We start from the raw sequence: 142,213 nt of genomic DNA, 5'->3' as shown, positions 1-142,213 counted from the left end.
TCTGAAGATCATCCCGGTACCTGAATCTCAAGGCCCAGGCAAGTTGTGCCCTTGATCACTTCTTTTTACCTACTCATGTTCTGATTAATCATAATGATCTGCATAGGTTAATTTTGATGGGACCCAATAGGTTACCCTAGTTTGATTATCTTTATACCTTGTTTACCACTGAACTTTTTGGGTAGTACTTGCTAGTGCTTTATGTGGTTTTGGGTATGAAGATACATTATTCATGATTACACTTTTATTATCAGTTTATTATTTCTGTTCATGATAAGATCATTATGTTAATTGGAACATGGAGCGACCACCCGGGAAAACAGTGCTACCACAAGGGTTTAATGGGACGCCCTTGGCTGATTAATTAGGAAAGCTAGTGGAAGACTACCTTACCTGAAAGGGGCAAGGGCAGTAGGGGAGTGGTCAGTGTAGGGAGGCCCTCGGGAGGATTTTGCTGCGATGGCGGTCCTGCAAGGGATTCCTGCATTGGAGCTTCCTATAAACTGTAGCGGGTTTTCTGAAGCTAGTGGAACTTTGTAAAGGCCTCGCAGTGTTACCCTGCCTCGCCTCCTCGGTAGAGGTGTATGGGAAGTCGCGATCCCTTGGCAGATGGGTAACATGACTTGTGGGTAAAGATGCGCCACCTCTGCAGAGTGTAAAACTGGTATACTAGCCGTGCTCACGGTCATGAGCAGCTCGGACCCTCACATGATTAAATTATGGAACTTAAACTCAATTTGTCATATGCATTGCATCGCAGGTGAGGTTGTTACTTTTGTTCTACTACTTAATTGGGTTGGTATTTACTTATACTTAGTAATTGCTAATAAAATTTTGACCAACTTTAAAAGCAATGCTCAGCTCTAACCATCCTCTTTGGTAAGCCTTACACTTCACGTGAGCTCCCATCTTTGGCGAGTTCATGCACATTATTCCCCACAACTTGTTGAGCGATGAACGTATGTGAGCTCACTCTTGCTGTCTCACACACCCCACAGGTCAAGAACAGGTACCGCAGGATGAAGCGCTTGGAGGATGCTGCGATGAGTTCGTGAGAGATCTAGGTCGTCGTCTCCCAGTCAGCTTTGGGTTGCTGGACCGTTGTCTCCTTAGAATGTAATTATTTATTTATTTTGTATAGAACTCCTATTATAAGTAAAGTTGTGACATTCGATCCTGTGCCATGATTCATCATATGTGTGAGACTTGGTCCCAGCACACCTGGTGATTATGTTCGCGCCCGGGTTTTGGACCCCTAAAATCCGGGTGTGACAGAAGTGGTATCAGAGGAATGTTGACTGTAGGACGAAACCTAGATAGAACTGGACAACCATTATCTACTTACCTCTGCTACTCTGATTCTTTTCTAAACGTTTCTTAATCTTTTCTCATCTAATTCCGCTTACTCTAATTATTCTTACCTTTTCATTCTAAGGACAAATGTGGATTTCACACTTTGAAATCCTGTACCTAAAGTGACCTTTAGGAATAGGAGACCTACTCTTAGGAACAAAAACAAAATCATTTTTTTATAGATATCTGTGAACTTCAATGTTTGTTCTTATGATACTTGTTTGATTTGGATCTTTGATTGAGTGTGATGAGTTGTGGAGTAATATCCACAATTACACCTGCATATGCATATAGAAAAAAAATATGCTCATCAAAATAACTAGACAAACTAGATTATCCCTCATTAAAATATATCTAGCTTAATAGATCCATCTTATCTTAAAATATACTCTCCTACCTTAATAGATTCATCTCATCTTAAAAGATTTTATCTTATCTTATCCTAACCACTTTGCTTATCTCATCCTGGAGTAACCACCATGATCTAATCCAAAGTAATTAGACATTATCTAGTCTAACCTAGTTGTACCGATCTAATCTAGATCCCATCTAATCTATTATGATCCAATTTAAAGAGAGTGACCTAAGAAGTTAGTTAATCCTGGTGAAATACATTAGACCCTGCTCCTATAAACAAGTTTGAGATCCTAGATCAACTCAGTCATACCCAACAACTTGACCTACATAATAGATCTATCTTAACCTCCTGTCCCAAACCCGGATGGAGACACCAAAGAGCAAGAAGGAGGAGATCAACCTCGACATGGAAGAATAGGAGTCAAATCAGATCTCGAGATGATTCAAATTTACCACCTTGGACGGAGTCTTCCCTCACCAAGTTCTTCTTACCATCAGCTAACCTCACTCTGACCATCTCTCTTCTTACCTGTGTGTCTAAACATAGAAGATACCCATGCATTTTTAAGTACTTGCTAAATAGTATTTTAAAAAGAGAAAGAGAGAGACTCTTAATTTTTGAATCCATTAGAAACTACAATCTCACTTATAAACCAACCTCGGTATAACCCTTCTGCTTACTAATCTCGAGGACGAGATTATTTTTAAGGGGGGTAGGATTTGTAACACCCACTTGGTAATTTGCTAGAAATAATACCAATAGGGAAACAATTTCTCTTCATGTGAGTTTGATCTTTATGCATCATCTTATGTGAACATCATGCCCAAAAACAATTAATAAAAAAATATATATACTACCAAATTATGCATCATGCTCGATTTTCTTGTGTGTGCATTACTTGTGACAATGTAAAAATATTATAAAAATGAATATGTTAAATCCAAAGTGGAATTTAAAACTGTGAAGAAATGTGGGGGGAGGAAAAGGAGTACAAAAATAAAATAAAATATATGCAAGACAAATAATATAAATAAAAGTAAGACCATTATGCTCAAATTATACTTTCAATCTAAGAAGAATTCACCAAAAGATTTAAGTGTGAAATTTGAATTCAAATGAGATGGGAAAAATATAAATCAGAAAAAGGAAAAGTAAAAGATTAAAGGAAGCCTGCGCTTGGGCCCTTTCTTCCCTGGCCGGCCCATTTCCCCAATCTCCCCTACGGCCCATTCCATGCAGCTCGGTGCCACTGACACCAGGACCCCACTGGTCAGCTACCTCCTGCGCACTCAGCCCTACCTCACGCACGCGCGCGCTTGGCTGGTCGCTCTCGCGCCCGCTCTCTGACTTCTTGGGCCCACTCGTCAGGACCACTCCCTTCTCCCCCGCTCGGTCGCAAACAGAAGCCGCAGGCCGTCGCGCTCCTCTCGGCGCGCATGGCGGGTGTGCCGCGAGCTGCAGAATCCGTTGACGCCATGCCCTGGATTCCAGGCGCTGTTCCGCGGGCCGGATGCCCTATTCCACCGCGCGGACGGGCCCCTGGTTCCTCCCCATGGCGAGCTTCTCTACCGCGTCCCTCGCCGCGTGCGGCTCATCTTCTTCCGCTCTTCTTCCCCGAAATCCGCGGGCGGCACGCAACAAACTGAGCGTTTCTCTCGCTCCTCGCCGCGAACCTCGGAAGTCCGGTGGGAATCCATCGCTATCTGCCGCGAAACTACCTCCGATGTGTGCGCTGATGAATCTCTGGCGCGTGGACCGCGTGCCCAGTCCGTTCATCCCTGCCATGGGGCATTCCAACAGAATACGGCGATGGCGGAATCCTTGCGTCGCGGACTTGGTCCTCGGCTGGCTATATAACCCAGTCGTCGTCCCTGCTCGTCACCAGAAAACCATCGTGGCGCATCGAGCACAGAGAGAGAGACGAGGGAGGAGGAGAGAGAATTTCGGGCCGCCGCCGTCCAACTCGTGGGTAGTGTCGCTCGGGCACCCGCGGGGCGTTCCAGGGCCGCGGCGGGGCACCTGGAAATCACGGCGACCACCAATTTCGAGCGGGGCATCGCTGCGCCAGAGCAATTGCTCGCCGTCGTCCTCTCGCCGTCGCGCCTCCGCCTATCCTCGCGGCCAGAAGGCTCCCGGCGACAATTCGCGGTATGGACTCCTTCCCTGTACGCGCGTCCGCCCATATCGTGTGTAGCAGCGTCCTGGGCTTCGGATTTGGTCATTCGGACCGTTGGTGATTCTCGCCGGTGATGGCGCCACCGCAGGCGGAGCGCCGCCGTGCCTGTTCACCAGAGAGGAAACGAAGGGAGAGCGCGGGCGTTCTGGACCGTCGATCGTGGGATGGACGATTGGGATGGCTCTGCGTGTACCCCCTTTCACATAGGTTAACAGGGACCGTAGGATCGGAAGGGTTCGGGTGCGATTGAATCTAGGTTAATTAAATCTGAGCCGTTGGCGCGCGATCCAGCGGTATCTGGGAGCGCCAGTCCTGAGCCAGGGAAGATCTAATCTGGGCCATCCGCGCCTGATCGAGCGGCCGATAGCACACGATACCCCTTCGCGGGTCAACTTTACTAAAGAGACCCCACAGTCTTAAGTAATCAACCCGCCGTCCAGGTAATACTATTCACTGAGTCTAGGCATTTATGCGCGCGGGCCCCTGGACTTTCTGAAAAATGTGGCGCAGTCCAGAGATAGAAAATCCAGGGAAAATGAAATAGAAATCCATTTTTAATATAAAAATAATTTCTAGAATTTGTTAAACCTATAGAAAATTCATATGAAGTCCAATTTAATCCATTCCAGATCCTATAATTTTATAATATTATTGTTTATCATCTTGTACCACTGTGTTGACATGTCTGTCACATTAAAATTTATATCTCATTTAATCTTGTACAAAACACATAGAATCTTCAGAAAATCATAACTCCTCCGTTTTAACTCCGATTTGATCCGTTCAAGTTGCGTTAGTCTCGTAGCAACGAGTATATCATTATTATGCAGTATGTTCTTATGTTTGGTGTGATGTTAATTTTATCTATACCATGTATGTTTGTATTGCTACGACTAGAGCGAGGACACGAGTCATCTGAAGATCATCCCGGTACCTGAATCTCAAGGCCCAGGCAAGTTGTGCCCTTGATCACTTCTTTTTACCTACTCATGTTCTGATTAATCATAATGATCTGCATAGGTTAATTTTGATGGGACCCAATAGGTTACCCTAGTTTGATTATCTTTATACCTTGTTTACCACTGAACTTTTTGGGTAGTACTTGCTAGTGCTTTATGTGGTTTTGGGTATGAAGATACATTATTCATGATTACACTTTTATTATCAGTTTATTATTTCTGTTCATGATAAGATCATTATGTTAATTGGAACATGGAGCGACCACCCGGGAAAACAGTGCTACCACAAGGGTTTAATGGGACGCCCTTGGCTGATTAATTAGGAAAGCTAGTGGAAGACTACCTTACCTGAAAGGGGCAAGGGCAGTAGGGGAGTGGTCAGTGTAGGGAGGCCCTCGGGAGGATTTTGCTGCGATGGCGGTCCTGCAAGGGATTCCTGCATTGGAGCTTCCTATAAACTGTAGCGGGTTTTCTGAAGCTAGTGGAACTTTGTAAAGGCCTCGTAGTGTTACCCTGCCTCGCCTCCTCGGTAGAGGTGTATGGGAAGTCGCGATCCCTTGGCAGATGGGTAACATGACTTGTGGGTAAAGATGCGCCACCTCTGCAGAGTGTAAAACTGGTATACTAGCCGTGCTCACGGTCATGAGCAGCTCGGACCCTCACATGATTAAATTATGGAACTTAAACTCAATTTGTCATATGCATTGCATCGCAGGTGAGGTTGTTACTTTTGTTCTACTACTTAATTGGGTTGGTATTTACTTATACTTAGTAATTGCTAATAAAATTTTGACCAACTTTTAAAAGCAATGCTCAGCTCTAACCATCCTCTTTGGTAAGCCTTACACTTCACGTGAGCTCCCATCTTTGGCGAGTTCATGCACATTATTCCCCACAACTTGTTGAGCGATGAACGTATGTGAGCTCACTCTTGCTGTCTCACACACCCCACAGGTCAAGAACAGGTACCGCAGGATGAAGCGCTTGGAGGATGCTGCGATGAGTTCGTGAGAGATCTAGGCCGTCGTCTCCCAGTCAGCTTTGGGTTGCTGGACCGTTGTCTCCTTAGAATGTAATTATTTATTTATTTTGTATAGAACTCCTATTATAAGTAAAGTTGTGACATTCGATCATGTGCCATGATTCATCATATGTGTGAGACTTGGTCCCAGCACACCTGGTGATTATGTTCGCGCCCGGGTTTTGGACCCCTAAAATCCGGGTGTGACAGAAACAATCTGTTTTTAGGCTGTCGCCAGAGGATCATATGCAATAAATGGCCGCAAAACCACATGGTAGACTGCGTTGTTTTACTAGACTGTATTGTATTGTTTACTTAGAGCATCTCCAATAGTTATGTAAATTTAGTACCCTAAATTATAGATTTAAGAAGTTGCTAAAACACTTTAAGGAGTAGAAAAATGTATGTGCTCCAACAGTTCCCTATTGATTGGTTGCTAATTTTGAAAGTTGTCTATGTCAACATAAAATAAGCGAGCATGCTTTTTATTTTTAACTGAGTCGGCGATAGAAATCAATATCAACAACCTTTCCTTATGTCTTGAGAGGTCGAAGTTATCGATAGAAGACCAGACGGCCACGGTAATGGCATAAAGACATCACAGGATGTGCTCTGACGACGCCTTGATATAAGAGGTTGTCTAGCAGTGGCGGTATCAAGATATCTGGGCGCTCTAGATGGATTTGTGGTCAACAGGACAGTGAGACAACACAAAACAATGACAAACGTGTGATTTTCACGATGGATTTAGTACCAACATTGATTTAGGGAGTCCCAACAAGGTTGGTAAATGTATGGATGGAATTGGGTTCTATAGGGAGTTTATAAATTTAGGGAACTGATTTACATAACTGTTGGAGAAGAGTTTTTCTCGAAAACTTGTTAAATTCATATTTAGGGACTTGTTTATATAACTATTGGAGATGCTCTTAGTGAAGTTAGAAATAGAAAACTACCATGAGTTTAAAATAGAAGACTGCCACGTCGTCATCAGGTTTGAGGAAATCCGGTTTTGACCAATTTTGCACGACCTATTTTTCTGGTTTTCTAAGTTTAGAGATCCAAGTCACATAGCGTGACAAGTTCGAGAACCACTGATGCATTTTACTTTTAATGGTTTTCTGAGTTCAGAGATATAAATGACACAACGTGACGAGGTCCACTGATGCATTTTACTCTTAAATAATGATTCGCATACAGTTGTCTTTTTATATGAAAAAAATTCAATCATTATAATGGGCAAGTGACAGCCTTCATATACTGTCTAAAGCAAGATCATGTCATGAATCAGTTGAAGTATAGCTAAACAGCAACTCAGGCCATTTTTGGCCAAAACAGGCTGCTTAACAAGTCCAGACGTTACAAAGAAGAGAAAACTTGAATGCCTAGGATCTCATTAATTAGTGCCATTTCATTTTTACTAAAAACAAGTTGTGCTTGCTTCAGAAGTCCAGACTGCCGCTGGCTTAAAACAGATTGCTTAACAAGTCAAAACTTCACAAACAAGAGGTAACTTGAATGCGTAGGATTTCAGTAATGCTATTCCATTCCATTTTACTAAAACAAACTGTAATTGCTTCAGAAGCCCAAACTCTACACATCATCTGCGATTCCTACTAAAGCACAGAATTTCATCGAACAGCTCAGCAAAAAAGCTTAGGATACTGTTCACCTCCTTTTAAAGTATGAAACATCTTTTTCGCAAACTGAGAGCTCAAACCGAATCAGGAATGGTCAGGTTATTTGTGCTATTTCAGGGAACACAGAGAATAGTTCCTTGATAGTTCTCCTTCTAGTCTCTTGTGTGTTCTAGGGAAGAAATTGTTCTCCTTCAACTGTTCTTATCCAATTATTTGCAACACAGAGAACATACCTACTTACTAACCAAATCAATGGTCCAATGTTAGGGTGCCTTACAAGTATCGAAGTTCTAGCTAGAACAGGGTATTGCTTTGTAGGTTTTGTTATGATGACTATAAAAGATGCCAAATTGCCAAGGTGTACTAGCATTTGTTATTAACTTGTCAATGGACAAATGGATTATGATAATTGTAATCCTTCTGACATTAGTTCAATCCATTAACCATGCATAGGAAGTGGTGTCATCATTAGCCAGCCAGCAAAGGTGTTATGGTCATACTTGACAACCAAATGACCACTCCAGGTAGGGTTTGGTAATGAATCAAGATTTAAATATTTCTTCGTGATTCGTTTGAGCCCTTAATTAATTTTAGTTTCAAAAATAATTATAAATAGCGCCTGGTCTAAATACGATACGATCCTTAAATTTTATAGTGTAAAATTTAGAGTCCATTACCACTTCTCCTAGGTGGTGCTGCAACGAAACCCACGGCAACAACTTCTTTGGAGACATGTACTTGGACCCTGATGAATGGTTGGAAGGCATCAGTGCAGTGGCAACCACACATTTTTTTAGATAATGGAAAAACATCATTCTAGTCTTTCCCTCACACGTAGAGTATGGCCAACAGATTACATCACCACATAACAAATATCACCCAACTGAATTCAACAGAGAACAAAACAACTATGAAAAACAAAACAGACTTTGACGACATCTAAACAACAGTGACCCTGTTCGTAAATCTCCAACCAAAATAAGCGAATATTTGGATAGACGTCATCTCCAATCGCCAACATGCCAACTTTATTAAATCCTCTTCGTCCTTCTGGAGTTTAGCCCAAAGTCTAAGCCAACGCGTCATTCGAAACATCACCTGCAAATAAGTAACCATGGGGGATTTATCAAAAACTAAATCATTCCTACTAGTCCAGATAGCCTAACATAATGCCGTGACACCTGTAAAAATCATATTTTTTTTAATTTTTTATGTTACCCTTAAAGCACATGTTGTTGGCATGAGCTTCAAGGACCGAAACAAAAGGTTAGTTTGTGGTACAGATACGTGGGGGCGTGTTGCTGTGATCGAAAATGTCATTTTTCATGTCTCTTGGTATCAAGAATTTTATATCAATTTTAATTCCAACTTAGGTACATGCAGCTGGGTGCTGAAGCTGTGCATGCTGCAAAGCCTAACGTCCTGCGGCTTGTTCGCTGCGGCTTTAATCCAACTGCGGCTGCGGCTTCTACAGTATTTTGTCTCTAGGGATTGCAGCCGCAACAGTATTTTGCAGCTGCAACAGTGCTCTCGCATGGGCAGCCGAACAAGCTCCTGGTTATTTTTTCGGGCCTGGATATTGACAACACTCTCAGCTTCTTTTTTTTCTTTTCAAAATGGACCTGGACAGGGCAGTTTGGGCTCTGCAAAGGGGGTTACTGTATCAGAGATGGCATTTTAGCTTATGATGAATCATATGGATTTCTATCATGGGACTGGTGCACAGCTAGCTCTCCAATCACACCATTCCAAGGTTTGGCACTTCATCTATCTAACTAATGTTAGTCTTCAACGCTATAAGAACCACAGCTAAAATATGTCAATGAGCTTGTTGTTTTATTACACATTTTTATGATCAAAGTATGCTCAAACCTCAAAGTAACTAATGTTAAGAGGAACTTGAATTTTGTTCTAATCTCTCTTCTCTTCGAGTACAACTAAAAAATATATGCAGGGAATCGTCTACACGCCCTTGGATCAATGTGTCATCATTTGAAACACTTTTGCTCTGCGCGTGTTTGGTATAACTTTTTTTTGAAGAGTTTTTTTGAGGTTCTGAATTCGTGTTCTGAATTCGTACTAGCTGTCACTAGAATCTAAATATCAAAGGGTTTATGTGTGGAGAAAGATAAAGGAGCTCGTAGGATTTAGGATCTAGAAAGCAACGGATTTCTCCTGTCGCGACGACTCACGAATCCTACATTCACATTGATTTTGACTATTTTTACGGAAGTAATTCTTACACAAGCGAATTGAAAAACAAAAACGTTTGACTGATAGAATCGGATTCCGATGGCCAGAATTTAAGCTGAAACAAACACCCCTCTACATAGCCAAATCCACTGACAAACAAACAAAATCGTCGAGCCTACGACACAAGAGCGTGTTATAGGCACCCACCCCAAGCAAGGCAAGAGACAATCCTGCAGTGGATCGTGAGCCTGAATCAGCTTCAGGACAAGCGTTTTGGTCTCTTCAGTAGCTAGTATGCTCTGCTTGCTCATTCCCATGCCGGCCGCCGTCGCTTTCCACCCTTTCAGTTGGACGCAACCGCAGCAGCATGTGGCAGTTCTTAGGTTACAAGCAAACGCATCCTGCACTGCACGTCGCGCACGCGCCAGTGCTACAGAGATGTCTGCACTATTTCAATTGCAACCGATTCCAGCGGCACGTACTCGAGGTGTACTCCAGTCCTACATCGAAATGGTGTGCTGGTTGCTGAATGCAGGCAGGCAGGCACGGCATCGGCATCACTGGAAATTGAAGCCCAAGAGGGGGGAGGTAGGTGGCCATTCAACTCCAACCCTCTACCGGCCGGGCTGGCCTCCGATTTGTTTTTCCCAGCCTCTGATGCGAATTAGGAGCGCAGCACTGGTCTCATTACTCGCCACAATGACCTTCCTTTAAGCATAGATTATATCCGAACAGTTGTTGCTGCCAAGCCTTTACTTTAACCATCGGCAAGAGTAAGATCCCTGTGCGCACGCATACGCATGTCCAGGCCCAGCGGCGCCTGCTATAAAAATCTCCACGTCCACCGCCCGGCTCCGTGTCCCTCCCTCGTCACATCTGCCGTCCGTCACCATGGGGTGTTCGTGTCCTCCGCTCGCCGACGCCGCGTGCCTGGCCCTGCTTCTTCTGGCCTTGTCGTTGGCGTGTCGCCACCACCACGGGTGCGCGGCGGCCACGCTGTCGACGGCGTCGCGGTGGGTGCTGGACGAGAGCGGGAGCCGGGTGAAGCTGGCGTGCGTGAACTGGCCGTCGCACCTGGAGCCGGTGCTGGCGGAGGGGCTGGGCAAGCGGCCCGTCGGCGCCATCGCCGCGGACGTGGCCGCCATGGGGTTCAACTGCGTCAGGTTCACGTGGCCCACGTTCCTGGTCACCGACGCCTCCTACTCCGACCTCACCGTCGCGCAGTCCTTCCAGCGGCTCAACCTCACCGAGTCGCTCGCCGGCATCAGGGTCAACAACCCCGGGGTCGTCGACCTCAAGCTCATCGACGCCTTCAAGGCAAGTCTGTCTGTCTCGCTCTCACGAAGGACAAGCCCGAGCAGACGCGTGACGTTGTGGATCGGGTGTGCATGCAGGCCGTGGTGAGCAGCCTGGGCGAGCACAACCTGATGGTCATCCTGGACAACCACCTGAGCAAGCCCGGGTGGTGCTGCAGCAACACCGACGGCAGCGGCTTCTTCGGCGACACCTACTTCGACCCGGACGTCTGGGTCGACGGCCTCACCAAGATGGCCACCATGTTCGCCGGCGTCCCCAATGTCGTCGGCATGAGCCTTCGGAACGAGCTCAGGGGCCCCAGGCAGAACGTGAACGACTGGTACAAGTAAGCGGTCAAAACTGTTCATATCGCTTGTTTTTTTTATCTGAGGAAGCAAACACGATTAGTGCAAGTAGAACACTCGTTTTTCACTTCTTCTCTGCCATGGGTATTAATACCCATGCTCAGTGTCGTGATTATGTCCTACCCACCCCACCTCACCCCGTGTTCATCTGTGTCATCTGCCATGCCCGCCATGGCCCGTTAATGAAACCCAGTGTGTGGTTGGCAGCTCGCTTCCTACCGCCATAGTACTCCAGCAGGAGCACAGAGGACTGGAGCAGTGCACACTACTGCACGCACTGCTCCTGCACAACATGTGAAGATCAGTAAATGGCGTTTTAGTACTATACGCAGTAGTTTTCTTCGTTCATTCACTCACTATAGTGCGCCCTGCGCGCGCGCCGGTAGTACCACCAACAATTTTATCTGTTCGGAGGACGAGCTTTCAATGGCACAGTTGCAGTTGGTAGCCGCACGACTGGCAGTTGACTGTGAGCTGACGACAGCCACCACGTCGACACGCACGCAGGTACATGCAGCGCGGCGCGGAGGCGGTGCACGCGGCGAACCCGCGCGTGCTGGTCATCCTCTCGGGCCTCAGCTTCGACAACGACCTGGCCTTCCTCAACTCGCGGCCGGTGAACCTCAGCTTCACCGGGAAGGTGGCGTTCGAGGTGCACTGGTACAGCTTCTCCAACGGTCCCGAGTGGAGCTCGGGCAACGCCAACCAGGCGTGCGCGCGCATCACGGCCGGCATCACCCGCCGCGCGTTCTACCTGCTCGACAGGGGCTGGCCCGTCATCCTCAGCGAGTTCGGGGTCGACAACCGCGGCGTCAACACCAACGACAACCGCTACTACGGCTGCGCCGCCGCCGCCGCGGCCGACCTGGACCTGGACTGGGCGCTCTGGGCGCTGCAGGGGAGCTACTACCTCCGCGAGGGCGTCCTGGGGCTCGACGAGGTCTACGGCGTCCTCGACTGGGCCTGGTGCAGGCCGCGCAACGACACCGCGCTGCGCAGGGTCCAGGCCCTCCAGCGCCCGCTCAGGGGGCCCGGCCTCGCGGAGGCGGCGCCGTACACCGTGCTGTTCCACCCGGTGTCCGGGATGTGCGTGGTGCGCCGGTCGCCGACGCCGTCGCTGACGCAGCCCTTTCAGCTGAGCCTGGGCCCCTGCAACGAGACGGAGGCGTGGGAGTACAGCGCGCAGCAGCAGCGACTGGCGCTGCGGGACGCTGCGCTGCTGTGCCTCCGCGCCGAGGGCGCCGGCAGGCCCGCGAGCCTCGCCGTGAGCTGCGGCGACGCCATGGCAAGGTGGGGCTTCGTGTCTGACTCCAAGCTGCACGTCGCCGTCAACGCCACGTCGTCGGCCGGGAGCGTCGGCGACGGCTTGCTCTGCCTGGACGTGGGCGCGGACGGCCGGAGCGTCGTGACCAACCCGTGCCGCTGCCTGAGCGCGGACAACAGCTGCGACCCGCAGGGACAGTGGTTCAAGCTCGTGAGCAGCACGAGGAGCGTGGTCACCAAGCAGACCATGCTCGCGCAGCTGCCGCTCAAGCTCAAAGACTGGAAGATCAGGTCGTTTTGAGCGTTTCCCCGGTAGAATATAGTGCGTCAGCTAGGCTCAACACGTACGTAAGCTGTAGCACGTGACGTCGTGTGGAACGGCGGGAATAGAGGAGCACTGACCTAGAACTTGAACAATGTTCTCGAGGAGACTGATCAGCATTCAGCAGCATGTCCATACCTTTCTCTGCGAGACTTTCTAAAAGAATATAATTCTTAAATACATGTATAAGATATGCTGTAAAATTTGGGGAAATGATAATAAAAAATATATTATGTAGAATTATAAAAGAATGTGATATCATAATGCGAATGTCTTGTGGTGGATAAACTAAAAATAATAATTACATTTAGTGAGAGATAATGTGGCACCAGAGGATAATGTGACACCGGGTTTGACTTGTGGTCCGTAGAGTGGAAATGAATATGGTTTGTTTTTTTGTTATAAGAGATGTAGATTACTTCCTTCATCTCCGAATAAATCAATTTATGGAGAGATATATTACTTCCTTCGTATCCAAATAAACTAATTTATAGAGTTGTATTGAGTTAGACTTATTTTAAAGTTTAACAAAATTTATAGCATAAAAAAGAGTACTAAGATTGATGGCACTAAACTAGTAGTTTCCTATATATGAAAGCTGGTGCAAAACGAGTCCTCCTAGCCTATCCACGTCAACATCATATTTCTCAGCCGTATGATCCTATGTCAATGGCTACCAATTTCCTATATATGAAAGCGGCTGCAAAACGAGTCCTCCTAGCCTATCCACGTCAACATCATATTTCTCAGTCGTATGATCCTATATCAGTGGCTACCAATTATAGTCCACGAAACGGCCTCTGATGTTGACCAAACGCCACTCGACCCTTCCAGAAGGGTCTCGAAACGGTGAAGGCCCAACAGAGCATGAGAGCACTGAGCTCGAGGGTGCCTCGCCATTCCGCAAGCCCAACACCAGCGCTAGCAGCTACTTGGTCGAGGTATGCGCTAGGACGTCCACACCGAGAGTGGCCTCGGACGCGCGTCGCAGCGACGTGTCCATGGAGGTTGCTTCCGGTTCATGCGTGTCGCAAGGTGAGGTGCTACAGCGACTTGCAAACCCTATCCTATGCTCCTTCTATCGAGTCACACGCCACCATGAGTGTCATCCCCCTCCCCCTTCAAACGGCGCCGCGGTGCAGGTTTAGTCCACCGCTAGGCGCTCCATCCCCAAACTGCTGTCGAGGTGCCGGCTCGGGCGGCCACCTGGAGGTCCACCCTCCCTCCCTCCCTTCTCTTAAACGACATGTGTTGTCTGTCGCTAGGAGCTCCATCACCCTCCCCCACCCCCACCCCCAATCGCCGCCGCAGTGGTGGCTCGGGCGACGACCAGGAGATCCGCCCTACCTTTCTCCCTCCCCTCAAACGACTCTATGTTGTCAGAACAGACCGCCACACCATCTCCTCGCCTTCCCTTCTCATTTGTTCGCACTACTTTTTTTGTTCAGACGGATGAAAGTTCCCTATGCCCGGGAATAGGATCTGGATGTCGCCTAGAGCCCTTAATTAATATGTCTTGAGGAGGTTGAGCAATGCGTCTTCTCCTTAGTTGTTTTGCTTTCTTGTTCCTTTCTTTATTGATGAGCAACTTTTCTTTTGATCCTGCAGCTTGATGCTCATTCAAAAATTGGCTTTCTTTTGAGCAATAGGGGTTAGCACATGGTGATATATTATCTAAAGGCGCACGTGTGCAAGAATGAGGTTCACATGAATTTAAGTTCGAAATTACAACCTCATGAGCAACATTAAGCATGATATGGCCATCAACTAATTCATTATGAGAATAAGATAGCATATCATATTTTTCACTTAGAGCAAGTTTTTCTAAATTTATCATTTCTACTTGACTCTTAAGCATAGAATTCTCAGTTTTAAGTTGAGCAACTGTAAGGAAAATGGACCCCAGGCCTTTTGGTTAATTGAGTTTTGGTGTTTGATGATTAACACAACCTGTGGACTAATATGTTTGCTAGTGTTTATAATTTCACAGGATGCGAAGAGAATTGGACCAAGGCAATGAGGATGCAACACCTCAAAAGAAGACATAAAAAGATGCATAGGAGTCCAATACTCAAGAACTAAAGAAGCCCGAAGAAATCAGCAAAGGAATCCAAGATGCGGGCTGTCAGCCAGCGCCTGGTGGCGCACCGGACATTGATGTCCGGTGTGGCACCGGACAGTCTGCGCAGAGAGGCCACAGACAGGCGCTCTCTGGCTGTAGCACCGGACTGTCCGGTGTGCACCGGACTGTCTGGTGTGCCACGGGCAGATGGCAACGGTCGGATCCAACGGTCGACTGCTACAGGCGCCAACGGTCGGCTGACGTGGCGTGCACCGGACACTGCACAGTAGATGTCTGGTGGTGCACCGGACTGTCCGGTGCACCCGACGACAGAAAGCTGCTGCTTTCTGTCCAACGGCTAGTTGGGGGTGTGGAGGCTATAAATACCACCCCAACCGGCCATTCTCAAGTGTGAGAGCCCAAGCAACATACCAAGTCACATAGTGCATATTTCCAAGAGCTCAAACACCCAAGTGCTTAATAGAATCACTCGGTGATTAGCGTAGGTGCTTTGCGAAGTGCTTAGGTTAGTTAGACCGCTTTAGCGCTTGCTCTAGGTGAACCCTAGTTAGTTGAGTGAGTTTTGTAAAACCACACAACCCCTCGGCTCTTGCGTGAGTCGTAATTGTACCGAGTGGGGCGAGAGTCTTGCGAGACCGTGCCAACCGCGTTTGTGTCACGGCCGCCACCGTGTACCGGAGGGAACGAGGCCCGCGGCGTTTCGGCCGGAAGCTCGATAGTGGAGACGGCGGGGAGCGTCCGAGAGGAGCCGGAAGCGGAGCACCACTTGCGCGTGGAGAAGGCCCGTGGCTCTCTACGTAGTTACTTGACCGTGGTGCTTGGCCCTCGCGTGGGCTTCCCTTTGCGTAGGGGCACCAACGAGGATTAGTCGGGACCTTGCGTGGTTCCGGATACCTCGGAAAAAATACCGGCGTCATCCACGAGAGTTTGCTTCTCTACTTAGCTCTTTACATTCCGCATTTATATTAAGCATTTAAGTTTCAATCTTGTAGTCATACTTATTTAGTGTAGATTGAAACTTAGCCTTTGCGGTAGAGATAGCAACACTTAGACAAAACCTAGTTTGCACACTCTAGTTTGATTACTTGCATAGGTTTTGCTCTAGGGATTTAATTGTGGCCTAGTTTAGTAAAAGTTTTAGAAGTCCTAATTCACCCCCCCTCTTAGGCGTCACCCGTTTCCTACAAGTGGTATCAGAGCCCGGTTTGGCTCATTTGAAACGCTTTAGCTTCATCGCTAAAAGAGCCGACGCTTTTTAGAGGAAGGGATGGATACCCATAGGCCACCACACTTCGATGGCACTAACTTCCCATATTATAGTGCCAGAATGGCTTGTTACCTAGAGGCCGTTGATCTAGGTGTTTGGAGAGTCACTCTTGACGGGATGAAACCCATCAAGAATCCCGAGAAACCCACCACGAGTGAGGAAAAAGAAATCCATTTAAATGCTAGAGCCAAAAAATGCTTGTATGAATCTCTTAGCATGGATATTTTTAATCAAGTATTTACTCTGAAAATTGCTAATGAGATTTGGCTAAAATTGCATGAGCTCCATGATGGCACATCCAATGTCCGTGAGCAAAAACATTGCCTAGTCTTAAATGAGTATAATTCTTTTGCTATGAAAGATGATGAGCTTGTTAGAGACATGTATTCTCGTTTGAATCTAATTATCAATGAGCTCAATTCGATTGGTATTAATAAGCTAGGTGATGCGGACATTGTGAGGAAGATTATCTCCCTGCTACCACAACAAAGATATGGGAGCATCATCACCATCCTTCACAACATGGAGGACTTGAGCAACATGACCCCGACCATCGTGATTGGGAAAATCACGGCTTTCGAGATGTCGCGAAAAATGAGTCGGGGAGAGGAGCCAACTTCCTCAATACCATATGCTTTTGCATGTGATGAAAGGAAGGGCAAAAAGAAGGCTCCCACTCCAAGTTCCTCAAGTGAAGAAGAGGAAGAAGAAGAAAGTGATGATGATGAAGATAATCAACCATGCACATCATCCTCCGAGGACGAAGAAACAATCCGACGCGTCGGAAAGGTAATGAGGATGATTCGCAAGATTAATCTAATGGGTGTGCCCCTGCAGGTCGAGGATCTTCTCTTTAACATTGACAGGAAAAAGCAAAGGAAGAGAGGATGCTTCGCATGTGGGGAGAAGGGCCACTTCAGGGACAACTGTCCAAATATGGCCAAACCCAAAAAGGAGAGGAGCAAAGGCAAGGCGCTAACAAGTGTTAGAACTTGGGATGATTCTTCAAGTGAAGATGAACCTCCAAGGACGCGCAGCCACCGGTCCTCATCACGCTCATCACGGTCATCACACAAATGCCTTATGGCAAGAGGTAACAAAAGCATTCCATCTTCTAGTGATGAAAGTAGTAGTGATGATGAAGGTGAGCGAAAGCCCTCTGTAGATGAGCTTGCGAAAGCCGTAGAATTTTTCCAGGATGTCTGCACTAAGCAAAAAGCTCAACTTAAAACTTTGAAAAATAAGTTGATTAGCTCTCAAAATGATTAAAAAGGTTTGCTAGAAAAATTTGAAACTTTTGCAAACTTAAACTGTGAGCTATCAACTAAAATTGAGCTATTAGAATCTAGTGCTCCATCCACTGCTACCGATGATAGCCTTATTAAAAATAATGAAAAACTTAAAGCTAAGTTAGCTAGCTCCCAAGAAGCTATTGAAAATTTGCTAGAGAAAATGGAAATTCTTAGCATACACAATAATGAGCTAACTACTAAGCTAGAAAACATTGGTAGCACCCCAGCAGCATCTTTAGTTGAAATACCTGAATTAATTAAGAAAGATGCTTCTACTTCCTGCTTTGATTTAATTAATGATTCTAACCCCTGCAACCAAGTCGTTGTTGAGAATATTGTTGTAGAGACATGTTCGGATGAGGTTGCAAAGGAAAATGAACAATTAAAACAAGAAGTGGCTCGCCTTGGCAAGGCTTTGTATAACAAGAAAGGCAAAGCCAAACAAATCCAACCTCCACAGGATAACACCACTGCGGGAGTGAACAAGCCTGTAGAGGGAGAAACTGTGATTGGTAGGCTATGCCACATGAAAGGCCACAAGTCTTTCCAATGCAAGGCGATGACCGGGGATAAACAAAGGCAAAAGCTCAAGCAAAAACCATCAAGCAAAATCTCCAACACCTACATCAAAAAGGTGGATAAAAAGACTGCTACACCATACTTAATCAAAAAGAAGAAGAATGGGAAGGTGATAGCAATCAAGGCCAACAAGCAAGCCAACAAAGGAAAGGGGGCCAAACGCATCTGGGTGCCAAAGGAAATAATTTCAACCATGAAAAGCACCAAGAAGGTTTGGATCCCGAAAGGGAAGTGAGTGGACCAAAGGTCATCGGGAAATTTGGAGACTTGGCAAAATTGGGATGTATATCATGGGATACATCATATTGGATCAAGTATACTTGCCAAGTGGGTTAGTAAAAATTTCGGACCCAAATTTCCCACCCATGACTAAGGTAACTAGTTTTATTGTATTCTTCGTTTTTAGATATGCGTATCTATTTACCTTCTATCTAGTTTACCTTTCTTGCCTAGTATTACATTTGTTATGTACTTTTGTTTAAAATAATGCATACTAGGTAAATCACATGGTAGGATTGCTTGCTTTCAATTCATATACTTAAGCAAACCTACATGGTTTAAAATGTTTATTTAAGCACGACACATAGCTTTTATATCACTCCATAGTAAATGATGCAATAATTGAAAATTTTGATTTCTACAAGTTGTATCATTTAACTTATATGTGCCAAAGTTAGGATTGTAGATAATTTGCCCCTCTTGATATCAAATCAAAGTGCATGTCTCCTACAAGTATTCAAAACTTGTATGCACACCTTTAGGGGGAGATTACTCTATAATCTAACACTTTGAGACTAACACCTTTTCAAGTCTATTTTATGTGATAGTCTCATTGTAAGGAAAATAAGGTCCCCGGAGAAAGACAACAATCTTCCACTGCAAAATCTCCAAGAACTCTCATGTCTCTCAAGCTCGCCATTGACTTTCAATTGGTACCTTTTGAGACTACTTTCAGTATCATTTACATGTCTTCTCCAAAATTTGATTAGACTATATTTCATATCATATGCTTCCATGTTGCAAAAATGCATAAGTGATTAACTCATGTTCTGTTACCTATGCATAAGGGAAGTTAGTCTTTTCAAACCATGTCTTGCACCTCTAATTTTCACATGCTTTTTCTTAAGTAGAGGGTCTCTGTCAGGGGGAGTATTTCTTCATCTCTAAAAAGGGGGAGAAATTTCTTTCTAAAGAGAACATTCATTTAGGGGGAGTTCCTTTCAACTGATATCTTTCATATGGTTTAATTTCATATCCTTCTAGTGGTATCATTTGATACAATTCTTGATTGAGGGCAAGCTTTTATTTACTTCCTACATGCTTTTAATGTCTTTCGTTTCGGTGGTTGATGCCAAAGGGGGAGAAGTTTAGGGACCAAAGCAATGAAAACTATATCAAACACCAAACACCACCAATTTAAAATTTTATATCTACAAATGGTTTTTTCAGTGGTTTTGGTTATTTGGTCCAAAAATAGGAAGTAAGTGAATTATGGAGTTAGGGGGAGGCTTAAGTCCATAATTTCACATTGTGTGGATAATCATGCATCTTAGCAAGTAGATTGCATATTTTAATTCAAATACTTGTATTATTTGCTTGCTTTGGTTGTGTTGTCATCAAGCACCAAAAAGGGGGAGATTGTAAGGAAAATGGACCCCAGGCCTTTTGGTTAATTGAGTTTTGGTGTTTGATGATTAACACAACCTGTGGACTAATATGTTTGCTAGTGTTTATAATTATAGTTCACAGGATGCGAAGAGAATTGGACCAAGGCAATGAGGATGCAACACCTCAAAAGAAGACATAAAAAGATGCATAGGAGTCCAATACTCAAGAACTAAAGAAGCCCGAAGAAATCAGCAAAGGAATCCAAGATGCGGGCTGTCAGCCAGCGCCTGGTGGCGCACCGGACATTGATGTCCGGTGTGCACCGGACTGTCCGGTGTGGCATCGGACAGTCTGCGCAGAGAGGCCACAGACAGGCGCTCTCTGGCTGTAGCACTGGACTGTCCGGTGTGCACCGGACTGTCCGGTGTGCCACGGGCAGACGGCAACGGTCGGATCCAATGGTCGACTGCTACAGGCGCCAACGGTCGGCTGACGTGGCGTGCACCGGACACTGCACAGTAGATGTCCGGTGGTGCACCGGACTGTCCGGTGCACCCGACGACAGAAAGTTGCTGCTTTCTGTCCAACGGCTAGTTGGGGGTGTGGAGGCTATAAATACCACCCCAACTGGCCATTCTCAAGTGTGAGAGCCCAAGCAACATACCAAGTCACATAGTGCATATTTCCAAGAGCTCAAACACCCAAGTGCTTAATAGAATCACTCGGTGATTAGCGTAGGTGCTTTGCAAAGTGCTTAGGTTAGTTAGACCGCTTTAGCGCTTGCTCTAGGTGAACCCTAGTTAGTTGAGTGAGTTTTGTAAAACCACACAACCCCTCGGCTCTTGCGTGAGTCGTTGTAATTGTACGAGTGGGGCGAGAGTCTTGCGAGACCGTGACAACCGCGTTTGTGTCACGGCCGCCACCGTGTACCGGAGGGAATGAGGCCCGCGGCGTTTCGGCCGGAAGCTCGATAGTGGAGACGGCGGGGAGCGTCCGAGAGGAGCCGGAAGCGAAGCACCACTTGCGCGTGGAGAAGGCCCGTGGCTCTCTACGGAGTTACTCGACCGTGGTGCTTGGCCCTCGCGTGGGCTTCCCTTTGCGTAGGGGCACCAACGAGGATTAGTCGGGACCTTGCGTGGTTCCGGATACCTCGGAAAAAATACCGGCGTCATCCACGAGAGTTTGCTTCTCTACTTAGCTCTTTACATTCCGCATTTATATTAAGCATTTAAGTTTCAATCTTGTAGTCATACTTATTTAGTGTAGATTGAAACTTAGCCTTTGAGGTAGAGATAGCAACACTTAGACAAAACCTAGTTTGCACACTCTAGTTTGATTACTTGCATAGGTTTTGCTCTAGGGATTTAATTGTGGCCTAGTTTAGTAAAAGTTTTAGAAGTCCTAATTCACCCCCCCCCCTCTTAGGCGTCACCCGTTTCCTACAGCAACATCAGATAATACATCATGATTATTTCTTTGCTCAAATAAAATAGATTCATACCGTTAGACCAAATTATCATAAGAGCACTTTAGCTCCTCATGTTCTTTGGTCATCTTCTTCAGGCTGTCGTTGGTTTTGATGAAAGTCTCCTCTAGCCTGAGAAGCGTCTCGCCTTGTTCCTTGTTCCTCCTCAACAGCTTAACCAAGAGCACTTTGTCTTCTTTGTTGAGATGGGTGTAGAACCGGCGAATCTCCTCTTCTTCCACATCGCCGGTCTCATTTTCCCTGTCATTATTATCAGTGGAAGCAATACAGGAAAATGTACTTTGTGGTGATGAAGACTCATCCTCGCTATCATCCTCATATTCCTCCTCATCATCGCTTTCGTCTCCACTATCATTGTTAGCAATAAGACATTTATAACTAGTGGAAAACAAACCTGTCAGTGAGGTGGATTCATCGTTTGGTTGCCATCGTTTTTCTTCTACCTTTGAAAGGTTAGTACCACAAGCAACATAAGGAGTAGAAGTAGTACAATTGGACTCAGAATATTTTATTTTAATTCCAGTCCATAGATCATGAGCATCAACAAATAAATAACTATCACTACTCATGATGGCAAAATAAGCACCTCTAGAAAGATAGTCAACTAAGATGTTGCAAGCATGATGATTGAGAGATAGACATCTTAGTTCAGCATTAGAAGGTTTTTTACTAATATCAGAGGGAAAAATACTTCTACTGAAGATCTGTCTCAAATCAGGATCAATATGCATGAAAGCATTATAAATAGAGACATACCAAGATTTATAATTAGAACCATCGCCTAGAAGAAGTTTTAGAGTTACCTCTTGTGACGACATCGTCATCTCTGGACGGCTAAGCCCACACTGGAGAGGCCTAGCTCCGATACCAATTGAAAGTTCCCTATGCCCGGGAATAGGATCTGGATGTCGCCTAGAGGGGGTGAATAGACGAATAATAATTATCACTTTAAAACTGGAAATTCTTACTCTACTCGAAGGTTGGATCGCAGTGGAATGAAAGACCCTTCGAATAGGTTGCAGCGGAATAGAAGTTCCTATCTTAAAATACCCTGCACTTCGAAGACAGCTTGAACCACATATAAATATTGAAGTGCAAGTATAAACAACAAATAAGACAGAGAAACAACACACAGCACAGAGCAGAGCACACAGACACAGGGATTTATCCCGAGGTTCGGCCAAGCCTGAAATGCTTGCCTAGTCCTCGTTGGAGTTAGCCACACCTTGGCTTGGAGTCTATTTCAACTCCTTCCTACGTTTGCTCAGATCTGTCAGTGCGACAGATAGAGCCTTCCACTATGTTGATATCAGTTACAACAATGTTGTGGCTGCTTACAATCTTCTCGACAACCCTCCGATAGAGTAACAATGCGCTCAAGATTTTGCTCTAGCTCTCAGCAGCACTTCCCCTCTCTCTAAAGGCTTATAACTTTGCCTCTACACAAACTAGAGAGATACACAAGAGAGGGAGAGAGAGAATTGATCCAAATGATGTATGCACTTGTTGGCTGCACTTGTGTACTTGTTGGAGGCGCCTAGGGGTCCCTTTTATAGTCCCAAGGGGCCTAGGAGCCGTTGGAATTCCATTAGAAAGGCATTTCTTGCCTTCTGTCGGGTGGTGCACCGGACAGTCCGGTGCACCACCGGACATGAACAGTGCTTGTCCGGTGCGTGACCTCCTTCCTTTTTTGGCGAAGCTGACCGTTGCCCCTCGGACCTCTTGGCGCACCGGACAATCCGATGCGCCAACTGACCGTTGGCTCAGGCCACGCGTCGCCCGATGATTGCGCTGCCAACCGTTGGCGCAGGTGTTGTTGGCTCACCGGACAGTCCGGTGCACACCGGACAGTCCGGTAAATTTTAGCCTCAGCGCCCCAATCGATTCCCGAGAGCGGCGAGTTCGCCAGCCGAGCATCTGGGGCACCGGACACTGTTCGGTGCGCCCGCAGCAAGTGCTCTACTGGCTTTTCAGCTGGACTTCCTTTGCTCTTTTGGATTTGACTCAAATTGGTCCCTGACACTTAGAGAAATATGTTAGCTCCAAAAACAATTCACTAGGGCCAGAGACATACCTTGATTCTTTACATGTCTTAACCACTTAGCACATATTGCAATGACATGTGTTGGACATCTAAACTATCAAGTCAACTTGACTTGATCTAGATTGACATATCTGAGCTCCAACACCCTACAAAGGTCACATAGAATATATCTAAACATAGGAACAACCCAAACTAAAGATCAAGGTGAACTTAGCTCTTTTGGGTTGCTTCCAGTTCTAGCTTTGACACTACTCCTCCTTCTAGTGACCTTGTTCAGTTCTTGAGCTTGATCTTGAGTCTTATGACTTACACCACATAATTGTAGATGTTACCTTATTGGTTGTAAGTCCTGTCCTTATGTAGTGATCCTTGATGCACCATAACTCTTCTTAACTCGATCAACCTTGACTTTGCAAGTCTTCTTCTTCACCCCTGGCTTTGGGTTCCTGGTCTCCTTGACCTTCTCCCGTGCACTCGGTACCTCGAAGCTCTTCTTGCTTCCATCCTTGGCTTGATCGGTTGTCTCTGAGTTACGCACACCGAGTCTCACTTAAGCAATGTCCATCTTACTTGTGATGTCCATTATCTATAGATAATCCAGTCTTTGGACCATCACACTTGTTCACTTGTGTTGAACCCTATTAGCTTTCCATTAAGCACATGTTCAACACTTAGCACACTTGTTAGTCCTTTAATTAGGTTGTCATCCAAACCACCAAAACCCACAAGAGAGCTTTCAACGGGTAACTAGGTAGCTGGATCTCTTCGAGAGGTGGTATGATAGAGGATGCACAACGAGGCAAAAACTAGCCATGTTGCCAGTAGAAACGGGGAGGATGAGGCCAAGAGGGGGTGGACTTCTGGATCAAGAACTGTGAGTGCCTTTTGTTGTATTAGTTCATTTGTGTAAAATTTTCTAATTCTTTGCTATGCAAGAATACATGTGATTTCATTAATAAACAAACAAACATTCAATCTGGATTCTGGAATAGCATATTAAATGAGCAGACATTGTATCTTTTGACAAGCTGACTGTAGTTCTCTTTTAACATTTTACCTTCTATTGCATTTTTTCTTCCACTTCTTTTTCCAAAGAGTTGTATTTTAGTGAGAGTTTACTTAGGTTTATCCTGAGCCATTAAATTTGATATATAAGAACCTATATGCCTTTTAGCACTAAGATAATCCCCACTTTATACCTAAACAATAGCATACAAGTTGTCATTTGCAAGATCTATATTTGATCCAGCTTCACTTATGTCATCATTATCATCTACTGCTATTCTATAGATGATGGCTGCCATGTTGGGGGCCTTCGTCCTCCGAAGGTCCTCAAAAATGTGGTTTAACAATGTTTTCCAAGTGTAACATGTAAACAGGTACCTTCGGATATAGATCAAAGTCGTACACAAGCATGGTCAGAACGAAGGATGATGCTGCTCCAAAGCTACGGGCGGAATAGCTTCAGTCAACAGCAGAAAAAGGAACCGACTTAAAGGGGAAAAGGCCATCCAGTCCTCGATGAGTTGTCCATAATACAGTAGTAAATGTGAAGGACATAAATGTAATTTTACATAGGTTGCGCCCTGTGCCTATAAATATATGAACAGTATTCTCGTATTGTTCACGTTGACTTGCATTTGCTCGTACGTCACGCTTGGATTTTTGTCTTCTGTCAAGCCGAAGGTATAAATATAATTCAATATTGTTCACGTTCATTCATAATGATATAATAAAGAAATATTAATGATGTCATATGATCATTTATGTTATTTCTCATGTCTCATATGCTTCTCCTTTCATTAATATATATATATACTATGATGATAAAGGTACATCCTTCATGACCTTTGTCTGAAGATCATTATATCCTGAGGAGAATGATGCTTCAAAGGACGAAGGGCATTAACCATTAACCTTTTATGTGTTGCCTTGTTCTTAATTCATAGCATTTGAGAACAAGTCCCCAACATTGGCGCCCACCTCCGGTGAACCCTTTTTTCGACCACCTTCGGCAAGCACCGACCTTCGTCATGCCGCCGAAGAAAACTTCAGCGCCAGGGGCTGCCGCACTATAGCCACTAGACCCAAATCAAGAGACCCTTTCTCTCCGAGAGGCCCGAAGCCAGAAGAAGAAGGCCACTAGTCCAACACTCCAGGAGGAAGAGTTGGACCAAGAAATCAGAAACATGGAGATAATCCATCAGCAAGTACAAAGGAAGAAGGAGAAGATGGCCCGACTGGCTGATCTTCAAAGGCAGATCGACGAAGCCACTGAAGAAGTACACCATCTTGCTCAAGACGAACAAGATCAAAGGCCCCAGCACAGGGAGTTTCATCAAGAAGGCCTATTCAACGAGGATGGATGGTATGATGATTTTAATCATGATACCTTTACCTTTGATGCTGCTTCTCCCTTGGCAGCAGAACTGCAAGCTATCCCATGGCATCCATCATACAAGCCACCTCAACTCCCTATGTATGATGGGCATTCGGATCCGAAGCAGTTTTTGATGAGTTATGAAGCAACTATATCTTCATATGGAGGCAATGTAGTTGTTATGGCCAAGTCCTTCGTCATGGCAGTTCGCAATGTGGCCCAGACATAGTATTCTTCTCTTCGGCCATGGACTATTACTTCGTGGCAGAAGCTCAAGGATATGCTACTGACAAGTTTCCAAGGTTTTCAGACGAGGCCGGTCACAGCTCAGGCCTTGTTTCAATGCACGCAAGACCACGAGGAGTATCTACAGGCATACGTCCGAAGGTTCTTGCGTCTGAGAGCGCAAGCACCTATAGTGCCCAATGAAATTGTCATTGAGGCCATGATCAAGTGGCTTCGTCCAGGACCTACTGCTCAGTATTTTGCTAGAAAGCCTCCACAGATTCTGGATAAGCTGCTTCAAAAGATGGATGAATACATCCGGGCTGACAACGACTTCCGCCAAAGAAGGGAGGAGGCTTACAGGTTCTCTGAGATGGCCAGGGGCTTAGGAGGAAGAATCTACCCAAGGCATGTCAGGTCAATTCACAACTCCACTCAGAGTGACGACAGAGGAAGTCAGCCGCAGAGGCCGCAGTATACTTCACAATCTTCGGGGTATCAACAAAGCTCTTTCCGGCCGCCAGCTCCAAGAGGCAGAGGTGCCAGGGGCTTCGGAGGAAGATATGGGGACCAGCCTAGAAAGATCTACTGCTTATTTTGTGGAGAAGACAAGGGCCATACTACAAGAATGTGCCAAATTACTATCCAAAAGCAGAAGGAGATCGTAGAAGCCGAAGCTCGGCAAAGCCAACCGAAGCAGGTTCTGCATACTGCTTCGTGTCACTCACCCTACATACCAGAATATATGGGCAACCATTCTGCAGCCTCTGTTGCTTCGGCTAGTCAGCCACAGGCTTCTTGGCCACAACTTCCACCTCCGCCGCCACTACAACCTACCTATTCACGAGGTCAGCAGCCAGAAGGGAGCCATCAGACCCATCAGCAGTGAGACCTCAGGGAGGAATCCGAAGCTCGCACAGTCAACAGTACTGTGCTAGAATCAAAACACATCTATTGAGACATATCCTACCTCTGAAGCACTTTTATATTCCTTGTCATTTTCTTTTTTAATAAAGAACAATCAATGTAAATCTAGTCTTCTTGTCATTTTCAAATAGCTTCGTTCTTGAGAAATATATCTTTTCATAGATTTACGAAGCCCCAAATTGCCGAAGCTCAAAAGTTGTTCCTAAGGGAATGCAGAGCTAAAAATCGCATTGTAACTTTACCGAAGCTATAGAAAGTTGTTCCAAAGGAACGCAGCGTAAGTTCGCCGAAGCTACAAAAAGTCGTTCCCAAGGGAGCGCAGTGTAAGTTTTCTGCTCAAAAGTCGTTCCAAAGGGAATGCAGAGCCAAATACCACCGAAATAGAAGGCGAAGAAGTTTAAAAGACGTTCCTAAGGGGATGCAGAACTTACACCGAAAAATAAGCGGTGAAGCCAAAAAAATAAACGGCAAAGAGATTTTGATCATTCCTAAGGGGACGCAAAGATTGTGCTTCAGTGGGAGTATGTGTCTTCAGCATTAGCATCATTCTTTGCATCATATCATCACATCATATCACATAGCATCTCATCATACATCATACCACACCAATGACATCAATTAAAAACAAAGCCAACCTTCGGAGATTGCCTTACAAAAATGAAAAGGTGCTAAGACAAAAGCAAGCTAAGAATTGCGGCTTCATCAATCCTGATATGGAAGAAGGGATCTATTGATTACGAAGCATCGACGTTTTTACGAAGAGTGGATGATCTTACGAAGGATAAAAATTCTTCTTTGCGAAGCATGAAAAGAAGGGAAGGTGTTTTTTCGCCAACGGCTCAAAAACGGTATGTACATAAAATTTCATGCATCGCAAAGAGTTGATCTACAAATAACTTACATATTACACTGAGAAATATAAACATCAAATATTACAAACTTAGTTCAACAAATGTTAAATTAACACCCTAGAAAATATTTTTACAATTACTCCTATTCTTCCTTCAGAACTTTCTCTGCGACTTCGTTAAGCAGTTTGGTAACAACTTCGTCGACAATGGCTTCGGCCACATTGATGACTTCTATTGCTTTCCTCGTTTCTGGGTCAGCCAATGGGTCGAACGGCTCCGGAGGAGGAGGTAGTTCAGCTGCAGTAGAAAGCATCATTTAGCTCGAAGTCACGAAAATAAACAAAGCTAAAAGCTATTAAGAAGTACCTATCCGTCTTTCGAGTTCCGCAGCTCTCTCAGCTTCTTTCGTTGCTTCCCGAGCGTCATGAATATCTTTTTCGCTCTTCTTCATTATTTCATGAGCCATCTTTCAGCCGCCATTTTCCCAGATATCAGTAAAAAAATTTCCGCCTATTAGACTTGCTTCGGCTGAGGGGGTCTTTTGTATCGTCAATAGAGAAGGCACTTTCGGCCTAGGCCAAGGTTTTAACATGTTCACAGCCCGCCTTCTCCAGGACAGCGACAACTCCTCTCGCGCCAGAGAAGGCGCAGACGTCCCCACGATCACTTAGGATTTCCTCAAAAGCTTCGGCTTCACAACTGATCCACTCAATAACGCCCTCAGGGTCACCTCGTATGAAATTGTCTTCATTAGAGTAGGCGCCCACGTTGGCGAAGCTAGTCTTCATCTTTTTCACGCACTCCACAGATTTTTCAAAACACCTTTCCTTTGATGCACGAAGCTCTGCAACTGTCTTTTCAAAGTAATTTTCCAGTACTCACTGGCATCTCGATCAGCTTCAGTGACAACGCATTTTAATTTGGCCTCAACCAATTGTTTCCGAAGATCTTCAATTTCACTCTTCTGGGCTTCAGCTTGAACTTTGGAATTAGCTTCGTCTTCTTTTATTTTGTTTATCAATGAAATTAATATTTTATCTTTTTCAAGGCCTTCGTTTCTTAGCTCAATCACCTCTGAGCGAAGGTTGTCCAGAGCCATTCTATACCCTTCATCTTCGATATTTTCCTGAGCCCTGAGGGCATTGCTAAGGATCAAGCCCTGCAAGAGGAGAACAGAATTAAGTATAAATAAATAAAATAATTCGTCTTCAAATACAAGAATTGATTTTCGTACCTTTATACTATTATATGCTAAACTGACAGCTAGTTCATCCTTTGATAATACGGAGAGGCCGTCTTCTAGTTTCGGAAATCCGAAGCTTCTTCCTATCTCCCGGCTGACGAATATCTCTTTGTTATCCGGGAGATAGTATAAAAAGTCTTCTTCTCCGCTGCCATTAAACACCAGTGCCCCTTTCGGGTATTTCAGTCTTTGGGCATAATGTTGGGCTTCTCGTTTTTCTTCTGAAGTAAGTGTCTTTCCTGAAGCATGGCGGATGATGTAATCAATGCTCTCTTCCAAAGCTTCGGGAGCAGGAGTAGCAATCTTTTTAGGCGAAGTTTGTTCTGAGGTTTTTTCTTATGTTGTCTTGTCTTCAGTTTTCGAAGGTTTTTTCTCGGCAAGCTTAGAAGGCCCAGCCTCGGAACTAGCTTGGCTTGCTGCAGCTTCAGTTTCAGCCAGTTTTGATTCAGGTTCGGCTTGTAGTTTTGAAACCTCGGCGGTTTTCTTTGAAGGAGTAGAGCTTAAAGCCTTTACTGATTCTAACACATCTAGTACATTTGCCATCCTTCTTCTTTTGGGAGTTGCCACAAGACTTTTTCCAGCCTTCGGCATGGTTACTTCTGTCGAAGGGCTTAAAATTCTTAACACTTCTGTTCCTTCAATTTTTTGTTCTTCCACCTTATTTTTATCGACTTTTGACACATCTAGCACGGATGAAGATACCTTCGGCATCGTATCTGGATCCTCAGCTTTCTGTGTAGGAGGAATAGGCTCCTTTGGTTTAGCAGTTGAAGAAGTTTCCCCACCAAACTCGGGTACCTCGGCCGGCTCGATATAGCGTGGCCGGTGGGTGAGAACTTTCAACCTTCTGCTCTTCGGCGCGGGCTCATCTGGAGTGGCCGAAGCAGCAGTCTTGGCCGAAGCTGCGGTTTTCCTCTTTCTTCCTCGTCCCCGCAGCGGGTAGCAGTAATCAGGGTAAACAAAACCAATGGCATCAAAAACTCTATTCAATCTTTTTTTCCTCGGCCCCCGAAGGATGTGGATAATGCATCATCTTCTGCTTTGGAATATGACCCAAGCAATTCATCATTTATAGATTCAATACATTTTAGCCAGTCGTCATTTGGTTCATCAAATTTATCTGAAGGTATATTTTAGTCGAACCAGGTCACCTTCGCCAAACTCGGTGACAGACTCCTTCGTCATCTCCCAATTCTCTCCAAGAGGCCATACTCTGAACGCTATATGTTCTTGAATTAGGTCTCTTGTACCAATGAAGAAGCATACATTACCAAAGGCCTTCTGGCATGCTTCGGCGGCCTCATCGTTTTCAACCTTCGGCCTTCGTAGGCCGAAGCGGGACCATATGGGACGCATAATGACCTCCTTAATATCCTCTCTCTCTCTCTCTCTGCTAAGTCGTTTTTCACATAGAACCATTCCTCCATCCAATTTCCCGGCCATCTTTTCCTGAATGTTGGTACTGGGTAGCTTGAGTTGGGACGGGCGGTAAATCCGTAACAACCGAAGTTGTTGTGATACTTTTCCTTTCTCGTAGCCTTCGTCTCATACATAAGTTCATGCATGCTACAGAAACATTTTACGCTTGGCTCTATCCCTTGGCTCCTTACCGCCCAGACGAAAACTCCCGTTCTCAATATGGCTTCGGGGGTCACTTGATGAAGGAAAATTTGGAAGGTTTTCAACACTTCCACCACGAACCTGCTCAGTGGGAACCGAAGCCCAGCTTTAAAAAAGCTTCGAAAGATCACAACTTCATCCTTCTCAGGCGCAGGAGTGCTATTGTTTTCGCCAGCCCTCACAATAGATAAATCCCAAAAGTACCTTCCCCTCATGCTCTCAATGTGACTTTGCTTGATGGTCGAGTTCCCGAAAATTGTATGGCTTGGCCTCCACGGCCGATCTTCGGAATCTTCACCCCCACTCTCTGCATCATAACTGTCACTAGTATCCTCAGACAAGCCCTCCAACATTTCTTTTGTAATCTTCTCTGTATTTGATTTTGCCATTGATTCTAGAAACCCAGCTATATAAGGATCCACAGCCTTCTTCTGTTCAAAGAGCTTCCTCTTCGGTTAGCTTCGTCTCAGCAACAACTTTCTTGTCTTGAGACATCTTTTATTCGGAAATAACGAAAACATGCTCTTCAAGACGAAGCTGAAAGAACTCGAAAAACTAAGCAAACGTTGGTGAGCAAGAGCTATAAAATTGAGCAAATAAAGCAAGCGGCGCAAATAGCATACCAAATGTGGCCAGTGTGAGTTCTTATTTATACGCCCGACGCGCCCCGAGTGGGAGGGTCCCGTCTGTCATTGACTGTTGCTATTCTAGCAAAGGGAAGGTGTTTTTTCGGACCTTCGGTTTAAGGCCTTCGTCCAGGTCGCAGACTAAATTCGTTATCTCAAACGAATTAATACCGCGAGGGGCTACTGTTGGGGGCCTTCGTCCTCCGAAGGTCCTCAAAAACGTGGTTTAACAATGTTTTCCAAGTGTAACATGTAAACAGGTACCTTCGGATATAGATCAAAGTCGTACACAAGCATGGTCAGAACGAAGGATGATGCTGCTCCGAAGCTACGGGCGGAATAGCTTCGGCTCAACAGCGGAAAAAGGAACCGACTTGAAGGAGAAAAGGCCGTCCAGTCCTCGATGAGTTGTCCATAATACAGTAGTAAATGTGAAGGACATAAATGTAATTTTACATAGGCTGCGTCCTGTGCCTATAAATAGATGAACAATATTCCCGTACTGTTCACGTTGACCTGCATTTGCTCGTACGTCACGCTTGGATTTTTGCCTTATGTCAAGCCGAAGGTATAAATATAATTCAATATTGTTCACGTTCATTCATAATGATATAATAAAGAAATATTAATAATGTCATATGATCATTTATGTTATTTCTCATGTCTAATATGCTTCTTCTTTCATTAATATATATATATATATACAATGATGATGAAGGTACATCCTTCATGACCTTCGTCTAAAGATCATTATATCCTGAGGGGAATAATGCTTCGAAGGACGAAGGGCATTAACCATTAACCTTTTCTGTGTTGCCTTGTTCTTAATTCATAGCATTTGAGAACAAGTCCCCAACATGTCCCACCAGGCTTCGAGCAGCTGGACAACTCCAAATTTCTTTTATTGTCTATACCTGATATTTTGATTTTGCTGTGGAGGCCACACGCCACCACCAGCGGCTGGGAGCTGCATAGAATCTAGAGTTCTAACTTTTTTACTGTCCTTAGCTGTTATTGTTACTGTCTTCTGGAGGCACTTTTCCCATTTCTCCTAAAGTAAACTGACACTACGGTAATGAATATGTTGCCAACGATCCTTGGGATGAATAAGATCAACTTTAAGCTTCTCCATAAAGCAATATCTCGAAAAAATGAACTAAAAAATTAAGTTGTGTCATACGATTGATTATGGCACTGATATACACTTTTGAGTTCTGATGAAAATAAATTCATATTAAATTATGCTATCGAACCATTTTGTCAATCGTGCGTCTACACATGTGCATGTTCCTATATATCTAAACTACTGAATATACTCTAATATATTTTACTTGACCTGTAATATATGTTGAATAAATGGCTGCACATATATATAGTTGATTATGCCACTGATACACGTCTTTTGGGCTATGATGAAAAATAAATTCAAGTTAAATTATGTTGTTAGACCATTTTGTCAATCGTTCATCTACACATGTACATATTCTTATATATATCTAAACTACTAAATATATTCTAACATATTTTACTTGACCTGTAGGCTTCATCGTGAGTATTTTTTAAGGAATAGATCCTCAATGAAATGGATACCCTTACAAGATGACAATGATCCTCAACGAAATGGATACCCTTACAGGATGGCAATGATCCTTATTTTTGAAAACATGTTATTCTCTTTGAATTTCACTATGTGTTCATTGATCATCATTTTGCAGGATGACAATGATGAGTAGAACGAAAATAGGAGATCTGATGGAAAATGGGTTGGATCAAGAAGTCAACTAAATGGAAGTTACTCTGATCATCGAAGTTATAATGGTACCTACTTGCTTACTAGAGAAAATTTCTTTGTGATGCCACGTTTGTTTGTATTTCTTGATTGGATATGGCCCCATATACATGTTTCCTCCGAGTGTTTTGGAATCCTTATCTCCCCTTTTTTCGGTATCTGTAGCAACCCTGTAGTACTAAAGACTGGTGTTATAATCGGAATATGGTTGTTTTGTTAGAAAGTAATATTATGTCAATGAAATTTACTTGAGGAAAGATGCTCTGTTGCACAAATACTTAGGGTTGATTATGAGGTTTATCTAGGATTTGATGCACCCTCATTACCTGTTACCTACCACATCTCTTTTTTTGAAGCTGTCTTAAGGACCTATTGAATGGATATATGTTGTCGATGCTATATGATGATGAACATCTCATCTGTTGCAATGTTCCACCTCCACGATTTTGTCCTATCGGCTCTCACGTCACCCCCTCCTCAATCCCCTTCCTGAAGAGCTCCCTTCCCTCCGCATTGCCTTTTTGCTGAGTCTAGTTGGTCGAAAGGATTATGAAAGCAGAATGTGCTTAGGATATATAATTCTTTCTTCGGGTAAGTATTCTTGGAGACCACATTGTCTGTTAATTTACTTTTTATGGAGTTCCCTAGTGTGTGGGTTTGAATATGGTGGAAGCTGGACCTGTATTGGTAGCCCCTCAAGTTTCTCTTGCAGTAGACACTACAAATTTCATCTTTTGTATAGTTGTTATTACCTAAGCACCAAAGCCCTCCCTCCCATTTGGCGGCATCAGATTCTCAGTCATGCAAGAGCAGATCCTCGGTGACCAACTGAACCAGCTATCCTATCATAGATTAATTGACCCAGGTTGCATACATGGAGTTCCTTCACGGTTCTAGAAAACTAAAATTGTTTTATAATTTGGAATGGAGGAAGTAATAGATAGGAGTATGAATTCACATGGACCACATGATAATTACGTGGGGAGATTTATTGCAAAATTTTGCTCTGGTGTCCATTTATCGTATGTTTTCCTAACACTACGGATGTACGATTTGTTGTCTGAATTGTTTCTATGGAACATAGGAAGCAACATGCATTTGAGAAACAATAGGAAATAAAAGAAGAGCAGCATCAATAATTTGATCACCAGCTTACATTTCTATTTGGGTTTTTCTTCCGTACAATATAGTCCCCAGTTTGTTTGAAGCAACTAGCGTTTGAACTCCTTGAGCTTCTTCTTTCTGCATTTCCAGAGCTAGATGGCACCGTGAGGAGGTGGCGTGAAGATAAAAAACAATTATGTGCCCAGTTTCTGACTGGCCCCATGTTAACTTGATAGCAACAAAAAAAGTTTGGAACAAGATAGATGTGTATATTAATGTCCACGGACTGTTACCTGATGTCGGATTTCTAGCAAATAATTATTTGCTTCATCTTCATGTATACTTCAGTAACCAGTTCCTAAACTCCCACCTGCATTCCTCACGCCCCAACATTCTTAAATGAGCACAAAGATCATGTTGCACGCCTCTTCAACTATATTTAGGATCCATTTTACCAGGTCCCATAGACATTGCATTTTCAACAGAACCCTCTCTAATAGTTACGTGGGCTGATTTTGCCCTGCAAGAGGAAAAAACAAAGTTCAGGGGAAAACCAAGGTACCGCCAACAATTAAATTTGGATGCTCGCTTATCAGGTTTCATTTGGACACGTTGTTAGCTGTGTGAGTCATGAAGTGGTAAGAAAAACAGACAAGACCCGAGGATAAGCAATAGTAAGTTAAAAAAGAAAAAACTACAAATTATTGGAAGCACACATCCTCGAACTAATATTTGTTTTGTAGACAGTTGGTCCAAGTGTCTATATCAATGCCATACTAATTTCTTTCCTAGGACGAAAAAGCAAAAGAAGCTGCTACAAGAAGATGCATTAAGATTTTAGGGTACACTAATCTCAACTTATTCTACTAGAACAGTGTATATGTTCTGATGATTGTATATAATGGTGGTTTGGCATGATAGGAATCATAAGGTTCCATTTGATGGATACTCAGGTATCACAGATGCCATAACTATCGAATTTGTTTATACTACAAGCAATTAAGATTCCATTTCAATTTAGGCATAAATATTTCATAGGTTACTATTCTAATGCAGGTGGCTGCAACTTTAAAAGAAAAACTTAGTTAGGCTTGTTTGAGTTCGGCATAGCATTCATCCTATGGTTTTTTTCATCATTAGTTTATCCTTGCCCACTGATATTCTTAACCTAATTCCTTCGGGCGGTAATACAGAATCACAAAATTTAGGAGAGAGTAACATATGAGCTAGAATTTTATGGCGACAAACCGTATAGTGGGCTTTGTTCACACAATTTAGAACGGTGTGTAGTTAAAGTACTATGTTGGTAGCAATGTGAGAGATGGAAAACAGAACTTGGTTATTTGAGACATCTGCTAGTCGTGACGATGCATGTTTAGTACCATTTGATACAGTTTAGTACCATTTGATGATGCATGTTTAGTATAGATACAATACAAGGGTTATTTGCATATTTAGTACTACCTCCGTTCTTAACTATATGACACCATTGATTTTTTTTTTTTGAAAACTTTAACCAGTTGTTTTATTAAAAAATTGTAAATTATCATTTATCATTTATTTTGTTATGATTTGTTTTATCGTTGTTTGGACATTACTTGAAAATTTACATTTTCGAATAAATACTTTGAATAAGACGAGTAATCAAAGTTTTAAAAAAAATCAACGGCATCATATTTAAGAACAGAGGGAGTATCATTTGACGCAGTGGTGTGTTTTTATGTGTACAAATACAAGGGCTACATGGTTCATGAAGATAACAGATCATTGCAACTTATATATTTTAGATGATGTACAACTTCGAATTGGGACAAAATTATATATATAATCATATCTTCGGTTTGTTTGTAAAAAAAAAGAAAAGAAATGTCATTGTTGTATTTACTGTTGTATATACCATCCTTCTTTTTTATATATACTCTCCCGTCCTAAAATAGTATTCGTTTTAGGATGTTAATAGATTCATGTTTTATATGTGTCTAGATTCGTTATCAATTATCAATCATTTGAATATAGATAAAAACAGAAAGCTAAAACAAACATTATATTTGAATAGAGGAGGGGACAGAGCGAGTACATATTGATACGATGCTAACAAAACAGCGCGCGCAGGGGGCGCGTCAAACACTATTCACTCTGAGCAGCTTTATTATCATCTTGAAGCGCATGCTTTGTCAAACCGTGTGGGTCTCTATGTAAGTGGTTCAATTATCGATATTTCTTTTGAATGAACTATGGTTCAAATAATAAGAGCATGTGGAAATGCAAATTGTTCCAGTACCCTCTGAAAGTCTGGTGTCGTTTTATTAGAATGGAGAAACTGTCAATTAACATTCTGAGTTTGAACAATAACTACAAATTTGGGATGTGTTAGTTTCACCTTTGCCATTTGTTGCTTAAGTCTAGGTACCCTTAATTCTTTACCAATAGTTGGTCATACACGCTTTTGATGGCGAATCATTTGAGCGGTGGTACATAAATCAGGAACCTAGGAAGAGGTACCTGTCCTCTCTTGTTTTTCTCTCCCTCTAGTTAGGCATGATTGTGAGTATTCAGTAAATGAACAAGGCAAAGGCTATCCTTCGTAACCAATAGCCTGCAAAGAGACTGACTCTATTCTTCTAGAAAAAAGAAAGAATTTACATGAACTTTAACTAAAAAGATAATATTCTGTATGTCTCTTGTCCGCGGTCAGGGGCCGGAAGGTCCGCGACCTAGTACAGGGTCTTGGGCTCCCTGCCTGACGGTCGGACGGTCCGCGCCTATAGGTCGGACGGTCCGCGTGTGCGCAGGGGCGGCGAAGGTCGCCGGCGGCGCCTGGATCTCTCTCCCGGGAGGGACCCCGTCAGGGAGGATAGATCCTAGGTGTTGTCTAGGCTCGATAGACCGACCTAGACTCCTCTAATCGACGTAGAGTCGAAGAGAAGCGGAGAATTTGAGGATTGGAATACTAAATTAGGGCTAAACTAGAACTACTCCTAATGTGTAAGGTAAAAACGAGAAATAGACTTGATTTGATCGATTGTTGGGGGGTTTCAATCGGTCGTAGCCCTTCATCTATATAAAGGGGAGGTCTGGATCCGCTTCAAACGGTTTTCCGAGTTAATCCCGCGGTTTTAGGTAACAAATATCACGAGAAACTAGGAACCATAACTGTCTCTACGCACGCGCGGACCGTCAGCGCCACCACCGCGGACAGTCCGGACCGCGGACCGTCCGGCCTCAGGGCCGGACCGTCCGCGAGGCCCTTTTTGGTTTCCAACATAGTCCTACCTCCGTTCTTAAATATATGACACCATTGACTTTTTTAAAAAAACTTTAACCAGTTGTTTTATTAAAAAATTGTAAATTATCATTTATTTTGTTATGATTTGTTTTATCGTTGTTTGGACATTACTTGAAAATTTACATTTTCGAATAAATACTTTGAAAAAGACGAGAGATCAAAGTTTAAAAAAATCAACGGCATCATATTTAAGAACGGAGGGAGTATCATTTGACGCAGTGGTGTATTTTCATGTGTACAGATACAAGGGTTGCCTGGTTCATGAAGATAACAGATCATTACAACTTATATATTTTAGATGATGTACAACTTCGAACTGGGACAAAAATATATATATAATCATATCTTCGGGTTGTTTGTAAAAAAAAAGAAAAGAAATGTCATTGTTGTATTTACTGCTGTATATACCATCCTTCTTTTATATATATACTCTCCCGTCCTAAAATAGTATTCGTTTTAGGATGTTAATGGATTCATGTTTTATATATGTGTCTAGATTCATTATCAATTATCAATCATTTGAATATAGATAAAAACAAAAGGCTAAAACAAACATTATATTTGAATAGAGGAGGGGACAGAGCGAGTACATTTTGATACGATGCTAACAAAACAGCGCGCGCAGGGCGCGCGTCAAACACTAGTTTATATTCACTCTGAGCAGCTTTATTATCATCCCGAAGCGCATGCTTTGTCAAACCGTGTGGGTCTCTATGTAAGTGGTTCAATTATTGATATTTCTTTTGAATGAACTATGGTTCAATTACTAAGAGCATGTGGAAATGCAAATTGTTCCAGTACCCTCTGAAAATCCGGTGTCATTTTATTAGAATGGAGAAGTTGTCAATTAACATTCTGAGTTGTGAACAATAACTACAAATTTGGGATGTGTTAGTTTCACCTTTGCCATTTGTTGCTAAAGTCTAGGTAACCTTAATTCTTCATTAGTAGTTGGTCGAGTGAAGTGAACACCTTTGCCATTTGTTGCTTAAGTCTAGGTACCCTTAATTCTTTACCAGTAGTTGGTCGAGTGATTTGACCATCTGTTTTCGCCTCAGACTTAGGGCTGAAGTCCTGACCTGATGTAACCTTCTTGCGTTTTGCAGACTGAGAATCTATCCGTCATACACGCTTTTGATGGCGAATCATTTGAGCGGTGGTACATAAATCAGGAACCTAGGAAGAGGTACCTGTCCTCTCTTGTTTTTTCTCTCCCTCTAGTTATGCATGATTGTGAGTATTCAGTAAATGAACAAGGCAAAGGCTATCCTTCATAACCAGTAGCCTGCAAAGAGACTGACTCTATTCTTCTAGAAAAAGAAAGCATTTACATGAACTTTAACTAAAAAGGTAATCTTCTGTATGTCTCTTGTGCTCATTAAATAAATAGAAAATCTTCACTGGGCAATAGCAGAAGTAACTTTGGTATACCAACCAAAAAAGCAGAGTAGAGAGAAACGGCTGCTTTCAGTGATTACATGTGCACCCTGTAGCCCATATCCACAAGCAACCATTCATTTGGTTGCTGGATGGAGGCTATCTGCATGCACAAACTTATAACTTATTATTGCATATGTGAAGAAGTATACTAATCCCCCTTTCCTCCTGGTGCAGGCGTCTTTCAGATGCACACGAGTTGGTGTCATAATTCTATAACATAAAAGGTATTATGCCAATCTGTTTTCCCCCTTTCACCTTTCTGTATGCTACATCAGAATTCTATGTGCCTCACTTGTTATGTAAGACTTATGCTTGCTGAATTAACTAGAGACCACAAGCAACATTTATGGTGTGCAGCAATACTGGGAGCAACAAAGATATCTCCGGAAGAAAATTTGGCTTCAAACCTGGCTAAGACGGGAAATTGAGGCCCTTAGGCCATGTTCGTTTGATCCCAAAACCATAGTGATTGAGGGGGATTGGAAAGAATTGGAGAGGATTTTGACTTGTAGAGGATTTAATCCCCCTCAATCCTTATAGATTGGCACAAGACGAACAGGGCCTTACTCGGGTAAGCCGTTGTTACCTATTAGCACTACAGCTATTTCATAGGTTACAAGAATCATGAGTGCCTTTAGCTACTGGGGTAGGCGACCTAGCTTTTGTTAAGGACGAGAACGTTGAGGTCATAGTCCACCATATTCAGGTGTCATCAGATCCTTCATGAAGAGGCTCGAAAAGGAGCACACGTCGTCAAGGACGACTTCAGCAGAGAAGATGCTGCTAGGCCGTTCCTCCTCGGCCGAACGCGTCGCCGAGGTGGAGGCGAGCTCTTCCTGGCCTCGGATCTCAACATGGAAGCCTACAACAAACTGCGTGTCCAGAGGTTTAGGGAGTCCAGCTCTCATCTAACAAGAGAGCAAGATGCACTGCCTCGCTTGAGGAGCACTACATGTATTTCCTGTGTAACGACACGGACTGTGATGAGATGTAGTAGTGATCTGCGATTTCTTTTTCTTTTTTTGGCAACATGCGTCCTTGTTAATCCCTGGTACTATGCTGCCTTTTTTTTAGCCTGGCCCCGATTACTAGAGAGTTCACTATACAACCTAATGATCACATGAAACATACATAGCAGTGGCGAACTTGTTTGATTTTTTTTAATAAAATAGAAAAGAAAAAACTAAGGGATGAACTTCGGATTTGAAGCTGTTGAAGAACAGTAAAACATTGTTATAGGGCACGGATAATAATTGCACTCTCAAAAGGCTCTAATTTCACGCCTAACCGGGTCCAGTCCATTGCAGCTCGCAGTCCGGTTGTTTCCAAACACGGAAAAGGAAAATATGTTGGGCTCGAGGTTAAAGGTCCATGGACTACAAGCAGTGGCCCACGAGAACTCAAGCAGCAGCGCGCACAAGTGCAGAACGCGTTTCGTTCGGTCTCAGGATTTAGCACCACCTCGCCAGGCGAAGGCAGACGCGCCACGAGCTCGCGCTATAAGATGAGCGCTCCGTGCTCCATTGCTCCATACTTACCTGGACGGGGTCGACTAGGGATCAAGAAGCCCAGTGGCCTAGGTCAGTGGCCTGCATTGCACATGGCGGGTGCGCTGGCTTACCATCTCCCCAAGTGGGAGAGTGGACGTCATAATTTGTGGTAGAGGGGGTACGCGTTCGCGCGGCCCCTGCCAATTCTGATAAATTTAATTCTGGTCCTTTGGCGTTTGGAAGTTGGGTAGCTTTATTGTTCTCTGCACTGTTTTTAGAGTTTCAAAAGGAGATAAGCTAATCTTAACTTATTGACACCGTAGACGATATTAAATTTGTCCCTTCGATATTTGGCTGGTAAGATTTTGGGCTTTTGACAGGAGATCCTCATCCTGTTCCTAACTCACCACTAGTATTATATAGACGTACATATGAAAGGCATATTCTTATAGCATTTGCTTATTTGAGACATAAATCTCGGTGTTCTTTTCTATCAATTTAATCAGACTTCAAAAGGTTTGACTAAGATGTTCTTTTCTATCAATTTAATCAGACTCCAAAAGGTTTGACAAGTTCACGTTGGGGCAGCCTGACAGTATTTAGTAAGGCATCAGGTTAAAAATGGATCTCAATAATTCAAATACCATGTCCATCTTTTATCTAAAAAAACTATACCATCTCAATCAAATTATAGCAGTCCAGGTGCAGAACAATCGTATAAAACAGGTATTTGCAGCACAGCATACACAGTCAAATCCAACAAAATGGGTTCTTTGTTACATCATGTCAATGTGCATGTGTGGTGGTTACTGAAGAGCACGCCAGAAATTGCATGCTGGAGCGTAAGAATCATAAGGGTAAATGTCGTTCATGATGCTTTGTAGACAATCTCAACGTGTCTCAGGTTGTCCTGGGAGGAAGAAGGGGGAAGGTAAAAGGTCAGGAGGCCATCCTCTGCAAGAGTGAACTCCACTTCGTGTTCATCAACTCTGCAAAGCTCTGGCCTGGTGTCTGAATACGCCCCAAACCGCCCTGGTCCTCGGCATCTTATATGAACTGTCGTAGCTGAAGAATCTGCAACGCTTGAAATATTGTCAAGTGCACCACCGGAGTTGAACATGTCGATCAGTCCAAGAGGCGCAAACTGGACGACTTCGCTGAAAATCTGGTGCAAGAAGCAAAGAATGTCTGTAAAAACTTAATATTTACAATGTGGAATACATGTAAGAAGGGAGGGAGTGGAAAGTAATCTGAAGTTCTGACCTTTATTGGTGAAATGCTGTAGATCTCACATGTCATAGTAGACAGTGACACCTCCAAACTTTGGTGTTTCTGAAGCCTTGAAAGAGAACCTGGGAGACAAAACAGATGGCTAATCAGTCACTGATAGTATAGTGGTACGATGGGATTGTTAGAAAGAAACAGTCAGCCAACAATATTTACATGAACCGAAAGCATATACTGCAGTCTCCCCATTCCAGTCATCACCAGCTATCTCCTCGAGAGATTCTACGTCGGACGGTGAGAGCTGACCAGTTATGTTTATGTTGGTAGGAACATAAGCAGTTTGTTTAACTGGCCAAACCCACTGTCCAGCTCCCTGACAATTGAACACTCCAATGACACCAGTGAAATTGTTCAAGTTCCATATCTTCATCAGACTGCAGAAGAATTCACAAATTAGCACTCCCTCCGTTTCTTTTTAGTTGTCGCTGAATAGTTTAATTTTGCACTATCCAGCGACAACTAAAACGAAACGGAGGGAGTATGCTATAAGGAACAACTTAGTAGCAAAAGAAAATGTAAATCTATATTCGTGCTCATACCTTTTGCCATCCATGACTGGGTCAGTGAACAGACAATCGCGTGTAGGACGACCAGCATACCTTGCTCTTAGAATCGAACCATCTGGTAGAACAAGCTTTTTTAGAACACTGAAATCATGCACCCCAGGTTTGTCACTGCGTATCACAACAAATTTACATGCATGGTCAATTCCTGTGCTTGGGTTAAAAGTAATCAACCACAAGACCATAAATAGAAGATATATTAAGTAAATGGTCTACACAAAACTACCTGACATAAACACCACCTCCACTCAGGGCTCTAGCTGCTCCGTGGAATTCCGCTGATTCATGCTTGCTCTTCACAAGGAAAACGAAAATTAGCTGCTACTGAAGTATAGAAGTGAGCCTAAACATACTGCCCGAGATGTCGAAATCTCACATGGAACATATCCCAGTCAGGTATGAAGATTTCTCCCAACAATAGGCTATTGAATGCCACAGACGCAATGTGCAGAGTTTGCAGTGTTGGTTCCCGAGGCATGAAATCTTCTGAGGCTCTAGCAACTGCACTCTTCAAGGCACTAGAAAACAACCAAGAATTATATCAGATTCTATCTACACTCATATTTTCCACAGCTAGAAATATGCTACCTTTTTTTAGATAATGGATACTAGTCCAGCTTCTCCTCGTTTGGAGGATTAGCCAATACACCAAAAGTTTTTACATGAAGTAGTCACACGACTAGCCACATATGGAGGGACAGACCTCCCGAAACACACCATAGAAGACCACGGTTTGATAACCAGAAAAAGACACACAATCCATAGACAAAACTACGAAGCAATTCGATTTGTAAACCTCCATCCATGTTGAGCAAAAATCTGTAGAGCCGTGCACTCTAACCGTCGACAAGCTTCCTTTATTTGGATACCCTCTTCTTGTTTATGAAGAACAGCCCACGTCCTAAACCAATGCGTCGCCCTAAAGAGTACCTGCAAGTATGTTAACATGGGTTTTTTGTCAAAAACTAAATCATTCCTACTTATCCAGATAGCCCAGCATATAGCAGCAACACCTGAAATAATCAAATGTTTAGTTTTCGAAGGCATCCCAAAAAGTCAATTCCCAAAAGCGTGTCTAACTGATCTCGGTTGATTGAAACCCAAACTCCAAAAAACTAACCTCCATATGAACTGAGCATAGTGACAAGCAAAAAACAAGTGTTGAATCGATTCATCCGAGTGACAAAAGGCACACTTTCTATCACCATGCCAATTACGCCTCAGAAGATTATCTTTTGTTAAAACCACCCCTCTAATTAAATACCACATAAATATTTTTATCTTCAAAGGTACCTTCAAAGACCATAGAGTCTTATTATAAGTCACATGATTATTGTTAAGGAGTGCTCTATATATTGACCTGACCGAGAAAAGACCCGTCACAGATAAATCCCATTTGAACATATCATTTTCCCCACATAGCTCAACCTGAGCTACTCTGAGAACCAACAGATGCCATAACCTCAGGTTTTCACCCACCAATGCTCTTTGAAAAGAAACATTAAGCGGAACCGTTTCGAAAACCGACGCTACAGCAGCACTCTTTTTGCGCGCTATATTATACAACGATGGATATTGGGTCATTAAAGGTTGCAACCCCAACCAGCGGTCCTCCCAAAACCTAATCTGAGTCCCGTTTTTCAAGATAAAAGAACCTAAATTTAGGAAGGTGTCCTTCACTTTCATCAAACCTGCCCAGAAATGGGAGTCACCTGGTTTTGAGGTTACTTTTGTGAGCGTGTATCTACTCAGATATTTTTTTCTAAGCAAAGTTTGCCACAAACCATCCCCATTCAACAATTTAAACAACCATTTACTAAGCAGACACTTGTTCTGGACGTCTATATTCTGAATACCCAAACCCCCTACTTCTTTTGGCTGGCAAAGAATTTCCCATTTAGCAAGTCTAAGAAATATGCTACCTAAAGATGCTGTCTGAATTGTGACTCATGCAGCAGATTAGGTTGTTTGTTTTGAAGTTCTGGGCAATTGATTTCTCAAGAGCCTGCTGGTACTTTCGAGTTACTGCAACACGACCACCAAATCCGCGTCCAAGAGTTTCCAACACGTTCTGAACATCAACCTTCACGCCATCCACACCCACACTAGGAAGGTAGCTGCGCTGATCATTGTAGAACTCATATATCTTGTCAGGATCAACGATACCCACTCCAAATTTCTCCAAGCTATCCATGGCAATATCCCTCAGATTCGCAACATTACCCCGCGATTGGACTGGATAAACAAGCTTTGGATTATACTTCTTCATCACTTTGGATGTTGCTAAGGTGCCTCCCCAATATCCAAGTAAAGCATGCCACATGTAGACGCACCTATAGTTTTGCACATTGCATCTTAACCATCAAAAAAATATAAAGATTCAGTCATCATAGAACAAGTATTCTGAAAAAAAAATTACTTGACTCCATGTTTTTCTTTTATCGTTTTAACAAGGTCCTCAAGATTCTTGCAGGTTTCCCCCCTGAACTTATGATTCTCCTTCAGATCAGCCAGCCTCTGCGCAAATCTGGCATAATTACAGTATGAATCAGGAACTGGCGCTATGCACACTTTTATGGATTACCAAAGGATGGAACACTAACACAGTCTGCGCACGGAGGGCTTCATCCACTTCCTTGATTTCGTCAACTGTTTCTTGCCAACCATCATCTATAATCAGAAACCTTGGTGGCACACCACCTTCACGCAGACTGTAGGACATGAAATGCATCATTAGTAAGTGATAGCTATGAAAATGAGGCAAAAGATGCTCTTAGTGTGTGTTCCCATTTTCTAGTGAAACATTTGTTCCTACAAACCTTTGAAGGCCCTCCTCAATCCCACTTGGGTTAACAATTAAATTATGCTGTCAGACCATTTTGTCAATCGTACATCTACACATGTACATATTCTTATATATATCTAAACTACTAAATATATTCTAACATATTTTACTTGACCTGTAGGCTTCATCGTGAGTATTTTTTAAGGAATAGATCCTCAATGAAATGGATACCCTTACAGGATGACAATGATCCTCAACGAAATGGATACCCTTACAGGATGGCAGTGATCCTTATTTTTGGAAAAATGTTATTCTCTTTGAATTTCACTATGTGTTCATTGATCATCATTTTGCAGGATGACAATGATGAGTACAACGAAAATAGGAGATCTAATGGAAAATGGGTTGGTTCAAGAAGTCAACTAAATGGAAGTTACTCTGATCATCGAAGTTATAATGGTACCTACTTGCTTACTAGAGAAAATTTCTTTGTGATGCCACGTTTGTTCGTATTTCTTGATTGGATATGGCCCCATATACATGTTTCCTCCGGGTGTTTTGGAATCCTTATCTCCCCTTTTTCCGGTATGTGTAGCAACCCTGTAGTACTAAAGACTGGTGTTATAATCAGCATATGGTTGTTTTGTTAGAAAGTAATATTATGTCAATGAAATTTACTTGAGGAAAGATGCTCTGTTGCACAAATACTTAGGGTTGATTGTGAGGTTTATCTAGGATTTGATGCACCCTCATTACCTGTTACCTACCACATCTCTTTGTTGAAGCTGTCTTAAGGACCTATTGAACGGATATATGTTGTCGATGCTATATGATGATGAACATCTCATATGTTGCAATGTTCCACCTCCACGGTTTTGTCCCTATCGGCTCTCACGTCACCCCCTCCTCATTCCCCTTCCTGTAGAGCTCCCTTCCCTCTGCATCGCCTTTTTGCTGAGTCTGGTTGGTTGAAAGGATTATGAAAGTAGAATGTGCTTAGGATATCTAATTCTTTCTTCAGGTAAGTATTCTTGGAGACCACATTGTCTATTAATTTACTTTTTATGGAGTTCCCTAGTGTGTGGGTTTGAATATGGTGGAAGCTGGACCTGTATTGGTAGCCCCTCAAGTTTCTCTTGCAGTAGACACTACAAATTTCATATTTTGTATAGTCGTTATTACCTAAGCACCAAAGCCCTCCCTCCCATTTGGCGGCATCAGATTCTCAGTCATGCAAGAGCAGATCCTCGGTGACCAACTAAACCAGCTATCCTATAATAGATTATTTGACCCAGGTTGCATACATGGAGTTCCTTCACGGTTCTAGAAAACTAAAATTGTTTTATAATTTGGAATGGAGGAAGTAACAGATAGGAGTATGAATTCACATGGACCACATGATAATTACGTGGGGAGATTTATTGCAAAATTTTGCTTTGGTGTCCATTTATCGTATGTTTTCATAACACTACGGCTGTACAATTTGTTGTCTGAATTGTTTCTATGGAACGTAGTAAGCAACTTGCATTTGAGAAACAATAGGAAATAAAAGAAGAGCATCATCAGTAATTTGATCACCAGCTTACATTTCTATTTGGGTTTTTCCTCTGTACAGTATAGTCCCTAGTTTGTTTGAAGCAGCTAGCGTTTGAACTCCTTGAGCTTCTTCTTTCTGCATTTCAGGAGCTAGATGGCACCGTGAGGAGGTGGTGTGAAGATAAAAAGCAATTATGTGCCCAGTTTCTGACTGGCCCCATGTTAACTTGATAGCAACAAAAAAAGTTTGGAACAAGATAGATGTGTATATTAATGTCCACGGACCGTTACCTGATGTCGGATTTCTAGCCAATAATTATTTGCTTCATCTTCATGTATACTCCAGTTCCTAAACTCCCACCTGCATTCCTCACGGCCCAACATTCTTAAATGAGCACAAAGATCATGTTGCACGTCTCTTCAGCTATATTTAAGATCCATTTTACCAGGTCCCATAGACATTGCATTTTCAACAGAACCCTCTCTAATAGTTGCGCGGGCTGATTTTGCCCTGCAAGAGGAAAAAACAAAGTTCAGGCGAAAGCCAAGGTACCGCCAACAATTAAATTTGGATGCTCGCTTATCAGGTTTCATTTGGACATGTTGTTAGCTGTGTGAATCCTGAAGTGGTAAGAAAAACAGACAAGACCCGAGGAAAAGCAATAGTAAGTTAAAAAAGAAAAAAACTACAAATTATTGGAAGCACACGTCCTTGAACTAATATTTGTTTTGTAGACAGTTGGTCCAAGTGTCTATATCAATGCCATACTAATTTCTTTCCCAGGACGAAAAAGCAAAAGAAGCTGCTACAAGCAAGATGCATTAAGATTTTAGGGTACACTAATCTCAACTTATTCTACTAGAACAGTGTATATGTTCTGATGATTGTATATAATGGTGGTTTGGCATGACATGAATCATAAGGTTCCATTTGATGGATACTCAGGTATCACAGATGCCATAACTATCAGATTTGTTTATACTACAAGCAATTAAGATTCCATTTCAATTTAGGCGTAAATATTTCATAGGTTACTATTCTAATGCAGGCAGCTGCAACTTTGAAAGAAAAACTTAGTTAGTCTTGTTTGAGTTCGGCATAGCATTCGTCCTATGGTTTTTTCATCATTAGTTTATCCTTGCCCACTGGTATTCTTAACCTAATTCCTTCGACCGGTAATACAGAATCACAAAATTTAGGAGAGAGTAACATGTGAGCTAGAATTTTATGGCGACTGAAAGGGAATTAGGCTTACACCTAGTTCCTAAATAATTTTGGTGGTTGAATTACCCAACATAAATCTTTGGACTAACTAGTTTGCTCTAGTGTATAAGTTATACAGGTGTCAAAGGTTCACACTTAGCCAATAAAAAGACCAAGTGTTGGGTTCAACAAAAATGCAAAGGAGCAACCGAAGGCTCCTCTGGTCTGGCGCACCGGACTGTCCGGTGTGCCACCGGACAGTGTCCGGTGCACCACCGGACATGTCCGGTGCACCAGATGACTCAGGTTTCAAACTCGTCACCTTCGGGAATTTCCAGAGGCACTCGCGCTATAATTCACCGGACTGTCCGGTGTGCACCGGACATGTCCGGTGCTCCATGGAAGGACGACCTCAGGAACTCGCCAGCCTCGGGTTTTCACTCCAGCCGCTCCGCTATAATTCACCGGACTGTCCGGTGTACACCGGACTGTCCGGTGCATCTGCGGAGCAACGGCTACTTCAGGCGCCAACGGCTACCTGCAGCGCATTTATTGCGCGCCAGCGCGCGCAGAGGTCAGGCACGCCCATGCAGGCGCACCGGACACTCTACAGTGCATGTCCGGTGCGCCACCGGACATCAAGGCGGGCCCAGAAGACAGAACTCCAACGGTCATTTTCCAACGGCACTGGTGACGTGGCGGGGGCACCGGACTGTCCGGTGTGCACCGGACTGTCCGGTGCGCCATCAAACAGACGGCCTCCACCAACGGTCAAGTTGGTGGTTGGGGCTATAAATACCCCAACCACCCCACCATTCATTGCATCCAAGTTTTCCACTTCCTAACTACTACAAGAGCTCTAGCATTCAATTCTAGACACACCAAAGAGATCAAATCCTCTCCAAATTCCACACAACGCCATAGTGACTAGAGAGAGTGATTTGCTTGTGTTCTTTCGAGCTCTTGCGCTTGGATTGCTTCCTTCTTTCTTGATTCTTTCTTGTGATCAAACACTCCTTGTAATTGAGGCAATAGGCACCAATTGTGTGGTGGCCCTTGCGGGAAGTTTGATTCCCAAGTGATTTGAGAAGAGAAGCTCACTCGGTCCGAGGGACCGATTGAGAGAGGGAAGGGTTGAAAGAGACCCGGCCTTTGTGGCCTCCTCAACGGGGAGTAGGTTTGCAAGAACCGAACCTCGGTAAAACAAATCCGCGTGTCACACTCTTCATTTGCTTGCGATTTGTTTTGCTCCCTCTCTCGCGGACTCGTTTATATTTCTAACGCTAACCCGGCTTGTAGTTGTGATTATTTTTGAGAATTTCAGTTTCACCCTATTCACCCCCCCCCTCTAGGCGACTTTCAATTGGTATCAGAGCCCGGTGCTTCATTAGAGCCTAACCGCTCAAAGTGATGTCGGGAGATCACGCCAAGAAGGAGATGGAGACCGGCGAAAAGCCCACTACAAGCCACGGGAGCACTTCATCGGAAGAGTCCCGCACCAAGAGGAAGGAGAAGAAGAAGAGCTCCTCCAACAAAGGAAAGGAGAAGAAATCTTCTTCGCACCACAAAGAGAAGAAGGAGAGATCTTCCTCCCACAAGCCACATCGGAGAGGGGACAAGCACAAAAGGATGAGGAAAGTGGTCTACTACGAGACCGACACTTCATCAACATCGACCTCCGACTCCGATGCGCCCTCCGTAACTTCTAAACGCCAAGAGCGTAAGAAGTTTAGTAAGATCCCCCTACATTACCCTCGCATTTCTAAAAATGCACCTTTACTTTCCGTCCCATTAGGCAAACCACCAACTTTCGATGGTGAAGATTATGCTAGGTGGAGTGATTTAATGCGATTTCATCTAACCTCACTCCACAAAAGTATATGGGATGTTGTTGAGTTTGGTGCACAGGTACCATCCGTAGGGGATAAAGACTATGATGAGGATGAGGTGGCCCAAATCGAGCACTTCAACTCTCAAGCGACAACAATACTCCTCGCCTCTTTAAGTAGAGAGGAGTATAACAAAGTTCAAGGGTCGAAGAGCGCCAAGGAGGTTTGGGATGTGCTCAAAACCGCGCACGAAGGAGATGAGCTCACCAAGATCACCAAGCGGGAAACGATCGAGGGGGAGCTCGGTCGGTTCCGGCTTCGCAAAGGGGAAGAGCCACAACACATGTACAACCGGCTCAAGACTTTGGTGAACCAAGTGCGCAACCTTGGGAGCGTCAAGTGGGACGACCACGAAATGGTTAAGGTTATTCTAAGTGAAAGTTCCCTTTGACCCGGGAACAGGATCTGGATGTCGCCTAGAGGGGGGGTGAATAGGCGAATAAAACTTTTTACTTTAAAACTTAAATTCTTACTCTACTCGAAGACTTAGTACGCAGTGGAGTGAGAAGACTCTTCGAGTAGGTTGCAGCGGAATAGAAGATCCTGTCTCAAAATATCCTGCACTTCAAATAAAGCTTATACCACAGATAAGTGTTGAAGTGCAGATATAAAGGCGAGTAAGACAGAGAGTTAGAATACAATACGGAACAGAGCACACAGACGCATGGATTTATCCCGAGGTTCGGCCAAGCCTGAAATGCTTGCCTAGTCCTCGTTGGAGTTAGCCACACCTGGGCTTGGAGTCTATTTCAACTCCTTCCTCCGTTTGCTCAGATCTGTCAATATGACAGATAGAGCCTTTCACTATTGAGATGGGTTACAACAACACCGTGGCTGCTTACAAACTTCTCGGCAGCACCTCGGTAGAGTAACGATACGCTCAAGACCTTGCTCTAGCTCTTAGCAGCTCTTTTCCACTCTCTAAAGGCTTATAGCTGTGCCTTCTACACAAACTATAGAGTTACACACAAGAGGGAGAGCGAGAATTGATTTGAGTGAAGTCTATACTTGTTGGCTGCACTTGTATATCGCTGGAGGCGCCTAGGGGTCCCTTTTATAGGCATAAGGGGCCTAGGAGCCGTTGGAAGCAATCCAGGAAGGCAAATCTTGCCTTCTGTCGGGTGGAGCACCGGACAGTCCGGTGCACACCGGACACTGTCCGGTGCCCGATTTCTTTCCTTCTGTGGCGAAGCCGACCGTTGGCAGTCTTGGAGCCGTTGGCGCACCGGACATGTCCGGTGCACACCGGACAGTCCGGTGCCATCTTCTAGCCGTTGGCTCGGCCACGTGTCCCGCGCAGATTGCGCAGCCGACCGTTGGCCCGGCCAACCGTTGGCTCACCGGACAGTCCGGTGCACACCGGACAGTCCGGTGAATTTTAGCCGAACGTCGCCGACGAATTCCCGAGAGCGGTCTTTTCACCAGAGTTAGCCTGGCGCACCGGACACTGTCCGGTGCACCACCGGACACTGTCCGGTGCACCACCGGACAGTCCGGTGCACTCAGACTGAGCAGAACCTTGGCTGTACACAGCCAAGCCTTTGCACCTCGTTCCTTTTCTTCTTCTTTCTGTTTCTATCACTTAGACAAGTATATTAGTATACTAAAACCAATGTACCAAGTCTAGAAACATACCTTCACTTAATTATTACATCCATAGCATTTCACATGCTTGAGCTTTGATGTTGGACTCATAAATCATCAAGTCGGCTTGACTTGATCTGGATTGACATTTCTTAACTCCAACATCCTGCAAAGGTCACATAGAACATTTCCAAACATAGGAACAACCCAAACTAAAGATCAAGATGAACTTAGCTCTTTTGGGCTGCTTCCAGTTCTGGTTTTGACACTTGTTCTCCTTCTAGTGACCTTGATCTCCTTCTTAGAGCTTGGTCTTGAGCCTTATGACTTACACCACATCACTGTAGCTGTTACCTCATTGGCTGTAAGTCACGTCCTTATGTAGTGATCCTTGATGTGCCGTAGCTGTTCTCAACTCGATCACCCTTGACTTTGCAAGCCTTCTTCTTCACCCTTGGCTTTGGGTTCCTCAGCCTCCTTGACCTTCTCCCGTGCACTTGGTACCTCGAAGCTCTTCTTGCCTCCGTCCTTGGCTTGATCAGTTGTCTCCGAGCTACGCACCCAAGTCTCACTTTTGCAATGTCCATCTTACTTGTGCTGTCCATTATGTATCCATAATCCAGTTCTTGGACCATCACATTTGTTCACTTGTGTAGAACCCTGTAGGCTTTACTTTAAGCACCTGTTCAACACTTAGTACACTTGTTAGTCCTTTAATTAAGTTGTCATCCAAACACCAAAACTCACAAGAGAGCTTTCAATCTCCCCCTTTTTGGTGATTGATGGCAACACAATTAAAGCTTACATAAGAATAAGATTTGAAGCACAAATTTTCAATTCTAAGTTATAGAATGCTCCCCCTAATTATGTGCTTACTTCAAAAACATAGTCTTGGCCTCAGACGCCAATTTGCACATACTTAGGCAATTCGAAACATTTCTACACCTTAGCACTTTTTAGGATGCATTGTGTCAAGAATCAAACCTTGATGCTATAATACACAAATGCACATAATCAGAGTTAAACATCATTCAAATTTGTGGATATATCACAGGAATATCAACCTACTACTATTCACCATTAAGATACCAATTTAAACTAAGATACCAATTTAAAGCAATCTTAAAGCACCATTAACCACATGACTATCTATTACACTATAGAAGCCAGTTAATTCATCACAGCAGAAACACTAGTCCATATGATGCAACACATATAATACTGTAGGAAGCATATGAATACCCCACTAGCAAAGCTTAAAACTAACACATCACCCCTTAGGATAAGCTTTCCTCTCAGGTTGAGATAAGCTTTAATACACAAATTCTCCCCCTTTGACATCAAACACCAAAAACCATACTCAAGCAAGGACATAGGATGATGTCAAGGGACAGCAGGGTGTTAAGGAGGAAAAACGATTATCAAAAACTCCCCCTTATTTATTGAACATATGCACTACCAACATTTAGGTAAGATACATATATGCAAAAAGATTAATACTTCCTTTTGTACCTTTACCATGTTGCAGTGTACTTCCCATCTTGAAAGTATTTGATCTCTCGAGAGCTTCTCCACACTTGTGCCTGATTCTTTCTCCTAACTTTTTCTTGTTGCTAAGACACCAAACTTATAACAAGTTATAGTATTGGGCACAAGAAGAAACTTCTATTCTAATGATTATCAAAAGATGTCAATTGAAGCAGACTATCACGGCTACCAATTGAAAGATACCAATTGCAAAAGTTCATTTATTATCATAGCTCCATGATATTTAAGAATAAGCATCTATTATCACCAGATATTATAGAGCATGAGCAATCTACAAATATGTACTTACTCATGACTTGAGATACCAATTTCTTGACTTATAGAGGTACCCAAGTCCTGATTGCTCCATTTCTTGCTTATCTTCTCTTTTCCACCTAGAGACTATACAAGATTGCTCAAGAAACAGTTAGTCTCAAAAGACACGAGTTATGTGTGCTCCCCCTCAAGTTGTGCATCAAGTATTTGAATGACTTGCACTTTGCACATTCTAGCTTCCTTAGAACTAGAGGGAATCACCATATACCTTGGTTAAGGCATACCCTATCATTTTCATCACAAAAGATACCAATTTGAATATCAAATGAAAAACCACTTAATACCAATTGAAGGCTAAATGAAAGGTTGACTAAATACAACACTGCATGCCTCAGTGGCACCTAAGCCAATTGAATACTCACAGGAAGTATAACATTTACACGCAACTTAGACATGCTTCATAATTAGCTATCATTGCATCACATATACTAATTGAAAAACAACACGATCATGTCTAAGCACATCATAGTTAAGAAGGTTCTTTAGGTACACCAAAAGAAACAACATTTTAAGGCATAAGTCTTCTAAGACACGATGCTACCAATGAAATGCAAGAACACAGCTATGATCACTATCAATGGAACTTCAAGATATTCAATAAAATTGCACAGTTCCATTTTCCATACCTTTGCCTTTTTGAGAGTATTTGTTATCACCAATTCAGGGCTCCTTACGCATCTCATAGCTCAAAAGGGCACGACATGGATTTGAAATTCTCATAATACCAAACCAGGGTAGTCATGTGAACATGGACTAAACAAAATGTCATGTTTGCACATAGCATGACTTACACACAGTTACATGTTTTATCCATATACACAAAGAGGGTTAATCGCTGTGGATATAACGAATGAAAGAGCTACCCATGAATGATTCAAAAGATATATCCTTTAGTGCACTAGTCATGATTAAACAAACATCATTATGATTTATTTAGCACAGGCAATCATAAAGCATCACTACTCCAAAGACAGGTAGCACAACAAGCTAACTTAAGAGCAATACTAAATTGCAGTTATGTACTTAAAATACACGAGTACCGTCCTTTGGAGAGCACGTTGTAGATTCTCATCAAAGTCCTTTACTTGATTCACCAATAATGGTTCAGGACCTATACACCTTATTTCACTTGAGATGAACATGGGATTAGTGTTTTACAATAAATCAACCTTGGGTCAATAAACACCAAAACAATTGACAGCTTAAGCATTTTTAGTTAACTGTCTTAAGCTCTCCCATGGTCTCCAGTCCATCTCAAGGCACCTGCATGGTCTAGTTAGCACAGTTTGGTACCCACCTCGGGATGGGTCCATAACGATCAACTAAAAGTGCCTTTGGTATCCAAATAGTCTTTGTGCTAGTTCTAGGTGAGCTCGTTGTAGATCTAGCACAAGTATATGATTTGGGTCTCCTAAGCAAATGAGATTGAGACAACTTTACTCGTTTAGGAGCCTTACCTTTATTACATACCTTGGATAGATGACCCTGCTCGCCACACTTGTAGCAGAAGCGTCGCTCAACTTGACATGATACTTGCTGTTTGTTATTTTCCTTAGTGGGGGTCAACTTGGAGAGTGCATGTGCTTGGTTCATGGAGATTGCACGGGCTTGGTTCATCAATAGCGGACAAGACGTGATCATGTGGTCCTTATTGTTGCATCCAAAACAACTCCTTGTCCCTTCATCCTTGTCTTTGTATGGACAAGATGCGATAAGGTGGCCTAGCTTCTTGCACTTGAAACACCTCCTTTTTCCTCTTCTCTTTTTGCTCTTTGATGACATAGAGAAAAGGTCAGTGCAAACAACATGATTAAATAAATCTTTACCTTTTTCCAAGCTCATGTTGATTTCTTCATCTTTAGGAACAATCTTTTTATGAAGCTCAACACTTGCTGCAGTTTTTCCTTTCTCAAGCTTCTTCACCACGCGCCCGTGGATATCTTGAGAGAGTTGAGCAATGCGTCTTCTCCTTAGTTGTCTTTGCTTCTTGTTCCCACACAATTTCTTTTGTGACCCTGCATCTTGATGCTTATTCAAACATTGGCTTTCTTTTGAACAGCAGGGGTTAGCACATGGTGATATACAATTCAAATGCGCACTCGTGCGAGAGTGAGGTTCACATGAATTTAAGTTCGCAATTATGACCTCATGAGCAATATTAAGCATGATATGGTCATCAACTAATTCATTATGAGAATAATATAGCATATCATATTTTTCACTTAGAGCAAGTTTTTCTAAATTTATCATTTCTACTTGATTCTTAAGCATAGAATTCTCAGCTTTAAGTTGAGCAACATCAGATAATACATCATGATTATTTCTTTGCTCAAATAAAATAGATTCATACCGATGGACCAAATTATCATGAGAGCACTTTAGCTCCTCATGTTCTTTGGTCATCTTCTCCAGGCTGTCGTTGGTTTTGATGAGAGTCTCCTCTAGCCTGAGAAGCGTCTCGCCTTGTTCCTTGTTCCTCCTCAACAACTTAACCAAGAGCACTTTGTCTTCTTTGTTGAGATGGGTGTAGAACCGGCGAATCTCCTTTTCTTCCACATCACCGGTCTTATTTTCCCTGTCATTATTATTAGTGGAAGCAGTACAGGAAAATGTACCTTGTGGTGATGAAGACTCATCCTCGCTATCATCCTCATATTCCTCCTCATCATCGCTTTCGTCTCCACCATCATTATCAGCAATAAAACATTTATCACTAGTGGAGAACAAACCTGTTGACGAGGTGGATTCATCGTTTGGGTGCCATCGTTCTTGTTCTTCTCCCTTTGAATGGTTAGTATCACAAGTAATATTGGGAGTAGGAGCAGTACAATTTGCCACACAATATTTTACTTTAATTCTATTCCATAAATCATGAGCATCAACAATTAAGTCATTACCACTACTCATGATGGCAAAATAAGCACCTCTAGAAAGAGAATCAACTAAGATGCTGTAAGCACGGTGATTGAGAGAAAAACATCTTAGTTCATCATTAGAGGGATTTTTACTAATATCAGATGGAAAAATACTTCTCCTAAAGATCTGTCTCAAATCAGGATCAACACTCATGAAAGCATTATAAATAGAGACAGACCAAGATTTGTAATTAGAGCCATCGCCTAAAAGAAGTTCTACAATTACCTCTTGTGACGACATCGTTATCTCCGGACGGCTAAGCCCACACTGGAGAGGCCTAGCTTTGATACCAATTGAAAGTTCCCTTTGACCCGGGAACAGGATCTGGATGTCGCCTAGAGGGGGGGTGAATAGGCGAATAAAACTTTTTACTTTAAAACTTAAATTCTTACTCTACTCGAAGACTTAGTACGCAGTGGAGTGAGAAGACTCTTCGAGTAGGTTGCAGCGGAATAGAAGATCCTGTCTCAAAATATCCTGCACTTCAAATAAAGCTTATACCACAGATAAGTGTTGAAGTGCAGATATAAAGGCGAGTAAGACAGAGAGTTAGAATACAATACGGAACAGAGCACACAGACGCATGGATTTATCCCGAGGTTCGGCCAAGCCTGAAATGCTTGCCTAGTCCTCGTTGGAGTTAGCCACACCTGGGCTTGGAGTCTATTTCAACTCCTTCCTCCGTTTGCTCAGATCTGTCAATATGACAGATAGAGCCTTTCACTATTGAGATGGGTTACAACAACACCGTGGCTGCTTACAAACTTCTCGGCAGCACCTCGGTAGAGTAACGATACGCTCAAGACCTTGCTCTAGCTCTTAGCAGCTCTTTTCCACTCTCTAAAGGCTTATAGCTGTGCCTTCTACACAAACTATAGAGTTACACACAAGAGGGAGAGCGAGAATTGATTTGAGTGAAGTCTATACTTGTTGGCTGCACTTGTATATCGCTGGAGGCGCCTAGGGGTCCCTTTTATAGGCATAAGGGGCATAGGAGCCGTTGGAAGCAATCCAGGAAGGCAAATCTTGCCTTCTGTCGGGTGGAGCACCGGACAGTCCGGTGCACACCGGACACTGTCCGGTGCCCGATTTCTTTCCTTCTGTGGCGAAGCCGACCGTTGGCAGTCTTGGAGCCGTTGGCGCACCGGACATGTCCGGTGCACACCGGACAGTCCGGTGCCATCTTCTAGCCGTTGGCTCGGCCACGTGTCCCGCGCAGATTGCGCAGCCGACCGTTGGCCCGGCCAACCGTTGGCTCATCGGACAGTCCGGTGCACACCGGACAGTCCGGTGAATTTTAGCCGAACGTCGCCGACGAATTCCCGAGAGCGGTCTTTTCACCAGAGTTAGCCTGGCGCACCGGACACTGTCCGGTGCACCACCGAACACTGTCCGGTGCACCACCGGACAGTCCGGTGCACTCAGACTGAGCAGAACCTTGGCTGTACACAGCCAAGCCTTTGCACCTCGTTCCTTTTCTTCTTCTTTCTGTTTCTATCACTTAGACAAGTATATTAGTATACTAAAACCAATGTACCAAGTCTAGAAACATACCTTCACTTAATTATTACATCCATAGCATTTCACATGCTTGAGCTTTGATGTTGGACTCATAAATCATCAAGTCGGCTTGACTTGATCTGGATTGACATTTCTTAACTCCAACATCCTGCAAAGGTCACATAGAACATTTCCAAACATAGGAACAACCCAAACTAAAGATCAAGATGAACTTAGCTCTTTTGGGCTGCTTCCAGTTCTGGTTTTGACACTTGTTCTCCTTCTAGTGACCTTGATCTCCTTCTTAGAGCTTGGTCTTGAGCCTTATGACTTACACCACATCACTGTAGTTGTTACCTCATTGGCTGTAAGTCACGTCCTTATGTAGTGATCCTTGATGTGCCGTAGCTGTTCTCAACTCGATCACCCTTGACTTTGCAAGCCTTCTTCTTCACCCTTGGCTTTGGGTTCCTCAGCCTCCTTGACCTTCTCCCGTGCACTTGGTACCTCGAAGCTCTTCTTGCCTCCGTCCTTGGCTTGATCAGTTGTCTCCGAGCTACGCACCCAAGTCTCACTTTTGCAATGTCCATCTTACTTGTGATGTCCATTATGTATCCATAATCCAGTTCTTGGACCATCACATTTGTTCACTTGTGTAGAACCCTGTAGGCTTTACTTTAAGCACCTGTTCAACACTTAGTACACTTGTTAGTCCTTTAATTGAGTTGTCATCCAAACACCAAAACTCACAAGAGAGCTTTCACTAAGATCTCTCATTTTCCTTAACCCCACTCAAGTTCAATTAATTCGTGGTAATCCTAGATATACTAAAATGACCCCCGAGGAAGTTATCGGGAATTTTGTAAGTTTTGAGTGCATGATCGAAGGCTCAAGGAAGATCAACGAGCTTGATGATCCATCCACATCCGAAGCTCAACCCGTCGCATTCAAGGCGACGGAGGAGAAGAAGGAGGAGGCTACACCAAGTCGACAACCTATAGACGCCTCCAAGCTCGACAATGAGGAAATGGCACTCGTCATCAAGAGCTTCCGCCAAATCCTCAAACAAAGGAGGGGGAAAGACTACAAGCCCCGCTCCAAAAAGGTTTGCTACAAATGTGGTAAGCCCGGTCATTTTATTGCTAAATGTCCTATATCAAGTGACAGTGACCGAGGCGACGACAAGAAGGGGAGAAGAAAGGAGAAAAAGAAGTACTACAAGAAGAAGGGCGGCGATGCCCATGTTTGTCGGGAGTGGGATTCCGACGAAAGCTCAAGCGACTCCTCCGACGACGAGGACGCCGCCAACATCGCCGTCACCAAGGGACTTCTCTTCCCTAACGTCGGCCACAAGTGCCTCATGGCAAAGGACGACAAACGGAAGAAGGTTAAATCTAACTCCTCCACTAAATATGAGTCTTCTAGTGATGATAATAATAGTGATGAGGAGGACAGTCTGCGTGTTCTCTTTGCCAATCTTAACATGGAGCAAAAAGAAAAACTAAATGAATTGATTAGTGCTATTCATGAAAAGGATGACCTTTTGGACTCCCAAGAGGATTGTCTAATTAAAGAAAACAAGAAACATGTTAAGGTTAAAAAGGCTTATGCTCTAGAAGTAGAAAAATGTGAAAAATTATCTAGTGAGCTAAGCACTTGCCGTGAGATGATTGACAACCTTAGGAATGAAAATGCTAGTTTAAATGCTAAGGTTGATTCTCATGTTTGCATTGTTTCAACTTTCAATCCTAAAAATAATAATGATGTTTTGCTTGCTAGGATTGAAGAATTGAATATTTCTCTTGCTAGCCTTAGAGTAGAAAATGATAATTTGATTGCTAAGGCTAAAGATTATGATGTTTGCAAAGTTACAGTTTCCGATCTTGGAGATAAAAATGATATTCTTCATGCTAAGATTGTTGAACTTAACTCTTGCAAACCCTCTACATCTATTGTTGAGCATGTATCTATTTGTACTAGATGTAGAGATGTTGATGTTAATGCTATTCATGATCATATGGCTTTAATTAAACAACAAAATGATCATATAGCAAAACTAGATGCTAAAATTGCCGAGCACAACTTAGAAAATGAGAGATTTAAATTTGCTCGTAGCATGCTTTATAATGGGAGACGCCCTGGCATTAAGGATGGCATTGGCTTCCAAAAGGGAGACAATGACAAACTTAATACCCCTCCTAAGAACTTGTCTAACTTTGTTAAGGGCAAGGCTCCCATGCCTCAGGATAACGAGGGCTACATTTTGTACCCTGCCGGCTATCCTAAGAGCAAAATTAGAAGAATTCATTCTAGGAAGTCTCACTCTGGCCCTAATCATGCTTTTATGTATAAGGGTGAGACATCTAGCTCTAGGCAACCAACCCATGCTAAGTTGCCTAGAAAGAAAACTCCTGGTGCATCAAATGATCATAACATTTCATTTAAAACTTTTGATGCATCTTATGTTTTGACTAACAAATCCGGCAAGGTAGTTGCCAAATATGTTGGGGGCAAACACAAGGGCTCCAAGACTTGTGTTTGGGTACCCAAAGTTCTTGTGTCTAATGCCAAAGGACCCAAAACCATTTGGGTACCTAAAGTCAAGAACTAAACTTGTTTTGTAGGTTTATGCATCCAGGGGCTCAAGTTGGATACTCGACAGCGGGTGCACAAACCACATGACAGGGGAGAAGAAGATGTTCTCCTCATATGAGAAAAACCAAGATCCCCAAAGAGCAATCACTTTCGGGGATGGAAATCAAGGTTTGGTCAAAGGTTTGGGTAAAATTGCTATTTCACCTGACCATTCCATTTCCAATGTTTTTCTTGTTGATTCATTAGATTACAACTTGCTTTCCGTTTCTCAATTATGTCAAATGGGCTACAACTGTCTATTCACTGATGTAGGTGTCACTGTCTTTAGAAGAAGTGATGACTCAATAGCATTTAAGGGAATGTTAGAGGGTCAGCTATACTTGGTAGATTTTGATAGAGCTAAACTCGACACTTGCTTAATTGCTAAGACTAACATGGGTTGGCTCTGGCACCGCCGACTAGCCCATGTTGGGATGAAGAGTCTTCATAAGCTTCTAAAGGGAGAACACATTTTAGGATTAACAAATGTTCATTTTGAGAAAGACAGGATTTGTAGCGCATGCCAAGCAGGGAAGCAAGTTGGTGCTCATCATCCACACAAGAACATCATGACTAGTGACAGACCACTGGAGCTCCTACACATGGACCTATTCGGCCCGATCGCTTACATAAGCATCGGCGGGAGTAAGTACTGTCTAGTTATTGTGGATGATTATTCTCGCTTCACTTGGGTGTTCTTTTTGCAGGAAAAATCTCATACCCAAGAGACCTTAAAGGGATTCTTGAGACGGGCTCAAAATGAGTTCGGCTTAAGGATCAAGAAAATTAGAAGCGACAACGGGACGGAGTTCAAGAACTCTCAAATTGAAGGCTTCCTTGAGGAGGAGGGCATCAAGCATGAGTTCTCTTCTCCCTACACCCCACAACAAAATGGTGTAGTGGAGAGGAAGAATCGAACTCTATTGGACATGGCAAGAACCATGCTTGATGAGTACAAGACTTCGGATCGGTTTTGGGCCGAGGCGGTCAACACCGCTTGCTACGCCATCAACCGGTTGTATCTACACCGAATCCTCAAGAAGACATCCTATGAACTCCTAACCGGTAAAAAGCCAAATATTTCATATTTTAGAGTTTTTGGTAGCAAATGTTTTATACTTGTTAAAAGAGGTAGAAAATCTAAATTTGCTCCTAAAACTGCAGAAGGCTTTTTACTAGGATATGACTCAAACACAAGGGCATATAGAGTCTTTAACAAGTCCTCAGGACTTATTGAAGTTTCTTGTGACGTTGTGTTTGATGAGACTAACGGCTCTCAAGTAGAGCAAGTTGATCTTGATGAGATAGGTGAAGAACAGGCTCCATGCATAGCGCTAAGGAACATGTCCATTGGGGATGTGTGTCCTAAGGAATCCGAAGAGCCTCCACATGCACAAGATCAACCATCCTCCTCCACGCAAGCATCTCCACCAACACAAGTTGAGGATGAGACTCAAGATGTTGAACAAGAAGACCAAGAAGATGAGCCACCTCAAAATGACGGCAACGATCAAGGGGGAGATGCAAATGATGAAGACAAGGAGGATGAAGAACCAAGGCCACCACACCCAAGAGTCCACCAAGCAATACAACGAGATCACCCCGTCGACACTATCCTCGGCGACATTCATAAGGGGGTAACTACTAGATCTCGTGTTGCACATTTTTGTGAGCACTACTCGTTTGTTTCCTCTATTGAGCCACACAGGGTAGAGGAAGCACTACAAGATTCGGATTGGGTGGTGGCGATGCAAGAGGAGCTCAACAATTTCACAAGGAACGAGGTATGGCACTTAGTTCCACGTCCTAACCAAAATGTTGTAGGAACCAAATGGGTCTTCCGCAACAAGCAAGATGAGCATGGTGTGGTGACAAGGAACAAAGCTCGACTTGTGGCCAAAGGATACTCCCAAGTCGAAGGTTTGGATTTCGGTGAAACCTATGCACCCGTAGCTAGGCTTGAGTCAATTCGCATATTATTAGCCTATGCTACTTACCATGGCTTTAAGCTTTATCAAATGGACGTGAAAAGTGCCTTCCTCAACGGACCAATCAAGGAAGAGGTTTATGTTGAGCAACCTCCCGGCTTTGAAGACAGTGAGTATCCTAACCATGTCTATAAGCTCTCTAAGGCGCTTTACGGGCTAAAGCAAGCCCCAAGAGCATGGTATGAATGCCTTAGAGATTTCCTTATTGCAAATGGCTTCAAAGTCGGCAAGGCCGATCCTACTCTATTCACTAAAACTCTTGACAATGATTTGTTTGTATGCCAAATTTATGTTGATGATATCATATTTGGGTCTACTAACGAATCTACTTGTGAGGAATTTAGTAGGATCATGACACAGAAATTCGAGATGTCTATGATGGGGGAGTTGAAGTACTTCTTAGGATTTCAAGTGAAGCAACTCCAAGAGGGCACCTTCCTTAGCCAAACGAAGTATACTCAAGATATTCTAAGCAAGTTTGGGATGAAGGATGCCAAGCCCATCAAGACACCCATGGGAACCAATGGGCATCTCGACCTCAACACGGGAGGTAAGTCCGTGGATCAAAAGGTATACCGGTCGATGATTGGTTCATTGCTTTATTTATGTGCATCTCGACCGGACATTATGCTTTCCGTTTGCATGTGTGCAAGATTCCAAGCCGACCCTAAGGAATCACACCTTACGGCCGTAAAACGAATCTTGAGATATTTGGCTTATACTCCTAAGTTTGGGCTTTGGTACCCTCGGGGATCCACATTTGATTTGATTGGTTATTCGGATGCCGATTGGGCGGGGTGTAAGATTAACAGGAAGAGCACATCAGGGACTTGCCAGTTCTTGGGAAGATCCTTGGTGTCATGGGCTTCAAAGAAGCAAAATTCGGTCGCTCTTTCCACCGCCGAAGCCGAGTACATTGCCGCAGGTCATTGTTGCGCGCAACTACTTTGGATGAGGCAAACCCTGCGGGACTACGGTTACAAATTAACCAAAGTCCCTCTGCTATGTGATAATGAGAGTGCAATCAAAATGGCCGACAATCCTGTCGAGCATAGTCGCACTAAACACATAGTCATCCGGTATCATTTTCTTAGGGATCACCAACAAAAGGGGGATATCGAGATTTCATACATTAACACTAAAGATCAATTAGCCGATATCTTTACCAAGCCTCTTGACGAACAAACTTTTACCAAACTTAGGCATGAGCTCAATATTCTTGATTCTAGGAATTTCTTTTGCTAACTTGCACACATAGCTCATAAATATACCTTTGATCATGTCTCTTTTGTATATGCTATGACTAATGTGTTTTCAAGAGTATTTCAAACCAAGTCATAGGTATATTGAAAGGGAATTGGAGTCTTCGGCGAAGACTAAGGCTTCCACTCCACTACTCTACCTTCGCCGTCACTCCGTGCATCTCTCCAACTTTGGTATCCTCTTCATTCATTTATCTTATGACCAAAGGAGGAGAAAATACTTCGAGGGCTCTAATAATTCCGTTTTTGGCGATTCATGCCAAAGGGGGAGAGAGTATGAGAGCCCAAAGCAAAAGGACCGCACCACCACCAATTTCAAAAACTTAGTGTTTTCCAAGAGTATTTATCAATTGGTATCCTATTGTGTTCAAAAGGGGGAGAAAGTAGTATTTTAAAAATGATATATCAAAACCCTCTTGAATACTAAGAGGAGGATCTCCTTTAGGGGGAGTTTTGTTTAGTCAAAGGAAAAGCATTTGAAACAGGGGGAGAAAATTTCAAATCTTGAAAATGCTTTGCAAAATCCTATTCATTTACCTTTGACCATTTGCAAAAGAACTTTGAAAAGGATTTATAAAAGAGTTTGCAAAAACAAAACATGTGGTGCAAGTGTGGTCCAAAATGTTAAATAAGAAAGAAACAATCCATGCATATCTTGTAAGTAGTTACATTGGCTCAATTCCAAGCAACCTTTACACTTACATTATGCAAACTAGTTCAATTATGCACTTCTATATTTGCTTTGGTTTGTGTTGGCATCAATCACCAAAAAGGGGGAGATTGAAAGGGAATTAGGCTTACACCTAGTTCCTAAATAATTTTGGTGGTTGAATTGCCCAACACAAATCTTTGGACTAACTAGTTTGCTCTAGTGTATAAGTTATACAGGTGTCAAAGGTTCACACTTAGCCAATAAAAAGACCAAGTGTTGGGTTCAACAAAAATGCAAAGGAGCAACCGAAGGCTCCTCTGGTCTGGCGCACCAGACTGTCCGGTGTGCCACCGGACAGTGTCCGGTGCACCACCGGACATGTCCGGTGCACCAGATGACTCAGGTTTCAAACTCGTCACCTTCGGGAATTTCCAGAGGCGCTCGCGCTATAATTCACCGGACTGTCCGGTGTGCACCGGACATGTCCGGTGCTCCATGGAAGGACGGCCTCAGGAACTCACCAGCCTCGGGTTTTCACTCCAGCCGCTCCGCTATAATTCACCGGACTGTCCGGTGTACACCGGACTGTCCGGTGCATCTGCGGAGCAACGGCTACTTCAGGCGCCAACGGCTACCTGCAGCGCATTTATTGCGCGCCAGCGCGCGCAGAGGTCAGGCACGCCCATGCAGGCGCACCGGACACTCTACAGTGCATGTCCGGTGCGCCACCGGACATCAAGGCGGGCCCAGAAGACAGAACTCCAACGGTCATTTTCCAACGGCACTGGTGACGTGGCGGGGGCACCGGACTGTCCGGTGTGCACCGGACTGTCCGGTGCGCCATCAAACAGACGGCCTCCACCAACGGTCAAGTTGGTGGTTGGGGCTATAAATACCCCAACCACCCCACCATTCATTGCATCCAAGTTTTCCACTTCCTAACTACTACAAGAGCTCTAGCATTCAATTCTAGACACACCAAAGAGATCAAATCCTCTCCAAATTCCACACAACGCCATAGTGACTAGAGAGAGTGATTTGCTTGTGTTCTTTCGAGCTCTTGCGCTTGGATTGCTTCCTTCTTTCTTGATTCTTTCTTGTGATCAAACACTCCTTGTAATTGAGGCAAGAGGCACCAATTGTGTGGTGGCCCTTGCGGGAAGTTTGATTCCCAAGTGATTTGAGAAGAGAAGCTCACTCGGTCCGAGGGACCGATTGAGAGAGGGAAGGGTTGAAAGAGACCCGGCCTTTGTGGCCTCCTCAACGGGGAGTAGGTTTGCAAGAACCGAACCTCGGTAAAACAAATCCGCGTGTCACACTCTTCATTTGCTTGCGATTTGTTTTGCTCCCTCTCTCGCGGACTCGTTTATATTTCTAACGCTAACCCGGCTTGTAGTTGTGATTATTTTTGAGAATTTCAGTTTCGCCCTATTCACCCCGCCCCCTCTAGGCGACTTTCAGCGACAAACCATACAGTGGGCTTTGTTCACATAATTTAGAACGGTGTGTAGTTAAAGTACTATGTTGGTAGCAATGTGAGAGATGGAAAACAGAACTTGGTTATTTGAGACATCTGCTAGTCGTGACGATGCATGTTTAGTACCATTTGATGCAGTTTAGTACCATTTGATGATGCATGTTTAGTACAGATACAATACAAGGGTTATTTGCATATTTAGTCTGTTGGTGCCATGACGCATGTTTAGTACCATTTGATGTAGTTTATTACCATTTGATGATGCATGTTTAGTACAGATACAATACAAGGGTTATTTGCATATTTAGTGTGTTGGTGCCTTTTTGGGGCGCCAATCACTGCGTGAGAACCGGCGGCGGTGCCCTCTGCAGAGGTGCGGACGGTCCGCGGCCAGGGGCCGGAAGGTCCGCGACCTAGTACAGGGTCTTGGGCTCCCTGCCTGACGGCCGGACGGTCCGCGCCTATAAGTCGGATGGTCCGCGCGTGCGCAGGGGCGGCGAAGGTCGCCGGCGGCGCCTGGATCTCTCTCCCGGGAGGGACCCCGTCAGGGAGGATAGATCCTAGGTGTTGTCTAAGCTCGATAGACCGACCTAGACTCCTCTAATCGACGTGGAGTCGAAGAGAAGCGGAGAATTTGAGGATTGGAATACTAAATTAGGGCTAAACTAGAACTACTCCTAATGCGTAAGGTAAAAAACGAGAAATAGACTTGATTTGATCGATTGTTGGGGGTTTCAATCGGTCGTAGCCCTTCATCTATATAAAGGGGAGGTCTGGATCCGCTTCAAACGGTTTTCCAAGTTAATCCCGCGGTTTTAGGTAACAAATATCGCGAGAAACTAGGAACCATAACTGTCTCTGCGCACGCGCGGACCGTCAGCGCCACCACCGCGGACAGTCCGGACCGCGGACCGTCTGGCCTCAGGGCCGGACCGTCCGCGAGGCCCTTTTTGGTTTCCAACATAGTCCTACCTCCGTTCTTAAATATATGACACCATTGACTTTTTAAAAAAAACTTTAACCAGTTGTTTTATTAAAAAATTGTAAATTATCATTTATTTTGTTATGATTTGTTTTATCGTTGTTTGGACATTACTTGAAAATTTACATTTTCGAATAAATACTTTGAAAAAGACGAGTGATCAAAGTTTAAAAAAAATCAACGGCATCATATTTAAGAACGGAGGGAGTATCATTTGACGCAGTGGTGTATTTTCATGTGTACAGATACAAAGGCTGCCTGGTTCATGAAGATAACAGATCATTACAACTTATATATTTTAGATGATGTACAACTTCGAACTGGGACAAAAATATATATATAATCATATCTTCGGTTTGTTTGTAAAAAAAAGAAAAGAAATGTCATTGTTGTATTTACTGCTGTATATACCATCCTTCTTTTATATATATACTCTCCCGTCCTAAAATAGTATTCGTTTTAGGATGTTAATGGATTCATGTTTTATATATGTGTCTAGATTCATTATCAATTATCAATCATTTGAATATAGATAAAAACAAAAGGCTAAAACAAACATTATATTTGAATAGAGGAGGGGACAGAGCGAGTACATTTTGATACGATGCTAACAAAACAGCGCGCGCAGGGCGCGCGTCAAACACTAGTTTATATTCACTCTGAGCAGCTTTATTATCATCCTGAAGCGCATGCTTTGTCAAACCGTGTGGGTCTCTATGTAAGTGGTTCAATTATTGATATTTCTTTTGAATGAACTATGGTTCAATTACTAAGAGCATGTGGAAATGCAAATTGTTCCAGTACCCTCTGAAAATCCGGTGTCATTTTATTAGAATGGAGAAGTTGTCAATTAACATTCTGAGTTGTGAACAATAACTACAAATTTGGGATGTGTTAGTTTCACCTTTGCCATTTGTTGCTAAAGTCTAGGTAACCTTAATTCTTTATTAGTAGTTGGTCGAGTGAAGTGAACACCTTTGCCATTTGTTGCTTAAGTCTAGGTACCCTTAATTCTTTACCAGTAGTTGGTCGAGTGATTTGACCATCTGTTTTCGCCTCAGACTTAGGGCTGAAGTCATGACCTGATGTAACCTTCTTGCGTTTTGCAGACTGAGAATCTATCCGTCATACACGCTTTTGATGGCGAATCATTTGAGCGGTGGTACATAAATCAGGAACCTAGGAAGAGGTACCTGTCCTCTCTTGTTTTTTCTCTCCCTCTAGTTATGCATGATTGTGAGTATTCAGTAAATGAACAAGGCAAAGGCTATCCTTCATAACCAGTAGCCTGCAAAGAGACTGACTCTATTCTTCTAGAAAAGAAAGCATTTACATGAACTTTAACTAAAAAGGTAATCTTCTGTATGTCTCTTGTGCTCATTAAATAAATAGAAAATCTTCACTGGGCAATAGCAGAAGTAACTTTGGTATACCAACCAAAAAAGCAGAGTAGAGAGAAACGGCTGCTTTCAGTGATTACATGTGCACCCTGTAGCCCATATCCACAAGCAACCATTCATTTGGTTGCTGGATGGAGGCTATCTGCATGCACAAACTTATAACTTATTATTGCATATGTGAAGAAGTATACTAATCCCCCTTTCCTCCTGGTGCAGGCGTCTTTCAGATGCACACGAGTTGGTGTCATAATTCTATAACATAAAAGGTATTATGCCAATCTGTTTTCCCCCTTTCACCTTTCTGTATGCTACATCAGAATTCTATGTGCCTCACTTGTTATGTAAGACTTATGCTTGCTGAATTAACTAGAGACCACAAGCAACATTTATGGTGTGCAGCAATACTGGGAGCAACAAAGATATCTCCGGAAGAAAATTTGGCTTCAAACCTGGCTAAGACGGGAAATTGAGGCCCTTAGGCCATGTTCGTTTGATCCCAAAACCATAGTGATTGAGGGGGATTGGAAAGAATTGGAGAGGATTTTGACTTGTAGAGGATTTAATCCCCCTCAATCCTTATAGATTGGCACAAGACGAACAGGGCCTTACTCGGGTAAGCCGTTGTTACCTATTAGCACTACAGCTATTTCATAGGTTACAAGAATCATGAGTGCCTTTAGCTACTGGGGTAGGCGACCTAGCTTTTGTTAAGGACGAGAACGTTGAGGTCATAGTCCACCATATTCAGGTGTCATCAGATCCTTCATGAAGAGGCTCGAAAAGGAGCACACGTCGTCAAGGACGACTTCAGCAGAGAAGATGCTGCTAGGCCGTTCCTCCTCGGCCGAACGCGTCGCCGAGGTGGAGGCGAGCTCTTCCTGGCCTCGGATCTCAACATGGAAGCCTACAACAAACTGCGTGTCCAGAGGTTTAGGGAGTCCAGCTCTCATCTAACAAGAGAGCAAGATGCACTGCCTCGCTTGAGGAGCACTACATGTATTTCCTGTGTAACGACACGGACTGTGATGAGATGTAGTAGTGATCTGCGATTTCTTTTTCTTTTTTTGGCAACATGCGTCCTTGTTAATCCCTGGTACTATGCTGCCTTTTTTTTTAGCCTGGCCCCGATTACTAGAGAGTTCACTATACAACCTAATGATCACATGAAACATACATAGCAGTGGCGAACTTGTTTGATTTTTTTTAATAAAATAGAAAAGAAAAAACTAAGGGATGAACTTCGGATTTGAAGCTGTTGAAGAACAGTAAAACATTGTTATAGGGCACGGATAATAATTGCACTCTCAAAAGGCTCTAATTTCACGCCTAACCGGGTCCAGTCCATTGCAGCTCGCAGTCCGGTTGTTTCCAAACACGGAAAAGGAAAATATGTTGGGCTCGAGGTTAAAGGTCCATGGACTACAAGCAGTGGCCCACGAGAACTCAAGCAGCAGCGCGCACAAGTGCAGAACGCGTTTCGTTCGGTCTCAGGATTTAGCACCACCTCGCCAGGCGAAGGCAGACGCGCCACGAGCTCGCGCTATAAGATGAGCGCTCCGTGCTCCATTGCTCCATACTTACCTGGACGGGGTCGACTAGGGATCAAGAAGCCCAGTGGCCTAGGTCAGTGGCCTGCATTGCACATGGCGGGTGCGCTGGCTTACCATCTCCCCAAGTGGGAGAGTGGACGTCATAATTTGTGGTAGAGGGGGTACGCGTTCGCGCGGCCCCTGCCAATTCTGATAAATTTAATTCTGGTCCTTTGGCGTTTGGAAGTTGGGTAGCTTTATTGTTCTCTGCACTGTTTTTAGAGTTTCAAAAGGAGATAAGCTAATCTTAACTTATTGACACCGTAGACGATATTAAATTTGTCCCTTCGATTTTTGGCTGGTAAGATTTTGGGCTTTTGACAGGAGATCCTCATCCTGTTCCTAACTCACCACTAGTATTATATAGACGTACATATGAAAGGCATATTCTTATAGCATTTGCTTATTTGAGACATAAATCTCGGTGTTCTTTTCTATCAATTTAATCAGACTTCAAAAGGTTTGACTAAGATGTTCTTTTCTATCAATTTAATCAGACTCCAAAAGGTTTGACAAGTTCACGTTGGGGCAGCCTGACAGTATTTAGTAAGGCATCAGGTTAAAAATGGATCTCAATAATTCAAATACCATGTCCATCTTTTATCTAAAAAAACTATACCATCTCAATCAAATTATAGCAGTCCAGGTGCAGAACAATCGTATAAAACAGGTATTTGCAGCACAGCATACACAGTCAAATCCAACAAAATGGGTTCTTTGTTACATCATGTCAATGTGCATGTGTGGTGGTTACTGAAGAGCACGCCAGAAATTGCATGCTGGAGCGTAAGAATCATAAGGGTAAATGTCGTTCATGATGCTTTGTAGACAATCTCAACGTGTCTCAGGTTGTCCTGGGAGGAAGAAGGGGGAAGGTAAAAGGTCAGGAGGCCATCCTCTGCAAGAGTGAACTCCACTTCGTGTTCATCAACTCTGCAAAGCTCTGGCCTGGTGTCTGAATACGCCCCAAACCGCCCTGGTCCTCGGCATCTTATATGAACTGTCGTAGCTGAAGAATCTGCAACGCTTGAAATATTGTCAAGTGCACCACCGGAGTTGAACATGTCGATCAGTCCAAGAGGCGCAAACTGGACGACTTCGCTGAAAATCTGGTGCAAGAAGCAAAGAATGTCTGTAAAAACTTAATATTTACAATGTGGAATACATGTAAGAAGGGAGGGAGTGGAAAGTAATCTGAAGTTCTGACCTTTATTGGTGAAATGCTGTAGATCTCACATGTCATAGTAGACAGTGACACCTCCAAACTTTGGTGTTTCTGAAGCCTTGAAAGAGAACCTGGGAGACAAAACAGATGGCTAATCAGTCACTGATAGTATAGTGGTACGATGGGATTGTTAGAAAGAAACAGTCAGCCAACAATATTTACATGAACCGAAAGCATATACTGCAGTCTCCCCATTCCAGTCATCACCAGCTATCTCCTCGAGAGATTCTACGTCGGACGGTGAGAGCTGACCAGTTATGTTTATGTTGGTAGGAACATAAGCAGTTTGTTTAACTGGCCAAACCCACTGTCCAGCTCCCTGACAATTGAACACTCCAATGACACCAGTGAAATTGTTCAAGTTCCATATCTTCATCAGACTGCAGAAGAATTCACAAATTAGCACTCCCTCCGTTTCTTTTTAGTTGTCGCTGAATAGTTTAATTTTGCACTATCCAGCGACAACTAAAACGAAACGGAGGGAGTATGCTATAAGGAACAACTTAGTAGCAAAAGAAAATGTAAATCTATATTCGTGCTCATACCTTTTGCCATCCATGACTGGGTCAGTGAACAGACAATCGCGTGTAGGACGACCAGCATACCTTGCTCTTAGAATCGAACCATCTGGTAGAACAAGCTTTTTTAGAACACTGAAATCATGCACCCCAGGTTTGTCACTGCGTATCACAACAAATTTACATGCATGGTCAATTCCTGTGCTTGGGTTAAAAGTAATCAACCACAAGACCATAAATAGAAGATATATTAAGTAAATGGTCTACACAAAACTACCTGACATAAACACCACCTCCACTCAGGGCTCTAGCTGCTCCGTGGAATTCCGCTGATTCATGCTTGCTCTTCACAAGGAAAACGAAAATTAGCTGCTACTGAAGTATAGAAGTGAGCCTAAACATACTGCCCGAGATGTCGAAATCTCACATGGAACATATCCCAGTCAGGTATGAAGATTTCTCCCAACAATAGGCTATTGAATGCCACAGACGCAATGTGCAGAGTTTGCAGTGTTGGTTCCCGAGGCATGAAATCTTCTGAGGCTCTAGCAACTGCACTCTTCAAGGCACTAGAAAACAACCAAGAATTATATCAGATTCTATCTACACTCATATTTTCCACGGCTAGAAATATGCTACCTTTTTTTTAGATAATGGATACTAGTCCAGCTTCTCCTCGTTTGGAGGATTAGCCAATACACCAAAAGTTTTTACATGAAGTAGTCACACGACTAGCCACATATGGAGGGACAGACCTCCCGAAACACACCATAGAAGACCACGGTTTGATAACCAGAAAAAGACACACAATCCATAGACAAAACTACGAAGCAATTCGATTTGTAAACCTCCATCCATGTTGAGCAAAAATCTGTAGAGCCGTGCACTCTAACCGTCGACAAGCTTCCTTTATTTGGATACCCTCTTCTTGTTTATGAAGAACAGCCCACGTCCTAAACCAATGCGTCGCCCTAAAGAGTACCTGCAAGTATGTTAACATGGGTTTTTTGTCAAAAACTAAATCATTCCTACTTATCCAGATAGCCCAGCATATAGCAGCAACACCTGAAATAATCAAATGTTTAGTTTTCGAAGGCATCCCAAAAAGCCAATTCCCAAAAGCGTGTCTAACTGATCTCGGTTGATTGAAACCCAAACTCCAAAAAACTAACCTCCATATGAACTGAGCATAGTGACAAGCAAAAAACAAGTGTTGAATCGATTCATCCGAGTGACAAAAGGCACACTTTCTATCACCATGCCAATTACGCCTCAGAAGATTATCTTTTGTTAAAACCACCCCTCTAATTAAATACCACATAAATATTTTTATCTTCAAAGGTACCTTCAAAGACCATAGAGTCTTATTATAAGTCACATGATTATTGTTAAGGAGTGCTCTATATATTGACCTGACCGAGAAAAGACCCGTCACAGATAAATCCCATTTGAACATATCATTTTCCCCACATAGCTCAACCTGAGCTACTCTGAGAACCAACAGATGCCATAACCTCAGGTTTTCACCCACCAATGCTCTTTGAAAAGAAACATTAAGCGGAACCGTTTCGAAAACCGACGCTACAGCAGCACTCTTTTTGCGCGCTATATTATACAACGATGGATATTGGGTCATTAAAGGTTGCAACCCCAACCAGCGGTCCTCCCAAAACCTAATCTGAGTCCCGTTTTTCAAGATAAAAGAACCTAAATTTAGGAAGGTGTCCTTCACTTTCATCAAACCTGCCCAGAAATGGGAGTCACCTGGTTTTGAGGTTACTTTTGTGAGCGTGTATCTACTATTTTTTTCTAAGCAAAGTTTGCCACAAACCATCCCCATTCAACAATTTAAACAACCATTTACTAAGCAGACACTTGTTCTGGACGTCTATATTCTGAATACCCAAACCCCCTACTTCTTTTGGCTGGCAAAGAATTTCCCATTTAGCAAGTCTAAGAAATATGCTACCTAAAGATGCTGTCTGAATTGTGACTCATGCAGAAGATTAGGTTGTTTGTTTTGAAGTTCTGGGCAATTGATTTCTCAAGAGCCTGCTGGTACTTTCGAGTTACTGCAACACGACCACCAAATCCGCGTCCAAGAGTTTCCAACACGTTCTGAACATCAACCTTCACGCCATCCACACCCACACTAGAAAGGTAGCTGCGCTGATAATTGTAGAACTCATATATCTTGTCAGGATCAACGATACCCACTCCAAATTTCTCCAAGCTATCCATGGCAATATCCCTCAGATTCGCAACATTACCCCGCGATTGGACTGGATAAACAAGCTTTGGATTATACTTCTTCATCACTTTGGATGTTGCTAAGGTGCCTCCCCAATATCCAAGTAAAGCATGCCACATGTAGACGCACCTATAGTTTTGCACATTGCATCTTAACCATCAAAAAATATAAAGATTCAGTCATCATAGAACAAGTATTCTGAAAAAAAAAATTTACTTGACTCCATGTTTTTCTTTTATCGTTTTAACAAGGTCCTCAAGATTCTTGCAGGTTTCCCCCCTGAACTTATGATTCTCCTTCAGATCAGCCAGCCTCTGCGCAAATCTGGCATAATTACAGTATGAATCAGGAACTGGCGCTATGCACACTTTTATGGATTACCAAAGGATGGAACACTAACACAGTCTGCGCACGGAGGGCTTCATCCACTTCCTTGATTTCGTCAACTGTTTCTTGCCAACCATCATCTATAATCAGAAACCTTGGTGGCACACCACCTTCACGCAGACTGTAGGACATGAAATGCATCATTAGTAAGTGATAGCTATGAAAATGAGGCAAAAGATGCTCTTAGTGTGTGTTCCCATTTTCTAGTGAAACATTTGTTCCTACAAACCTTTGAAGGCCCTCCTCAATCCCACTTGGGTTAACAATTAAATTATGTTGTCAGACCATTTTGTCAATCGTACATCTACACATGTACATATTCTTATATATATCTAAACTACTAAATATATTCTAACATATTTTACTTGACCTGTAGGCTTCATCGTGAGTATTTTTTAAGGAATAGATCCTCAATGAAATGGATACCCTTACAGGATGACAATGATCCTCAACGAAATGGATACCCTTACAGGATGGCAGTGATCCTTATTTTTGGAAAAATGTTATTCTCTTTGAATTTCACTATGTGTTCATTGATCATCATTTTGCAGGATGACAATGATGAGTACAACGAAAATAGGAGATCTGATGGAAAATGGGTTGGTTCAAGAAGTCAACTAAATGGAAGTTACTCTGATCATCGAAGTTATAATGGTACCTACTTGCTTACTAGAGAAAATTTCTTTGTGATGCCACGTTTGTTCGTATTTCTTGATTGGATATGGCCCCATATACATGTTTCCTCCGGGTGTTTTGGAATCCTTATCTCCCCTTTTTCCGGTATGTGTAGCAACCCTGTAGTACTAAAGACTGGTGTTATAATCAGCATATGGTTGTTTTGTTAGAAAGTAATATTATGTCAATGAAATTTACTTGAGGAAAGATGCTCTGTTGCACAAATACTTAGGGTTGATTGTGAGGTTTATCTAGGATTTGATGCACCCTCATTACCTGTTACCTACCACATCTCTTTGTTGAAGCTGTCTTAAGGACCTATTGAACGGATATATGTTGTCGATGCTATATGATGATGAACATCTCATCTGTTGCAATGTTCCACCTCCACGGTTTTGTCCCTATCGGCTCTCACGTCACCCCCTCCTCATTCCCCTTCCTGTAGAGCTCCCTTCCCTCCGCATCGCCTTTTTGCTGAGTCTGGTTGGTTGAAAGGATTATGAAAGTAGAATGTGCTTAGGATATCTAATTCTTTCTTCATGTAAGTATTCTTGGAGACCACATTGTCTATTAATTTACTTTTTATGGAGTTCCCTAGTGTGTGGGTTTGAATATGGTGGAAGCTGGACCTGTATTGGTAGCCCCTCAAGTTTCTCTTGCAGTAGACACTACAAATTTCATATTTTGTATAGTCGTTATTACCTAAGCACCAAAGCCCTCCCTCCCATTTGGCGGCATCAGATTCTCAGTCATGCAAGAGCAGATCCTCGGTGACCAACTGAACCAGCTATCCTATCATAGATTATTTGACCCAGGTTGCATACATGGAGTTCCTTCACGGTTCTAGAAAATTAAAATTGTTTTATAATTTGGAATGGAGGAAGTAACAGATAGGAGTATGAATTCACATGGACCACATGATAATTACGTGGGGAGATTTATTGCAAAATTTTGCTTTGGTGTCCATTTATCGTATGTTTTCATAACACTACGGCTGTACAATTTGTTGTCTGAATTGTTTCTATGGAACGTAGTAAGCAACTTGCATTTGAGAAACAATAGGAAATAAAAGAAGAGCATCATCAGTAATTTGATCACCAGCTTACATTTCTATTTGGGTTTTTTCCTCCGTACAGTATAGTCCCCAGTTTGTTTGAAGCAGCTAGCGTTTGAACTCCTTGAGCTTCTTCTTTCTGCATTTCAGGAGCTAGATGGCACCGTGAGGAGGTGGTGTGAAGATAAAAAGCAATTATGTGCCCAGTTTCTGACTGGCCCCATGTTAACTTGATAGCAACAAAAAAAAGTTTGGAACAAGATAGATGTGTATATTAATGTCCACGGACCGTTACCTGATGTCGGATTTCTAGCCAATAATTATTTGCTTCATCTTCATGTATACTCCAGTTCCTAAACTCCCACCTGCATTCCTCACGGCCCAACATTCTTAAATGAGCACAAAGATCATGTTGCACGTCTCTTCAGCTATATTTAAGACCCATTTTACCAGGTCCCATAGACATTGCATTTTCAACAGAACCCTCTCTAATAGTTATGCGGGCTGATTTTGCCCTGCAAGAGGAAAAAACAAAGTTCAGGCGAAAGCCAAGGTACCGCCAACAATTAAATTTGGATGCTCGCTTATCAGGTTTCATTTGGACATGTTGTTAGCTGTGTGAATCCTGAAGTGGTAAGAAAAACAGACAAGACCCGAGGAAAAGCAATAGTAAGTTAAAAAAGAAAAAAACTACAAATTATTGGAAGCACACGTCCTTGAACTAATATTTGTTTTGTAGACAGTTGGTCCAAGTGTCTATATCAATGCCATACTAATTTCTTTCCTAGGACGAAAAAGCAAAAGAAGCTGCTACAAGCAAGATGCATTAAGATTTTAGGGTACACTAATCTCAACTTATTCTACTAGAACAATGTATATGTTCTGATGATTGTATATAATGGTGGTTTGGCATGACATGAATCATAAGGTTCCATTTGATGGATACTCAGGTATCACAGATGCCATAACTATCAGATTTGTTTATACTACAAGCAATTAAGATTCCATTTCAATTTAGGCGTAAATATTTCATAGGTTACTATTCTAATGCAGGCAGCTGCAACTTTGAAAGAAAAACTTAGTTAGTCTTGTTTGAGTTCGGCATAGCATTCGTCCTATGGTTTTTTCATCATTAGTTTATCCTTGCCCACTGGTATTCTTAACCTAATTCCTTCGACCGGTAATACAGAATCACAAAATTTAGGAGAGAGTAACATGTGAGCTAGAATTTTATGGTGACAAACCATACAGTGGGCTTTGTTCACATAATTTAGAACGGTGTGTAGTTAAAGTACTATGTTGGTAGCAATGTGAGAGATGGAAAACAGAACTTGGTTATTTGAGACATCTGCTAGTCGTGACGATGCATGTTTAGTACCATTTGATGCAGTTTAGTACCATTTGAGGATGCATGTTTAGTACAGATACAATACAAGGGTTATTTGCATATTTAGTCTGTTGGTGCCATGACGCATGTTTAGTACCATTTGATGTAGTTTATTACCATTTGATGATGCATGTTTAGTACAGATACAATACAAGGGTTATTTGCATATTTAGTGTGTTGGTGCCTTTTTGGGGCGCCAATCACTGCGTGAGAACCGGCGGCGGTGCCCTCTGCAGAGGTGCGGACGGTCCGCGGCCAGGGGCCGGAAGGTCCGCGACCTAGTACAGGGTCTTGGGCTCCCTGCCTGACGGCCGGACGGTCCGCGCCTATAAGTCGGACGGTCCGCGCGTGCGCAGGGGCGGCGAAGGTCGCCGGCGGCGCCTGGATCTCTCTCCCGGGAGGGACCCCGTCAGGGAGGATAGATCCTAGGTGTTGTCTAGGCTCGATAGACCGACCTAGACTCCTCTAATCGACGTGGAGTCGAAGAGAAGCGGAGAATTTGAGGATTGGAATACTAAATTAGGGCTAAACTAGAACTACTCCTAATGCGTAAGGTAAAAAACGAGAAATAGACTTGATTTGATCGATTGTTGGGGGTTTCAATCGGTCGTAGCCCTTCATCTATATAAAGGGGAGGTCTGGATCCGCTTCAAACGGTTTTCCAAGTTAATCCCGCGGTTTTAGGTAACAAATATCGCGAGAAACTAGGAACCATAACTGTCTCTGCGCACGCGCGGACCGTCAGCGCCACCACCGCGGACAGTCCGGACCGCGGACCGTCTGGCCTCAGGACCGGACCGTCCGCGAGGCCCTTTTTGGTTTCCAACATAGTCCTACCTCCGTTCTTAAATATATGACACCATTGACTTTTAAAAAAAACTTTAACCAGTTGTTTTATTAAAAAATTGTAAATTATCATTTATTTTGTTATGATTTGTTTTATCGTTGTTTGGACATTACTTGAAAATTTACATTTTCGAATAAATACTTTGAAAAAGACGAGTGATCAAAGTTTAAAAAAAATCAACGGCATCATATTTAAGAACGGAGGGAGTATCATTTGACGCAGTGGTGTATTTTCATGTGTACAGATACAAAGGCTGCCTGGTTCATGAAGATAACAGATCATTACAACTTATATATTTTAGATGATGTACAACTTCGAACTGGGACAAAAATATATATATAATCATATCTTCGGTTTGTTTGTAAAAGAAAAGAAAAGAAATGTCATTGTTGTATTTACTGCTGTATATACCATCCTTCTTTTATATATATACTCTCCCGTCCTAAAACAGTATTCGTTTTAGGATGTTAATGGATTCATGTTTTATATATGTGTCTAGATTCATTATCAATTATCAATCATTTGAATATAGATAAAAACAAAAGGCTAAAACAAACATTATATTTGAATAGAGGAGGGGACAGAGCGAGTACATTTTGATACAATGCTAACAAAACAGCGCGCGCAGGGCGCGCGTCAAACACTAGTTTATATTCACTCTGAGCAGCTTTATTATCATCCTGAAGCGCATGCTTTGTCAAACCGTGTGGGTCTCTATGTAAGTGGTTCAATTATTGATATTTCTTTTGAATGAACTATGGTTCAATTACTAAGAGCATGTGGAAATGCAAATTGTTCCAGTACCCTCTGAAAATCCGGTGTCATTTTATTAGAATGGAGAAGTTGTCAATTAACATTCTGAGTTGTGAACAATAACTACAAATTTGGGATGTGTTAGTTTCACCTTTGCCATTTGTTGCTAAAGTCTAGGTAACCTTAATTCTTTATTAGTAGTTGGTCGAGTGAAGTGAACACCTTTGCCATTTGTTGCTTAAGTCTAGGTACCCTTAATTCTTTACCAGTAGTTGGTCGAGTGATTTGACCATCTGTTTTCGCCTCAGACTTAGGGCTGAAGTCCTGACCTGATGTAACCTTCTTGCGTTTTGCAGACTGAGAATCTATCCGTCATACACGCTTTTGATGGCGAATCATTTGAGCGGTGGTACATAAATCAGGAACCTAGGAAGAGGTACCTGTCATCTCTTGTTTTTTCTCTCCCTCTAGTTATGCATGATTGTGAGTATTCAGTAAATGAACAAGGCAAAGGCTATCCTTCATAACCAGTAGCCTGCAAAGAGACTGACTCTATTCTTCTAGAAAAAGAAAGCATTTACATGAACTTTAACTAAAAAGGTAATCTTCTGTATGTCTCTTGTGCTCATTAAATAAATAGAAAATCTTCACTGGGCAATAGCAGAAGTAACTTTGGTATACCAACCAAAAAAGCAGAGTAGAGAGAAACGGCTGCTTTCAGTGATTACATGTGCACCCTGTAGCCCATATCCACAAGCAACCATTCATTTGGTTGCTGGATGGAGGCTATCTGCATGCACAAACTTATAACTTATTATTGCATATGTGAAGAAGTATACTAATCCCCCTTTCCTCCTGGTGCAGGCGTCTTTCAGATGCACACGAGTTGGTGTCATAATTCTATAACATAAAAGGTATTATGCCAATCTGTTTTCCCCCTTTCACCTTTCTGTATGCTACATCAGAATTCTATGTGCCTCACTTGTTATGTAAGACTTATGCTTGCTGAATTAACTAGAGACCACAAGCAACATTTATGGTGTGCAGCAATACTGGGAGCAACAAAGATATCTCCGGAAGAAAATTTGGCTTCAAACCTGGCTAAGACGGGAAATTGAGGCCCTTAGGCCATGTTCGTTTGATCCCAAAACCATAGTGATTGAGGGGGATTGGAAAGAATTGGAGAGGATTTTGACTTGTAGAGGATTTAATCCCCCTCAATCCTTATAGATTGGCACAAGACGAACAGGGCCTTACTCGGGTAAGCCGTTGTTACCTATTAGCACTACAGCTATTGCATAGGTTACAAGAATCATGAGTGCCTTTAGCTACTGGGGTAGGCGACCTAGCTTTTGTTAAGGACGAGAACGTTGAGGTCATAGTCCACCATATTCAGGTGTCATCAGATCCTTCATGAAGAGGCTCGAAAAGGAGCACACGTCGTCAAGGACGACTTCAGCAGAGAAGATGCTGCTAGGCCGTTCCTCCTCGGCCGAACGCGTCGCCGAGGTGGAGGCGAGCTCTTCCTGGCCTCGGATCTCAACATGGAAGCCTACAACAAACTGCGTGTCCAGAGGTTTAGTGAGTCCAGCTCTCATCTAACAAGAGAGCAAGATGCACTGCCTCGCTTGAGGAGCACTACATGTATTTCCTGTGTAACGACACGGACTGTGATGAGATGTAGTAGTGATCTGCGATTTCTTTTTCTTTTTTTGGCAACATGCGTCCTTGTTAATCCCTGGTACTATGCTGCCTTTTTTTAGCCTGGCCCCGATTACTAGAGAGTTCACTATACAACCTAATGATCACATGAAACATACATAGCAGTGGCGAACTTGTTTGATTTTTTTTAATAAAATAGAAAAGAAAAAACTAAGGGATGAACTTCGGATTTGAAGCTGTTGAAGAACAGTAAAACATTGTTATAGGGCACGGATAATAATTGCACTCTCAAAAGGCTCTAATTTCACGCCTAACCGGGTCCAGTCCATTGCAGCTCGCAGTCCGGTTGTTTCCAAACACGGAAAAGGAAAATATGTTGGGCTCGAGGTTAAAGGTCCATGGACTACAAGCAGTGGCCCACGAGAACTCAAGCAGCAGCGCGCACAAGTGCAGAACGCGTTTCGTTCGGTCTCAGGATTTAGCACCACCTCGCCAGGCGAAGGCAGACGCGCCACGAGCTCGCGCTATAAGATGAGCGCTCCGTGCTCCATTGCTCCATACTTACTGGACGGGGTCGACTAGGGATCAAGAAGCCCAGTGGCCTAGGTCAGTGGCCTGCATTGCACATGGCGGGTGCGCTGGCTTACCATCTCCCCAAGTGGGAGAGTGGACGTCATAATTTGTGGTAGAGGGGGTACGCGTTCGCGCGGCCCCTGCCAATTCTGATAAATTTAATTCTGGTCCTTTGGCGTTTGGAAGTTGGGTAGCTTTATTGTTCTCTGCACTGTTTTTAGAGTTTCAAAAGGAGATAAGCTAATCTTAACTTATTGACACCGTAGACGATATTAAATTTGTCCCTTCGATTTTTGGCTGGTAAGATTTTGGGCTTTTGACAGGAGATCCTCATCCTGTTCCTAACTCACCACTAGTATTATATAGACGTACATATGAAAGGCATATTCTTATAGCATTTGCTTATTTGAGACATAAATCTCGGTGTTCTTTTCTATCAATTTAATCAGACTTCAAAAGGTTTGACTAAGATGTTCTTTTCTATCAATTTAATCAGACTCCAAAAGGTTTGACAAGTTCACGTTGGGGCAGCCTGACAGTATTTAGTAAGGCATCAGGTTAAAAATGGATCTCAATAATTCAAATACCATGTCCATCTTTTATCTAAAAAAACTATACCATCTCAATCAAATTATAGCAGTCCAGGTGCAGAACAATCGTATAAAACAGGTATTTGCAGCACAGCATACACAGTCAAATCCAACAAAATGGGTTCTTTGTTACATCATGTCAATGTGCATGTGTGGTGGTTACTGAAGAGCACGCCAGAAATTGCATGCTGGAGCGTAAGAATCATAAGGGTAAATGTCGTTCATGATGCTTTGTAGACAATCTCAACGTGTCTCAGGTTGTCCTGGGAGGAAGAAGGGGGAAGGTAAAAGGTCAGGAGGCCATCCTCTGCAAGAGTGAACTCCACTTCGTGTTCATCAACTCTGCAAAGCTCTGGCCTGGTGTCTGAATACGCCCCAAACCGCCCTGGTCCTCGGCATCTTATATGAACTGTCGTAGCTGAAGAATCTGCAACGCTTGAAATATTGTCAAGTGCACCACCGGAGTTGAACATGTCGATCAGTCCAAGAGGCGCAAACTGGACGACTTCGCTGAAAATCTGGTGCAAGAAGCAAAGAACGTCTGTAAAAACTTAATATTTACAATGTGGAATACATGTAAGAAGGGAGGGAGTGGAAAGTAATCTGAAGTTCTGACCTTTATTGGTGAAATGCTGTAGATCTCACATGTCATAGTAGACAGTGACACCTCCAAACTTTGGTGTTTCTGAAGCCTTGAAAGAGAACCTGGGAGACAAAACAGATGGCTAATCAGTCACTGATAGTATAGTGGTACGATGGGATTGTTAGAAAGAAACAGTCAGCCAACAATATTTACATGAACCGAAAGCATATACTGCAGTCTCCCCATTCCAGTCATCACCAGCTATCTCCTCGAGAGATTCTACGTCGGACGGTGAGAGCTGACCAGTTATGTTTATGTTGGTAGGAACATAAGCAGTTTGTTTAACTGGCCAAACCCACTGTCCAGCTCCCTGACAATTGAACACTCCAATGACACCAGTGAAATTGTTCAAGTTCCATATCTTCATCAGACTGCAGAAGAATTCACAAATTAGCACTCCCTCCGTTTCTTTTTAGTTGTCGCTGAATAGTTTAATTTTGCACTATCCAGCGACAACTAAAACGAAACGGAGGGAGTATGCTATAAGGAACAACTTAGTAGCAAAAGAAAATGTAAATCTATATTCGTGCTCATACCTTTTGCCATCCATGACTGGGTCAGTGAACAGACAATCGCGTGTAGGACGACCAGCATACCTTGCTCTTAGAATCGAACCATCTGGTAGAACAAGCTTTTTTAGAACACTGAAATCATGCACCCCAGGTTTGTCACTGCGTATCACAACAAATTTACATGCATGGTCAATTCCTGTGCTTGGGTTAAAAGTAATCAACCACAAGACCATAAATAGAAGATATATTAAGTAAATGGTCTACACAAAACTACCTGACATAAACACCACCTCCACTCAGGGCTCTAGCTGCTCCGTGGAATTCCGCTGATTCATGCTTGCTCTTCACAAGGAAAACGAAAATTAGCTGCTACTGAAGTATAGAAGTGAGCCTAAACATACTGCCCGAGATGTCGAAATCTCACATGGAACATATCCCAGTCAGGTATGAAGATTTCTCCCAACAATAGGCTATTGAATGCCACAGACGCAATGTGCAGAGTTTGCAGTGTTGGTTCCCGAGGCATGAAATCTTCTGAGGCTCTAGCAACTGCACTCTTCAAGGCACTAGAAAACAACCAAGAATTATATCAGATTCTATCTACACTCATATTTTCCACGGCTAGAAATATGCTACCTTTTTTTTAGATAATGGATACTAGTCCAGCTTCTCCTCGTTTGGAGGATTAGCCAATACACCAAAAGTTTTTACATGAAGTAGTCACACGACTAGCCACATATGGAGGGACAGACCTCCCGAAACACACCATAGAAGACCACGGTTTGATAACCAGAAAAAGACACACAATCCATAGACAAAACTACGAAGCAATTCGATTTGTAAACCTCCATCCATGTTGAGCAAAAATCTGTAGAGCCGTGCACTCTAACCGTCGACAAGCTTCCTTTATTTGGATACCCTCTTCTTGTTTATGAAGAACAGCCCACGTCCTAAACCAATGCGTCGCCCTAAAGAGTACCTGCAAGTATGTTAACATGGGTTTTTTGTCAAAAACTAAATCATTCCTACTTATCCAGATAGCCCAGCATATAGCAGCAACACCTGAAATAATCAAATGTTTAGTTTTCGAAGGCATCCCAAAAAGCCAATTCCCAAAAGCGTGTCTAACTGATCTCGGTTGATTGAAACCCAAACTCCAAAAAACTAACCTCCATATGAACTGAGCATAGTGACAAGCAAAAAACAAGTGTTGAATCGATTCATCCGAGTGACAAAAGGCACACTTTCTATCACCATGCCAATTACGCCTCAGAAGATTATCTTTTGTTAAAACCACCCCTCTAATTAAATACCACATAAATATTTTTATCTTCAAAGGTACCTTCAAAGACCATAGAGTCTTATTATAAGTCACATGATTATTGTTAAGGAGTGCTCTATATATTGACCTGACCGAGAAAAGACCCGTCACAGATAAATCCCATTTGAACATATCATTTTCCCCACATAGCTCAACCTGAGCTACTCTGAGAACCAACAGATGCCATAACCTCAGGTTTTCACCCACCAATGCTCTTTGAAAAGAAACATTAAGCGGAACCGTTTCGAAAACCGACGCTACAGCAGCACTCTTTTTGCGCGCTATATTATACAACGATGGATATTGGGTCATTAAAGGTTGCAACCCCAACCAGCGGTCCTCCCAAAACCTAATCTGAGTCCCGTTTTTCAAGATAAAAGAACCTAAATTTAGGAAGGTGTCCTTCACTTTCATCAAACCTGCCCAGAAATGGGAGTCACCTGGTTTTGAGGTTACTTTTGTGAGCGTGTATCTACTATTTTTTTCTAAGCAAAGTTTGCCACAAACCATCCCCATTCAACAATTTAAACAACCATTTACTAAGCAGACACTTGTTCTGGACGTCTATATTCTGAATACCCAAACCCCCTACTTCTTTTGGCTGGCAAAGAATTTCCCATTTAGCAAGTCTAAGAAATATGCTACCTAAAGATGCTGTCTGAATTGTGACTCATGCAGAAGATTAGGTTGTTTGTTTTGAAGTTCTGGGCAATTGATTTCTCAAGAGCCTGCTGGTACTTTCGAGTTACTGCAACACGACCACCAAATCCGCGTCCAAGAGTTTCCAACACGTTCTGAACATCAACCTTCACGCCATCCACACCCACACTAGAAAGGTAGCTGCGCTGATAATTGTAGAACTCATATATCTTGTCAGGATCAACGATACCCACTCCAAATTTCTCCAAGCTATCCATGGCAATATCCCTCAGATTCGCAACATTACCCCGCGATTGGACTGGATAAACAAGCTTTGGATTATACTTCTTCATCACTTTGGATGTTGCTAAGGTGCCTCCCCAATATCCAAGTAAAGCATGCCACATGTAGACGCACCTATAGTTTTGCACATTGCATCTTAACCATCAAAAAATATAAAGATTCAGTCATCATAGAACAAGTATTCTGAAAAAAAAATTTACTTGACTCCATGTTTTTCTTTTATCGTTTTAACAAGGTCCTCAAGATTCTTGCAGGTTTCCCCCCTGAACTTATGATTCTCCTTCAGATCAGCCAGCCTCTGCGCAAATCTGGCATAATTACAGTATGAATCAGGAACTGGCGCTATGCACACTTTTATGGATTACCAAAGGATGGAACACTAACACAGTCTGCGCACGGAGGGCTTCATCCACTTCCTTGATTTCGTCAACTGTTTCTTGCCAACCATCATCTATAATCAGAAACCTTGGTGGCACACCACCTTCACGCAGACTGTAGGACATGAAATGCATCATTAGTAAGTGATAGCTATGAAAATGAGGCAAAAGATGCTCTTAGTGTGTGTTCCCATTTTCTAGTGAAACATTTGTTCCTACAAACCTTTGAAGGCCCTCCTCAATCCCACTTGGGTTAACAATTAAATTATGTTGTCAGACCATTTTGTCAATCGTACATCTACACATGTACATATTCTTATATATATCTAAACTACTAAATATATTCTAACATATTTTACTTGACCTGTAGGCTTCATCGTGAGTATTTTTTAAGGAATAGATCCTCAATGAAATGGATACCCTTACAGGATGACAATGATCCTCAACGAAATGGATACCCTTACAGGATGGCAGTGATCCTTATTTTTGGAAAAATGTTATTCTCTTTGAATTTCACTATGTGTTCATTGATCATCATTTTGCAGGATGACAATGATGAGTACAACGAAAATAGGAGATCTGATGGAAAATGGGTTGGTTCAAGAAGTCAACTAAATGGAAGTTACTCTGATCATCGAAGTTATAATGGTACCTACTTGCTTACTAGAGAAAATTTCTTTGTGATGCCACGTTTGTTCGTATTTCTTGATTGGATATGGCCCCATATACATGTTTCCTCCGGGTGTTTTGGAATCCTTATCTCCCCTTTTTCCGGTATGTGTAGCAACCCTGTAGTACTAAAGACTGGTGTTATAATCAGCATATGGTTGTTTTGTTAGAAAGTAATATTATGTCAATGAAATTTACTTGAGGAAAGATGCTCTGTTGCACAAATACTTAGGGTTGATTGTGAGGTTTATCTAGGATTTGATGCACCCTCATTACCTGTTACCTACCACATCTCTTTGTTGAAGCTGTCTTAAGGACCTATTGAACGGATATATGTTGTCGATGCTATATGATGATGAACATCTCATCTGTTGCAATGTTCCACCTCCACGGTTTTGTCCCTATCGGCTCTCACGTCACCCCCTCCTCATTCCCCTTCCTGTAGAGCTCCCTTCCCTCCGCATCGCCTTTTTGCTGAGTCTGGTTGGTTGAAAGGATTATGAAAGTAGAATGTGCTTAGGATATCTAATTCTTTCTTCATGTAAGTATTCTTGGAGACCACATTGTCTATTAATTTACTTTTTATGGAGTTCCCTAGTGTGTGGGTTTGAATATGGTGGAAGCTGGACCTGTATTGGTAGCCCCTCAAGTTTCTCTTGCAGTAGACACTACAAATTTCATATTTTGTATAGTCGTTATTACCTAAGCACCAAAGCCCTCCCTCCCATTTGGCGGCATCAGATTCTCAGTCATGCAAGAGCAGATCCTCGGTGACCAACTGAACCAGCTATCCTATCATAGATTATTTGACCCAGGTTGCATACATGGAGTTCCTTCACGGTTCTAGAAAATTAAAATTGTTTTATAATTTGGAATGGAGGAAGTAACAGATAGGAGTATGAATTCACATGGACCACATGATAATTACGTGGGGAGATTTATTGCAAAATTTTGCTTTGGTGTCCATTTATCGTATGTTTTCATAACACTACGGCTGTACAATTTGTTGTCTGAATTGTTTCTATGGAACGTAGTAAGCAACTTGCATTTGAGAAACAATAGGAAATAAAAGAAGAGCATCATCAGTAATTTGATCACCAGCTTACATTTCTATTTGGGTTTTTTCCTCCGTACAGTATAGTCCCCAGTTTGTTTGAAGCAGCTAGCGTTTGAACTCCTTGAGCTTCTTCTTTCTGCATTTCAGGAGCTAGATGGCACCGTGAGGAGGTGGTGTGAAGATAAAAAGCAATTATGTGCCCAGTTTCTGACTGGCCCCATGTTAACTTGATAGCAACAAAAAAAAGTTTGGAACAAGATAGATGTGTATATTAATGTCCACGGACCGTTACCTGATGTCGGATTTCTAGCCAATAATTATTTGCTTCATCTTCATGTATACTCCAGTTCCTAAACTCCCACCTGCATTCCTCACGGCCCAACATTCTTAAATGAGCACAAAGATCATGTTGCACGTCTCTTCAGCTATATTTAAGACCCATTTTACCAGGTCCCATAGACATTGCATTTTCAACAGAACCCTCTCTAATAGTTATGCGGGCTGATTTTGCCCTGCAAGAGGAAAAAACAAAGTTCAGGCGAAAGCCAAGGTACCGCCAACAATTAAATTTGGATGCTCGCTTATCAGGTTTCATTTGGACATGTTGTTAGCTGTGTGAATCCTGAAGTGGTAAGAAAAACAGACAAGACCCGAGGAAAAGCAATAGTAAGTTAAAAAAGAAAAAAACTACAAATTATTGGAAGCACACGTCCTTGAACTAATATTTGTTTTGTAGACAGTTGGTCCAAGTGTCTATATCAATGCCATACTAATTTCTTTCCTAGGACGAAAAAGCAAAAGAAGCTGCTACAAGCAAGATGCATTAAGATTTTAGGGTACACTAATCTCAACTTATTCTACTAGAACAATGTATATGTTCTGATGATTGTATATAATGGTGGTTTGGCATGACATGAATCATAAGGTTCCATTTGATGGATACTCAGGTATCACAGATGCCATAACTATCAGATTTGTTTATACTACAAGCAATTAAGATTCCATTTCAATTTAGGCGTAAATATTTCATAGGTTACTATTCTAATGCAGGCAGCTGCAACTTTGAAAGAAAAACTTAGTTAGTCTTGTTTGAGTTCGGCATAGCATTCGTCCTATGGTTTTTTCATCATTAGTTTATCCTTGCCCACTGGTATTCTTAACCTAATTCCTTCGACCGGTAATACAGAATCACAAAATTTAGGAGAGAGTAACATGTGAGCTAGAATTTTATGGTGACAAACCATACAGTGGGCTTTGTTCACATAATTTAGAACGGTGTGTAGTTAAAGTACTATGTTGGTAGCAATGTGAGAGATGGAAAACAGAACTTGGTTATTTGAGACATCTGCTAGTCGTGACGATGCATGTTTAGTACCATTTGATGCAGTTTAGTACCATTTGAGGATGCATGTTTAGTACAGATACAATACAAGGGTTATTTGCATATTTAGTCTGTTGGTGCCATGACGCATGTTTAGTACCATTTGATGTAGTTTATTACCATTTGATGATGCATGTTTAGTACAGATACAATACAAGGGTTATTTGCATATTTAGTGTGTTGGTGCCTTTTTGGGGCGCCAATCACTGCGTGAGAACCGGCGGCGGTGCCCTCTGCAGAGGTGCGGACGGTCCGCGGCCAGGGGCCGGAAGGTCCGCGACCTAGTACAGGGTCTTGGGCTCCCTGCCTGACGGCCGGACGGTCCGCGCCTATAAGTCGGACGGTCCGCGCGTGCGCAGGGGCGGCGAAGGTCGCCGGCGGCGCCTGGATCTCTCTCCCGGGAGGGACCCCGTCAGGGAGGATAGATCCTAGGTGTTGTCTAGGCTCGATAGACCGACCTAGACTCCTCTAATCGACGTGGAGTCGAAGAGAAGCGGAGAATTTGAGGATTGGAATACTAAATTAGGGCTAAACTAGAACTACTCCTAATGCGTAAGGTAAAAAACGAGAAATAGACTTGATTTGATCGATTGTTGGGGGTTTCAATCGGTCGTAGCCCTTCATCTATATAAAGGGGAGGTCTGGATCCGCTTCAAACGGTTTTCCAAGTTAATCCCGCGGTTTTAGGTAACAAATATCGCGAGAAACTAGGAACCATAACTGTCTCTGCGCACGCGCGGACCGTCAGCGCCACCACCGCGGACAGTCCGGACCGCGGACCGTCTGGCCTCAGGACCGGACCGTCCGCGAGGCCCTTTTTGGTTTCCAACATAGTCCTACCTCCGTTCTTAAATATATGACACCATTGACTTTTAAAAAAAACTTTAACCAGTTGTTTTATTAAAAAATTGTAAATTATCATTTATTTTGTTATGATTTGTTTTATCGTTGTTTGGACATTACTTGAAAATTTACATTTTCGAATAAATACTTTGAAAAAGACGAGTGATCAAAGTTTAAAAAAAATCAACGGCATCATATTTAAGAACGGAGGGAGTATCATTTGACGCAGTGGTGTATTTTCATGTGTACAGATACAAAGGCTGCCTGGTTCATGAAGATAACAGATCATTACAACTTATATATTTTAGATGATGTACAACTTCGAACTGGGACAAAAATATATATATAATCATATCTTCGGTTTGTTTGTAAAAGAAAAGAAAAGAAATGTCATTGTTGTATTTACTGCTGTATATACCATCCTTCTTTTATATATATACTCTCCCGTCCTAAAATAGTATTCGTTTTAGGATGTTAATGGATTCATGTTTTATATATGTGTCTAGATTCATTATCAATTATCAATCATTTGAATATAGATAAAAACAAAAGGCTAAAACAAACATTATATTTGAATAGAGGAGGGGACAGAGCGAGTACATTTTGATACAATGCTAACAAAACAGCGCGCGCAGGGCGCGCGTCAAACACTAGTTTATATTCACTCTGAGCAGCTTTATTATCATCCTGAAGCGCATGCTTTGTCAAACCGTGTGGGTCTCTATGTAAGTGGTTCAATTATTGATATTTCTTTTGAATGAACTATGGTTCAATTACTAAGAGCATGTGGAAATGCAAATTGTTCCAGTACCCTCTGAAAATCCGGTGTCATTTTATTAGAATGGAGAAGTTGTCAATTAACATTCTGAGTTGTGAACAATAACTACAAATTTGGGATGTGTTAGTTTCACCTTTGCCATTTGTTGCTAAAGTCTAGGTAACCTTAATTCTTTATTAGTAGTTGGTCGAGTGAAGTGAACACCTTTGCCATTTGTTGCTTAAGTCTAGGTACCCTTAATTCTTTACCAGTAGTTGGTCGAGTGATTTGACCATCTGTTTTCGCCTCAGACTTAGGGCTGAAGTCCTGACCTGATGTAACCTTCTTGCGTTTTGCAGACTGAGAATCTATCCGTCATACACGCTTTTGATGGCGAATCATTTGAGCGGTGGTACATAAATCAGGAACCTAGGAAGAGGTACCTGTCCTCTCTTGTTTTTTCTCTCCCTCTAGTTATGCATGATTGTGAGTATTCAGTAAATGAACAAGGCAAAGGCTATCCTTCATAACCAGTAGCCTGCAAAGAGACTGACTCTATTCTTCTAGAAAAAGAAAGCATTTACATGAACTTTAACTAAAAAGGTAATCTTCTGTATGTCTCTTGTGCTCATTAAATAAATAGAAAATCTTCACTGGGCAATAGCAGAAGTAACTTTGGTATACCAACCAAAAAAGCAGAGTAGAGAGAAACGGCTGCTTTCAGTGATTACATGTGCACCCTGTAGCCCATATCCACAAGCAACCATTCATTTGGTTGCTGGATGGAGGCTATCTGCATGCACAAACTTATAACTTATTATTGCATATGTGAAGAAGTATACTAATCCCCCTTTCCTCCTGGTGCAGGCGTCTTTCAGATGCACACGAGTTGGTGTCATAATTCTATAACATAAAAGGTATTATGCCAATCTGTTTTCCCCCTTTCACCTTTCTGTATGCTACATCAGAATTCTATGTGCCTCACTTGTTATGTAAGACTTATGCTTGCTGAATTAACTAGAGACCACAAGCAACATTTATGGTGTGCAGCAATACTGGGAGCAACAAAGATATCTCCGGAAGAAAATTTGGCTTCAAACCTGGCTAAGACGGGAAATTGAGGCCCTTAGGCCATGTTCGTTTGATCCCAAAACCATAGTGATTGAGGGGGATTGGAAAGAATTGGAGAGGATTTTGACTTGTAGAGGATTTAATCCCCCTCAATCCTTATAGATTGGCACAAGACGAACAGGGCCTTACTCGGGTAAGCCGTTGTTACCTATTAGCACTACAGCTATTGCATAGGTTACAAGAATCATGAGTGCCTTTAGCTACTGGGGTAGGCGACCTAGCTTTTGTTAAGGACGAGAACGTTGAGGTCATAGTCCACCATATTCAGGTGTCATCAGATCCTTCATGAAGAGGCTCGAAAAGGAGCACACGTCGTCAAGGACGACTTCAGCAGAGAAGATGCTGCTAGGCCGTTCCTCCTCGGCCGAACGCGTCGCCGAGGTGGAGGCGAGCTCTTCCTGGCCTCGGATCTCAACATGGAAGCCTACAACAAACTGCGTGTCCAGAGGTTTAGTGAGTCCAGCTCTCATCTAACAAGAGAGCAAGATGCACTGCCTCGCTTGAGGAGCACTACATGTATTTCCTGTGTAACGACACGGACTGTGATGAGATGTAGTAGTGATCTGCGATTTCTTTTTCTTTTTTTGGCAACATGCGTCCTTGTTAATCCCTGGTACTATGCTGCCTTTTTTTAGCCTGGCCCCGATTACTAGAGAGTTCACTATACAACCTAATGATCACATGAAACATACATAGCAGTGGCGAACTTGTTTGATTTTTTTTAATAAAATAGAAAAGAAAAAACTAAGGGATGAACTTCGGATTTGAAGCTGTTGAAGAACAGTAAAACATTGTTATAGGGCACGGATAATAATTGCACTCTCAAAAGGCTCTAATTTCACGCCTAACCGGGTCCAGTCCATTGCAGCTCGCAGTCCGGTTGTTTCCAAACACGGAAAAGGAAAATATGTTGGGCTCGAGGTTAAAGGTCCATGGACTACAAGCAGTGGCCCACGAGAACTCAAGCAGCAGCGCGCACAAGTGCAGAACGCGTTTCGTTCGGTCTCAGGATTTAGCACCACCTCGCCAGGCGAAGGCAGACGCGCCACGAGCTCGCGCTATAAGATGAGCGCTCCGTGCTCCATTGCTCCATACTTACCTGGACGGGGTCGACTAGGGATCAAGAAGCCCAGTGGCCTAGGTCAGTGGCCTGCATTGCACATGGCGGGTGCGCTGGCTTACCATCTCCCCAAGTGGGAGAGTGGACGTCATAATTTGTGGTAGAGGGGGTACGCGTTCGCGCGGCCCCTGCCAATTCTGATAAATTTAATTCTGGTCCTTTGGCGTTTGGAAGTTGGGTAGCTTTATTGTTCTCTGCACTGTTTTTAGAGTTTCAAAAGGAGATAAGCTAATCTTAACTTATTGACACCGTAGACGATATTAAATTTGTCCCTTCGATTTTTGGCTGGTAAGATTTTGGGCTTTTGACAGGAGATCCTCATCCTGTTCCTAACTCACCACTAGTATTATATAGACGTACATATGAAAGGCATATTCTTATAGCATTTGCTTATTTGAGACATAAATCTCGGTGTTCTTTTCTATCAATTTAATCAGACTTCAAAAGGTTTGACTAAGATGTTCTTTTCTATCAATTTAATCAGACTCCAAAAGGTTTGACAAGTTCACGTTGGGGCAGCCTGACAGTATTTAGTAAGGCATCAGGTTAAAAATGGATCTCAATAATTCAAATACCATGTCCATCTTTTATCTAAAAAAACTATACCATCTCAATCAAATTATAGCAGTCCAGGTGCAGAACAATCGTATAAAACAGGTATTTGCAGCACAGCATACACAGTCAAATCCAACAAAATGGGTTCTTTGTTACATCATGTCAATGTGCATGTGTGGTGGTTACTGAAGAGCACGCCAGAAATTGCATGCTGGAGCGTAAGAATCATAAGGGTAAATGTCGTTCATGATGCTTTGTAGACAATCTCAACGTGTCTCAGGTTGTCCTGGGAGGAAGAAGGGGGAAGGTAAAAGGTCAGGAGGCCATCCTCTGCAAGAGTGAACTCCACTTCGTGTTCATCAACTCTGCAAAGCTCTGGCCTGGTGTCTGAATACGCCCCAAACCGCCCTGGTCCTCGGCATCTTATATGAACTGTCGTAGCTGAAGAATCTGCAACGCTTGAAATATTGTCAAGTGCACCACCGGAGTTGAACATGTCGATCAGTCCAAGAGGCGCAAACTGGACGACTTCGCTGAAAATCTGGTGCAAGAAGCAAAGAACGTCTGTAAAAACTTAATATTTACAATGTGGAATACATGTAAGAAGGGAGGGAGTGGAAAGTAATCTGAAGTTCTGACCTTTATTGGTGAAATGCTGTAGATCTCACATGTCATAGTAGACAGTGACACCTCCAAACTTTGGTGTTTCTGAAGCCTTGAAAGAGAACCTGGGAGACAAAACAGATGGCTAATCAGTCACTGATAGTATAGTGGTACGATGGGATTGTTAGAAAGAAACAGTCAGCCAACAATATTTACATGAACCGAAAGCATATACTGCAGTCTCCCCATTCCAGTCATCACCAGCTATCTCCTCGAGAGATTCTACGTCGGACGGTGAGAGCTGACCAGTTATGTTTATGTTGGTAGGAACATAAGCAGTTTGTTTAACTGGCCAAACCCACTGTCCAGCTCCCTGACAATTGAACACTCCAATGACACCAGTGAAATTGTTCAAGTTCCATATCTTCATCAGACTGCAGAAGAATTCACAAATTAGCACTCCCTCCGTTTCTTTTTAGATGTCGCTGAATAGTTTAATTTTGCACTATCCAGCGACAACTAAAACGAAACGGAGGGAGTATGCTATAAGGAACAACTTAGTAGCAAAAGAAAATGTAAATCTATATTCGTGCTCATACCTTTTGCCATCCATGACTGGGTCAGTGAACAGACAATCGCGTGTAGGACGACCAGCATACCTTGCTCTTAGAATCGAACCATCTGGTAGAACAAGCTTTTTTAGAACACTGAAATCATGCACCCCAGGTTTGTCACTGCGTATCACAACAAATTTACATGCATGGTCAATTCCTGTGCTTGGGTTAAAAGTAATCAACCACAAGACCATAAATAGAAGATATATTAAGTAAATGGTCTACACAAAACTACCTGACATAAACACCACCTCCACTCAGGGCTCTAGCTGCTCCGTGGAATTCCGCTGATTCATGCTTGCTCTTCACAAGGAAAACGAAAATTAGCTGCTACTGAAGTATAGAAGTGAGCCTAAACATACTGCCCGAGATGTCGAAATCTCACATGGAACATATCCCAGTCAGGTATGAAGATTTCTCCCAACAATAGGCTATTGAATGCCACAGACGCAATGTGCAGAGTTTGCAGTGTTGGTTCCCGAGGCATGAAATCTTCTGAGGCTCTAGCAACTGCACTCTTCAAGGCACTAGAAAACAACCAAGAATTATATCAGATTCTATCTACACTCATATTTTCCACGGCTAGAAATATGCTACCTTTTTTTTAGATAATGGATACTAGTCCAGCTTATCCTCGTTTGGAGGATTAGCCAATACACTAAAAGTTTTTACATGAAGTAGTCACACGACTAGCCACATATGGAGGGACAGACCTCCCGAAACACACCATAGAAGACCACGGTTTGATAACCAGAAAAAGACACACAATCCATAGACAAAACTACGAAGCAATTCGATTTGTAAACCTCCATCCATGTTGAGCAAAAATCTGTAGAGCCGTGCACTCTAACCGTCGACAAGCTTCCTTTATTTGGATACCCTCTTCTTGTTTATGAAGAACAGCCCACGTCCTAAACCAATGCGTCGCCCTAAAGAGTACCTGCAAGTATGTTAACATGGGTTTTTTGTCAAAAACTAAATCATTCCTACTTATCCAGATAGCCCAGCATATAGCAGCAACACCTGAAATAATCAAATGTTTAGTTTTCGAAGGCATCCCAAAAAGCCAATTCCCAAAAGCGTGTCTAACTGATCTCGGTTGATTGAAACCCAAACTCCAAAAAACTAACCTCCATATGAACTGAGCATAGTGACAAGCAAAAAACAAGTGTTGAATCGATTCATCCGAGTGACAAAAGGCACACTTTCTATCACCATGCCAATTACGCCTCAGAAGATTATCTTTTGTTAAAACCACCCCTCTAATTAAATACCACATAAATATTTTTATCTTCAAAGGTACCTTCAAAGACCATAGAGTCTTATTATAAGTCACATGATTATTGTTAAGGAGTGCTCTATATATTGACCTGACCGAGAAAAGACCCGTCACAGATAAATCCCATTTGAACATATCATTTTCCCCACATAGCTCAACCTGAGCTACTCTGAGAACCAACAGATGCCATAACCTCAGGTTTTCACCCACCAATGCTCTTTGAAAAGAAACATTAAGCGGAACCGTTTCGAAAACCGACGCTACAGCAGCACTCTTTTTGCGCGCTATATTATACAACGATGGATATTGGGTCATTAAAGGTTGCAACCCCAACCAGCGGTCCTCCCAAAACCTAATCTGAGTCCCGTTTTTCAAGATAAAAGAACCTAAATTTAGGAAGGTGTCCTTCACTTTCATCAAACCTGCCCAGAAATGGGAGTCACCTGGTTTTGAGGTTACTTTTGTGAGCGTGTATCTACTATTTTTTTCTAAGCAAAGTTTGCCACAAACCATCCCCATTCAACAATTTAAACAACCATTTACTAAGCAGACACTTGTTCTGGACGTCTATATTCTGAATACCCAAACCCCCTACTTCTTTTGGCTGGCAAAGAATTTCCCATTTAGCAAGTCTAAGAAATATGCTACCTAAAGATGCTGTCTGAATTGTGACTCATGCAGAAGATTAGGTTGTTTGTTTTGAAGTTCTGGGCAATTGATTTCTCAAGAGCCTGCTGGTACTTTCGAGTTACTGCAACACGACCACCAAATCCGCGTCCAAGAGTTTCCAACACGTTCTGAACATCAACCTTCACGCCATCCACACCCACACTAGAAAGGTAGCTGCGCTGATAATTGTAGAACTCATATATCTTGTCAGGATCAACGATACCCACTCCAAATTTCTCCAAGCTATCCATGGCAATATCCCTCAGATTCGCAACATTACCCCGCGATTGGACTGGATAAACAAGCTTTGGATTATACTTCTTCATCACTTTGGATGTTGCTAAGGTGCCTCCCCAATATCCAAGTAAAGCATGCCACATGTAGACGCACCTATAGTTTTGCACATTGCATCTTAACCATCAAAAAATATAAAGATTCAGTCATCATAGAACAAGTATTCTGAAAAAAAAAATTTACTTGACTCCATGTTTTTCTTTTATCGTTTTAACAAGGTCCTCAAGATTCTTGCAGGTTTCCCCCCTGAACTTATGATTCTCCTTCAGATCAGCCAGCCTCTGCGCAAATCTGGCATAATTACAGTATGAATCAGGAACTGGCGCTATGCACACTTTTATGGATTACCAAAGGATGGAACACTAACACAGTCTGCGCACGGAGGGCTTCATCCACTTCCTTGATTTCGTCAACTGTTTCTTGCCAACCATCATCTATAATCAGAAACCTTGGTGGCACACCACCTTCACGCAGACTGTAGGACATGAAATGCATCATTAGTAAGTGATAGCTATGAAAATGAGGCAAAAGATGCTCTTAGTGTGTGTTCCCATTTTCTAGTGAAACATTTGTTCCTACAAACCTTTGAAGGCCCTCCTCAATCCCACTTGGGTTAACAATTAAATTATGTTGTCAGACCATTTTGTCAATCGTACATCTACACATGTACATATTCTTATATATATCTAAACTACTAAATATATTCTAACATATTTTACTTGACCTGTAGGCTTCATCGTGAGTATTTTTTAAGGAATAGATCCTCAATGAAATGGATACCCTTACAGGATGACAATGATCCTCAACGAAATGGATACCCTTACAGGATGGCAGTGATCCTTATTTTTGGAAAAATGTTATTCTCTTTGAATTTCACTATGTGTTCATTGATCATCATTTTGCAGGATGACAATGATGAGTACAACGAAAATAGGAGATCTGATGGAAAATGGGTTGGTTCAAGAAGTCAACTAAATGGAAGTTACTCTGATCATCGAAGTTATAATGGTACCTACTTGCTTACTAGAGAAAATTTCTTTGTGATGCCACGTTTGTTCGTATTTCTTGATTGGATATGGCCCCATATACATGTTTCCTCCGGGTGTTTTGGAATCCTTATCTCCCCTTTTTCCGGTATGTGTAGCAACCCTGTAGTACTAAAGACTGGTGTTATAATCAGCATATGGTTGTTTTGTTAGAAAGTAATATTATGTCAATGAAATTTACTTGAGGAAAGATGCTCTGTTGCACAAATACTTAGGGTTGATTGTGAGGTTTATCTAGGATTTGATGCACCCTCATTACCTGTTACCTACCACATCTCTTTGTTGAAGCTGTCTTAAGGACCTATTGAACGGATATATGTTGTCGATGCTATATGATGATGAACATCTCATCTGTTGCAATGTTCCACCTCCACGGTTTTGTCCCTATCGGCTCTCACGTCACCCCCTCCTCATTCCCCTTCCTGTAGAGCTCCCTTCCCTCCGCATCGCCTTTTTGCTGAGTCTGGTTGGTTGAAAGGATTATGAAAGTAGAATGTGCTTAGGATATCTAATTCTTTCTTCATGTAAGTATTCTTGGAGACCACATTGTCTATTAATTTACTTTTTATGGAGTTCCCTAGTGTGTGGGTTTGAATATGGTGGAAGCTGGACCTGTATTGGTAGCCCCTCAAGTTTCTCTTGCAGTAGACACTACAAATTTCATATTTTGTATAGTCGTTATTACCTAAGCACCAAAGCCCTCCCTCCCATTTGGCGGCATCAGATTCTCAGTCATGCAAGAGCAGATCCTCGGTGACCAACTGAACCAGCTATCCTATCATAGATTATTTGACCCAGGTTGCATACATGGAGTTCCTTCACGGTTCTAGAAAATTAAAATTGTTTTATAATTTGGAATGGAGGAAGTAACAGATAGGAGTATGAATTCACATGGACCACATGATAATTACGTGGGGAGATTTATTGCAAAATTTTGCTTTGGTGTCCATTTATCGTATGTTTTCATAACACTACGGCTGTACAATTTGTTGTCTGAATTGTTTCTATGGAACGTAGTAAGCAACTTGCATTTGAGAAACAATAGGAAATAAAAGAAGAGCATCATCAGTAATTTGATCACCAGCTTACATTTCTATTTGGGTTTTTTCCTCCGTACAGTATAGTCCCCAGTTTGTTTGAAGCAGCTAGCGTTTGAACTCCTTGAGCTTCTTCTTTCTGCATTTCAGGAGCTAGATGGCACCGTGAGGAGGTGGTGTGAAGATAAAAAGCAATTATGTGCCCAGTTTCTGACTGGCCCCATGTTAACTTGATAGCAACAAAAAAAAGTTTGGAACAAGATAGATGTGTATATTAATGTCCACGGACCGTTACCTGATGTCGGATTTCTAGCCAATAATTATTTGCTTCATCTTCATGTATACTCCAGTTCCTAAACTCCCACCTGCATTCCTCACGGCCCAACATTCTTAAATGAGCACAAAGATCATGTTGCACGTCTCTTCAGCTATATTTAAGACCCATTTTACCAGGTCCCATAGACATTGCATTTTCAACAGAACCCTCTCTAATAGTTATGCGGGCTGATTTTGCCCTGCAAGAGGAAAAAACAAAGTTCAGGCGAAAGCCAAGGTACCGCCAACAATTAAATTTGGATGCTCGCTTATCAGGTTTCATTTGGACATGTTGTTAGCTGTGTGAATCCTGAAGTGGTAAGAAAAACAGACAAGACCCGAGGAAAAGCAATAGTAAGTTAAAAAAGAAAAAAACTACAAATTATTGGAAGCACACGTCCTTGAACTAATATTTGTTTTGTAGACAGTTGGTCCAAGTGTCTATATCAATGCCATACTAATTTCTTTCCTAGGACGAAAAAGCAAAAGAAGCTGCTACAAGCAAGATGCATTAAGATTTTAGGGTACACTAATCTCAACTTATTCTACTAGAACAATGTATATGTTCTGATGATTGTATATAATGGTGGTTTGGCATGACATGAATCATAAGGTTCCATTTGATGGATACTCAGGTATCACAGATGCCATAACTATCAGATTTGTTTATACTACAAGCAATTAAGATTCCATTTCAATTTAGGCGTAAATATTTCATAGGTTACTATTCTAATGCAGGCAGCTGCAACTTTGAAAGAAAAACTTAGTTAGTCTTGTTTGAGTTCGGCATAGCATTCGTCCTATGGTTTTTTCATCATTAGTTTATCCTTGCCCACTGGTATTCTTAACCTAATTCCTTCGACCGGTAATACAGAATCACAAAATTTAGGAGAGAGTAACATGTGAGCTAGAATTTTATGGTGACAAACCATACAGTGGGCTTTGTTCACATAATTTAGAACGGTGTGTAGTTAAAGTACTATGTTGGTAGCAATGTGAGAGATGGAAAACAGAACTTGGTTATTTGAGACATCTGCTAGTCGTGACGATGCATGTTTAGTACCATTTGATGCAGTTTAGTACCATTTGAGGATGCATGTTTAGTACAGATACAATACAAGGGTTATTTGCATATTTAGTCTGTTGGTGCCATGACGCATGTTTAGTACCATTTGATGTAGTTTATTACCATTTGATGATGCATGTTTAGTACAGATACAATACAAGGGTTATTTGCATATTTAGTGTGTTGGTGCCTTTTTGGGGCGCCAATCACTGCGTGAGAACCGGCGGCGGTGCCCTCTGCAGAGGTGCGGACGGTCCGCGGCCAGGGGCCGGAAGGTCCGCGACCTAGTACAGGGTCTTGGGCTCCCTGCCTGACGGCCGGACGGTCCGCGCCTATAAGTCGGACGGTCCGCGCGTGTGCAGGGGCGGCGAAGGTCGCCGGCGGCGCCTGGATCTCTCTCCCGGGAGGGACCCCGTCAGGGAGGATAGATCCTAGGTGTTGTCTAGGCTCGATAGACCGACCTAGACTCCTCTAATCGACGTGGAGTCGAAGAGAAGCGGAGAATTTGAGGATTGGAATACTAAATTAGGGCTAAACTAGAACTACTCCTAATGCGTAAGGTAAAAAACGAGAAATAGACTTGATTTGATCGATTGTTGGGGGTTTCAATCGGTCGTAGCCCTTCATCTATATAAAGGGGAGGTCTGGATCCGCTTCAAACGGTTTTCCAAGTTAATCCCGCGGTTTTAGGTAACAAATATCGCGAGAAACTAGGAACCATAACTGTCTCTGCGCACGCGCGGACCGTCAGCGCCACCACCGCGGACAGTCCGGACCGCGGACCGTCTGGCCTCAGGACCGGACCGTCCGCGAGGCCCTTTTTGGTTTCCAACATAGTCCTACCTCCGTTCTTAAATATATGACACCATTGACTTTTAAAAAAAAACTTTAACCAGTTGTTTTATTAAAAAATTGTAAATTATCATTTATTTTGTTATGATTTGTTTTATCGTTGTTTGGACATTACTTGAAAATTTACATTTTCGAATAAATACTTTGAAAAAGACGAGTGATCAAAGTTTAAAAAAAATCAACGGCATCATATTTAAGAACGGAGGGAGTATCATTTGACGCAGTGGTGTATTTTCATGTGTACAGATACAAAGGCTGCCTGGTTCATGAAGATAACAGATCATTACAACTTATATATTTTAGATGATGTACAACTTCGAACTGGGACAAAAATATATATATAATCATATCTTCGGTTTGTTTGTAAAAGAAAAGAAAAGAAATGTCATTGTTGTATTTACTGCTGTATATACCATCCTTCTTTTATATATATACTCTCCCGTCCTAAAATAGTATTCGTTTTAGGATGTTAATGGATTCATGTTTTATATATGTGTCTAGATTCATTATCAATTATCAATCATTTGAATATAGATAAAAACAAAAGGCTAAAACAAACATTATATTTGAATAGAGGAGGGGACAGAGCGAGTACATTTTGATACAATGCTAACAAAACAGCGCGCGCAGGGCGCGCGTCAAACACTAGTTTATATTCACTCTGAGCAGCTTTATTATCATCCTGAAGCGCATGCTTTGTCAAACCGTGTGGGTCTCTATGTAAGTGGTTCAATTATTGATATTTCTTTTGAATGAACTATGGTTCAATTACTAAGAGCATGTGGAAATGCAAATTGTTCCAGTACCCTCTGAAAATCCGGTGTCATTTTATTAGAATGGAGAAGTTGTCAATTAACATTCTGAGTTGTGAACAATAACTACAAATTTGGGATGTGTTAGTTTCACCTTTGCCATTTGTTGCTAAAGTCTAGGTAACCTTAATTCTTTATTAGTAGTTGGTCGAGTGAAGTGAACACCTTTGCCATTTGTTGCTTAAGTCTAGGTACCCTTAATTCTTTACCAGTAGTTGGTCGAGTGATTTGACCATCTGTTTTCGCCTCAGACTTAGGGCTGAAGTCCTGACCTGATGTAACCTTCTTGCGTTTTGCAGACTGAGAATCTATCCGTCATACACGCTTTTGATGGCGAATCATTTGAGCGGTGGTACATAAATCAGGAACCTAGGAAGAGGTACCTGTCCTCTCTTGTTTTTTCTCTCCCTCTAGTTATGCATGATTGTGAGTATTCAGTAAATGAACAAGGCAAAGGCTATCCTTCATAACCAGTAGCCTGCAAAGAGACTGACTCTATTCTTCTAGAAAAAGAAAGCATTTACATGAACTTTAACTAAAAAGGTAATCTTCTGTATGTCTCTTGTGCTCATTAAATAAATAGAAAATCTTCACTGGGCAATAGCAGAAGTAACTTTGGTATACCAACCAAAAAAGCAGAGTAGAGAGAAACGGCTGCTTTCAGTGATTACATGTGCACCCTGTAGCCCATATCCACAAGCAACCATTCATTTGGTTGCTGGATGGAGGCTATCTGCATGCACAAACTTATAACTTATTATTGCATATGTGAAGAAGTATACTAATCCCCCTTTCCTCCTGGTGCAGGCGTCTTTCAGATGCACACGAGTTGGTGTCATAATTCTATAACATAAAAGGTATTATGCCAATCTGTTTTCCCCCTTTCACCTTTCTGTATGCTACATCAGAATTCTATGTGCCTCACTTGTTATGTAAGACTTATGCTTGCTGAATTAACTAGAGACCACAAGCAACATTTATGGTGTGCAGCAATACTGGGAGCAACAAAGATATCTCCGGAAGAAAATTTGGCTTCAAACCTGGCTAAGACGGGAAATTGAGGCCCTTAGGCCATGTTCGTTTGATCCCAAAACCATAGTGATTGAGGGGGATTGGAAAGAATTGGAGAGGATTTTGACTTGTAGAGGATTTAATCCCCCTCAATCCTTATAGATTGGCACAAGACGAACAGGGCCTTACTCGGGTAAGCCGTTGTTACCTATTAGCACTACAGCTATTGCATAGGTTACAAGAATCATGAGTGCCTTTAGCTACTGGGGTAGGCGACCTAGCTTTTGTTAAGGACGAGAACGTTGAGGTCATAGTCCACCATATTCAGGTGTCATCAGATCCTTCATGAAGAGGCTCGAAAAGGAGCACACGTCGTCAAGGACGACTTCAGCAGAGAAGATGCTGCTAGGCCGTTCCTCCTCGGCCGAACGCGTCGCCGAGGTGGAGGCGAGCTCTTCCTGGCCTCGGATCTCAACATGGAAGCCTACAACAAACTGCGTGTCCAGAGGTTTAGTGAGTCCAGCTCTCATCTAACAAGAGAGCAAGATGCACTGCCTCGCTTGAGGAGCACTACATGTATTTCCTGTGTAACGACACGGACTGTGATGAGATGTAGTAGTGATCTGCGATTTCTTTTTCTTTTTTTGGCAACATGCGTCCTTGTTAATCCCTGGTACTATGCTGCCTTTTTTTAGCCTGGCCCCGATTACTAGAGAGTTCACTATACAACCTAATGATCACATGAAACATACATAGCAGTGGCGAACTTGTTTGATTTTTTTTAATAAAATAGAAAAGAAAAAACTAAGGGATGAACTTCGGATTTGAAGCTGTTGAAGAACAGTAAAACATTGTTATAGGGCACGGATAATAATTGCACTCTCAAAAGGCTCTAATTTCACGCCTAACCGGGTCCAGTCCATTGCAGCTCGCAGTCCGGTTGTTTCCAAACACGGAAAAGGAAAATATGTTGGGCTCGAGGTTAAAGGTCCATGGACTACAAGCAGTGGCCCACGAGAACTCAAGCAGCAGCGCGCACAAGTGCAGAACGCGTTTCGTTCGGTCTCAGGATTTAGCACCACCTCGCCAGGCGAAGGCAGACGCGCCACGAGCTCGCGCTATAAGATGAGCGCTCCGTGCTCCATTGCTCCATACTTACCTGGACGGGGTCGACTAGGGATCAAGAAGCCCAGTGGCCTAGGTCAGTGGCCTGCATTGCACATGGCGGGTGCGCTGGCTTACCATCTCCCCAAGTGGGAGAGTGGACGTCATAATTTGTGGTAGAGGGGGTACGCGTTCGCGCGGCCCCTGCCAATTCTGATAAATTTAATTCTGGTCCTTTGGCGTTTGGAAGTTGGGTAGCTTTATTGTTCTCTGCACTGTTTTTAGAGTTTCAAAAGGAGATAAGCTAATCTTAACTTATTGACACCGTAGACGATATTAAATTTGTCCCTTCGATTTTTGGCTGGTAAGATTTTGGGCTTTTGACAGGAGATCCTCATCCTGTTCCTAACTCACCACTAGTATTATATAGACGTACATATGAAAGGCATATTCTTATAGCATTTGCTTATTTGAGACATAAATCTCGGTGTTCTTTTCTATCAATTTAATCAGACTTCAAAAGGTTTGACTAAGATGTTCTTTTCTATCAATTTAATCAGACTCCAAAAGGTTTGACAAGTTCACGTTGGGGCAGCCTGACAGTATTTAGTAAGGCATCAGGTTAAAAATGGATCTCAATAATTCAAATACCATGTCCATCTTTTATCTAAAAAAACTATACCATCTCAATCAAATTATAGCAGTCCAGGTGCAGAACAATCGTATAAAACAGGTATTTGCAGCACAGCATACACAGTCAAATCCAACAAAATGGGTTCTTTGTTACATCATGTCAATGTGCATGTGTGGTGGTTACTGAAGAGCACGCCAGAAATTGCATGCTGGAGCGTAAGAATCATAAGGGTAAATGTCGTTCATGATGCTTTGTAGACAATCTCAACGTGTCTCAGGTTGTCCTGGGAGGAAGAAGGGGGAAGGTAAAAGGTCAGGAGGCCATCCTCTGCAAGAGTGAACTCCACTTCGTGTTCATCAACTCTGCAAAGCTCTGGCCTGGTGTCTGAATACGCCCCAAACCGCCCTGGTCCTCGGCATCTTATATGAACTGTCGTAGCTGAAGAATCTGCAACGCTTGAAATATTGTCAAGTGCACCACCGGAGTTGAACATGTCGATCAGTCCAAGAGGCGCAAACTGGACGACTTCGCTGAAAATCTGGTGCAAGAAGCAAAGAACGTCTGTAAAAACTTAATATTTACAATGTGGAATACATGTAAGAAGGGAGGGAGTGGAAAGTAATCTGAAGTTCTGACCTTTATTGGTGAAATGCTGTAGATCTCACATGTCATAGTAGACAGTGACACCTCCAAACTTTGGTGTTTCTGAAGCCTTGAAAGAGAACCTGGGAGACAAAACAGATGGCTAATCAGTCACTGATAGTATAGTGGTACGATGGGATTGTTAGAAAGAAACAGTCAGCCAACAATATTTACATGAACCGAAAGCATATACTGCAGTCTCCCCATTCCAGTCATCACCAGCTATCTCCTCGAGAGATTCTACGTCGGACGGTGAGAGCTGACCAGTTATGTTTATGTTGGTAGGAACATAAGCAGTTTGTTTAACTGGCCAAACCCACTGTCCAGCTCCCTGACAATTGAACACTCCAATGACACCAGTGAAATTGTTCAAGTTCCATATCTTCATCAGACTGCAGAAGAATTCACAAATTAGCACTCCCTCCGTTTCTTTTTAGTTGTCGCTGAATAGTTTAATTTTGCACTATCCAGCGACAACTAAAACGAAACGGAGGGAGTATGCTATAAGGAACAACTTAGTAGCAAAAGAAAATGTAAATCTATATTCGTGCTCATACCTTTTGCCATCCATGACTGGGTCAGTGAACAGACAATCGCGTGTAGGACGACCAGCATACCTTGCTCTTAGAATCGAACCATCTGGTAGAACAAGCTTTTTTAGAACACTGAAATCATGCACCCCAGGTTTGTCACTGCGTATCACAACAAATTTACATGCATGGTCAATTCCTGTGCTTGGATTAAAAGTAATCAACCACAAGACCATAAATAGAAGATATATTAAGTAAATGGTCTACACAAAACTACCTGACATAAACACCACCTCCACTCAGGGCTCTAGCTGCTCCGTGGAATTCCGCTGATTCATGCTTGCTCTTCACAAGGAAAACGAAAATTAGCTGCTACTGAAGTATAGAAGTGAGCCTAAACATACTGCCCGAGATCTCACATGGAACATATCCCAGTCAGGTATGAAGATTTCTCCCAACAATAGGCTATTGAATGCCACAGACGCAATGTGCAGAGTTTGCAGTGTTGGTTCCCGAGGCATGAAATCTTCTGAGGCTCTAGCAACTGCACTCTTCAAGGCACTAGAAAACAACCAAGAATTATATCAGATTCTATCTACACTCATATTTTCCACAGCTAGAAATATGCTACCTAAAGATGCTGTCTGAATTGTGACTCATGCAACAGATTAGGTTGTTTGTTTTGAAGTTCTGGGCAATTGATTCCTCAAGAGCCTGCTGGTACTTTCGAGTTACTGCAACACGACCACCAAATCCGCGTCCAAGAGTTTCCAACACGTTCTGAACATCAACCTTCACGCCATCCACACCCACACTAGAAAGGTAGCTGTGCTGATCATTGTAGAACTCATATATCTTGTCAGGATCAACGATACCCACTCCAAATTTCTCCAAGCTATCCATGGCAATATCCCTCAGATTTGCAACATTACCCCGCGATTGGACTGGATAAACAAGCTTTGGATTATACTTCTTCATCACTTTGGATGCTGCTAAGGTGCCTCCCCAATATCCAAGTAAAGCATGCCACATGTAGACGCACCTATAGTTTTGCACATTGCATCTTAACCATCAAAAAAATATAAAGATTCAGTCATCATAGAACAAGTATTCTGAAAAAAAAAATTACTTGACTCCATGTTTTTCTTTTATCGTTTTAACAAGGTCCTCAAGATTCTTGCAGGTTTCCCCCCTGAACTTATGATTCTCCTTCAGATCAGCCAGCCTCTGCGCAAATCTGGCATAATTACAGTATGAATCAGGAACTGGCGCTATGCACACTTTTATGGATTACCAAAGGATGGAACACTAACACAGTCTGCTCACGGAGGGCTTCATCCACTTCCTTGATTTCGTCAACTGTTTCTTGCCAACCATCATCTATAATCAGAAACCTTGGTGGCACACCACCTTCACGCAGACTGAAGGACATGAAATGCATCATTAGTAAGTGATAGCTATGAAAATGAGGCAAAAGATGCTCTTAGTTTGTGTTCCCATTTTCTAGTGAAACATTTGTTCCTGCAAACCTTTGAAGGCCCTCCTCAATCCCACTTGGGTTAACAGCTTTGTAAAATGCATCCCAAGTGCACCACCCAAACCAGTTCAAATTTGAAGGGATCTGATATTTTGTGATGAATGTAAACAAGACATGAGAAAAAGATAATGAATGAAAAGATGCCTAAGAAGCAACAATATCAAATCAGATGAAATGAGCGTAGCTTTACCTCCTTGTCCTCTATATGACTGAAAGTTCCTTTGATCTTGGACAACATCCTAAATAAAGAAGTTGAACATGCAATTAAGCAAATTGTCTACATACAAGAAAAAACCATGTCCAAGACCTTTTTTTATCGGCCGTGCCTAAGAAAGTACAAGTATAAAAGCAGGGTTATTTTAGGACCTAAGAGAATGGCATTACTTGATGGATTCTTTCAGAAGCTTGAAGGGGTTGTCCCCTGAGTTGACGAACACTGCATCAACTGCTTCCATCGTCTGGACATCAGGATCACCTAACAACAGTCCGGCATTTCCTCTCTCAGAAATCCCAATCAAAATCCCAAGTTTCGCACGTTTGATGCGATAGAGTACTTAAAGTTTCAAATTTCAGCACATGGCACTATGGCAGCAGACGAAGCTCACCGCTCTCGAAGCAGAACTGTAGCTCGTCCTCGGGGCTCCCCTGGAGGCTGGCTCGGAAGCCGCCGTCAAGAACCGGCAGCACCAGCGCGTACAGTGAGCCACGCTCCGTCGCGGCCGCAGGACCCGCCTCGCTCCTGTACTCCAGAAGCAGCATCTGCGTCTCCGCCGGCACAGCCGCCGCGCCGACGCCCGTGGCCGGGATCATCCACCAGATCTTGAACCTGAACAACGACAACCACCTCCACCCACTGCGCGCGCGGCCACAGATTCCAAGAACGAAACCATCGGTCACAAATCGATTCGGGGCCACACAGGCGCCCCCCGCCCGCGCGACGCGACGCGACGCGTTCTTCCACGACACGAGTACGACTAACAACGGGCTTACCTAGCCAGGTTTCCGACGGAGAACACGTGGCGGCTGGACGCGGCCGGAGCCCTGGCTCCGAGGAACGCGGCGCCCGAGGCGGCCCCGCCGTCGGCGACGCCGGCACCGGCGGGCCGTAGGTTGACGTTGGGCGGGGCGCGGACGAGGAGCTCGCGCCCACCAACCAGCACGGACCCGCGCTGGAGCTGCGCCATACTCTGCCGCCGTGGTGTGGGCGTGATGGTGCTGAGGTCCTGGCAGGCCCCCGGCATTGCACTGCGGACGAGTCGGCGACTGCGGTGGCAGCAGCAGCGCGACGTCTTATACGATAGAGACGGGAGCGGGAGCGGGAGCGAGGCAATCATGAGCAGCCTCATCAGCGCCATGTAGGAAAGGCGTCAGACGTTGAACTCCGGCAGTACCGTCCGCATGTCGTTTACAGTTGTTTTTGTGGCCTGTGGGTCATGGCCGCGTGCGGGAGAAGGCATAGGCAGGGAGAGGTGAGGCAGAACGACTGAACGAGAAAGGGAGACCCAGAACGATCTCGAAGCTGTCGGGTCTTCGCCGTTGTGATCGTTTCTTCCATGCGGGGCCCTTCTCTCCCGCGTCGCCATTGACCAGTCTCAGGAATCGCACCCTCGGAATTTCCATGGCCACACAGGTGTGAGTCGATTTATCTATCGTGTGACGCGTAGCGTATCTGTAACACACACACATACAAAACCAAAAAAATGCTCATCCTGCTAAAAGCACACATTTACTTTTATTTATTTAGGGGGGATTCAGTCTATTTTATTTTTTTATGATTAAGAAAAATAAATCAAATCTCTACTATATTATTTATTTATTTTGAGGAAGGGGTTCATTCTGTTTTCTTTTCATGATTAAGAAAAATAAATCAAAATAAAGTTTACCCATATAATATATGTAGAAATATTAGCAATGTAATAAGGTGTGTGTTGTTGGATCTTTTATGGGCTTGACCTATTTATTGAATAAACTCTATGGTGTGTAATGTTGGAGAATACCAATAGTACCACATTGGAAGTCCAAGGGTCTGTTGGCTTGACTTATATAGTGGAATATATTCCACTTAACTTGAGAAGTCAAGAAATGGACAAGGGCGTGCCACACGCGCGCGCGCCGCCGCCGGCCGGGCCGGGCGTGGCGTGGCAGGCGAGCGGGCGTGGTGTGGTTGTGTTAATTTTTAGCACCCACTAACCGCGTTAACCTTTCAGTTGCCTGTCTCTCCGTCTTCATCAGCCGAGTGATCCTTCAGCTGACCGACTCATGGCGTGACTCGGCAAGAGCTGGCCGACTCATGGCATGACTCGGCGAGGGCTGACTGACTCTTAGAGTGACTAGCCGAGTGACCCTTCTTCTTCAGCTTCCCTCTGCGAGAGGTTAAATAGAGGAGCACCCGTCACTCGGTACACGCGAGAAACATTTTTCAGAATCACAGTCCAGCCGCCGAGTGAGGGTATTTCCATCTCGTGACTCTGCGCGCACAGAGAAGCGAGAGGGCAGGTGCCTCCGAAGCCGGTGCCGTTCGAGACCTTGCACGAGGGATCGGTAATTAGGTTTTTGGGGAGCGTCTACGCGACTGCCCAAAACATCTCCAACATGACAAAGGAAGTTGGCCAAGGATCTGGATCATCAGAGCGCATGAGAGGGTATGATCAGTTTATTTACTTACTGTTTTGCGTTCTGGATATTATATATGTTTCATATATTCATCTATGATGTTTCATATGTAAGAATGATTTTATCTTATCTGTTCTGTCTTATTATAATATGATAGACCTGCCTGTTTTAGTTTTTCAGTCATGCTGTTTATATTTCTATCTGTTTAGTTTCAATTGTTCAGTCAGCTTACATGTTTATCGTATTTATATGATTTATATAATTCATATGTTTTATGTTCTCATGATCCATATTGTTATGGATATATTTGAGAAAGTGATTTCTATGATTAATTATATTTTATATGTCATCATCATAATGTTAATTTATGGAATTAAAATGATATGGAAAATGCCTATAATTCTAACAATCCAAAAACCTAATGTTAGGCATTTTTCTGTCAGAGGTTTTGCTGCTGTGCTAAAGCCTGATCCTTTTGATGGTAAAACTTCTTGATATGGAAAGCTAAGATGGAATTGTGGCTAACTGCAATATCTTGTTTTCATGCCGCTGAGGGCAAGCCTGCCAACTTACCTCCTGAGGATGAGGCTAAGTTTAAGGCTGAAGACAACCTCTTTCGAGGAGCAGTAATTAGCGCACTGGATACAAAATTCCAGAAAAGCTATATCATCCTTCCCACAGGGAAAGAGCTGTGGGATGCTCTTGTTGGAAAGTTTGGAGTTACTGGCGCTGGTAGCGAGCTGTATCTCATGGAGCAGCTGTATGACTACAAGATGGTTGAGAACCGATCTGTAGTGGAACAGGCTCATGAGTTTCAGGCACTAGCTAAGGAACTCGAACTTTTTCCTTGTCCTTTGCCTGACAAGTTTGTGGCTGGCGGCATAATCGCCAAGTTGCCACCTTCTTGGAAGGACTTTGCTACCTCTCTCAAACATAAGAGACAAGAGTTCAATGTGGAGGAGCTCATTGGTACTCTTGATGTTGAGGAAAGAGCTAGATCAAAGGACAATGGAAAAGGTGTGGAGACCTCTACTGCTAATGTGGTGCAGAAGAGAAACTTCCGCAAGTTTAACAAGAAGAAAAACCAGAACAAACCAGAGAACGCAAATAAACCTGTTCATACAGCACAGTTTAAAAAGAAGAACAACAACGACAAGGGAAAGGGAGGTTGCTTTGTCTGTGGCAGTGATCAACATTGGGCTAGAGAGTGCCCTGATCGCAAGTTCACTCAAGACAAGAAATCAGCTAATATTGTAACCACTGAAACTGGAGATGGAACATCTGGGTATGGTAATTCTTTACCATTTGTTCTCTCAGTTTGTAATTCACCTGAGTGGTGGATGGACAGTGGTGCAAATATTCATGTGTGTGCTGATGCCTCTATGTTCTCCTCCTACCAGATCGGGAGGTCTGGCGCCTTGTTAATGGGAAATGGGTCGCGTGCTCATGTTCTTGGTGTTGGTACGGTCATTCTGAAGTTTACTTCGAGAAAGACGGTGTCATTGAAGAGCGTGCATCATGTGCCCTCTATCAAGAAGAATCTCGTTAGCGCGTCTATGCTATGTCGAGATGGATACAAAGTTGTTCTTGAGTCTAATAAATGTGTTGTGTCTAAACATGGTATTTTTGTTGGTAAAGGATATGACTGCGGAGGGTTGTTCCGCTTATCACTGCATGATGTGTGTAATAAACTGGTGAATTCTGTTCATTTTTCTGATGAGTCAGATTTATGGCATTCACGTTTTTGTCATGCAAGCTTTGGCTGTCTTATGCGGTTAGCAAATATAAATTTAATTCCTAAATTTAATTTGGTCAAAAAGTCTAAGTGCCATGTGTGTGTTGAATCAAAACAACCCCGCAAGCCTCACAAGGCTGCTGAGGCGAGGAGTTTGGCACCTCTAGAACTTGTTCATTCTGATCTGTGCGAGATGAATGGAATTTTGACCAAAGGTGGTAAAAGATACTTTCTCACTTTTATAGATGACTCCACTAGATTTTGTTATGTGTATCTCTTAAAAACAAAAGATGAAGCGTTCAATTATTTTAAGGCCTATAAAGCTGAAGTAGAGAACCAACTTGAGAGGAAAATAAAACGTTTAAGGTCCGACCGAGGTGGAGAATATTTCTCTAATGTGTTCGATGAGTTCTGCGTGGAACATGGTATTATTCATGAGAGGACACCGCCATTCTCACCACAATCCAATGGGATTGCTGAAAGGAAAAACCGCACTCTAACAGATTTGGTGAATGCCATGTTGAGTACAGCGGGATTATCCAAGGCATGGTGGGGTGAGGCGATTTTGACAGCATGTCATGTCCTGAATAGAGTTCCAACAAAGAACAAAGAGATCACACCATTCGAGGAATGGGAAAAGAGAAGATTAAATCTCTCATATTTGCGCACTTGGGGTTGCTTGGCTAAAGTGAATGTGCCAATCAACAAAAAGCGTAAACTTGGGCCTAAAACTGTTGACTGTATATTCCTTGGGTACTCTTTTCACAGCACTGGGTATAAGTTCTTAATTATAAAATCTGATGTGCCTGATATGTATGTTGATACTATCATGGAATCAAGAGACGCAACATTTTTTGAGAATGAGTTTCCCATGAAGAATACACCTAGTGATACAAGTCATGAGACTATAATTCCCCATGAGCACGAACTGTCGATTCCTATAGATCATGCTGAGGATTCTCACGAGCACATCCCTGAGGAGGATGACACTATAGTCACTCGAAAGAGCAAGAGACAGAGGGTTGCAAAATCCTTTGGTAATGACTTTATAGTGTACCTTGTGGAAGACACATCAACTACCATTAGTGAGGCATATTCCTCTCCTGATGCTGACTTATGGAAGGAAGCAGTAAGGAGTGAGATGGAATCTATTATGTCTAATGGAATTTGGGAGGTCGTTGACCGTCCATATGGTTGTCAACCTATAGGTTGCAAATGGATCTTCAAGAAAAAGCTTAGGCCTGATGGTACAATTGAGAGGTACAAGGCAAGGCTTGTGGCCAAAGGATATACCCAAAAGGAGGGTGAAGATTTCTTTGATACCTACTCACCAGTGGCTCGATTGACTATGATTCGCACATTAATAGCCGTGGCAGCCTCTTATGGTCTTATCATTCATCAGATGGATGTTAAGACAGCTTTCCTTAATGGAGAGTTGGATGAGGAGATCTACATGGATCAGCCAGAAGGGTTCATTGCGGATGGTCAAGAGAACAAGGTGTGCAGGTTTATAAAGTCATTGTATGGCCTAAAACAAGCACCTAAGCAATGGCATGAAAAGTTTGATAATACTCTTACAGCAGCTGGCTTTGTTGTAAATGAATCTGACACGTGTGTATACTATCGATATGGTGGGGGTGAGTCTGTTATGCTGTGCCTTTATGTTGATGACATCTTGATCTTTGGATCAAATCTCAATGTGATTGAGGAAGTTAAAAATCTTCTATCGAGCAATTTCGAAATGAAAGATTTGGGAGAAGCTGATGTCATTCTAAACATCAAGCTTGTTAGAGAAGCTGATGGTGGGGTAACTTTGTTACAATCCCATTATGTGGAAAAGGTATTGAGTCGCTTTGGTTTTAGTGACTGTGATCCTGCTCCAACACCTTATGATCCTAGTGTGCTATTGAGAAAGAATCAGAGAATAGCAAGGGATCAATTGACATACTCCCAGATCATTGGCTCGCTCATGTACTTTGCAAGTGCAACAAGGCCAGACATCTCTTATGATGTGAGTAAGCTAAGTCGGTTTGTGTCGAAACCAGGAGATGATCACTGGCGTGCTCTTGAGAGAGTGTTGCGGTATTTGAAAGGTACTATGACATACGGTATTCATTATACCGGAAACCCAAAAGTGCTGGAAGGCTATTGTGATGCCAACTGGATTTCTGATGCTGATGAGCTTTATGCCACAAGCGGATATGTGTTTCTGTTTGGAGGTGGCGCTGTTTCCTGGAAGTCTTGCAAGCAGACTATCTTAACGAAGTCTACAATGGAAGTAGAACTCGCAGCATTAGACACTGCTGGGGCTGAGGCCGAGTGGCTTCGTGATTTCCTATTGAACTTACCGGTAGTTGAAAAACCGATATCGGCTATTTCCATGAACTGTGACAATCAAACGATGATTACAAAGGTTAACAGTTCTAGGAATAACATGAAGTCTACAAGGCATGTTAAGAGGAGATTGAAATCTGTCAGAAAGTTGAAAAACTCCGGAGTTATAACTGTGGATTATGTCCACACATCGAATAATCTGGCAGATCAATTCACTAAGGGTCTATCACGCAATGTGATAGAAAGTGCATCGAGGGAAATGGGTATGAGACACATGTGAGATCTACTCTAGTGGTAACCTGCTCTATGTGATCGGAGATCCCGTGAAGTAGAGTGGAGAAACAAGCTAGGAGTAGGTTGTGAGGAAAGATCCCTTCCTTAACTCATTTCTGATGCACATCTTTCCTATCTGTAAGGCAGGATGATTTTTACCTTAATGTATTCCAAGAGTCTTAAAAAGGTAAGATGTTGTCCTACAGAACATCTTTTGAGGAATACACCTATATGAGTCAGACTGCTGGTCACAGTCTATGTGACTTGGGTAATCCCTAAATACTCATGAAAGGCACTGAAGTGCGACTCATATGCTTCTAAACAGCGGGAATACCCTTTTGCGGCCTAGTATCAGCAAAGGATTTGAGTGAATCTTATTTCGCACAAAACTGTCAATTCAAGGCATAGTCCATTGTTCAGTTGTGAATGAGTGAAACTCTTATTCTAGATGGATGTTCAACTTAACAGTCTCCATCGAAACACTGGTATATCAAAGGTTTGTGATTCTGATATTTCATCATTACAAACCCTAGAGTTTGGTGGGGATTGTTGGATCTTTTATGGGCTTGGCCCATTTATTGAATAAACTCTATGGTGTGTAATGGTGGAGAATACCAATAGTACCACATTAGAAGTCCAAGGGTCTGTTGGCTTGACTTATATAGTGGGATTTATTCCACTTAACTTGAGAAGTCAAGAAATGGACAAGGACGTGCCACACGCGCGCGCGCCGCCGCCGCCGGCCGGGCCGGGCGTGGCGAGGCGAGGCGAGGCAGGCAGGCAGGCAGGCGAGCGGGCGTGGTGTGGTTGTGTTAATTTTTAGCACCCACTAACCGTGTTAACCTTTCAGTTGCCTGTCTCTTCGTCAGCCGAGTGACCCTGTCTCTTCATCAGCCGAGTGACCCTGTCTCTTCATCAGCCGAGTGATCCTTCAGCTGATCGACTCATGACGTGACTCGGCAAGAGCTGGCCGACTCATGGCATAACTCGGCGAGGGCTGACTGACTCTTAGAGTGACTAGCCGAGTGACCCTTCTCCTTCAGCTTCCCTCTGCGAGAGGTTAAATAGAGGAGCACCCCTGTCACTCGGTACACGCGAGAAACATTTTTCAGAATCACAGTCCAGCCGCCGAGTGAGGGTATTTCCATCTCGTGACTCTGCGCGCACAGAGAAGCGAGAGGGCAGGTGCCTCCGAAGCCGGTGCCGTTCGAGACCTTGCACGAGGGATCGACAATTAGGTTTTTGGGGAGCGTCTACGCGACTGCCCAAAACATCTCCAACATGATAAAGGAAGTTGGCCAAGGATCTGGATCATCAGAGCGCATGGGAGGGTATGATCAGTTTATTTACTTACTGTTTTGCGTTCTGGACATTATATATGTTTCATATATTCATCTATATTGTTTCATATGTAAGAATGATTTTATCTTATCTGTTCTGTCTTATTATAATATGATAGACCTGTCTGTTTTAATTTTTCAGTCATGCTGTTTATATTTCTATCTGTTTAGTTTCAATTGTTCAGTCAGCTTACATGTTTATCGTATTTATATGATTTATATAATTCATATGTTTTATGTTCTCAGGATCCATATTGTTATGGATATATTTGAGAAAGTGATTTCTATGATTAATTATATTTTATATGTCATCATCATAATGTTAATTTATGTAATTAAAATGATATAGAAAATGCCTATAATTCTAACATGTGTGACTAGTATGATCTTTATTTATACTGATAAAAACGTGGGCAGTCAATTATTCGACCAAATGATATATTTTTTCCAAAAAGAAAGAAAACATGGACATGATGATAAAACAGCCCCCGAAGCGTGCAACGGGTGAGCCCGCAGGCTCCACGCGGACGCGGCCATGCTGTGCACTCCGCCTCCGCCCCAGCCGCCGCTGCAGTCATCGCGGCGCCCGCGCCCGCTCCCGCTCCGGGCCGCGCCACGATGCTCCAAGCCCAACGACGCCGAGCCCTCGCCGTCCCCACCGTCCACCGCGGCCGCCGGCGGCGTCCGGCGCCAGGTGCTCTCGCCCGAGGGCCGCGCGAAGCTGGACCCGCGGCCGGACCGCGACTTCTACGCGCTCCCGCGCCTGGTGACGCACGTGGACGACGGCTTCATCGCCACGCTCACGGGCCTCTACCGGGAGCGCCTCCGCGCCGGGTGGGACGTGCTGGACCTCATGAGCTCCTGGGTCAGCCACCTGCCGCCGGAGGTCCGGTTCCGGCGCGTCGTCGGCCACGGGCTGAACGCGCAGGAGCTCGCCAGGAACCCGCGCCTGGACCTCTTCTTCGTCAAGGACCTCAACAAGGAGCAGCGGCTGGAGCTGGAGAGCGGCACCTTCGATGCCGTGCTCTGCACCGTCAGCGTGCAGTACCTGCAGTCCCCTGAAAAGGTACTTACCAAATTCATCTTTTTGCCTTTGCAGTTTCTCTCTACTGGCATCGGCATGAGCGCGTTGGCGATTTGGCATGAATCAGGTTTTCGCGGAGATCTTCCGGGTGCTGAAGCCAGGGGGCGTGTGCATCGTCAGCTTCAGCAACCGGATGTTCTACGAGAAGGCCATCAGCGCGTGGCGGGACGGGACCGCGTACAGCCGCGTGCAGCTCGTCACGCAGTACTTCCAGTGCGTGGAGGGGTTCACGCAGCCCGAGGTGATCAGGAAGCTGCCGTCGGCCGGCGGATCGCCGTCCTCGCCGCTGGACGCCGTGATGAGGCTGTTCGGCGTGGCAGGCTCCGACCCGTTCTACGCAGTTATCTCGTACAGGAACTTCAAGCCAATGTGACACCCTGATTGACAGAACCCGTGCAGCATTGCGATATGCAGTGCATACGATCTATAGAATCACTACTGGTGCAAAGCTAGTTTGTACTTGTACATGCACACTTCAGCATTAGCTGTCTAGCTCAGCGGCGGGCAGATGCAAGTTCGTTCAGAAGCTCAAAACATCATCCACCGACCATCTGATTCAGAAACATGCTAGCGATCCTTCTTATTACAGAAAGAACCACTCTTTTTTCACCGTCGTCGTTCGTGAAACACGAACGGACTGAGACCACCTAGCTACTCAGAAGAAGAAACACGAACAGGTAAGAACGTAGCGACCACCATATATATATATGTACAGGCATTTCGAGGTACAGAGCATAGAGAACCTTATTTAGGGGCCCTGCAACTGCGCGGCGCGGCTGGTCAGTGGGACGTAGCGCACAGCCGCGTCGCTCCGGACGCTGAATGATCCATCCGTGTTCTTGTCCACCACCTGCAGGTCCTGGGAGTAGGTGCCAACCGGTATCACCATCCGGCCGCCAGGCTTTAGCTGATCAAGCAGAGGCTGAGGGATCTCAGGTGCCGCTGCACCAACATGGATAGCGTCGTAGGGTGCCGCGTCTGGAAAGCCAAGCCTGCCATCTGCAGTTTTCATAGCGGCCAGACATCTTAGCTCCAGGTTATTTCAGAGTTTGCTGGCCTCAACACAAGCGAGGTTCTCAAGATAAGGAGCCACGGGGCATCAAGAACAAGTTTCAGTACCAGGATATAGTAATGAAAAAAGGTCTATATTTGAAGACAACTTTGATATCAGGCACAATAGCGATATCACCGACATGTACTAGCACACGTACTTAGGCCCTGTTTGTTTCTATCCTAAATTATATAAATTGAATTATGGTGGAAAGATAGGAGAGTAAAATATCACTTTGGGATTACAAATAAGCTGAAATAAGCTACTCAATACTAGCTTATTTTAGCTTATTTGTGGTCCTAAAATGATATTTTACCTTTCTACTATCATAACTCAACTTATATAATTTAGGAGAGAAACAAACACACCATTTATCCCATTTGGGAAAAATGTACTGCGAACTGTCTACACTTGAAAATAGCATGCCAGCAAGTAGACAGGAACCAACAGTAGCCAACGCTGCTTCATCATAACATGTGTACTTATTAAAATTAAGGTGAATGGGAACCATCTTTAGAAGCTTTAAAAGCTAAGCGTAAACTTCTGCTTGATGAAATCAATAGCTCAACATATTACAGATAAACCAACCATCGTACCTGTAACATGAAAAGAGAGCGATCCATCCCTCAGTAGTGGAGCTGCAGCACTTCTCTGCACATTTTCAACAGAAGAAGCAACGATCTCGGGAACGTGTTCAATTCCCACTGCACGGCCTTCTGGTCCAACCATCATGGCAAAACAAGCTGTCAGGTAGCCACTACCTATAACGTGACATGAATGCATTTGTGGCATCAGTTAGACAGAAAAAAATTTGAGCAAGCTGTTTGTTCAGCTTGTAATTGCTGATGGGCACTTGCAAATGGCTGAAGTATCAGCAACAGACCTGATCCGACATCCAGAGCATGCATTCCTGGTTGCAAATGATCCTTCAATAGCTCTAAGCAGGTCGCATGCATGTGAGGAGCAGATATCGTCGCGTTGAAACCAATAGGCATAGGACTGTCAATGTAAGGGGTACCCTCTGGTACAAATAGTGCTCTATCAATCGTTTCCATTACTTCCTTCACTTTATCAGTTCTAACAGCACCATACTGCTTTAGGTACTCAACCATAGCTTTGTTCCTGTCCAGTGATGGTTGAGTCCAATATTGCTGAAAGTTGATCAAGAATCAGTGAGACTCCACTTTATACGTATGGCTACAGGATGGAATTGCAGCAATAAACATGCCATCACAGTGATAATTTGAATTCACTTCCTGTTCTTATAACAGTATTTACACAGCTAGTTCAACTCCAGGACCATGAATCCCCTCAACTTGTCCAGTATATTGCCGTAATCAGAATTATCAATCATGGAGCAGCTAGTTATTTGCAAGCCGCAAAATTCTCTGTGGATTATCCTAAGAAATTATTTGTGGATACCTATGCACCAGAAAGTTGCGACAAGAGGTGAGCTTCAGATACATAACCTCTGCTACACCTGGCAGAAGCTGACTATCTTCAGCTGCCCACAAACAAAGGGAACTTTTTATATACTCGCTCCGTCCTGAATAAATTAATTCCTAGAGTTACCTTAAGTTAAGGTTTTTATGTTTGACTAAATTTATTAAAAAAAGATACAAAAATTTGTAGCACCAAACGATCACATTATGAAAATATAGTTTATGATGTATCTAATCTAATGATACTAATTAGGTGTCATAAATTTCAGCGCCCTTTTCTATAAATTCAGTTACGCTGGAAAAAAGTTTGAACAACTCTAGAATTGGTCTATTCATGAACGGAGAGAGTACTTTTTTTATAGGACTTATTCAAAACCAAATCTTAAGAGTAGCAAAGCCATGTAATAACCAAAAGCAAGCCCTTATCTAAAGGAAGCCAATTTCCAAATTTGTTCCTCCAAACCCAGCCTGCCACTCAATTCCACTTAAAATCGGTTTTACCTAACCCGTGTAGCCCTTCAATTTACTGTATGTCTGTATCAACTAACAAGTTAACAGGTGCCCGTGCGAGATAATCCGGTTACCCACGACCAAGGGAGCACAGAAACGAAACGGAGGTCCGGAGGGGAAGGAACAGAGCGTTGGTAGCGTGCGTACCGCCATATGGTAGAAGTGGAACGGGAGGCAGCGCCGCAGCAGAGGCGGTGGCGGGGAAGGCCTCGTGGGGGCGCCGAGGAGGAAGCGGCGCGGGAGCGCGGTGGAGGGCGAGAGGCGGCGGGCTAGGGTGGCGGACGCGCACGCGGCGGCGAGGCACATGGCGATGGCAGCCGACCAGCCGTGTCGGGAAAAAAATCCGTTATAACAAAGCCGGGGCAGCAGGGGTCGGCTGCGGTGGCGGTTTGGAGAAGCCTCGTCTCGACAGGTGGGGGGGCTCCTGCCGACGCACGCGTTCTACCGCCACGGGACACCGGCCACGGCCCTTGTAGTTGCAAAGCCTGCCACTCTGCCAGCGCCGGCGAGTTTTTAAATACTGCAGGCCCAGATTGTTAGCACCCGGAGCTCCAGCGCGGTGATGACTTCTGGGCTGCGTTTCGTTGTGTCAACGAAATAGAGGTATAGGTAAGGACTTCGACAGTTTGACGCAGACGACGGCGAAACACTGATATGGACATAAAAACCCCATTAGTTGTTACGGACACTAATTAATCTCCCGCGTGAGAATAAGTCTCCTGAGCCAGTGCCGTCTTCAGCGCCGTCATCCCCAGGCCGCGGTGCCGGACTCGACGCCCCCGACGCCGCCTCCCTGGCCAAGATGTCGCGCTCCTGCAGGAAGATGGGCAGCGCCTCCGTGGTGGATGACAGGAGGAAGGTGAGCAGGAAGGCGGAGAAACCCACGCGCTCCGCCACCTTGTCCTGCCCCGAGGTCGTAGAAGATGGAGCCCAGCGCAAGGCCCGCCACCAGCATGCACACGGTGCGGCACGCGAAGAGCTGTCGCGTCCGCGCCACGTTCTTGAAGAAGCGCAGCCACACCGCCACCTCCCGCGCCCTCGAGTTGGCGTAGCGGCTAGCCATCATGGTCACGGGGGCGTCCGCCACCTGCTTGCCGTGCAGCTGGAACAGACGCTGCAGCCCTCTCGGTCTCCGGAGGACGACGTGCGTGGCGGCGGAGCGCGTCCACGGAGTCGATGGCGAACTCGACGTCGTCGACGTGCGGGGGCAGGTGGAGGCCCGCGTCCCCGAGCAGGGCGCGGAGCTGGTCGACGATGCCATGGTGGAGGACGGAGCCGACGGCTAGGAGGAGGACGGAGTCGAACATCTTGACGATGCACGCTCCCGGCTGGTGGATGCTGAGCAGCACTGTGCGTCCGCGCGCCTCGGCCATGGCGCGGAGCGCGCCGACGATGTGGAGCGCGGAGGCGTTGTCGAGGCCGGAGGTGGGCTCGTCGACGCGGACGAAGACGGAGCAGACGAGCGGCACGAGTGCGTGGAAGCGGCGCGAGACGAGGGCGCAGCGGCCGAGCGCCTTGACGTCCCCGATGCGATTGAGGACGTCGAGCAGCACCGCGTCGTCCGAGTCCGGCACCGCAGCCTGGGGATGACGGCGCTGAAGACGGCAACCTGGTTAAGGAGACTTATTCTCACAGCGGGAGATCAATTAGTGTCCGTAACAACTAATGGGATTTTCATGTCTATATCAGCGCTTCGCAGTCGTCTGCGCCTCCAAACCGTCGAAGCCCTTCCCTACATCTCCATTTCATCGAAACCAACTCTGTCGTGTTTTATAATGGCAATAATCTCGTCAAACACAACACGAACAGGAAAACATTCCAAGAAATGCATGCATTTTTATAAAGCCATATAGAAATCTCGTGTGTTTACAGATTACAAGACATAGATCAGCAATAAGATTCTGTTGATGCATCCAGGCATCTGTATCCTTCCATAGCAGACACGCCTAGATAAATGCTTTTGGAGGCTCCATGGGGTACCTCAGAAGTCCAAGAGCAGCTGCGGCAACACACGCTCTAGGTGGGTGGGTTCAATAACAGCACCATCCTCCGCTTCAGCGATAAAAGCAGAGCGTTGAATAGCCTCTGCAACAGAAAAAACCAGTTAAACTACATAATGCGATCGCTTCCCGACATGATTAGCTTGCAGTGATGCAGTTTTACCTGTTACAAATATCCGTAGAAGTTCGCAGCTGACTTTAAGAGCAGTCGCATTGGCTGTCAGGTGAACATACTGTGTCAGCATATCATGAACAAGAACGAGAACTCAGTCAAGTTACTTTGAACTGTATATTGTCCGCTAGAAACCAAAACGTGATTATAATTGACTAATTGGGTTAAATACATCTTCCTCGCCTTTTACTTTGCACCTCTGGGGTTCGTGACCCAACCGTGTAACTGACGCCTGGCACCCTCAATTTCTGACTTTCCCGGTATCAGTAGAAAATTATTCAGGTGAAGAGTATCTTCCCTCCCGTTGACTTCTCAAAAAAAAAATCTTTGGAACTCTTTCTAGTGTCAATTCTTCATCTCTTAATAAAAAAAGAAAGAAAACCAGTCCCGCAATTTCGTTAAGGGCTAGTTTGGAAATCCTATTTTCCCAAAGGATTTCCATTTTCCCAAGGGAAATTAGTTTATTTTCCCTTGAGAAAATAGGAATCATTTGGAAAAATGGAGTTCTCAAACTAGACCTAAAGAAATCTTTTATTCACCAAGTTTTGTCTTACTGATACTCTTACCCCAAGTCACAGCAGAATTAAGTCGCTGAGACATAAAAAGGACAAATACCAAAGTTAAAAGCCAGTTTTAACATAGTATATGGGAACCTTACGCCATCTAGTTCCAATCTAGACAAAAGAACAGAAATTCTTTTAAAAAAATAGCACTACTCATTATGTTGTGCGTTGTGGTGGAGACTGGAGAAACAACACGAGCCTTTGAGCTGCATTAGATGCAACATGGGGAAGGAGGTTCTTTCCATGCTTGATTTCCCAGTTCAGTCATTCTTACAATCCATCCAAGCTAACAACGATGTGCATGTCTAACAAACCCAGTTCCAATCCTAACAATCAAACCAAGCTAAAACTTGACAACAAAGCGAATTAAATCTTTATCTGATGCCCTAGCGTGGCTGACACAGCCTTCTTGCAGCCGATGTTCAAATGGGTGGCCCCATGAGACATTTGATATGACTGCACCAACACATGCACTTCCTGGAAACCTTTTCATGCCGCCAGCTCTAGTAATAAAGAAGGAAAAAAGACTCGCTTACCAGTTGTGCTCCGATTTCTCCTCGATGTCTCTGGAGCACGCTGGACGATCGTTAGAAATTATAAAGGACTCAGGTCAGTATAAGGGGAAAGGGACGGTAAACATCTAGGTTACGGGGGACCAAAGAATCACCTCCGCATCGATGTCCTCAATGCTGCCGCCGCCGCCGGCCCCCTTCCCCGCCCGCCGCCTCCACACCAGCTTGAAGATGGCGTGAATCAGGTCCTGCTAAAATCCCAGAAGCGTGTCATCAGCGTGAATCACACAGCTTAACGCATAACAGGAGTTTCATCCGAAAGAAAAAAAAAATCGGAGGGAGGGAGGGTCGGTTGTGGTTCGGGCGTGAAAGGCACCGGATCAAATGTCTCGGCAGCGGACGAGTCGCTCGTCGTCGCACCTTCGTCCATGGCACAATGGCAGCCTGCGATTTGGCTCAGGGCGCGCCGGCGGGGTACGGGGCAAGGAAGGAAGGAGCACAACTGCACAAGGGCAGCACGCAGCAAGGAGCCAGGGACGGCGGCGTCACAACTCACAGTGGAAAGTGCCTACGCAACTGGGCCTCTGTGGGCCGTTCAGGGAGTCGCAGGCTTTCGTTATGGACTTCGTTTCGATGAATTCATAGTGGCCTCGTCAGAGTATATTGAGCAACTCTAAAGCGAACCCTTGAAACACCCAAAAAGCATTTATCGGTAAATCCATCTATTTTCTGGCCAAATGGTTCACATCCCGAATAAACGTCCCTGCTCTCTGCATATTTTCGTCTGAAAGGATCTCTAGCCAAGTTAGTTAGCTAGTTTAAGTATCATTTAGAGCATATCCAAGAGACTCTTCATTTTTTTTCTCTATTTGACTATCTATTTACGTTTTCATAAAGATTACACCCTATATATAGCATCTCAGTCGAATAGACTATCTATTTAGTTTGGCTAGTCAGGTGGCTAGCCAAATTTAGCGGGTGAGAGAGCCAATTTACAGAGTCAGATGGCTTGCGAGTCAGATAGCTAGTCTGTTGGAGATTTAATTTACTATTGAATAACTAAAATTTAGCTTTGCGAGTCATTTAGCTAGTCTCTTGAAGATGCTCTTAGGTCATATGTTTGGCTTCCCGTAGTAAAGAATTTTAGACTGTGGTTAAAAAATCACCTTGTTGTCCCATGCCAAAGCACAGGTCTAACTGTCTAAGATCCGATTCCGGTTGTGGGCGTTTCTCACATGGACTATGGTCACTACAGGAAAAGCCTAAATTTTCGTGGGCCAAAAACCCACGAAAATAAGCCTAAACCGACGAAAATAGAATATTTTCGTCGGCAGGCCGACGAAAATAGCCGCCGAAAATAAATTCGACGAAATTAGGCAACTATTTTCGTCGGTCCCGACGAAAAAAATCTATTTTCGTCGGCTTTCCCAGAGCCGACGAAAATACTGAGTGGACCAACTATTTTCGTCGGCCCAATGGTGGCCGACGAAAATAAGTTCCCAGGTTATTTTCGTCGGCCAACACTGAGGCCGACGAAAATAGCCTGGGAACTTATTTTCGTCGGCCACCACCGAGGCCGACGAAAATTGATGTTTCCCCCCCCAAAAACAGATTTTTCTGCACCTATTAATAATTGACAGCAAAATAAACATTATCACAATTAACATATACAAGTTCACAAGCAAAATACATAATTAACAAAACACATTCACATAATTCACAAAACACATTCCATAGTCCATTCAAATAAGTCCAGTCCAGAGTCCATAAATAGTCCATAAGTCCATAAACAGTCCATAGTACACACTCACTACTCACTCCTCACTCCGGCGGGCTGTGGGAGTTTTGGCCACTCCCTCCTCCGCCACCAGGAAGGTGGCCACTCCCTCCAGCACCATGGACGAGGAAGTCTTGGACGTTGACACCACCCTCCGATCCATGAGCATGTGACGCTGAACCCTGCAATTCATCAATCATTCAAATAAGGCTGTATACATATACATTGTTGTGTTTGGTCAATATTTGCGTAAAACTAAACATGGAACATCACCTGTGATCCATGGTGAGGAGGAGGTTGTGCATGCATCCACGGGTACTGTTGTGGTGGCCACCCCAGAGGTGGTGGCACCCACCCCGTCGGTGGCGGTGCCATCCACGCTTGATATGGCTGAGAGCCCGCCGGTGGCTGGGAGACCGGTGGCACCCATCCCGGGACTGGCTGCGATCCTTGGGGTGGTGGAGGCGTCCAAGTGCCTGGAGGTGCCTGCGTCCACCCAACACCGGTCCACTGTGGCTGCGACGCTGGAGCTTGTCCTGGCCACTGTCCCCATCCTTGTGCCTGCGAGCCATTTTTGATAATAAAGAAAAAGTTGCTATGGAATTGAAGTGTTCAGAAAGTGTTACCTGGGGAGGGCGAAAAGCGGGCAAGTTCATATCAGGGCCGAGTCGAGTAGTCATTTCCTGCAAATGGATGCAACGTTAGAATCACAACATTATACTTTGAATTCAATGACGACACGTGATGAGATAGACGAATTACCTGAAAATAAGAAGCCATATATTGCGTCAGCTGTCCAACCTGCTCCTGCGCTGCTCGAGCCTGCTCCTGTGCTGCTCGAGCCTGCTCCTGTGCTGCCCGAGTCTCCTCCTCCAGCTGAGCCTCTCGAGCAGACCTGTAGGAGCGAGAACTCCCTCCCGAAGACGATGCCTTCCCTTGACCTATTGTCCTGTTATATTCCACAACGCCGGTGCCAAAGGCAAACCTGCATGATACACATAGTTGAGCCATTAAGTGGACACATTCTTGTTAATGAAATCGTCGAATCAAACACAAACACCTCACCTGCCATGCTTTCTACCCCCACCACTGTGGTACAACGCCGAGGCATCTAAGTCTGAATGCATCCAATCGAAATCAGGCCCATGGCGTTGAGTCATTTCCTCCCCATATGCATTCTGCAAAGAAAGTTAAAGTTGGAGTTAGACACAAAACATGCAATTTAATTCGTAAATACAAACTTGTTTACCATTTTCTCCCTTGCCGCCTCGCTGCATAGCTCATCAGGGTTCGTCGGATCAGGGCCACGGTGACCACGGACGTAAACCTCCATAAAACTTGGAGCAACTCCACTTTCAGCTTCCTGCATGAAAAAGAAGAGTTAAACCATATAATTTTCATAGATGTAACATACAAGTTTGATTTATATACTGACCATGCGGCGTGCGGTACCAAGGTGTCCATCGGCGCCGTACCTATGCCCCGGTCCTTCAGTGCCACGGTTGACACGGTGCTTGTTGGACTCTGCAATCCACTCAGGCGACGCCCATCTCTTAGCCAACCACCTCCATGCTTCCATGTCCTTGGACAGCCAATCCACAACGCTCTCCAGGTACTGCTCCTCTGTGAGGTAGATCTCATTGGCCCCTAATGCTTTGCTCATTTTCTGACCCTTTATCTTCTTGTAGTAGTAGTTGACGGCCGCGATGCGAGCATTGTACATGGCATCCTTGATTATCTTATCAGCGCACTTCCGAAAGTGCCTCTTCACACGTGTCCACTGAGCCTGATCCTCCTCGATGTCATCCGGCAATTGGAACCTCCCCTACATATCAATGGAGAAGTTAAGTTAAAGTAAGATTAGGTGAAGCAATAATTCAATGAATTGCTTATATACGAAAGTAAACTCACCCAGAACTCGTCCCACACAGCCACCTGACAAGTCCTTCGTTTTTTTTTCCGAACTTCCCCCTCCGCTACTGCTTTCCCCTGACTCCCCTGGCTCGACATAGTCCTTTAGACCCCAGTCAGCCCACTGCATAGCCGCGAACCTCTCGCCATTGAGCTCCACCATGCCAGGGTAGTAGAAGCGACAGAGGCTACCCAACACCGCGTTCACCTTAGGACGTCTGCCTGTACCGTCCCAAGTCAAGTCTTCCCATGACCTACAAAAATTAATAAAACATGTAAACTAGTGCAATCACGTTCACATTAAAAAATTAACAAAACAGAAATAAGCCCCACCATTCTCCATGCGGCCGGATGAGCCTCCTCTCGGCAGGTCTCGGACCAAGCGCATTGCTCTTCTTATACCTAAGTATACAAGTAAATTCAATATGATGAAATGATTAGAAACTAATATCAATTAAAGTAATATGCATAATAATACCTGAAGGACGTAGAACCATCTGACGCGTCGCCCGCGCTGCCTGCCCCCATTGGGTCAACCTCCTCATCCTGCTCACCCTCGTCATCCTGCTCACCCTCCTCACCCTGCACATGAGCATCCTGCTGAGGAGTCTCCTGCTCACCCTCCTCACCCTGCACTTCGTCTAGACAGTCGAGAAGTTGTTGCTGCCTCTGTCGGCTCTGTGAGGTGCCCTGAAAAAGCCCACTGCCCGAGCTGTCCTCGCTGGCCGCGCTGCCCCCACTCCTCCTCGATCTCCTATGCTTGAACATGTTCAACTGTAGATAAATTAATGTCAAACCACAGTATATGAAACAAATAATATGAAAATTAATAATGTGGAAATTGGAATACATAGCTAAAAGAAACATACTAATCAAAAGTCATCCGCATCCGATGATGCTTCTTCGGCTCGTTGTTTATTCATACGCTCTTGATTTCGTTGGATCCTTACTGATCTTCTAACGACGACAGGTCGTTTGCGCTTTGACCTAGGTTCTTCAATTAAGTCGCTTGAATTGCAACAGAGATTTTCAAGTCCTTCTCCATTGGTCACATGGAATCGGTGAGCTATGTCTTGATTCGACGCCGCTTCTGGTTGAAAAACAGCATCATCGTTGTCCCTGATTATACTCACGTAGTCAGCACTCTCTGGAGCGACGACTTGTGGGTTGACTTTGATTGCAACCCACCAAGCCCTAAGGCTTGGGTGAGGATATGGCAGGTAGTACACCTGTTTTGCCTGATTTGCAAGGACAACATCGCTCATACTGCTCGGAATCCTAGAGCTATGCTTCACCTCGACATTACCATACTTGTCGACACGAGTCCCACTATGAGCATCAAACCAGTCGCACTCGAAAAACACGACTTTAAGTTCTTTGGGGCCATCGAAAATCAACTCTACAATGTTTTGAAGAACACCGTAATAGTCCACTACTTTGTCATCGTCAACATATGAACTTGCCAACACACCACTATTGGTGGTGGCTGCCAATGGTCGACTCTTCTCCAATTTCGCGGTTCGGAAGCGATATCCATTTACATCATAGCGAGTATAGTTTCGGACGGACACAGAGGTATGTGCCATTTGCTGCAAGTCCGGGTGCACAGAGTTTTTGGAAACCTATACAAGTAATTAGTATATGCATTATATCTTCCAAGTCCAAAATTCAAATATTAAGTATGGACAATGAGAGAACGACAATTACTAACATAATTACGAAACCACTGCACGAAGTTTGGTCCACCTTTCAACCCATCACGTCGAAGATTTTCTAATTGGATGGCCGTAGGTTTACTAGTAGATTTCCAACATTCTTCATCAAACATGCTGGACATATTACAAACATGGAGATTACACACTATAGAAATTATGAGATGAGAAAATGGACGTAATTATGAGGAAAACTTACTCGAACGCCTCCTGTGTGCTGTCAATATTGCTATACATATATAGCATTAGCGTGTTCAAATCTGATGCTTCAATGTGACGTACACTCCCTTTTCCAACTGCTTTACCCGGATTCGCAAAAATTTGAAGGGTGCTTTGGGGTGATTCATTATCGACATGAAGTCGCACTGAAGGCGCAAACACATTGTTGGCTCGAGCGAAATACCTGGTTGAGAATTGAGATATCTCCTTAAGGGCAAAAGCCTCCGCAATACACCCTTCGACTCTAGCCTTGTTCCGAACAGACGCCCTGAGCTTTTTCAACGCCCTTTCTATAGGATACATCCACCTGAATTGCACTGGTCCGCCTACCAAAGCTTCCCAAGGCAAATGCACAATTAGATGTTGCATCACATTGAAGAATCCTGGCGGGAAAACCTTTTCAAATTTACAAATAAGAATTGGAATTTCTTTCTCAAATTTCTGCATCAACCTCTTCGATACCGTCTTTGCGCATACTTCCCTATAGAAGTAACTCAACTCTGCAAATATGCTCCAAAGCTCATCCTTAAAATAGCCTCGAAACATCACGGGCATCAGCCTCTCCATAATAATATGGTAGTCATGGCTTTTCAAACCGATCAATTTACCGGTCTTCAGATTGACTGCCCGTTTCAGATTTGCCGCATACCGATCTGGAAATTTCAGATTCTTCAACCACTTAAATATTTCTTTCCTTTCATCCGGCTTGAGGCAGTAATCAGCTCGCGGCCTACTTTCATGCCCTTTATCGCTTACTTTCAACTCGAGCATCGGCCTCTTACAAATTTCAGCCATGTCTTTTCTTGCCTTCATATTATCTTTCGTTTTATCAGTCACATCGAAACATGTGCTTATGATGCTTTCAGCAACGTTACGCTCTTGGTGCATCAAGTCTATGTTGTGCGGCATGATCAAGGCTTTTGCATACGGAAGCTCCCATATTGATGAAATATGGGTCCAGTTATGGTCCTCCCCGTAGCCTTGGAACCTATCATTTTCTCCTTGCTTCAGACAAGCATGCCATGCCATTATCTGCGGTGCAGTTTGCCTCTTTGGTGGCCCATTTCTGATTTTGGCTCCACCTCTGAATGCAGTAAGCGAATTCCTAAAATCATGCTTGAATGGAGTCCAACGTCGATGAGCATCAAAGAATGACACTTTCCCACCATGCTTCAATCTGAATGCATCCGTATCATTCATACATATGGGACAGCACAACCGACCATGGACACACCATCCAGACCAATCTCCATACGCCAGCAGATCATGCACTGACCACAAATAAGCAGCGCGCATGGTAAACTCCTTTTCAGTATGGCTGTCATAAGCCTTCACACCTCTCCACAACTGTTTCAGCTCTTCGATTAAAGGGCGAACAAACATATTCAGCTTTGGCCCTGGATGCTCGGGGCCTGGGATGACTAGTGCAAGGAACATGAACTCTTCTTTATTGACCAACTCAGGAGGAAGATTATATGGCACAATGAAGACAGGCCAACACGAGTAAGGGCTTGCACTGGTATTGAAAGGTGTGAATCCGTCCGTCGATAGACCAAGCCGTACACTCCTAGGGTCGTTTGCAAATTCGGGATCAAACTCGTCAAATGCCTTCCACGCATCACCGTCCGACGGATGGACCATTATGTCTGGATCAGTGACGAGACGTACACCATTCTTTGGCCACGTCATATGCAGAGCTATTTCCTTGTTGAGGAACAGCCTTGAAAGCCGAGGAATGATAGGCAACCGACGAAGTTGCTTAGCTGCGACCTTCGTAACTACCAATTCACCCTCATCATTTGTCACCTCGACATATCTAGAAGCTTCACAATGCTTACAACGGTCAAGCTTGTCATCATCCTCAAAGAATAGCATGCAACTGTTGGGACACACGTCGATCTTCTCATATGTCATCCCAAGACCAGCCAACATCTTCTTTGCGAAGTACATATTCTTTGGCAACTTATGATTCTCCGGGAGAACCTCGCCCATAAGTTGGACGATGTCGTTGTAAGCACTGTTTGAAATGTTGTGCTTCGACTTTATCGCCATTAGTCTTGTGAGAGTCCCAAGAACTGACATCTGAGTGTGCTCGTGCAGTCTCTCTTCTCCCGCGGCGAGTAGCCGGAAGAATTCTTGAGCATCGCGTGGAAGCTGCCCCGGCTCCTCAGCGTTCATTTCAACCTCCCTACCAAGATCATGCAACATATCGTCCATCCTATCATGATCGTCATCAAGCTCCACCTCCGCGTCAACGTGTCTAATAGACTCTCCATGCCGGTACCATACAAGGTAGTTCGGCATAAACCCACTTTTGCAAAGGTGTTTCTCCATTTCTTCCTTCTTCTGAGGCCACTTGTTCTCGCAGCGATTGCAAGGACACTTCACTAGACGACCAGTTGCATCTTTGAAAGCGTGCTCAAGAAAAGCCTTTGTTACACCCATCCATTCATTTGAATGTGCCCCATCCTTTCTCCACCCGTCATACATCACCCTTCGATCACCGTCCATTTTAAAGGCTAAACAAAAGTCAAAGAACATCAACGATCGTCCGTGGCTTAATAAGGTGAACTCCCTATTAGGTAAAGGCCCTAAACCCACCCAAGAGTGTAGGCTGATGCTTGTGATTTATGACGTGTAGCCTACGATTGTCGCTAAATTTCGGCAGCATAACCCCGCTGCTCTCCAAGCACACGCCTGAACATGGTGTGTTGGAGAACAACTGAGTTACACAACCGAAATTCCGCGTAAATCGTAAGACACATATCACAAATCACAAGCATCGGCCTACACTCTCAGGCTGTCCAAAATACGTGGACAATTCCGGAGCGGCAAACCTCACAAGCCAATGTGACGTTCGCCGTTCCCGAACGGGTGACGCATACGGTTCGCTACGGTTAACGATTAAAACTAAACTCTAAACATTAAAACATAACTCGGAGACAAAATATGAATTTGAATTAAAGCAATAAACAGTTAAACTAATCACAACACGACAAGATGACTAATATAAATTAATGACCTCGGAGCCTCGGCAATTATACTTGCCTGATGGCGCAAATGCGGGCGAGTCGAGGCGGGCGACGACGCAGCTGGGAGACCTTCGCGACGGAGCGGGCGGGCGTGTGGGCGGCGGCACGGCGCAGGGAGGCCGTCGCGATGCGGTGCAGCGCGCCTCGGGCGGGACGACGGCGCGGCGAGGGACGGGCGGGGTGCCTCGGACGACGGGCGTGCGGGCAGCGGCGTGGGGCTCGGCGGGGCGGGCGTGGGGCTCGGCAGGCGTGCACGGGCGAGGGGCGCAGCGTGTAGGGGTAGGGGCACGGCGTGCAGGGGCGGGCGTGGGCCTCGGCGGCGTGGGGCTCGGCGGCGTGCAGGGGCGCGGTGAGCGTGGCTCGGTGGCGCGGGCTCCCTTAGCGCGCGGGGCGGCGGCGTGGCACCGGCGGCGCGGGCACCGGCGGGCGGCGGGCGGCGTGCGGTGGCGCGGTGAGGGGAGGGCGGGCGTGGGCTCGGCGGCGCAGGCTCTCTTAGCGCGCGGGGCGGCGGCGTGGCGCGTCGGCGCGGGCACCGGCGGGCGGCGGGCGGCGGGCGGTGGCGCGGCGAGGGGAGGGCGAGCGTGGGGCGGCGGCGTGCGGTGAAACGAGTGACGCGCGATTGAAACGAGCGAGGCCGAGGACGACGATGTTGGGCCTCTATTTTCGTCGGCCCCACTAGGCCGACGAAAATAGAGTACGGTTAATGATGTATTTTCGTCGGTTTGGCCATGGCCCACGAAAATAAGCGTTATTTTCGTCGGCCTAGTGACCGACGAAAATACGTTTTTGTATTTTCGTCGGCCTGCCGACGAACATATCGATGGGCCCACGAAAATACGCATTATTTTCGTCGGCCTAGGGACCGACGAAAATAACGTCAGTATTTTCGTGGGCCGGCCGACGAAAATATCTCGGCCCACGAAAATTTAGGCGTTTCCTGTAGTGGGTGCCACTATGTATGGATGAGACATGGATTCAGAGTTTTCTCGATATACGTGAGAATATCTTATTCTTAATATAATAGGTTGTCTTAACCCTGTAGGTCGAGTTTTTTATTTTCGCCTCCATGAATCCTTCCCCGATCGGCCATGCGCGCGCGGATAAAGCTAGTTTAGGTGGGGGGAGGATTGAGCGGCGGCGGTGGTACCACGCCTGCGCGTACGCCAACAGCGGCAGCAAGCTCATCAGCTCGTGTTTTGCAGTGCCGAGGAACCTGAACCGGGTGGAGGAAGTGAAGATGATCATGGTGGAGCAAGGGGCGATCACGGAGATGATAAAGTTGTGCCAGAAGAAGGAGAAGGTCCGCAGGCTCGGTGACGTCGAGCTACTCCACGCATGGCTCTGGATGACGCCAACGTCAGGGAGGAAGCCGCCAGCATGGGGTGATCCATCCATTCCTCCAGTTGATATACTCCGACCTTCCCTATACACGTACAAGATGCCAGGGAGGTTTCTCTTACAGCCATCTGGTTCTTCTGCTTCTCTCCTGCAAACTCATGGGATGACCTCGTCAGCTCGGATGTTCTTGGTTGGCTGCTCTTCTACCTGAACAATGGCGAGTACGTTGTTTTGGAATGCACCCTCGACATCCTGAGGCATCCCTCGGAGGTTTTTGAGGAATACAGCTAGGGCCGTTTCTGATTTCCAGGAGCCCCACTGTGAAATCCGATATGGATGGTCCATCCACACACAAATATATATAATTATAAATATAGTATTAAATATTTAAAGTATAAAAATTATTATCCACTATTTTAATGTTTATAAGATAACAAATATAAAATATAGCCAAAAACACGTACTTGTTATCTGATATCATTAAAAATATCTTCTAACATTTTGTGATACAAAGTCATCGCTTATATCATTGAGATCAATCTCATCCAACAACTTTTTTTGATATATAGAATCACCAAGCCATTTAATCTCTCTTGAGTTATTGTTGACCATAAATAGTTCACAAAAATATTTCAATTTTAAAAAGCTTCTCTCTGCCGATGCAACCATCATATGTATAGTAAATAATATTCTCTCTATATCAAAATAGAATTTGTTCTACTTCTTCAGTGGATTCATCATCTAGTTGAATATAAACATAAAAACCAAATACTATTTTGAAACGGATGGAGTATTCGATAAATAATTGAGACATTAGTTTAACAATCTAAACGAGACTGGTCAATAGCGCATCGCTCTTTGTATATTTCTGTCTAGAATAGATAGGTTTAATAGAAAAAAGTGCTAGCGTCCAGTAGTTAATGGGTCCTCTGTTTTTGGGGGGCCGGTGCGGCCGCACCCTCAGCACCCCCTCAGGTACGGCCCTGAGTACAGCTGGGTGATAGCTGAGCAGGGTATTTGAGCGTTGCTTCGTGTCACAAAGATATACCATGGATCAGCACATGTAGTGACCTCTTTCTGTCACCGACGGTCGACGACACAGGGAAATAAGAGTTTGTCAACAACATCATCTATATTCATCCTCTATATCTGTCATTTACAGTTTTCTTAAAAATTTCTCTCATCTATATTTTCTTCATCTCCATCAATATTCTTTATATCTCGTCATCTATACGTAAATACCTATATTAGAGATATATTTTATTCTTAATTTTTATACATATATATCTGGCATACTCTCAAATGTATTATTATTATTATATATATATATCTTAGTTTTATTAAATCTATTATTTAAAGTATTAAAATGGACTGAGAAGATGGGATACAAACTCTATATATAGAGGATTCAACATCGTCATATAAATTTAGAGGACTGTTTAGAAAACGTTGCTGAACAAGTAGACAAGTAGAGGACATGAATCTTCTCTAAAATTGCTCGCTGCAGATCAGGAGGAGAAAGAGAGAGGAACCGCTCGTTCTCGTCACCCCCCAGACCAACCGCCCCAGATCAGGAGGATAGAGTGGTCGAGTGGTGCACATCAAATAATTTTGGTCGTTGCTCGTGCAAACTATCCGAAAAGATGGGAATTCCATGTCGTCATATTATTCTATCATTGAGAGGTGAAAACCTATATGAACTACCTACATCTTATATTTTGAAGAGATGGGAAACAAGATGCATGAGGTATAAGCAATCATGATTTGTATTATGTTTCACATTTTATTTGTACATCTTACTTGATATTTTTTCTATATGTTATATTAGAGAGGTTGTGTATGATGAGGAAGGCAACCTATTGGACGAGAAGCCCATAGATGCTATTGAAGTGGAAAAAAGAAAAAAGCTAGCAGTAGTGCGAAACAAGGTAGAAGATTTGATTCAAAGAGCAAGGAGTTCAAATGAGGCCATAGATTTTTTAGTTTCAAGTGTGTTGGAAATAGAAGGTTCTTTAGGCAATATCATACCTACCACAGTGCCACATACAAAAGAAGAATGTGAGAATTTTGTTGGTTACAAAATTCTAGAAGAAATACAAATACATCTGTCAAATGATGTTCGATCAAGGGGGAGGAGTAAAAGAATCAAGAGGGCTAAAGAACTACCGAAGCCTCACAAAGGAAAGAATGTGAAGAATTTGATGGAGCCACTTGAAAGGGAAATGTGCTCTTGGACCATTTCTATAATGTTTTGGTGATTAAACGTCCAACATGTTTGATTAAGTTCTCTTGAGCCAAATAAAGTGAGAAGTGTAAATCAAGGCACAAGGTATGTTTCTAGACTTAGTACATTGTTTTTTGAACGCTAATGTGTTCGTCTAAGTGCTAGAAACAGTGACAAAAGAAGGAGAAAGGAAACGGAAAGGACTCCAAACTTCAGCTCGGTCTGGCACACCGGACTGTCCGGTGGTGCACCGGATAGTGTCTGGTGCACAAGGCTATTCTCCGGTGAAAGTGCTGCTCTCGGAAATCGACAGCGGTGTACGACTATAATTCACCAGACTGTCCGGTGGTGCACCGGACTGTCCGGTGAGTCATCCGCGCGAACTCATCGCTCTCGAGAATGAAGAAAGGCGACGTGGCTAAAATTCACCGGACTGTCCGGTGGTGCACCGGACTGTCCGGTGAGCCAACGGTCGCCAGCACCAACGGTCGACCGTGCAATCTTCGCGCGACATGTGGTCGCGCCAATGGTCGGTTGGGCACACCGGACTATCCGGTGTGCACCGGACAGTGTCCGGTGCGCCAACCAATCCCGAGGACCAACAGTCGACTGCTCTCCGTATGGAAAGAAATCAAGCACCGGACATGAACAATAGTTGTCCGGTGGTTGAAAGGGAAATGTGCCTTTGGGCCATTTCTATAATGTTTTGGTGATTAAGTGTCCAACACATATTAAGTGAGTTGATTATGTGCCAAACAAGCAAGAAGTGCAAATCATGTAGCAATGTATGTTTCTAGACTTAGTACATTGTTTTGAGTACTAACATATATTGTCTAAGTGCTAGAAACAGAGAAAAATAGAGAAAAAAAGAAATGCAAAAGACTTGGCTTGGTACAGGCGAAGTCCAGCTCGATCTGGCACACCGGACTGTCCGATGGTGCACCGGACAGTGTCCGATGCGCCAGGCTGAACTCCGGTGAACAGGCCGCTCTCGGGAAATGTTTGGCGGCATACGTCTATAATTCACCGGACTGTCCGGTGGTGCACCGGACTGTCCGGTGAGCCAACGGTCGCCAGCGCAACGGTCGGCCGCGCAATCCGCGAGCGACGCGTGGCCCGCGCCAACGGTCGGCAGGGGGCACCGGACTGTCCGGTGTGCACCGGACAGTGTCCGGTGCGCCAACTGCCACGAATCTGCAACGGTCGTCTGCACCAGAATAGGAAGGAGATCGGCATCGGACCGTCTACAGTGACTGTCCTATGGCGCACCGGACTGTCCGGTGCGCCACCCGACAGAAGGCAAGGATAACCTTTCTTGTTGGCCTCCAACGGCTCCTAGCTGTCTTGGGGCTATAAAAGGGACCCCTAGGCGCATGGAGGAGCAACCCAAGCTTACAAGAAACATTCTAAGACTCCAAGACTCCAACTTCGCGCTTTTGATTCTTTGAGATAGTGACTTGAGCTCCATTTGAGTTGAGAACTCCGTGCGTTGTGTTTTGAGCTCGAGTTGTGACTTGTGTGCGTGATTGTGCTGTGATTTGAGTCTTGTGTGTATTGCTCTCCCCTCCCTTACTTCTGTGCTTCTTTTGTGATCATCATTGTAAGGGCGAGAGGCTGCAAGTTGTGGAGATTCCTCGCAAATGGGAGAAAAGACTAAGGGAAAAACTATGGTATTCAAGTTGATCATTGGATCACTTGAAAGGGGTTGAGTGCAACCCTCGTCCATTGGGACGCCACAACGTGGAAGTAGGCAAGTATCACTTGGCCGAACCATGAGATAAAAATCGTGTATCTCTTGTGTTACTCCTCTCTGTGATTATTTGTGTTCGCAAGAGATCGCTTCAAGCCACTTAGCCGCACTAACACTTATAATTAAGTTTTGTGGCTATTAGTTTTAAATTTTTACAGGATCACCTATTCACCCCTCCTCTAGGTGCTCTCAATTGGTATCAGAGTCGTTCTCTTCACATAAGGGACTAATCGCCTGAAGAGATGGATCCTAAGGGAAAGGGGATGGTGGTCAATGTCGGTGTTTCGGGTCCGACCACGCACCCAGGGTTACCCCCCAAGGTGCTTTTTAGAAGTAGGACGGTGTTACCGACTGTAGCTCGATGGTTCGTGCAGGGCACACGAGAAATAGTAGACAGTGATGTACAGGTTCGGGCCGCTTTGAGATGCGTAACACCCTACGTCCTGGCTGGAATGCTTTATGCGATGAGTTACAAGGGGGCTCTCTAGCACTAGAAAATGTAAAGAGCGGGATGGGAGGCTAAATGATGAATAATGTTGATCTATCTTCTTGAAGGGGTGCCCCCTAGGCCTTATATACTTGACCGTGGGGCATTACATATGGATATGATAACAACGTGAGCCAGAATAATAGTGAACTAACCGAGTCTGTCTCCCTATAATTCAGCCGACTCATCTTCACCCAGTTCCGATGTACGGGGCTCCTGCGTGGGAAGGTCGGGTCACTACTGCGATTACTGTTCGGATGTTGTTGGGCCGAGTGGGCTTGCACCGACCCGGCCTTATGTTGATCTGTCTCACTGGTCGTTCCTCCAGGCCCACGAGGGGGATGACCTTACGAATTATTGGGCCTTTGGGCCTTTTGTGAGGTCTTTTATCCTTCTAGTGGACCCGGGGGATATCTGTCCCCCACAAGCCCCCGATCTTTGGGCTGATTTTGAAATAAACGGCCCAAAGATCCTAGGTCCTGCTTGCGGTATTTGATTTTACTAGGGACTGCTTTTGAAAATAGGTCTATCGAGTCACTGCTTCAGAATTCTGAGTGATCCGGTTAACACGTCTTCTTTTTACTGTCTTCTTCTGCTATTATTCCTCAAAATTTGGTGTTCTGTCTCGGGTTTATGCTTCGGAGGTCAGCATTTTGCACTGTCAAGTCGTGAAGTCCATCGGGTGCACCGAAGGTGCACCCAATGGGTGTAGCCCCCGAGCTTCGAGTGGATTTTTGAAAATAATCCACTCGAAGGTCTTCATTTCGTGTCTTTTTCTGGGAATCTTCCTCCCTTTTTGTTGAATGCCTTGGAGACCAGCATTATATTGTTGATGCTACGCTTTAGAGGTCAGCGTATATTTTTGTCTTTGTGGCCGAGTACGCGATCTGCCCATATCTTGATAGGTTTTGCCATTTATTTGATCTGCGACTGATTGGACGTTCGATAGATGGCCCTTGGCTCGTCTTCATGTCACTTCGTGCTTTGATGCTTCTGTCGATTAGACTTGTACCTCATTGGCTATATTTGGCTTTCCTTTGATCCCCGCTGATATCTTTCTTCTGTCTTGAAGTATTCATTGCATATACTGTTCGGATGTGACAGTGTTGAAAATATACTGATAATTCCTTGGCGTCCCCCCTAATGGGTGTAGGCAAGGGGTGGCTTGGTACGTTGAGCGTTTAGCAAATTGCTTCTGAGTAGTAACTTGATGTGACCGCGAGCGTAATCATATCGCCTGCGCGGTTGACTGGAGTCCCAATGGGTGTCGTGTTACGTGAAACGGCGTCAGCCGCCTGACGTGTCTTCAGATGGTTTGAATTGCATATTGAATTTTTGTGACTGTTCAGTGGCCTTGGTAGGAGATGAGCGGTTGCCTTCTGTTGGGAACTTGTTCTCAAATGCTAAGAGTTAAGAACAAGGCAACATAAAAAGTGTTAAGTGTTAAAGTCCTTCGTCCTTCGAAGCATTATGTCCCCTTCGGGAAATAATGAGTCTGGGACGAAGGTCATAAGAGAAATACCTTCGCAAACATAACAGATAATGACGAGGGACTTATATAAAGCATGAAATATAATATAAGCATCATCGCAGAATCATTTCTATTTTATTAACATGGAAAAATAGAAATGATTTCAAACTACAAATGTACCTTCGGTCCTGAGAGAAGGTAGAAAGTACAAGCGTGACGCAAAAGCAAATGCCAAGTCCGCGTGAACAGTACGGGAGTACTGTTCATCTATTTATAGACGCGGGACGCAGCCCACGTAAAATTACATCCATGTCCATTACATTTGTTAACGGCTTATGGAAATCTGTCGAGGCCCCCGAAGTCTTTTCATCTTTAAGTCGGTTCCCCCTTCTGCCATCGCGCCGAAGCTTCCCTGCGCACAGCTTCGGCTACACTCGACCTTCGTCTGGTTCAGGCTTCGTCCTGGCCGTGCTCCATATTCATAATTCTGGATCCGAAAATACCTGTTCACATAATCCACTCGGAAAACATTGTCAAATCATGTTTTTGAGGACCTTCGGAGGACGAAGGCCCCCAACAGTAGCCCCTCGCAATATTAATTTGTAAATAATAAATTCAGATTGCGATATGGACGAAGGCCTTGAGCCGAAGGTCCGAAAAAACACCTTCCCTTTGCTAGAATAGCAACATCTACTGACAAGCGGGGCCTTTCAATTTTCAACGCCCTAGGCGTATAAATAAGATCACATCGCGAACTGATTTGGTTTGCACACTTGCCCTCTGCTTCGGCCCACTAAAATTTTTAGCTCTTGTGCACTAAGATTTGCTGATCTTTTAGCTTTGAAGCTTCGGCTTTTAAAAACAGTTTTTTAGCGCTTCCGAAGATGTCTGAAGCTGCTAAGAAGGCTGCTGCTGAGATGAAGCTGAGTCTTGATGAAGAGAAGAACCTAGGGTTTCTTATAGCGATGTCGAAGTCCAACACAGAAAAGATTACCAAGGAAATTCTGGAGGGGCTGTCTGAAGATACTGGTGACAGTGAAAGTTATGATATGGACAGTAGTGGCGAAGACTCCGAAGATCGCCCCTGGCGACCAAGCCATTCAGTTTATGGTAAATCAACTATCAAAGAGAATCATCTTGTTAATATGAGAGGAAGGTATTTCCGGGATCTGTCCATTGTGAGGGCGGACGAAGGGGAAAAAACTTGTCCACACCCTGAAGAAAATGAAGTTGTGGTGTACCGAAGCTTTTTGAAAGCTGGATTGCGATTCCCCTTGAGCAGCTTCGTCGTGGAGGTGTTGAAAATCTTCGAAGTCTATCTTCATCAACTTACTCCCGAGGCAATTATAAGGCTAAATATCTTCGTGTGGGCCGCGAGGAGCCAAGGTCTGAAGCCTGACGCAAGAAGCTTCTGTAATGTTCATGAATTATTGTATGAAACAAAGCCTTGGGGCAAAGAACAGTACCATAACAACTTTGGCTGCTACAGCTTCGTTTCTCGGTCCGGGGCAAGCTGTCCCGTACCAACCTTTCGGAAGAGATGGCCCGGGGATTGGATGACAGAATGGTTTTATGTGAAGAATGACTTATCAGCACGAGAAGACATCAAAGGTATAATTATGCGTCCTATTTGGCAAAGCTTCGGCCTTCGGAGGCCGAAGGTTGAAATGAACGAAGCCGCCGAAAAGTGCCAAAGAGCCTTCGGCGTTGTCTGTTCTTTTATAGGAACAAGGGACTTAGTACAAGAACATATCGCCTTCAGGGTGTGGCCGCTTGCTGAGAAATGGGAAATGCCACAAGAAACCATAAAAGAGGCCGACGAAGGTGAGCTTGTGAGACTGAAGTACACCTTCAAATTTGGAGATAAATTTATTGAGCCAGATGATGAGTGGTTGAAAAGCATTGACAATTTAAGTGATGAGCTACTCGGGACCTACTCGAAGGCTGAAGATAATGCAATGTCAGCAGCCTTCGGAGGCCGAAAAAAGAAGAGACTGAATCGGGTATTTGATGCCATTGGGTTTGTCTACCCTGATTACTGCTATCCCATTCGAAGGCAGAAGAGAAAAAACACAATCTCTGCAAAAGAAGAAGCTGCAGCTGCTCCTAGTGAGCCAGAACCGAAAAGGAAAAAGATAAAGGTTCTTACGCATCGGCCGCGTTATATTGAACCAGCTTCGGTGCCTGAGTTCACCGGAGAAGCTTCTTCGGCCACCGAAGCTGAACAGCCAACCTTGCTGCCAGAAACTGCAGAGATGGCCGAAGCACCATCCACAGAAAAAATGGAAGAAGCGAAAAAGCCGACTAAGGAAAAAACATTAGAAGTTTTGAGTCCTGCAGTAAATATTGAAACAGCAAAAAACCAAAAGGGGCCATCAGTGACCCCAAAAAGGAAAAGAATGGTAAATGTACTAGACGTCTTGGAGACAATTAAGTCTTCAAGCACAATTCCAAAAAAGAGTGTTGAAGTTGCTGAAGCTTCTACTGAAGCTTCGGCTCAACAAGCTGAAGCTGAAGCTGGGCCTTCAGAGCCCTACAAGGAGCAACCTTTTGAAGCCGAAGCAATAAAAATTCCAGAACCAGTATTAGTTGAAGAAACTGACACCGCCATCCCCGAAGCACCTGTCAGCATGCGTGATTACATGATACGACATGCTTCGGGGAAGAAGCTATCCGAAGAAGAAACTCATGAAGCCATCCATTATGCAAAGGAACTAAAATATCCAAAGGGGGCAGTAATATTCAATGGAACGAATGAAGATGACTTCTTATACTGCCTGCCTGACAACAAAGAGCTATCTGTCTGCCGAGAAATGGCCAGAAGTATTGGTTTCCCGAAGCTTGAATCTGGATTAAGCGCCATGACGAAAGAAGATCTCGCAGACAGTCTTGCGTACAACAGCCTGAAGGTATAGGAATTAGACACTTGAAAAACCCCCTTATTTTTACGCAACTCATTCCTTTTTTCTTATATGAATTCTTTTTCGTATAGGGCCTGATCCTAAGCAACGCACTAAGAGCCCAAAAGAGCGTCGAAGATGAAAGCTATGAAATTGCGTTTAATAATTTACGCTCCGAAGTTATCAGACTGAGAAACGAAGCTTTGGAAAAAGATAAAATTCTGCTTACACTGGTAGATAAAGTGAAAAAAGACGAAGCTGCTTCAAAGGCCCAGGCCGAAGCTCAAAAACGCGAGATTAAAGATCTTCAGAAACAGGTGGCTAGAGCTAAAGAGGAGCGCGCGCTTGAGGAAACGAAACGAGAACTTAGTGATTTTATGGTCAGCAAATTGGAATCAAAAGTTAAGGAGCTTCGCACATCTCAGGGGAAATGCTATGTCAAATCTGTAGAATGTGTGAATAAAATTAAATCCAGCTTCGCCAGCGTAGGCGCCTTTTCCAGCGAAGAGAATTTCTCTCGAGGCAATCCCGAAGGTCCGCTGGAATGGATTAGCCACGAAGCAGAGGCCTTCGAAGAGATTCTGAACAGTCGTGGCGACATATGCGCTTTTTCGGGCGCCAGAGGAATTGCTTCTGTCTTAGAGAAGAAAGGTTGCGGGCATGTAAAATTTTTAGCTCAATCCGAAGCTACCTTATCTTCCGAAGACGTCAAGGACCCCTCGGCCGAAGCAAGCGTGGTTGGTGGCAAATTTTTTACTGATATCTGGAACGACGGCGGCCGAGGAATGGCGCAAGAGATCATCCAAAGGAGCGAAAAAGGCATTCATGACGCCAGAAAAGTGGCAGAAGCTGCCGAAAGGAGTACAGAGCCCGAAAGGCAATTAGGTACCAATTAGTCGCTCTTATTGTGTTGTAATTTTTATTCCAAACTTTGCTCAAGGTTTGCAAAAGTAATGAAGAAATGTTCTCTTCCCTCAGAAACTGCTGGATCAAATGTCGACGAAGAAATTAAACAAATGGCCGAAACTATCTTGGACAAGATTGCTGACCAACTTCTAAATGAGGCCGCCGAAGAAGTATTGAGAGAAGAT

General features: G+C 43.8%; 9 protein-coding genes, 5 long non-coding RNA genes and 5 other non-coding genes across 20 annotated transcripts; 12 read left to right on the top strand and 7 right to left on the bottom strand.

Moving 5' to 3' along the window:
• Window positions 1-10,180: 10,180 nt before the first annotated feature.
• Window positions 10,181-13,190, top strand: LOC100192019 (uncharacterized). The gene is made up of 3 exons (NM_001137443.2): window positions 10,181-11,017; window positions 11,095-11,342; window positions 11,869-13,190. Exons 1-3 carry the CDS (start codon window positions 10,592-10,594, stop codon window positions 12,923-12,925), a joined length of 1,731 nt encoding a protein of 576 aa, NP_001130915.1. The 5' UTR covers window positions 10,181-10,591; the 3' UTR covers window positions 12,926-13,190.
• Window positions 13,191-38,455: 25,265 nt separating this feature from the next.
• LOC111590870 (uncharacterized) lies at window positions 38,456-39,813 on the top strand. The gene is made up of 3 exons (XR_002750006.2): window positions 38,456-38,542; window positions 38,971-39,020; window positions 39,125-39,813. It is a non-coding gene; the product is annotated as an uncharacterized lncRNA (long non-coding RNA).
• Window positions 39,814-40,326: 513 nt separating this feature from the next.
• LOC111590947 (U1 spliceosomal RNA) lies at window positions 40,327-40,487 on the top strand. Its single transcript, XR_004856737.1, has one exon. It is a non-coding gene; the product is annotated as a U1 spliceosomal RNA (small nuclear RNA).
• Window positions 40,488-40,918: 431 nt separating this feature from the next.
• On the bottom strand, window positions 40,919-45,109 carry LOC103648566 (probable galactinol--sucrose galactosyltransferase 2). The gene is made up of 11 exons (XM_020548828.3): window positions 45,092-45,109; window positions 44,956-45,002; window positions 44,740-44,847; window positions 44,556-44,663; window positions 44,059-44,469; window positions 42,513-42,654; window positions 42,363-42,430; window positions 42,113-42,247; window positions 41,730-41,947; window positions 41,550-41,638; window positions 40,919-41,451 (listed from the first exon to the last, which is right to left on the bottom strand). Exons 1-11 carry the CDS (start codon window positions 45,107-45,109, stop codon window positions 41,155-41,157), a joined length of 1,641 nt encoding a protein of 546 aa, XP_020404417.1. The 3' UTR covers window positions 40,919-41,154.
• A 22,401-nt stretch (window positions 45,110-67,510) lies between these two features.
• Window positions 67,511-68,872, top strand: LOC118476302 (uncharacterized). Its single transcript, XR_004856175.1, has 3 exons — window positions 67,511-67,597; window positions 68,025-68,074; window positions 68,179-68,872. It is a non-coding gene; the product is annotated as an uncharacterized lncRNA (long non-coding RNA).
• Window positions 68,873-69,381: 509 nt separating this feature from the next.
• LOC118476581 (U1 spliceosomal RNA) lies at window positions 69,382-69,542 on the top strand. The gene has a single exon (XR_004856736.1). It is a non-coding gene; the product is annotated as a U1 spliceosomal RNA (small nuclear RNA).
• A 431-nt stretch (window positions 69,543-69,973) lies between these two features.
• On the bottom strand, window positions 69,974-74,045 carry LOC118476229 (probable galactinol--sucrose galactosyltransferase 2; the record flags this gene model as incomplete). The annotated part of the gene is made up of 10 exons (XM_035965053.1): window positions 69,974-70,506; window positions 70,605-70,693; window positions 70,785-71,002; window positions 71,168-71,302; window positions 71,418-71,485; window positions 71,568-71,709; window positions 73,110-73,520; window positions 73,608-73,715; window positions 73,792-73,899; window positions 74,008-74,045. Coding segments are annotated over 10 exons (1,614 nt in total), but the record flags the coding sequence as incomplete, so codon positions are not given.
• Window positions 74,046-78,843: 4,798 nt separating this feature from the next.
• LOC118476301 (uncharacterized) lies at window positions 78,844-80,276 on the top strand. Its single transcript, XR_004856174.1, has 3 exons — window positions 78,844-78,930; window positions 79,359-79,408; window positions 79,513-80,276. It is a non-coding gene; the product is annotated as an uncharacterized lncRNA (long non-coding RNA).
• A 437-nt stretch (window positions 80,277-80,713) lies between these two features.
• On the top strand, window positions 80,714-80,873 carry LOC118476582 (U1 spliceosomal RNA). The gene has a single exon (XR_004856738.1). It is a non-coding gene; the product is annotated as a U1 spliceosomal RNA (small nuclear RNA).
• A 431-nt stretch (window positions 80,874-81,304) lies between these two features.
• LOC118476228 (probable galactinol--sucrose galactosyltransferase 2) lies at window positions 81,305-85,375 on the bottom strand (the record flags this gene model as incomplete). Its single annotated transcript, XM_035965052.1, has 10 exons — window positions 81,305-81,837; window positions 81,936-82,024; window positions 82,116-82,333; window positions 82,499-82,633; window positions 82,749-82,816; window positions 82,899-83,040; window positions 84,441-84,851; window positions 84,938-85,045; window positions 85,122-85,229; window positions 85,338-85,375. Coding segments are annotated over 10 exons (1,614 nt in total), but the record flags the coding sequence as incomplete, so codon positions are not given.
• Window positions 85,376-90,173: 4,798 nt separating this feature from the next.
• On the top strand, window positions 90,174-91,606 carry LOC109944494 (uncharacterized). The gene is made up of 3 exons (XR_002267535.1): window positions 90,174-90,260; window positions 90,689-90,738; window positions 90,843-91,606. It is a non-coding gene; the product is annotated as an uncharacterized lncRNA (long non-coding RNA).
• A 437-nt stretch (window positions 91,607-92,043) lies between these two features.
• LOC111590946 (U1 spliceosomal RNA) lies at window positions 92,044-92,204 on the top strand. Its single transcript, XR_004856735.1, has one exon. It is a non-coding gene; the product is annotated as a U1 spliceosomal RNA (small nuclear RNA).
• Window positions 92,205-92,635: 431 nt separating this feature from the next.
• Window positions 92,636-96,707, bottom strand: LOC109944158 (probable galactinol--sucrose galactosyltransferase 2; the record flags this gene model as incomplete). Its single annotated transcript, XM_020548827.3, has 10 exons — window positions 92,636-93,168; window positions 93,267-93,355; window positions 93,447-93,664; window positions 93,830-93,964; window positions 94,080-94,147; window positions 94,230-94,371; window positions 95,772-96,182; window positions 96,270-96,377; window positions 96,454-96,561; window positions 96,670-96,707. Coding segments are annotated over 10 exons (1,614 nt in total), but the record flags the coding sequence as incomplete, so codon positions are not given.
• A 4,799-nt stretch (window positions 96,708-101,506) lies between these two features.
• LOC103646303 (uncharacterized) lies at window positions 101,507-102,939 on the top strand. Its single transcript, XR_562129.2, has 3 exons — window positions 101,507-101,593; window positions 102,022-102,071; window positions 102,176-102,939. It is a non-coding gene; the product is annotated as an uncharacterized lncRNA (long non-coding RNA).
• Window positions 102,940-103,376: 437 nt separating this feature from the next.
• On the top strand, window positions 103,377-103,537 carry LOC111590945 (U1 spliceosomal RNA). Its single transcript, XR_004856734.1, has one exon. It is a non-coding gene; the product is annotated as a U1 spliceosomal RNA (small nuclear RNA).
• A 492-nt stretch (window positions 103,538-104,029) lies between these two features.
• LOC100285930 (stachyose synthase) lies at window positions 104,030-107,966 on the bottom strand. The gene is given in 14 exon segments (NM_001158819.1): window positions 104,030-104,501; window positions 104,600-104,688; window positions 104,780-104,997; window positions 105,163-105,297; window positions 105,413-105,480; window positions 105,555-105,696; window positions 105,767-106,177; window positions 106,265-106,372; window positions 106,449-106,556; window positions 106,665-106,756; window positions 106,863-106,911; window positions 107,057-107,147; window positions 107,278-107,525; window positions 107,663-107,966. Coding segments are annotated over 14 exon segments (2,307 nt in total). The 5' UTR covers window positions 107,914-107,966; the 3' UTR covers window positions 104,030-104,204.
• A 7,472-nt stretch (window positions 107,967-115,438) lies between these two features.
• LOC103646302 (S-adenosyl-L-methionine-dependent methyltransferase superfamily protein) lies at window positions 115,439-116,660 on the top strand. Its single transcript, XM_008671034.4, has 2 exons — window positions 115,439-116,033; window positions 116,119-116,660. The coding sequence occupies exons 1-2, from the start codon at window positions 115,503-115,505 to the stop codon at window positions 116,422-116,424; spliced, it is 837 nt and encodes a 278-aa protein (XP_008669256.1). The 5' UTR covers window positions 115,439-115,502; the 3' UTR covers window positions 116,425-116,660.
• On the bottom strand, window positions 116,435-120,623 carry LOC100193019 (protein-L-isoaspartate O-methyltransferase). 2 transcript variants are annotated; one of them, XM_008668898.4, is made up of 5 exons: window positions 119,202-120,623; window positions 117,986-118,253; window positions 117,699-117,863; window positions 116,795-117,050; window positions 116,571-116,702 (listed from the first exon to the last, which is right to left on the bottom strand). In XM_008668898.4, the coding sequence occupies exons 1-4, from the start codon at window positions 119,358-119,360 to the stop codon at window positions 116,800-116,802; spliced, it is 843 nt and encodes a 280-aa protein (XP_008667120.1). In that variant the 5' UTR covers window positions 119,361-120,623; the 3' UTR covers window positions 116,571-116,702; window positions 116,795-116,799. The 2 variants fall into 2 exon arrangements, with proteins under 2 accessions (NP_001131659.1, XP_008667120.1); NM_001138187.1 differs by having other exon boundaries at window positions 116,435-117,050; window positions 119,202-119,387.
• A 247-nt stretch (window positions 120,624-120,870) lies between these two features.
• On the bottom strand, window positions 120,871-122,887 carry LOC103646301 (centromere protein X). The gene is made up of 5 exons (NM_001328577.1): window positions 122,678-122,887; window positions 122,457-122,549; window positions 122,326-122,365; window positions 121,218-121,271; window positions 120,871-121,139 (listed from the first exon to the last, which is right to left on the bottom strand). Exons 1-5 carry the CDS (start codon window positions 122,729-122,731, stop codon window positions 121,036-121,038), a joined length of 345 nt encoding a protein of 114 aa, NP_001315506.1. The 5' UTR covers window positions 122,732-122,887; the 3' UTR covers window positions 120,871-121,035.
• Between the last annotated feature and the right edge of the window lie 19,326 nt (window positions 122,888-142,213).

This window comes from Zea mays, chromosome 2, assembly GCF_902167145.1.
Source record: "Zea mays cultivar B73 chromosome 2, Zm-B73-REFERENCE-NAM-5.0, whole genome shotgun sequence".
In the NCBI taxonomy this organism is placed as follows: Eukaryota; Viridiplantae; Streptophyta; class Magnoliopsida; order Poales; family Poaceae; genus Zea; species Zea mays.
The sequence above is the reverse complement of the archived record's forward strand: the minus strand, read 5'-3'. Positions and strand labels throughout refer to the sequence as shown.

What these genes read in the sequence shown, in the direction of transcription:
- LOC103648566 (XM_020548828.3), bottom strand. An exon ending in ATTGAGGAGGGCCTTCAAAG is followed by an intron (nt 44,848 to 44,955) that starts GTTTGTAGGAAC and finishes CATGTCCTACAG; the next exon opens with TCTGCGTGAAGGTGGTGTGC. An exon ending in GGAGGTGGTGTTTATGTCAG is followed by an intron (nt 42,248 to 42,362) that starts GTAGTTTTGTGT and finishes TGTGATACGCAG; the next exon opens with TGACAAACCTGGGGTGCATG.
- LOC100192019 (NM_001137443.2), top strand. Translation starts at nt 10,592, where the DNA reads ATGGGGTGTTCGTGTCCTCCGCTCGCCGACGCCGCGTGCCTGGCCCTG. An exon ending in AGCTCATCGACGCCTTCAAG is followed by an intron (nt 11,018 to 11,094) that starts GCAAGTCTGTCT and finishes GTGTGCATGCAG; the next exon opens with GCCGTGGTGAGCAGCCTGGG. An exon ending in AACGTGAACGACTGGTACAA is followed by an intron (nt 11,343 to 11,868) that starts GTAAGCGGTCAA and finishes ACACGCACGCAG; the next exon opens with GTACATGCAGCGCGGCGCGG.
- LOC103646301 (NM_001328577.1), bottom strand. Translation starts at nt 122,731, where the DNA reads ATGGACGAAGGTGCGACGACGAGCGACTCGTCCGCTGCCGAGACATTT. An exon ending in CTGCCGAGACATTTGATCCG is followed by an intron (nt 122,550 to 122,677) that starts GTGCCTTTCACG and finishes GGATTTTAGCAG; the next exon opens with GACCTGATTCACGCCATCTT. An exon ending in TCTACGGATATTTGTAACAG is followed by an intron (nt 121,140 to 121,217) that starts GTAAAACTGCAT and finishes TTTCTGTTGCAG; the next exon opens with AGGCTATTCAACGCTCTGCT.
- LOC100193019 (XM_008668898.4), bottom strand. Translation starts at nt 119,360, where the DNA reads ATGTGCCTCGCCGCCGCGTGCGCGTCCGCCACCCTAGCCCGCCGCCTC. An exon ending in TCCACTTCTACCATATGGCG is followed by an intron (nt 118,254 to 119,201) that starts GTACGCACGCTA and finishes ATCAACTTTCAG; the next exon opens with CAATATTGGACTCAACCATC. An exon ending in TGCTCTGGATGTCGGATCAG is followed by an intron (nt 117,864 to 117,985) that starts GTCTGTTGCTGA and finishes GTCACGTTATAG; the next exon opens with GTAGTGGCTACCTGACAGCT.
- LOC103646302 (XM_008671034.4), top strand. Translation starts at nt 115,503, where the DNA reads ATGCTGTGCACTCCGCCTCCGCCCCAGCCGCCGCTGCAGTCATCGCGG. An exon ending in ACCTGCAGTCCCCTGAAAAG is followed by an intron (nt 116,034 to 116,118) that starts GTACTTACCAAA and finishes GGCATGAATCAG; the next exon opens with GTTTTCGCGGAGATCTTCCG.